Consider the following 144,179-nt stretch of genomic DNA (forward strand, 5'->3'; position numbering starts at 1 on the left):
CCTGTTGTGACAGAGTTTGCATCAGGCATGCCAACTCTGCAGCCTTTGCCAAAATTGCTCAGTGTAAATGCTTGGGCTGGTTGTATGTCACGCACAGACTTGGGAAAGGTCCGGTTCATGGCAACACAGACAACAAACAAGGAGTTCACCACAACAAACAAGGGTACACCAGGGACATTTTAGCAATGGTGGGCCCTGGCGCTAGGGAATGGGATGATTGGACACCTTCTGCGCTCACCTGCAGCTGGACCTTGTACTTCTAGCAAGTCCTATACGGATTTTGCACCTCTCGCCGGACAGGATACCTGAAACCCTAGGAAGCCCTGTGGTAACCCTGGCTAGTAAGCTGGCAGGTGATGATTGCTAGTCCCACCACTGCACTAAAACAACATGAAGGAAAGGTGTGACAGACAGGGGAACAAAAAAGTATAAGGTGCAACTTCACGGCTGCAGTCAGATACGAGGCCTGCAACCTATATCGCTTCCAACAATAAAGGGCTTAGCAGCTCTTTTCACCTCCATATCTAGGTTCAGAAAGAATCAGAATAACCGGCACCCTCTACTGAGAGATGTGACCATATATAAGGGAATGGAGTGGTCACCAACCGGAAGCACCTGAGGCCAGAAATCAGAAGCTGCTGGAAAGCACAAATGAAGTTAACCCTAGAAGCACCAAAAGAAAGGAAAATGAGGTGAATCAGATGGCAATGTGACACTCTGGCCCAAATGCTGTTACAAGTCTCTAAATGCAAAGAGACGGCCATGACAATAAGTGCATATAATTCTTAGTTGACCTACCATGTACACTTTACTTCCCTCTGTGCTTCCATTTCTCCATTCTTCATTTTTCTTTTTTTCTCTTTTATTCATTTACCTGTCCCTTAAATAAAACTAATTAAAACATTTGATGATAAAAAAACTCTTTAATGGGCTTCATGGTATATTCACCCAATCTATGATCAATTAAGCAAGTAAAAGGGCTGTAATTGATTCAAGGTGCTGCATTTGCATTTCAAAGCTATTGCTGTGATCCAACAGTATGAGGTAAAATAAAATAAATAGAAGAAATAGGAGTATTTACACATGAATACAGTACAAAAATAGCTTTATTAGTACAAAGAAATCAAGAACAAATTTCACACAATAAAAACAATTAAAATAGGGAGTTACAGCGTACAGTGCTCACAAATGTAGAAGGGACAACAGGAATGCCCTCTATTACCGCCTGAATAAAGATGGTAACACCAGTTACTGAGCCATCACAGTAAAGTAATATCATATATCATATAGATCCAAGTAAAATGAACATATATTTATGCATGCGTGTGAATTAACATTTCATATATTTGGTACTAAGGCAATGACTAGTCAGACATATGTATCTTGAGGCCCCTCCCCCACGACCGGACACATCCACCATCTCTGCTCTGACATGACGCAAGGTAATATTGGTTAATTACTTATGCCCCCTTGCTATTAGGACTCTCTAGGGGATTCTACAGATCTCCTACTAATAACTGTTTTCTTCACTTTGTCCCTTTTGACTCTTCACGGGCCATTTTAATACTTTAACAATCCTTCATTACATTGCTGCCTGTCAGCAGGTTTTGCCATCTGGTGGTGTGTCCTGGTATTGCTGTGGGTTGTTTCCTAGCAGGCTGTTTCCATCTAGCCTGCCTCCACTGTGTGTCCTGTATCACCTTTATGTACAATTAATAAATCTTGTATTTCACTTTGATTATCCGTGGTCCTCTCTCTTTTGTATCCCCACCTCTATTTTTGGTAAATTGGGGCTACATTATTCTAGGTTTCATATGTATCTTATATCTATAAATCCAAGTCAAATATATACGTTTTTACATACACATGAATAATCAATAAATATATTAGATACTATGGCTATGCCTAATCAAACATATATATTCAAGCAGATTGGGGATCACCTACCAGGTGTGACGGAGATGACTAATAAAGCAACCGGGTAGTATAGCTTCAATGTAAAACTGACAATCTTCAGTCTCAATCATACCATTAAACATAGATAGAAATGTCAGAGGCTGGGTAAGAATGAATAACCACAGCTTGTTAATGTACACTAGGTCAGAGACATGGTAATATAAAGCAGTTACACATATAGCAATGTAAGTGAAAATTGAAAGGTCACCATCTAAACCACAATGCAAGTTAGAGCCCTTATTCAAATCATTAGAACTAGTGATGAGCGAGTATGCTTGTTACTACTCGGTACTCGCACGAGTATCACTGTACTCGGTCTACTCGGCGGGGACCGAGTAATCTCGCGATACTCGTGCTGTACTCGTGGTTTTCATTTCTGCATGTTGGCGCTCTTTTGAGAGCCAGCCCTCATGCAGGGATTGGCTGGCAGACCACTGCAATGCCACAGCCCTGTTAGTTGTGGAATTGCAGTGATTGGCCGGCCTGCACAGCGTGACCGAGCCTTTATACCGGCCGGCGCGCTGTGCTCTGCTCACAGCTATCCAGACAGTCAGTGCAGGGAGAGTGTCGCTGCTTCAGGGAAAGGTTTGCGGCCCTTTATAGCTATTTCCGTAGCAGGGCTGCAAACAGTGTGACCAAAAGTCCTTCTCAGGACTATTCTAGTTGTATACAGGCAGGCAGGGCATAGCCAGGTCGGAGTACAGTAGCAGAGTCCTTCTCAGGACTATTGTTGCTGTATACAGGCAGGGTATAGCCAGGTTGGAATACAGGCTAGTGACCAAAAGAGTCCTTGTCAGGACTATTGTAGCAGTATACAGGCAGGCAGGCAGGCAGGCAGGGTATATAGCCATTCCTAGTGGTGACCGTATACCAGCCTTCATCATATCTGGGGCTGGTGTACACAGTCTAAAACAGTCCAGATAGTGTCAGACTTCTCAGTAATTGTCGCTCCTAAAAACCTGTTAGGTTCTTATTGCGTCCGTGCTTGCATTTAAAAACCGCACGTGTGTGCCTGTCGGTGGCAGCGTACAGGTGCACGTTTTTCACAAACTATTATATAACGCACAAGTCTAGTGAATAATACACGTCAGTCAGCAGTGGCTGATAGTGTCAGACTTCTCAGTAATTGTCGCTCCTAAAAACCTGTTAGGTTCTTATTGCGTCCGTGCTTGCATTTAAAAACCGCACGTGTGTGCCTGTCGGTGGCAGCGTACAGGTGCACTTGTGTGCATTTTTCACAAACTATTATATAACGCACAAGTCTAGTGAATAATACACGTCAGTCAGCAGTGTCTGATAGTGTCAGACTTCTCAGTAATTGTCGCTCCTAAAAACCTGTTAGGTTCTTATTGCGTCCGTGCTTGCATTTAAAAACCGCACGTGTGTGCCTGTCGGTGGCAGCGTACAGGTGCACGTTTTTCACAAACTATTATATAACGCACAAGTGTAGTGTATAATACACGTCAGTCAGAAGTGGCTGATAGTGTCAGACTTCTCAGTAATTGTCGCTCCTAAAAACCTGTTAGGTTCTTATTGCGTCCGTGCTTGCATTTAAAAACCGCACGTGTGTGCCTGTCGGTGGCAGCGTACAGGTGCAAGTTTTTCACAAACTATTATATAACGCACAAGTGTAGTGTATAATACACGTCAGTCAGCAGTGGCTGATAGTGTCAGACTTCTCAGTAATTGTCGCTCCTAAAAACCTGTTAGGTTCTTATTGCGTCCGTGCTTGCATTTAAAAACCGCACGTGTGTGCCTGTCGGTGGCAGCGTACAGGTGCACTTGTGTGCATTTTTCACAAACTATTATATAACGCACAAGTCTAGTGAATAATACGCGTCAGTCAGCAGTGTCTGATAGTGTCAGACTTCTCAGTAATTGTCGCTCCTAAAAACCTGTTAGGTTCTTATTGCGTCCGTGCTTGCATTTAAAAACCGCATGTGTGTGCCTGTCGGTGGCAGCGTCAGGCTCCATATTGTCCCTGGATAGAGATGTGCATGAGGGCCTCAAAACATTGTTCCCATTGCAAAGGAGCGGGTCTCCTGTCGTTGTAATGCCCATTCTGAAAGAATGGGCGAAAAAATTTACCACTGGGGGTATACCTGAAACAAAGGCCTAACTCTTGTAACGGTCATCATGATGGCGCATGAGGAGAAGGAGGAGCAGTCCAGCGATTAGCCAAAGTCCAGAAGTGTGTTACCATGGGTGAGTGGAGGTACATGGCAAAATCCCGTTACAAACTTTAAATTCCGCTGTCATTTGCTGGTGGTGTGGTGAAGTCTGGCCCAATCCAACCCTTGTTCATCTTGATTAGAGTCAGCCTGTCAGCATTTACAGTTGACAGGCAGGTGCGTTTATCTGTAATGATTCCACCTGCGGCACTAAAAACACGCTCTGACAAAACGCTAGCGGCAGGGCAGGCCAGGACTTCCAAGGCGTAGAGAGCCAATTCATGCCACGTGTCCAGCTTGGATACCCATTAATTGTAAGGCACAGAGGAATGTCAGAGTACAGTTGTTTGATCTGCAAGGTACTCCTTGAGCATCTGGGCAAACTTAGGATTTCTTGTGGCACTACCCCGCACCTCAGGGGCTGTGGTATGTGAGGGGCTGAGAAAACTGTCCCACATCTTAAAGACTGTTCCCCTACCTCTGGCGGATTGGACTTGTGCCCCTCTCGGCTGTACGCCTTGGTTGTCCACTGATTCCTGACCTATGCCGCTATCGTTTTGTGAGGGGAATGCTTTGCCTACTTCCGTGACTATGGCCTTCTGGAACTGCTGCATTTTTCCTGACCTCTCCGCCTCGGGAATAAGAGACATAAAGTTCTCCTTGTAGCGTGGGTCTAACAGTGTTACCAACCAGTAATGATTGTCGGACAAGATGTTCTTAAGGCGAGGGTCACGAGACAGGCAGCTTACCATAAAGTCAGCCATGTGTGCCAGACTCTTAACAGCCATCACTTCAGTATCCTGACCAACACGATGACTGAACATGCTGTCCTCCTCCTCCTCCTCCTCCTCATCATCATCATCTACCCTGTCCTCTGGCCAGCCACGCTGAACCGAGGATATGACTGCATGTCATATCCTCAATTTGGCCAGAGAGTTGCTTCATGTCTTCATCCTCCTCCTCGTCATAGTCCTCCACTGTACGTTGTGATGAGACGAGGCTGGGCTGTGTGTTATCACCCACACCCACTACTGTTTCTTGCTCAAACTCATCGCGCTCCGCCTGCAATGCATCATGGTTGTTTTTTGAGCAGAGACCATTTTAGAAGGCAGAGAAGCGGTATGGTGACGCTAATAATGTCGTCATCGCCGCTCACCATCTTGGTGGAGTCCTCAAAGTTTTGGCGGATGGTACATAGGTCGGACATCCATCTCCACTCCTCAGGTGTTATGTGTGGAGTTTGACCCATTTCCCTACGGCTTAGGTGATGCAGGTACTCAACAACTGCCCTCTTCTGCTCACATATCCTGACCAACATGTGCAGAGTTGAATTCCAACGCGTGGGGACATCACACACCAGTCTGTGAGCCGGAAGATGCAAATGGCGCTGAAAGCCAGCAAGGCCGGCTGAAGCAGTAGGTGACTTTCGAAAATGTGCAGACAGGCGGCGAACTTTTACCAGCAGATCAGACAGCTCTAGGTATGACTTTAGAAACCGCTGAACCACGAGGTTAAGCACATGGGCCACGCATGGAACATGTGTCAGCTGGCCTCGCCTCAAAGCCGCCACCAGGTTCTGGCCATTGTCACACACGACCTTTCCTGGCTTTAGGTTCAGAGGTGTGAGCCAGTGATCTGCCTGCTGTTTCAGAGCTGTCCACACCTCTTCTGCATTGTGGGGTTTGTCACCTATGCAGATTAGCTTCAGCACAGCCTGTTGCCGCTTCGCCGAGGCAGTGCTGCAGTGCTTCTGTGTCGCCGTGGACAAGCCAGGGGCCACAGAGCACAACACTTACACACCCCACACTCCCTGCAGGCATATCATAGTCAAAACACAAAATCCTTGTTGCCTTCCCCAGGGGCTGTTGTCCACACCAGGGGGTGGAGCCAGGCGGTTGGTCTCCACCCACCAAGGAGGAGGGAAAAAACAGGCAGTGAGAGTTAAGCTAAGGAAGTTGAAGGAGGAAAGTAGTAGAGAGGAGAAAAGTGACAGTAAAGAGCCTGAAGTTGGTCCGGGTGTGTGGCCCGGACAGGACAGCAAGGTTGGCAGGATGTGGTGACCGTCTGCAGTGGAGGCCGATTGGAGTCTGCCGTAAGGACCGTGGACGGGTGGTGACCCGGCCGTACCGGACCGGTATACAAAGAGAAGCCAGCACCATTGGCAGGGGCCTTTCGGATCCCGGCAAGGCTTGGTGTTGCCGTGAATTTGCCAAATCCGTTAGTGAAGGGGACCTCGGGGTTTCCAAACAGCCAAGTCACGATAGAAGGCAACCGTCCAACCGTGAAGGGGAGACACCGCCACCGCCAAGGGCAACCGTCTCCCAGGGCCAGCGCCTGTGGGCAAAAGGGGCTCCTCCGGCCCATATCCAGGTCGGGGAGCGGGTTACCGGTGGGAAACCATCACTACCAACACTGAACTTAGGTGCAGGGAGAGACAGTCATCACTAACCTGCACGGAGGAACAACCGCAGCCGTCCGAGGGACCCGTCCATCCAGCCACTTGTTTTACCGTGAACTGTGTCATCATCATTGGGCTGAGTGAGTATCTCCGTGCCGTGCGGCACAGCGCTGCCCCTGCGACCTTGCACCTCATCAGGCCCCGCAACCCGCCTGTCATCCATCTCTACCCCATCACCGGGCCCTGGGACAACCAACCCCCCTACCCACGGCGTGGAGAAATAACAACAAAGCTGCTCCCTGTCACAGGCGCCCGGGATCCCCGTCCAGAGCAGCGGTGGTGTCCACACAATCACCACAACCGTGGATGGCGTCACGGACAATATCCCCAAAACCCAAACGACCCCTTTTCACTCACGGGCGATGAGCGCCGCTCGAGTCCCCGGGATCCGGCCATCGCTCGAGCCACCGAGCAGCAGCAGCCGTAGAGCAGCGGCAGCCGGACCCGAGCAGTGGGAGAGCGCAGCGTCCCCTCCTCCACCCGCAACACTTCCAGCTTGGGACTGGTGTGTAGGGTAAAGTGGATGAGGATGCGCAGGAGGAGGAGGAGGCTGAGGAGCATGACATTCCGGAGCTGTAGAGTGTGGGTGAAACCCTGACTGAGGTAGGGCCTGCAAAACTTGGTGTGTGAAGGACGTGTTCCGTCCCTCGCTCAGACTGGGTCCCAGCTTCCACAATATTAACCCAGTGTGACGTCAACGAGATGTAGCGGCCTTGCCCACATGCACTTGTCCACGTGTCTGTGGTTAGGTGGACTTTGGCTGAAACAGCGTTGTTCAGGGCACGTGTGATGTTTTGTGACACGTGGTTAGCAATGCGGGGACGGCACACCGGGAGAAATAGTGGCGGCTGGGGACCGAGTAATGTGGGACAGCTGCCACCATCAGGTCGCGGAATGATTCTGTCTCAACCAGCCTAAAAGGCAACATTTCCAGCGCAAGCAGTCGCGAAATGTTAGCATTTAGAAGTGTGGCATGTGGGTCGTTGGCAGTGTATTTGCACCTGCGTTCAAAGGTTTGCTGAATGGATAACTGAACGCTGCGCTGGGACAAGGACGTGCTTGATGATGGTGTTATTTCTGCGTGGGCAACTGCAGGTGCAGGGCCGGAGGAGGCTTGTTCTCGGGCAGCATGGACAGGGGATTGGCTCGCATGCACAACAAGCGAAGACGAAGCAGTGACATCAGCAAGCACTGCTCATCGACTCTGTTGTACATCCCACAAAGTCGGGTGCTTGGCTGACATGTGCCTGATCATGCTGGTGGTGGTCAGGCTGCTAGTTTTGGTACCCCTGCTGATGCTGGCACGGCAGGTGTTGCAAATGGCCTTTTTAGAATCATCTGGAGCCAACTTAAAAAACTGCCAGACTCGGGAAGACCTAACATTTGTACAGGCACCTTGTGTCGTGTTGTTCCGGGGAACAGTTGCCTGACGTCTGCCTGGGGCCACCACCCTGCTTCTTACTGCTTGTTGGGATGCTACGCCTCCCTCCCCCTGTGCACTGCTGTCCTCGCTCTGCATATCCTCCTGCCAGGTTGGGTCAGTTACTGGATCATCCACCACGTCGTCTTCCTCTTCCGCACCCTGCTCCTCCTCCTGACTTCCTGACAATTGTGTCTCATCATCGTCCACCCCTTGTTGAGACACGTTGCCAACTTCGTGAGAACGTGGCTGCTCAAATATTTGGGCATCTGTACATACAATCTCGTCATGGCCCACTTCAACAGGAGCTGGCGAGAGGCCAGAATGTGTGAATGGAAACGTGAACGAACAGCTCTTCCGAGTGTCCAAGTGTGGGATCAGTAATGTCCGTGGACGTGTACTCGGCCTGGTGGTAGGAAGGAGGATCAGGTTCTGAAATGTGCGGTGCAGTATCACGGCTACTGACACTTGACCGTGTGGAAGACAGAGTGTTTGTGGTGGTGCCAATCTGACTGGAAGCATTATCCGCTATCCAACTAACAACCTGTTGACACTGGTCTTGGTTCAAGAGCGGTGTACTGCTGCGGTCCCCAAGAATTTGGGACAGGACGTGCGAGCGACTAGATGTGGCCCTCTGTTGTGGCGAAATTAGAGCTTGCCCACGACCTCGGCCTCTGCCTGCACCACCATCACGTCCACTTCCTTGTTCCTTGCCAACGCCCTTGCGCATTTTGCAATGCTGTGCTGACGTGTATTCACTAGACTTGTGCGTTATATAATTGTGCTTCTTACTGCCTGTTGGGAGGCTACGCCTCCCTCCCCCTGTGCACTGCTGTCCTCGCTCTGCATATCCTCCTGCCAGGTTGGGTCAGTTACTGGATCATCCACCACGTCGTCTTCCTCTTCCGCACCCTGCTCCTCCTCCTGACTTCCTGACAATTGTGTCTCATCATCGTCCACCCCTTGTTGAGACACGTTGCCAACTTCGTGAGAACGTGGCTGCTCAAATATTTGGGCATCTGTACATACGATCTCCTCATGACCCACTTCAACATGAGCTGGCGAGAGGCCAGAATGTGCGAATTGAAACGTGAACAGCTCTTCCGAGTGTCCAAGTGTGGGATCAGTAATGTCCGAGGACGTGTACTCGGCCTGGTGGTAGGAAGGATGATCAGGTTCTGAAATGTGCGGTGCAGTATCACGGCTACTGACACTTGACCGTGTGGAATACAGAGTGTTTGTGGTGGTGCCAATCTGACTGGAAGCATTATCCGCTATCCAACTAACAACCTGTTGACACTGGTCTTGGTTCAACAGCGGTGTACTGCTGCGGTCCCCAAGAATTTGGGACAGGACGTGCGAGCGAGTAGATGTGGCCCTTTGTTGTGGCGAAATTAGAGCTTGCACACGACCTCGGTCTCTGCCTGCACCACCATCACGTCCACTTCCTTGTTCGTTGACAACGCCCTTGCGCATTTTGCAATGCTGTGCTGATGTGTATTCACTAGACTTGTGCGTTATATCCAAGTTTTTGCAAAACGCACACAAGTGCAGCGGAAAGCTGCCACCAACAGGCACACACGTGCGGTTTTTAAATGCAAGCACGGAGGCACTAAGAACCTAACAGGTCTCTATCCAGGGACAACGTGGAGCCTCCCAATTTTTGGCTGCCCTGCCTAAGGGCTATACTACAATAGACCCACTTCCTTACAATGGGCACTTCAGGTTTACAGGCCATCATGCACGTCTCTATCCAAGGACAACGTGGAGCCTCCCAATTTTTGGCTGCCCTGCCTAAGGGCTATACTACAATAGACCCACTTCCTTACAATGGGCACTTCAGGTTTACAGGCCATCATGCACGTCTCTATCCAAGGACAACGTGGAGCCTCCCAATTTTTGGCTGCCCTGCCTAAGGGCTATACTACAATAGACCCACTTCCTTACAATGGGCACTTCAGGTTTACAGGTCATCATGCACGTCTCTATCCAGGGACAACGTGGAGCCTCCCAATTTTTGGCTGCCCTGCCTAAGGGCTATACTACAATAGACCCACTTCCTTACAATGGGCACTTCAGGTTTACAGGCCATCATGCACGTCTCTATCCAGGGACAACGTGGAGCCTCCCAATTTTTGGCTGCCCTGCCTAAGGGCTATACTACAATAGACCCACTTCCTTACAATGGGCACTTCAGGTTTACAGGCCATCATGCACGTCTCTATCCAGGGACAACGTGGAGCCTCCCAATTTTTGGCTGCCCTGCCTAAGGGCTATACTACAATAGACCCACTTCCTTACAATGGGCACTTCAGGTTTACAGGCCATCATGCACGTCTCTATCCAGGGACAACGTGGAGCCTCCCAATTTTTGGCTGCCCTGCCAAAGGGCTATACTATAATACACCCACTTCCTTACAATGGGCACTTCAGGTTTACAGGCCCTCATGCACGTCTCTATGCAGGGGCATTGGTGAACCTCACAATTTTGGACTGCCCTGGCAAAGGAAAATACTACAAAGACTCACTTCCTCAAAATGGGCACATTAGACTCAAGAGGCCTTCATGTACGTCTCTTCTCAGGGACATCGGAGTGCCACACAATGTTTTCACGTAAAATCTTTCATGTATTAATCTCAAAAAGTAACATACACCAGCTCTATCTCACTATTGGGTATGTGCCCTTAACATTTCTGCCATGAAAAATCATTTTGGGGTCATTTTGGAAGGTTTTCTGGTGAGTCCGTAAAAATGGCGTGAAACGCGGACAAAATTGTTCACAGCTGTGACTTTTGAGTGATAAATGCTTCAAGGGGTCTTCCCCATGCTGTTGCCATGTCATTTGAGCACTCTTCTGAGACTTTTGTGCCATTTTTAGGGTTTCTCCATGCTGCCGGGGGGTCATTTCACAAAAATACTCGGGTCTCCCATAGGATAACATTGGGCTCGTTGCTCGGCCCGAGTACACGAGTATCTTGGGAGGCTCGGCCCGAGCTTCGAGCACCTGAGCTTTTTAGTACTCGCTCATCACTAATTAGAACGTAAAACTGCTCACAATCCATTAGGTGCAGCAAGGCATATATGCCCAATCTTCAGGGTCCATAGATCTATTTGCTAAAGTGACAAGGTCAGGCTAAGTAAAGCATACCCATGTTAGTATGTGATAGTTGTCTCCTCCTATGCCCCGATGCGCATTTCACATCGAGCTTCCTCAGGGGGCTACTCGTTAATCGGCACCTCATATCTTATATAGCTGCCATTACCCCATAACATCAGCTGTGGATCATTAGCGGCGCGTGCATGCCTCCATCCGCCCACCGCCCCAGGACCGCCGCTCGTCAACGGCTGGTGCACATGCATACTGACTCATAATAGCCAGCACCCGCGTGCCGCCCATAGACAGCGGCGCGATCCCGGACAGGGGGCGGAGTGCAGCAAGCAAGCGCACAGATCCACAGCAAATGATGTGGCCGCAATCCACCAAAATAGGACTATGTGACAGCAAAGAACCATCACTGGTAATTCTGACTGTATATGACTGTGTGTTCCAAACAGTGCGGGGCCCCAAATCATACAAAGCCCCTTTACATAAGTATTGATAAGTCACAACATACGGCCCTTAAATATAAAATACAGGGCTGATCTCACATATAACACACATTAGCTGGACGTCAAACAGCCAGATTGCATATCACATTTAGAGCACATAAACACATTAACAGACAGTTCTTCAATAAGTGCTCAATATACGATGTCCATGGAGGGCAGCAGTCACAAATTATTAATAGGAGCAATGCCCAGTCTGTAATAGATGATGGGAATAGGCACCAAGATGGTACAAGGTAGTAACGTGGAACTGCAATAAAAATAAAAAATTAAAAATAAATATTAGAAGACCGATTAAAATTGTGTAAACGAAGAAACAGTGGAGATAGCACAGCAAATTCAAATATCAAATATCAGTATATTAGTATAATGATTGATGTTGAACAGGGAGTCAACTAGAGAAAACAAGCAAAAGAATTTGCCTCATTTAATCCTGCAGGGTACATAGTCTGCAACACTGTGATCCATCTACATTCTTGCTGAAGTAGTTTCCTTTTAATGTTACCCCCTCTCGTACCCATGGTAACATGTTCTATACCTTTTACTAAAAAAGATCTAGGATCACAATTGTGTTTTAGTTTATAATGCCGAGGGATTGTTTTTAATTCTTCAAGGTTTGCGATGTTTTTGGCCGCAATAATGTCCCTGACATGCTCCCTTATCCTTACTCTCAATTGTCGAGATGTCAAACCAATATATATAAGACCGCAACCACAGGTAGCATAATATATCACCTGCATTGTTGAACAGGTGATATATTGGTTAATTTTAAACTCTTTATCACCCCCCGATGACCTAAAGACCTTGGCTCTAGACATATTAGCACAGGCCATACAATCTCCGCATGGAAAACATGGCTCAATATGTGAATTGGTGCTCATGCTGCTGGAGTTCATCCTCACTCACAATTACTTTTCGTTTAAAGAACAACATTATCTACAGAGGAGGGGTACCGCGATGGGGGCGGCCTGTGCGCCTTCGTTTGCAAACCTCTTGTGTGTTATATGTGAGATCAGCCCTGTATTTTATATTTAAGGGCCGTATGTTGTGACTTATCAATACTTATGTAAAGGGGCTTTGTATGATTTGGGGCCCCGCACTGTTTGGAACACACAGTCATATACAGTCAGAGTTACCAGTGATGGTTCTTTGCTGTCACATAGTCCTATTTTGGTGGATTGCGGCCGCATCATTTGCTGTGGATCTGTGCGCTTGCTTGCTGCACTCCGCCCCCTGTCCGGGATCGCGCCGCTGTCTATGGGCGGCACGCAGGTGCTGGCTATTATGAGTCAGTATGCGTGTGCACCAGCCGTTGACGAGCGGCGGTCCTGGGGCGGTGGGCGGATGGAGGCATGCACGCGCCGCTAATGATCCACAGCTGATGTTATGGGGTAATGGCAGCTATATAAGATATGAGGTGCCGATTAACGAATAGCCCCCTGAGGAAGCTCGATGTGAAATGCGCATCGGGGCATAGGAGGAGACAACTACCACATACTAACATGGGTATGCTTTACTTAGCCTGACCTTGTCACTTTAGCAAATAGATCTATGGACCCTGAAGATTGGGCATATATGCCTTGCTGCACCTAATGGATTGTGAGCAGTTTTACGTTCTAATGATTTGAATAAGGGCTCTAACTTGCATTGTGGTTTAGATGGTGACCTTTCAATTTTCACTTACATTGCTAAATGTGTAACTGCTTTATATTACCATGTCTCTGACCTAGTGTACATTAACAAGCTGTGGTTATTCATTCTTACCCAGCCTCTGACATTTCTATCTATGTTTAATGGTATGATTGAGACTGGAGATTGTCAGTTTTACATTGAAGCTATACTACCCGGTTGCTTTATTAGTCATCTCCGTCACACCTGGTAGGTGATCCCCAATCTACTTGAATATATATGTTTGATTAGGCATAGCCACAGTATCTAATATATTTATTGATTATTCATGTGTATGTAAAAACGTATATATTTGACTTGGATTTATAGATATAAGATACATATGTCTGACTAGGCATTGCCTTAGTACCAAATATATGAAATGTTAATTCACACGCATGCATAAATATATGTTCATTTTACTTGGATCTATATGATATATGATATTACTTTACTGTGATGGCTCAGTAACTGGTGTTACCATCTTTATTCAGGCGGTAATAGAGGGCATTCCTGTTGTCCCTTCTACATTTGTGAGCACTGTACGCTGTAACTCCCTATTTTAATTGTTTTTATTGTGTGAAATTTGTTCTTGATTTCTTTAATAAAGCTATTTTTGTACTGTATTCATGTGTAAATACTCCTATTTCTTCTATTTATTTTATCCAATGGAGTAAATACTCCTATTTCTTCTATTCACTATATCCAATGGAGTTAGCATAAAAACATTATTGTGTAATAATGAAAAACTGGATTTTTCTTTGTTTAGTATGAGGTAAAAGTAGCTTTCAATTGAAGCTGGAAAAAAAGATATCGATCAGAAAGATAACAGAAATGTTAGGAGTGGCCAAATCAACAATTTTGTAAATTCTGCAACAAAAAGCAAACAGGTGAGCTTGGGAACTCAGAAAGGCCAGGATGTACACGGAAGACAACAGTGGTGGATGATCGCAGAATCATTTCCATGGTGAAAAAAAACCCTTCACAACATCCACTCAATTGAAGAACAGTCTGCAGGAAGTAGGTGTTTTAGTCTACCAAAAAGAGAAAGACTTCATATGAGCAAACAATGGTGCAAACCATTAATCAACCTTACAAATAGAAAGGTTAAATCTGACTTTTCAAAAAAAAACAAAAAACATTAAAAGAATCTAGCCCAGTTCTGGAAAAACAGTCTTTGGACAGATGAACCTAAGATCAACTTGGAGAATGCTTGGAATGACTCAAGATCCAAAGCACACCACTCCATTTGTAAAATATGGTGGAGGCAGTATGATATCTTAGGCATGCATGGCTTACAATGATACTGGGTCACTCGTGTTTCTTCATGATTCGAGATGAGCGGTGTTCGAATCGAACCGTTCGCTAATTTCAAATTCGAGTTGTTTTGGGCGATGTTCGAGTCAATCGACGAACTCGAACGATTTTCTTAACGTTCCACCGTTCGAGTTACCGTTCGATAACGGTTCAATCACCAAAAGCGTAGCTAGTTACTAGCTAGCTTTTCACTGTAATACGGTCAGTCACTGTTAATCATGATATTATCAAAATTCAGTGTATAGTGTGCGGGGAGGACGGGGTTTAGATCAGTGCTGCTGGGTGCTGAAAGAATAGGGATCGCCATTTTTTTCCTAACCGCGCGTACAGTGGGGCGGGCTAGGCTGCAAGCCAATCACAGACACACACACAGCAAAGTGGATTTTTGCTAGACAAGCAAGGGCATGTTTCATTGGCTGTGCATGTCACATGTCCTTGCCCTATAAGACCAGGCCATTTTCCCCATCACCGTCATTATCTCAGTGCTGCGGGTGTGTGTCAGTTACCGATCCCGCTGCTGCTGTGGGCGCTATACACTTATACAGTGCAATCTACACATCGGTTTAGGGATTAGGGACTACTTGTAATTTTAGCCCTTTTCAGGGCTAGATTAGAGCAGTTCATAGCCATTTTTGCTAGGCAGGTCTGTGCCAGCGCTGTGCAAGGGTTTTTTCACAGCGTCTGTCTTAATCAACTCAGGCAATTCCTTGGGGCATAGTATCAGCGTGTGTGATAGTCAGTGATGTACCACTGCTGTCAAGAAAGCTATCCCACCTCTCCATTTCTACTAGCCAATTTTTAACTGCAGGTAGTCTAGGCAATTCTTCGGGGTATAGTTTCAGTGTGTGTGATAGTCAGTGACCTACCACTGCTGACAAGAAAGCTACCCCACCTCTCCATTTCTACTAGCCAATTTTTAACTGCAGGTAGTTCATGCAATTCTTTGAGGCATAGTATCAGTGTGTGTGATAGTCAGTGCCCTACCACTGCTGTCAAGAAACCTACCCCACCTCTCCATTTCTACTAGCCATTTTTAACTGCAGGTAGTCCAGGCAATTCTTCGGGCTATAGTATCAGTGTGTGTGATAGTCAATGACCTACCACTGCTGTCAAGAAAGCTACCCCACCTCTCCATGTCTAGTAGCCAATTTTTAACTGCAGGTAGTCCAGGTAATTCTTTGGGGCATAGTATCAGTGTGTGTGATGGTGAGTGACATACCACTGCTGTCAAGAAAGCTACCCCACCTCTCCATCTCTAGTAGCCAATTTGTAACTGCAGCTACTCCAGCCAATCTGTGAGGAAGGTGCAGGAGTAGATATAAATTTGCCTTCATTCCAAAGGTGGTGCTCTCGATATCTGAGAGAGCTCAACACCAGCATCTGTTTCCACTTCCAAAACAACTGACGACCTTCCAATCACACTGCCTGTTGCAGGTAAAGAGGTGAAAGGTGTGCATCCAAAAGCATGTATGACTGCTGTCCCCACAGTCACAGAGGATGAAGAGCACGCAGATGCACTTGCTGAGGCAGACGGTGGTTGCCCCGCCACGCTAGACCGCATTGTAGCACAGTGAGCTCCCCACTGCGACTTATGCTTCATTTAAAGTCGTGTACAGGGTGGGCTCCCCAGTATACAGGAAAACCACACACCAGGAAAAGGACTCTAGGCACTTGGGTTGATAAATGTGGGCCGCCCCCGCGTTAGCAGCCGGGCTGCTCGGATCCAAATCCGCAGTTGCTCGAGGACTCTCCGGACTCGGGGGGTCGTGCGGCCACTCAAATAAAGGGGGCTATGTACAGGGGATGGTGTGGACAGTTTGTGACGCCACCCGTGGTGTGTGGTAAGGGTGAAGTACCACCACTGCGGCTGGGAGTATCCGATGGCGATGGTGTGGGCAGCCAGGTGTTTAACCCTTCCACGGGTAGGGGGGGATTCCCCGGGACTCGGTGTTGGTGTCGGGAAGGTGCCGTTGGGCAGGTAAGGGTTAATTGCGTATTTACTCAGTCCATTAACGCTGAAGCTGACAACCGTGGTAAACCAAAGTTCTTGATGCCACTGCAGCAGGGAGGGAGCACGCCTTTATCCCGTGCCCGTTGGTGTTGTTTGTTAGCCTGTGACCTTGATCTTGGCACCTCTTTCTGTGGTTGGTCAATTTCAGCTTGAAACTAAAATGGGTTCCGCTCACCCGTATGGCTAACGGAGTGAGCTTGCTCTCAGTGATTTTCTGGACTATGCAGTGGGAAAGTCCTATTCCCCTCGTTGTGCTAGTACCCCGATTTTTGAGCGGGTGGAGAATGGATCTTGAAGGCTCCGTCCTCGTCGGGTGAATTATCAGGACGCCTAAAGCTACTTCCTGGCCTAGGGTCCACGTACCCCATTGTGCTCTGGCCCCTACCCGGTGAAGAGGCACAAGGCCACCGGCTGTCCTCATCGATAGTCCGTGCCCCTTGTCACGATCCCCTGTGACCGGGGTCCAGCTCCTACCAAGCCCAGACCAACGTCTGACACCTAGTAACCGAGGAGCCCAGCTCCTGACCTCCCCTCACTTTCACCTTCAACACTATACTGCCTGTCTCCTGACACTCCTGACCTCCCCATTTAGCCACACCCCAAGTGGCCAACCCTATTTTCTTCAGGCTGTCTACTGGTGTGTTTGGTGGGTGTGGTGCAGAGTGTTTCTAGGGTTTTAATTAGCTTGTTCTCAGCAACACCAAAGGTTAGGGACCCGTAACCAAGGAGGAGGTGGATATCATACAGAAGGGCAGATTGCACAATACCCTGTAAAGACCTGATAGGCCAGAGTGTTATGATCCAGAACCATGGAAGACCACCACAAATCATTGGTAAAAGGTGACAAGAGCATTGGCAACTAATCTGGCCGCCAACCCCTTACTAACCATCAACACTAGAAGTAGCCGAGGGGTGAACTATTATCCTATGCACCGCGAACCCAGCCGGAGAACTAGCTATCCTAAAGGAAGGAAATATGAATAACTCTCTGCCTCAGAAAATAGACAAAGAATAGCAAGACCCCCACATTCAAAGACTGCGGTGATATAGGAAAACACAATACACAGATAGATGATAGGTTAGCAAAAGGTGAGGCCCCCACTGACTAAAATAGGAAAGGATAGGAAAGGGGCTGATGGTGGCCAGAGAAAAACCCTGCAAAATTCCAAATTCCTAATAGTACAAAAAGGCCCTCAGATCGCACAATCTGCACTCTGTCCTATACCAGGCGCTCTTGTCATACCAATGAACAGAAAACAAGAATCATTACAAATTCAAAAAGCCACAAACACATGGACTTATAGGAGCAATACTCCAAACATAACTGCAGAAAGATTCCCAGCTAAGCAACTGAGAGGAAAATCCCTGCATGCAAATAAACTGAAAACAACCACAGCAAATGACAAACTCAGATAAGAGTAAAATAACCAAACAACAAATAAAGAGCAAAACACCAAAGCATAACTGACATTCACAACACCAGAGTGTGACAAATGATTGTTTAATTTTACCAAAACAAACAATAAAAACCATGCATAAAACAGAAAGAATAGAAGAATCTATTCACAAGGCCAAAAGCCTACACCCCTATGCTGCGCCACTCGTAATGGCAATTTATACTGCCTTCTCACCAACCAAGGGACTGTCTAAACAGTCACCTAATACCTGGTAATCCCTCTGGGTAGCAGGAGTAATTGTGTGTGTGTGCCAACACGACCTACCAGTGGCGCAGCACAAGAGCTTACAACTTATCTACCAAAGCATAGACAAAACCCATTAACCCCCCTGAATACCCTTGTTTGCTGAAGCCTTACAGATAAGGCAGATGATAAAAGTGGTAATGCAAACCACACAGCTCAGCAATACAGTCCTGGAAATCTTGTAAAGCAACAGTCAATGCAAACATGTGTCGCTGTCCCTTTAAGCTTTTAACTGTAACTGACAAACTGACAGAGCAGAGCCAGCAAGTCTTATTGTCTATATAGTCGGCCTAAGCAGAACAGATATGTGTTTTGTTACCAAAACAAAGTGTTGCGTGCACGCAGTCCTGGGCCCAGCCTACCGTACCCGGGTACGGTGGTGTCCAGCTGCCATAAATACAGACTTGAAGATCCTCTCATGGAAATCAGTATAGCCAGCAACTGAAGAATGGCGGTCTCCGGCACAGGATGCTGCTCACACGCGTTATGGTCCTCCTGACCAAAGTACAACACTAGTCTCCGCACAATCCACCTAAGTATTTCTGTGGCGGCTCCTTTCTGTTACGCACACCTTTCGCTTTCCTTCAGCTCACATACAGCACCTCCTCCGGTCTCTAAGTCCACAGCCGAAGACCGTTTTGCTGTTGCTATAGTGACCAAACAGTCAAAGGCAGATGCAAAACAGTGGCCCCTTATGGGTGGTCAGCAACAATGCATACAATAGACAGTAAATAAGCATTTTGCATTTACAGTGAATAAAAGTCTTTTATACACTCTTACCCTTTTACATGTGAATAACAATGCATACAATGAACGGCAAATAAGCATCTTGCATTTATAGTGGATAAAGGTCATCAATGCACCCTCACCCTATCACTTCATATCCATGTGATGGTTCATGGAAGAAGTAATCAAACTAGTGAGTTTTTGGCCTCTACTTACATATAGATGACATGAGTTGGGTGATCCTTTGTGATGTCAAAAATGCCCAGGCTAGGCAAGGCTTACAGCCCATGCGATCTGCAGAGTAGAGATGACCGAACCAGCCGCGGTTCGGCTCGAGCTCGGTTCACCGAACCGAGGTCCCGTTCGAGTTTGGTTCGGCGAACGTTCGACGAACCGAACTCGAACCAATAGGAAATAATGGGAGGCAATCACAAACACATAAAAACGCATTATAAATGTACACATACAGTTAATAAACATTGCCATAACACTTACCGGTGCCCGCGATGCGTCCTGCACTCTGTCTCCTGTCACTCTTCCTTCCGATGATCGCTGCGTCCTCCCGATAACCAGCACTGACAGGACCTTCCGTGACGTCGTCAAAATAGCCATGTGACCAGTCACGTGGCTATTATCTCATTGGCTACAGACTGGTCACATGGCTTTGACGTCATGTCCTGTCCTAGGTCCTGTCATTGCACTCTCCGGTACACGGTACACATTTGTGTATCGCCGTGTACCGGCGACATGCTCTAGCACACGGTCGACTCCCCGCTCCGTTAGGGACCGGCTGACACAGCCGGTCATTAACGGAGATCACCGTTGACATAGCAACGCAGTTAGCGGTGACGTGACCGCTAACCGCGGCTCCGGGAATCACATGATCGGAGCACCGTTGCTATGGTAACGCGTCAGTCAACGTTACCGCTGTTACCGCTAACAGCCAGCAGCACTGATCTCTCACGGAGTGAAGGCTGCACGGGAAGCAGCGTTTTCCCCCATGCAGCAGTGATGGAGCAGAGCTGCATTTGTTGAACGAGAAAGACAGAAGACCATGGATCGTGGAGGGCTGACAGGGGGTAATAAAGATGGAGTCTCTAATGTGTCTGTGTATTTATTTCTATTAAAGTATTTTTTCTCTGTGTGGTGTCTTTTTTTTAACCATATATTGGAGATTATTAATGGCCGGGTCAAACATGCCTGACATTAAGAATCTCTGGCTTAATACTAGCTAGTAAAACAAAGCTAGTATTAACTCATTATTACCCAGCAAGCCACCCGGCTTCAGGGCTGTTGGAAGAGTTGGATACAGCGCCAGATGATGGCGCTTCTATGAAAGTGCAATTTTCTGGGGCGGCTGCGGACTGTAAAATCGCAGCAGAGGCGCCCAGAAACCTCGGGCTAACCTGTGCTGCGGATTCCAATCCCCAGCTGCCTAGTTGTACCCGGCTGGACACAAAAATGGGGTGAAGCCCACGTCATTTGTTTTTTAATTATTTCATGAAATAATTAAAAAAAATCGGGCTTCCCTATATTTTTGGTTCCCAGCCGGGTACAAATAGGCAACTGGGGGTTGGAGGCAGCCCGTGGCTGCCTGCTGTACCTGGCTAGCATACAAAAATATGGCGAAGCCCACGTCATTTTTTTGGTGGGCAAAAAACTTCTGTATACAGTCCTGGATGGAGTATGCTGAGCCTTCTAGTTCTGCAGCTGCTGTCTGCTCTTCTCCATATAGACAGATAGCAGCTGCAGAACTACAAGGCTCAGCATACTCCATCCAGGACTGTATGCAGAAGTTTTTTGCCCCCTGAAAAAATGATGTGGGCTTCGCCATATTTTTGTATGCTAGCTAGGTACAGCAGGCAGGTACGGCTGCCCCCAACCCCCAGTTGCCTATTTGTACCCAGCTGGGAACCAAAAATAAAGGGAAGCCCTTTTTTTATTATTTCATGAATTTCATGAAATAGTTAGAAAACAAATGACGTAGGCTTCGCCCCATTTTTGTATCCAGCCAGGTACAACTAAGCAGCTGGGGATTGGAATCCGCAGCACAGGTTGGCCTGAGCTTTCTGGGCCCCACTGCTGTGAATTGCAGTCTGCAGCCGCCTCAGAAAATGTCACTTTCATAGAAGCGCCATCTTCTGGCGCTGTATCCAACTATTCCAGCACCTGCCTGCTATACCTGGCTAGCATGCAAAAATATGGCGAAGCTCACGTCCTTTTTTTGTAGTTTTTTGGCAAAAAAAATAAAAAATGCTTCCCTGGATTTTCCATTGCCAGTGAAGGTAACACCAAGCAGTGGGGGTTAGCAGCCAGTAGCTGCTTGGATTACCCTTAGCTAGCAATACAAAAAATGCAGCGGGAGCCCATATATATTTTTTTTAATTATTTATTTAAATAACTAAAAACAAAATGGGCTTCCCTGTATTTTGATTGCTGGACATCACAGTGCTGTAAAAATAAATCTTTAAAAAAAATGACGTAGCACTCCGCGGTATTTTTGATTCTCAGTGCAGATAAAGCAGACAGCTATGGGTTGCCACCCCCATCTGCCTGCCGTTACCTTGGTTGGCAATCAAAATACAGGGAAGCCCATTAATTTTTTTCTATTTAAGAAATAGTTAAAAAAAAAAATGACGTTGGGTCCCCCCATTTTTGATAGCCAGCTAGGGTAAAGCAGACGGCTGTAGCCTGAAAACCACAGCTGGCAGCTTTACTGTGGTTGAGGATCCAATGTGGAGGTCACCCCAGGCTCTTTTTTATAATTATTTTATAAATATTAATAATTACACAAAAAAAGTAGGGTCCCCCCAAATTGGATCACCAGCCAAGGTAAAGCGGACAGCTGTGGTCTGGTATTCTCAGGGTGGGAAGGTCCATAGTTATTGGGCCTTCACAGCCTAAAAATAGCAGGCCGCAGGCATCCCAGACATGGCGTATCCACTAGATGCGCCAATCCTGGCGCTTCACCCCAGCTCATCCCGTGCCCTGGTGCAGTGGCAAACTGGGTAATAAATCGGGTTGATGCTAGCTGTAAAGTCACCTGAGATCAAGCCCAGCAGTTTGTGATGTCATGGCATCTATTAGATACCCAACATCATAAACTGTCAGTACTAACAAAAAAACAAAATTGACAAAAGAAATTTATTTGAAAAAACAGTCCCCAGAACATTCCCTCTTTCACCAATTTATTGTAAGAAAAAAAATAAAGGGGTCCCACGACGACTCTGGACCGTCTAGAATATGGGGGGGGAGACACTCAGGGAACGTATCCCCCATTTTCTAGGAGTGCAGACCCTTCATGTGAGGAGTGTGGGTGCAATGAATCTGCGCTCACTTTCCCCGGGTCCACAGCAGCAGAGTCCATGTCGTAATGGTTGCTACCAAAGCTGCAATGCCCTGCTCATGAGGTAAGGGCATGCCTCATCAGGAGAACGATTCTACATTTCCAAATGTTGGTATTTGCTGATAATATTGCTATTCCACCTACTATATATTGGGGATAGGATCTTGGAGATGGAATACCCCTTTAAGTCAAGTTATCCAGCTGAATGAATACTTAACAACAGAGCTCGCTATTTAGATGTGTTTTCTTGTGGCGTATAACGGACTCTCATGTTTGGTAGTCGTTCAGCAGGGAAACTATAAAAGCAAATCCCTCCATTTGGAAATGTAGTATATAGCTCTCCTGATCAATTATGTTCCTTACCTCATGAGCAGGGCATTGCAGTAATAATAATAATTTATTCATTTTTATAGCGTTATTAATTCCATAGAGCTGTATGTCTTTGGAGTGTGGGAGGAAGCCGGAGGACCCGGAGGAAACCCACGCAAAGACGGGGAGAACATACAAATTCCTTGCAGATGGTGTCCTTGGTGGGAATTGAACCCAGGACCTCAGCGCTGCAAGACTGCAGTGCTAACCACTGAGCCACCGTGCCGCCCATTTAGCTTACAGATGCATAACCACCACTCACTGTGTCTGAACACAGGAAGCTGAGCTGACAGCCGCTCTGTGCATGCAGCAGCGTCTATTTTGAAGGAGAGGGCCGTGGGGGGATCAACGCTGCACAGGTACCGTGGGACACCGGGGAACACCGGTGGGGTTATAGAGGGTGACCTGGCAGGGCCTGGGGAGGAGTTTTCTGTTGCATGTGTCATGGCACATGCGACAGAAATCAGAGGAGTAGGGTGAATGCGGCCGGCGTGCTGCTGTGCGCGCGACCATCTTGGATTTCTGGGAGGGCATCAGGGGGGCACTTTGGCGACACTGGGGGACCGGGGAGGAGATTTATCATGTTTGTTCATGCCAGATGGGAGATAAATAATTTTTTACCGACACTGTCATTTACTGTAACGGGATCATCGGTATACGGTGTATACCTGTGATCTTGTGAGCGGGGACCGGAAAAACCGTCCTGAATCATGATCTCTAGGGTCTCAGCTAGCCCTGAAACCCCGGAGATTTTCTGACGCTGGGGGGCGTTATTCACTTATTTCTGCCTGCTGTTTATAAACGGCAGATCAGAATAAGGCTACATTAACACGACCGATCCATTTTTGTGGTCTGCAAAAAACAGTCCGTTTTTTTTCACGGGTGCATCCGTGTGGCATCCGTTTCCGTTCCGTAGACGGTCCGTATGTCATCTGTTTGTCATCCGTGTGCCTTCCGTTTTTTTTGTGTACTGCAAAAAAACTGAAGGAGGGAAAATACATAAATTTACCCAGGATCCATAGCTTCAACCTACATGAGACGGTCACATGTTCACTCTAGTGCCATTTTCTACTTCTTTTCACAGCGTAGAGCGCTCTGGTGATTTTCCTGTGCTTGTGCACTTCATATCAGTCTTTTCTGTCATTATAATGGCAGAAAGACACATAATGTCCCACTCTCCTGCATTTTGTAATTTTGCACCCTTTGGTGCCTTTCATGTGGCACTAAGGGGTGCTTAGCTTTGTATTTAGCCAAAAAAATGAAAAAAAAATGACGTGGGGTTTCCCCTATTTTTGTAGCCAGCTAGGGTAAAGCAGACGGCTGCAGCCTGCAGACCACAGCTGGCAGCCTCACCTTGGCTGGTAATCCAAAACTGAGGACACCCCATGCTGTTTATTTAAATTAAATAAATAATTAAAAAAAAAAACACGTAGGGGTCCCCCCAAAATTGGATCACCAGCCAAGGTAAAGCAGACAGCTGGGGTCTGATATTCTCAGACTAGGGAGGTCCATGGTTATTGGACTCTCCCCAGCCTAAAAATAGCAGGCTGCAGCCGCCCCAGAAGTGGCGCATCCATTAGATGCGCCAATCCTGGTGATTCGCCCCTAGCTCATCCCGTGCCCTGGTGCATTGGCAAACGGGGTAATATATGGGGTTAATACCAGATGTGTAATGTCACCTGGCATCAAGCCCTGGGGTTGGTGAGGTCAGGCGTCTATCAGATACCCGACATCACCAACCCAGTCAGTAATAAAAAAAAATAGACGACAAACACATTTTTATTTAAAAAACACTCCCCAATGCATTCCCTCTTTAACCAATTTATTAGAAAGAAAAACAAATCCAGGTCTGGTGTAATCCAAGGGGTTGCCATGATGATCCACATTGTCCCAGTCTATGAAGAGCAGGATGTTCCCCATTGGCTGGGAGAGCAATGCAGTGACTTGAGCTAACATCAATGGGTAAGCCCAGGTCACTGCAGGGGATGACAAGTGCTGCTGTCAGCGAGGTACATTACCTGCGCTGATCTCCTGCATTGCTGACAGCACCTGTCACTGAGTTCAATGACCTTCACAGCCAAGTATCGCGAGAGGCCCGTGACGTCACCGCTAGTCAGTCTTGGGTCGGAAGCGAGAGAAGGTGATGTGACAAGCGGCGGCCATGGAGGACAGTGAAAGCGCTGAGGTCGGGACTTCATCACCGCAGGTAAGCCAAGCGGGACCATGTGTGCAGAGTGCCAGGTGGGTGGAGCCTAGCGGGACCATGTGTGCAGAGTGCCAGGTGGGGGGAGCATAGCGGAATAATGTGTGCAGAGTGCCAGGTGGGCGGAGCCTAGCGGGGTAATGTGTGCAGTGTGCCAGGTGGGCGGAGCCTAGCGGGACCATGTGTGCAGAGTGCCAGGTGGGCGGGGCCTAGCAGTGTAATGTGTGCAGAGTTCCAGGTGGGCAGAGCCTAGCGGGACCATGTGTGCAGAGTGTCAGGTGTGCGGAGCCTAGCGGGACCATGTGTGCAGAGTGCCAGGTGGGTGGAGCCTAGCGGGACCATGTGTGCAGAGTGCCAGGTGGGCGGAGCCTAGCGGGGTAATGTGTGCAGAGTGCCAGGTGGGCAGAGCCTAGCGGGACCATGTGTGCAGAGTGCCAGGTGGGTGGAGCCTAGCGGGGTAATGTGTGTAGAGTGTCAGGTGGGCAGAACCTAGCGGGACCATGTGTGCAGAGTGCCAGGTGGGCGGAGCCATGTGTGCTGGTGGTGGAGTGCGAAGTGGGTGGAGCCTAGCGGGGTCATGTGGCGCTGAGGACGTCAGTGTCGTGGAATGCATGGCTGGGGACAGGTGAGTGTGAGTGTGTGTGTGTGTATGTATGTGTACATGCCGCGTGCAGGAGGGGGCGGAGCGAGCTGAGCGGGGAAGTGTCGGCTTCCTGCACACGTAACTAGGATAAATATCGGGTTACTAACCAAAGCGCTTTGCTTGGATACCCGATGTTTATCTTGGTTACCAGCTTCTGGCATGCTGCCAGCGATGGCTCCTGCACACTGTAGCTGTAAAAAGCCCTGCTTTTTGCTGCTAGAACCATTCTCGAACGTAACTAGAACTATCGAACTTTAGCAAAAAGCTCGAGTTTCTAGTTCGATCTAGAACAGCCCCCAAAATCACTCGATCCGCGAACTGGAGAACCGCGAACCGCGAACCGCGCTCAACTCTACTGCAGAGCCACCACGACTTCTGCTCAGAGGCAGAGTTGTGGCTGAGGATGCACTTGTTGACGTGTTTCCAGTTCTCCGTCTCTGTCCAGGAAGGTGCAACCTCACCTCGTCGTCAGTAGCAACCTCCTCCACCTCCTCTGCTGACCTCATCAACTGGCTGACTGTGGGTTGACAGTAAGTGGGGTCTCCAACCTCATCATCACCCTGTGTGTTCTCACTCCCCTTCTCCTGACTCCTTAGAGCCAACCTCTTCCTGCCCTGACTGAATAGTAAAGTTGTTGTTCCAATCAGGTATCTGAGTCTCAACAGCATGTTTCCCATTGTCTCCACCAAGAGGATTTACAGTTTGGGAATGAGGGTCTATATTATGCTCAGAACCTTCTTCATCGGGCCCTGGATCCGACTCACAAAGCTTCTGGGCATCAGTGCAGATCATTTTCTTGTTTGAACTCACTGCAGCTTTGGAGCAGACCTCTGATTCCCAGGCTATAGTGTGACTGAACAGCTCTGCAGACTCAACCATCTCTGTTACCCCAAACTCAGCAGGGCAGGTAGAGAGTTGACAGTTGGTAGGAAGCAAGTGCGATTGGGGTGACACAACAGAGGAATGGAGTATTTGGGATATTGAAGTTGAGGTGGAGGAGAGGCCACTTGATGGAGCACTTGAGATCCATTCAAGCACCTGCCGTTTTGGTGCCTCATCTACATTTGGTAGCGATGGTCGTGTCCGTAACAAAGGGATCATATCAGATTATCCACGGAATGAAGTAGACATCTTGTTTTGGCTGGAAGATGGTGTTACGAATCTGTGCCGCCGTAGCCGCAAGCAGCCTGCTGTGGTTTCAGTTGTGCCCAGGCGTCGGCTGCTATTTTTGGCCGTGCCTCGGGTCTTCCATCTGGCTGCTTCATCCTCCACGTCTAATTGTGGAGGGGCGGCTAGTGCGCATGCGTGTGCCGATTTATCCCAGCCACAGCCTAAGTCCAGTGTTTCGCCTAGTGAGAATGCTCAGCCTGACTGCCAATCCGGAGGCTAAGTCCTCAGTTCGGGCTACTGAGCATGCTCCCACACTTAGTGTGAAAAGCGTTTTTGCACAGGTGCTTGGACTCCGTGCATGTCTAAGTCCTGTGTTGTGCCTACTGAGCATGCTCAAGCTGATTTTCTGAGACTGTTGTTCAGGCTACTGAGCATGCTCAGCCACTTACTGCATCAGAGGCTAGGTCCGGTAAGGACCTCACTGGCCATGTCCGTGAGGTAACATGACCTGATAGGCCAGATGGCATTAGGTGTCCTGATGATGTGGCAACTCCGGACTGGCTCGCAGAGGCACGCCCCTAGGCACCTCATCATTCTTCGTCAGACAATGACTGGTGAGGTGTTTGGGGCGTGGCTGCCATGAGATCATCAGTGAAGTGGCGGTTCCGGATAGGCCGCTGGTTATGTCACTGATGACGTGGCACTCTGCTATTGGCTCCCGGAGGTGCATTGTGGTCCACCCTGGGTTGGGGCGGACCCAGGTTATAAAAGGGGCTAAAGACAACATGGAGGTGTGCAGTCTTCTATTATGCTCAGACAGAGCACACCTCCATGTGTTGAACTCATTGCGGCTTTAAGACAGAGGTAGGCAGGGATAGGGCATCGGTGCTGGTCGCCACCACACTTGGTAATGCAGCACAGTTATGGCCAGCTCCTGTCCTATCAGTTCTCCTAGTGCAGCCCGGGGGCATTAACTGGGCTGCTGCTGCACCTGCTGTCCACAGGGGTGTCCCCTATGCCCACGGACAGTGTACCCCAGGGCACCTGTGTTGTTAACAGGGAGTTCCTGGGTAGAATTGAGCGATGTTCGAGGTTCGCCAATTTCATGTTGGAGTGATTTTGGGGGGTGCTCGAGATCGAACTCGAGCTTTTTGCTAAAAGCTCGACAGTTCGAGTTAGGTTCGAGAACGGTTTGATCACCATAAGCGTGGCTTCTCATGGTAAGGCTATGTGCACATGTTGCTATCTGCATGTGTCCTGTGTCCCGAGCACAATACCTCTCCCTTTCCTACTCACCGATCACAGGCACCTCGCTCCACGTCTGTCACAAATCTGCGGTGTCTTGTCCTCTTTAGAAAATGGCTGCCGCTTCATTAGTCAATTAGTTATTCCGTGCTTTCCCCGCCCACCGGCGCCCATGATTGGTTAAAGTCAGACACGTCCCCAAGCTGAGTGACAGCTGTCTCACTGCAACCAATCACAGCCGCCAGCGGGCGGGTCTATATCATGCAGTAAAACAAATAAATAAATTAAAAAAAAATGCGTTTCCCCCATATTTGATACCAGCCAGGATAAAGCCACACGGCTGGAGGCTGGTATTGTCAGGATGGAGAGCATCACGTTATCGGGAGCCCACCACCCTAACAATATCACCCAGCAGCTGCCCGGAATAGCCGCATCCATTAGATGCGACAGTCCCGGGGGACTCTACCCAGCTCATCCCGAATTCCCCTGGTGCGGTGGCAATCGAGGTAATAATGAGTTAATCATGCCAGGCGTCTCCCTGAGATACCGTCCATGATTAAACTGAAAGTGAAAGTAAATAAACACACACAGTGAAAAATCCTTTATTTGGAATAAAAGACAAAAAACCACCCTGTTTCACCCCTTTATTAATCCCCAAATACCCCTCTAGGTCCGATGTATTCCACATGACACTGCCAGCTCTGCTACAGAACACGAGTGCTCTGTATCAGCTCCACGTAGCAATGAAGTGAATCGCGCAGTCAGCAGAGACTTCAGCAGACTTCAAGATTACAAAATGTGCTTATCTTTAAATATCAATAGAGTCAGTAGCTCAGTGGATAGAGCGCTCGCCTCAGGAGCATTAAGTCGTGAGGTCTAATCCAGGTCAAGAATTTAATTTTTAATTTTTTTTTTATTTTTAAATTATAATTATTACATATTTATAATTATAATTTTATTTAATTATGCACTGAGGGGAGGAGCTAGACACCAGCTGTGAGCCGCGGGACACACTTCTAAATTCGGAGCAGTTCACGAAATGAGGCTGCATTGCTCTCTCTTCTCTCTATCTCTCTTTTTCTCCCTCTCTTTCTCTCTCTGTCTTTCTCTCTCTTTCTCTCAATTTCTCTCTCTCTCTTTCTCTTTCTTTCTCTCTCTTTTTTGCTCTCTCTCTCTCCTCTCTCTCTCTTTTTCTCTCTTTTTCTCTCTCTCTTTTTCTCAGTCTCTTTTTCCCTCTCTCTCTCCTCTCTTCTCTCTCTCTCCCTCTTTCTCTCCTCTCTCTCTCTCTCTTCTCTCTCCTCACTCTTCTCTCTCTCTTCTCTCGCTCTCTTCTATCTTCTCTGTCTCTTCTCTCCTCTCTCTTTTTTTCTCTCTCTTTTCTCTCCTCTCTCTCTTCTCCCTCATCTCTCTCTTTTCTCTCTCTTTTCTTTATCTTCTCTCTCTCTTATTTCTCTCTCTCTGTTTCTCAAACCTGGCGATGATCAGCTGATGCGATCACATGACGGAATCAGCTGACACTATAAGTCGAGCGGTGAGGCCGGCTTTTTACCGCCCGGCTAAACTATCAGCTGATACTGTCGGACAGGAGTCTGGACTGAAGTGTGTCGTTTTGGTTTTTTTTTGCACTGACACTGATGAAATTCATGAAATAATTAAAAAAAGGGCTTCCCTATATTTTTGGTTCCCAGCCGGGTACAAATAGGCAGCTGGGGGTTGGGGGCAGCCCGTAGCTGCCTGCTGTACCTGGCTAGCATACAAAAACATGGCGAAGCCCACGCAATTTTTTTTGGGGGGGTAAAAAACTCCTGCATACAGTCCTGGATGGAGGTAGAAAGAGGTTTTTTGCCCAGCTCACCTGTGTGATGGAAGCCAGTGATCCTGGGCTGTGCACGGAGAAGAGGTTTGGAGAGCCAGTCCATGTGCATTGAAATTGGTTGAAAGGTTTCACCAGCACAAAACTCCAGGCATTTTGTTCTTTAAAATAAAACTTCCTTTATTTTCTTATCATTAAAAAGTCCATGCTATAGTGGTCAAGCCCATGTCAGAGAGGACGCGTTTCGAACATCCAGTTCTTATTCAGTCTCTAAACCATCCAGTCACAGAACTGTTTAAAAAGGGCTGAACCCAAACATGTGATCAAATGCAAGGAGAGAGCAAGACAATTACAAAAACATTAACCCCTTGAGTTATATCACTCCATATAATGCTTATAACACTTATATATATACAAAGTTTTTTAGCCAGATTAATATGCAAACATCAATTCATTTCTTTTATTTAAACCTTTCGGAAATCTTGTGCCCATTAAAAACATCCATTTTATTTCTCTCTGAAAGAGGATATCTTTCAAATTTCCACCCCTTCTAGGTAGTTGAATTTTTTCAATGGCATTGACTTTCATGCCTGTTAAATTACCTGCATGTGCATCGCGAAAATGTTGAGACGCTCCTGATAATTTTCTGGTGGTGGCATTATTAACATCATAAATGTGTTCAGATATCCTCTTTCTGAGAGAACGACAAGTGCTGCCTATATATTGTAACTGGCAAATAGTACACGATATTAAATAAACCACATGGTCTGAACTGCAGTTTATGAGTGACATTATTTTATACGTTTTTTTATCTGTAAATGAAGAAAATTCCTTCACATTTGACATATAACCGCATAGTCCACACGATCTGTGGCCACATTTGAAAGAGCCTGTGCTGGGTAACCAATTGCCAGTGTTTTTTTCTTTTTTAGTGGAACCGCACCTATTCATATGATCACTAGGTGATAACATGGATCCCAATGTAATGTTCCTTTTTGAAACAAATTTAACTCCATTTTTTAAGATTTTGTGTAATGTGTCATCTGTAGATAAAATGGGTAAATATTTTTTAATAATTTTAATTACATCATAATAATTTTTACTGTATGTTGTTGAAAAAACAACTGACAATTCTTTCTGGGGATTATCTCTGGTTTTATTCATGTCCAAATATTGTGACCTACTCACTTTGATTGCCTTGGTTTTGGCTTTCTGAAGATTTGTCATTTTATACCCTCTTGCCAAAAACCTTTTTTCAATAGTGCTGCATTCTACCTCAAAACCATTTTGGGTGTTGCAACATCTCCTAGCACGGACATATTCACCTGTAGGGATGTTATTTATAACATGCTTTGGATGGCAGCTTCCCGCATGTAATAGTGAGTTGCCTGATATGGGTTTTCTGTAAAGACTACAATTAATTTCTCCATTGTCACCCTTCCCATGGAATTGTATATCCAAAAAATTAATTTTTGATACATCATGAAAAAAAGTGAAAAAAAGATTATGGGCATTATTATTAATATATGATATGAAATCCTCAATTTTTTTTGTTTGGATTTTGCCATACAATAAGTACATCATCTATAAATCTCAGATATAATGCTATATCCGAGAAAAAAGGATTGCACTGATTAAAAATATATTGTTCTTCCCACCAAAACATAAATATGCCTGCTAGAGAGGGGGAAAACCGTGCGCCCATTGAACATCCCTGTAACTGAATATATCCTTTATTTAAAAAGGTAAAATAGTTGTTTTTGAGTAAAAACTCAGTTACGTCAATCAAATAGTCCTGTAATTCAAGTGAGTAGTCAGAATATTTTTTGAGCAAATCTTTCAACGCTAAAATGGCAAGAGAATGTGGAATGGATGTATACAATGATTGCACATCACAAGTTAACCAACTAAAATTATCCTGCCATTTCATCTGAGAAATAATATTCAACACATGTTTGCTATCCAGGACATAGCCAGGAGACATTTTAGGAAGAAATTGAAGGTGGTTATCCAACCACTCTGCTAGATGTTCAGTATAAGAATCTATACCTGAGACAATCGGTCTCATTTTTGGGGGAAATTGGTTTTTATGTGACTTGGGTAAGGCATGCAATAATGGTATTAAACAATAAGATGGATTAAGATAATCTCTCAATTTTTCATCAATTAAACCCAAATGTAAGCCTTCTTCTAGAATTTTTTCCAAGGATTTTTTTATATCTGCAGAGGGGTCATGATCGACTCTCCTGTAGGTATCACAATCCTGTAACATAGTCAATACCTCCCTTTCATAAAGTCCAGTATCCAAAACTACGACTGCCCCCCCCCTTGTCAGAATTTTTTATTATGATGTTAGAGTTTTTTTGCAAGGAAATAATCGCATCCTTCTCAGTCTTAGACAAATTTTGAACCATAGGTTCTTGTAAATGAGAAAGAGCAGTTAATTCCTTTTCTACTATGTTCTGGAAATCAGTCATCTGATCACACCTCGAAGGTATGGGATAAAAACTGGGATTAGGAACATTAAAGTGGGAAACTGCACAATGTGGATTGGGTCCGGTACCACTATCACTTGACAAATCATGCAAATCTTGTAAAGCCATTTGTTCTTTAAATGACATTTAAAGAACAAATGGCTTTACAAGATTTGCATGATTTGTCAAGTGATAGTGGTGCCGGACCCAATCCACATTGTGCAGTTTCCCACTTTAATGTTCCTAATCCCAGTTTTTATCCCATACCTTCGAGGTGTGATCAGATGACTGATTTCCAGAACATAGTAGAAAAGGAATTAACTGCTCTTTCTCATTTACAAGAACCTATGGTTCAAAATTTGTCTAAGGCCTCTGCCACACTCACGTGAATTTCACGCACGTGCCGAGAGACACGTATTTCCCCTGCGTGTTGCGTGCAGGTAAGTACGTGTCTCTGGTACGTGCGTGACACGTGTGTTCTACGTGTGCTATCCGCGATAGCACACGTAGAACCGGTAATTATTATACTCACCTGGTCCTTCCTGATGTCCGCGCTGCTGTCCGTGGTGCTGATCCTCGGTCTCCAGCCCTCCTGTCTCCCCGCTGCTGCTGCTGCCAGGCAGTGAAGTGAATATTCAATGAGAATAATGAGCGGCGGTCGGCAGCAAGAGGCAGCAGCGGCAGAGACAGGAGGGCTGGAGAAGGTGAGTTAATGTTTTTTATTTTTTTCCCTGACATGTGTGTTTACTCCGGCGCGTGTCACACGGGACCGCATCCACACTACACCCGTGTGGTACGGGTGCGGGCCGTGTAACACCCGTGCTGCCGGAGAAAACACTGACATGTCAGCGCTTTGAAAATCGCACACACGTACAAACGCACACGGACACACGTTCCGTGTGGTTTTACGTGTGTGTGCCTGCTACCATAGGGTAGCATTGCTGTACATGTCTCCGTGCCGCCGGTACGTGTAAAAAATGACAAACACGTGCCGGAGGCACGGATGTGTGGCGCAGGCCTAAGACTGAGAAGGATGCGATTATTTCCTTGCAAAAAAACTCTAACATCATAATAAAAAATTCTGACAAGGGGGGGGGCAGTCGTAGTTTTGGATACTGGACTTTATGAAAGGGAGGTATTGACTATGTTACAGGATTGTGATACCTACAGGAGAGTCGATCATGACCCCTCTGCAGATATAAAAAAATCCTTGGAAAAAATTCTAGAAGAAGGCTTACATTTGGGTTTAATTGATGAAAAATTGAGAGATTATCTTAATCCATCTTATTGTTTAATACCATTATTGCATGCCTTACCCAAGTCACATAAAAACCAATTTCCCCCAAAAATGAGACCGATTGTCTCAGGTATAGATTCTTATACTGAACATCTAGCAGAGTGGTTGGATAACCACCTTCAATTTCTTCCTAAAATGTCTCCTGGCTATGTCCTGGATAGCAAACATGTGTTGAATATTATTTCTCAGATGAAATGGCAGGATAATTTTAGTTGGTTAACTTGTGATGTGCAATCATTGTATACATCCATTCCACATTCTCTTGCCATTTTAGCGTTGAAAGATTTGCTCAAAAAATATTCTGACTACTCACTTGAATTACAGGACTATTTGATTGACGTAACTGAGTTTTTACTCAAAGACAACTATTTTACCTTTTTAAATAAAGGATATATTCAGTTACAGGGATGTTCAATGGGCGCACGGTTTTCCCCCTCTCTAGCAGGCATATTTATGTTTTGGTGGGAAGAACAATATATTTTTAATCAGTGCAATCCTTTTTTCTCGGATATAGCATTATATCTGAGATTTATAGATGATGTACTTATTGTATGGCAAAATCCAAACAAAAAAATTGAGGATTTCATATCATATATTAATAATAATGCCCATAATCTTTTTTTCACTTTTTTTCATGATGTATCAAAAATTAATTTTTTGGATATACAATTCCATGGGAAGGGTGATAATGGAGAAATTAATTGTAGTCTTTATAGAAAACCCATATCAGGCAACTCACTATTACATGCGGGAAGTTGCCATCCAAAGCATGTTATAAATAACATCCCTACAGGTGAATATGTCCGTGCTAGGAGGTGTTGCAACACCTAAAATGGTTTTGAGGTAGAATGCAGCACTATTGGAAAAAGGTTTTTGGCAAGAGGGTATAAAATGACAAATCTTCAGAAAGCCAAAACCAAGGCAATCAAAGTGAGTAGGTCACAATATTTGGACATGAATAAAACCAGAGATAATCCCCAGAAAGAATTGTCAGTTGTTTTTTCAACAACATACAGTAAAAATTATTATGATGTAATTAAAATTATTAAAAAATATTTACCCATTTTATCTACAGATGACACATTACACAAAATCTTAAAAAATGGAGTTAAATTTGTTTCAAAAAGGAACATTACATTGGGATCCATGTTATCACCTAGTGATCATATGAATAGGTGCGGTTCCACTAAAAAAGAAAAAAACACTGGCAATTGGTTACCCAGCACAGGCTCTTTCAAATGTGGCCACAGATCGTGTGGACTATGCGGTTATATGTCAAATGTGAAGGAATTTTCTTCATTTACAGATAAAAAAACGTATAAAATAATGTCACTCATAAACTGCAGTTCAGACCATGTGGTTTATTTAATATCGTGTACTATTTGCCAGTTACAATATATAGGCAGCACTTGTCGTTCTCTCAGAAAGAGGATATCTGAACACATTTATGATGTTAATAATGCCACCACCAGAAAATTATCAGGAGCGTCTCAACATTTTCGCGACGCACATGCAGGTAATTTAACAGGCATGAAAGTCAATGCCATTGAAAAAATTCAACTACCTAGAAGGGGTGGAAATTTGAAAGATATCCTCTTTCAGAGAGAAATAAAATGGATGTTTTTAATGGGCACAAGATTTCCGAAAGGTTTAAATAAAAGAAATGAATTGATGTTTGCATATTAATCTGGCTAAAAAACTTTGTATATATATAAGTGTTATAAGCATTATATGGAGTGATATAACTCAAGGGGTTAATGTTTTTGTAATTGTCTTGCTCTCTCCTTGCATTTGATCACATGTTTGGGTTCAGCCCTTTTTAAACAGTTCTGTGACTAGATGGTTTAGAGACTGAATAAGAACTGGATGTTCGAAACGCGTCCTCTCTGACATGGGCTTGACCACCATAGCATGGACTTTTTAATGATAAGAAAATAAAGGAAGTTTTATTTTAAAGAACAAAATGCCTGGAGTTTTGTGCTGGTGAAACCTTTCAACCAATTTCAGTCCTGGATGGAGTATGCTGAGCCTTGTAGTTCTGCAGCTGCTGTCTGTCTGTATGGAGGAGAGCAGACAGCAGCTGCAGAACGACAAGACTCAGCATGCTCCATTCACTAGTGTATGGAGGAGAGCAGTCAGCAGCTGCAGAACTACAAGGCTCAGCATACTCCATCCAGGACTGTAGGAGTTTTTTGCCCGCCTAAAAAATGACGTGGGCTTCGCCATATTTTTGTATGCTAGCCAAGTACAGCAGGCACCTACGGACTGCCCCCAACCCTCAGCTGCCTGTTTGTACCCGGCTGGGAACCAAAAATATAGGGAAGCCCGTTTTTTTTAATTATTTCACGAATTTCATAAAATAATTAAAAAACAAAACAAATGACGTGGGCTTCGCCATATTTTTGTATGCTAGCCAGGTACAGCAGGCAGGCACGGCTGTCCCCAACCCCCAGATGCCTATTTGTACCCGACTGGGAACCAAAGATATAGCGAATCCCATTTTTTTTAATTATTTCACTAATTTCATGAAATAATTAAAAAATAAATGACGTGGGCTTCGCCATATTTGTGTATGCTAGCCAGGTACAGCAGGCAGGTACGATTGTCCCTAACCCCCAGCTGCCTACTTGTACCCGGCTGGGAACAAAAATATAGGGAAGCCCGTTTTTTTTTAATTATTTCACGAATTTCATAAAATAATTAAAAAACAAAACAAATGACGTGGACTTCGCCATATTTTTGTATGCTAGCCAGGTACAGCAGGCAAGTACGGCTGTCCCCAACCCCCAGGTGCCTATTTGTACCCGGCTGAAAACAAAAAAAATAGGGAAGCCCTTTTTTAATTATTTCATAAATTTCATAAAATAATTTATAAAAAAAATCGACATGAGCTTCGCCCCATTTTTGTGTCCAGCCAGGTACAACTAGGCAGCTGGGGATTGGAATGTGCAGCACAGGTTGGCCTGAGCTTTCTGGGCCCCTCTGCTGCAAATTGCAGTCCACAGCCGCTCCAGAAAATGGCGCTTTCATAGAAGCGCCATCATCTGGCGCTGTAACCAACTCCTCCAGCTGCCCTAGTGACGGTGGCTCGCTGGGTAATAATGGGTTAATACTAGCTTTGTTTTACTAGCAAGTTTGACCCGGCCATTAAGAATCTCCAATAAAGGGTTAAAAAAGACACTACACAGAGAAAAAATACTTTAATAGAAATAAATACACAGACACATTTAGAGACTCAATGTTTATTACTTCCTCTTATCCCTCCACGATCCATGGTCTTCTGTCTTCTTTCTCCTTCAACCTATGCAGCTCTGCTACATCAGACAGCACTGCATGGGAGAAAGACGCTCACTGAGTGAATAGACTGCACGGAGCAGCAGCGTTCTTCCCCCCATGCTGTGCTGTCTGATGTAGCAGTGCTGCATGGGTTGAAGGAGAATCATCCCATGCTGCTCTGCTACATCAGACAGCACAGCATGGGAGGAATACGCTGCTGCTCCGTGAGTGATCAGAAGCTGCATGCTGTAAGCGGTGACGTCACCGCTGACAGGCGGGTTACTATAGCAACGGTGATCTCCGTTATTTACCGGCTGTGACAGCCGGTGAATAACGGAACAGGGAAGCAGAACGGGGAGCCGACCATGTGCCAGAGCATTTCGCCGGTACACGGTAATGCACAAACGACCACTGCGTACCGGAGAGATGCACTGACAGGACCTAGTAATGACGTCTAGCCATGTGACCAGTCTGTAGCCAATGAGATAATAGACACGTGACTGGTCACATGCTTTTTTGACGTCACGGAAGGTCCTATCATCAGTGCTGGTTACCGGGAGGATGCAGCGATTATCGGAAGGAAAAGCGGCGGGAGACAGAATGCAGGACGCGTCGCGGGGACAGGTAAGTGTTATGACAATGTTTATTAACTGTATGTGTACATTTATAATGTGTTTTTATTTGTTTGTGTTTGCCTGCCATTGGTTTCAATGGGGCTCGAGAGGTTCGTCGAGCCGTTCGCCGAATCAAACTCGAACGCGGCCTCCGTTCAACGAACCGAACCGAACTCGAGCCTCTAGAGGCTCGCTCATCTTTATTCCTGGGCTTGATGTGTGGACCCTTTGATGCTAACAGGGTTCACAGTCTCCTGATCTGTGTTATCTAACTCGGGTCAGGCTCCTATTAGTTTCAGAGCCACCCAGCTTTGTATCCTCCACCTAATCTTGGGGTTGCCAGCATCTCCTTTTCCACCTGGGAGCATGGTGGACCCCGACTGGCGATTAGGATATATACCACCTTATCCTAATCTGCCCGTCCCCCCCAGATGGTGTTTCTTCAGCAGATGTTACTGTTGCTTTACCACTAACCCCAAGGACCCAAACTTTTTTTCCCTTTCCAACACGCCTGTTCCCCTTTCCACCAGCATCTGGCCTTTTTCCACTCATTTTGTATATGACCAAATTTGCAACTCTGCAGGGACACCCTACTCAACGCCGTCTCAGCACAGCAGCCAGCCCTCGGTCCCTCAGATGTGGACAACTAAAAGACCATTTCCTCCTAGCCATGACAAAGCAGTGAGATTCATTCTGTGCACCACTGGTGTTTAGTGTAAACGCTGATCTAAGATTGTGTATCAGCTTCGGCTGATACTCTTGCATACATGCGTCCCTTTCTATGGCACAAATTATTTCACCAAATTTGGCCACAGACACCACTTAAGTGGCATCAATTTTCCCACATTTGCAAACTTAAAATGCTTATTTTCATGAAGCACATTTAAAAATCCACAAGCCTTTAGTCTCCCCAGGATGACACAGGGGTAGAAAAGTCCTCGCAGATCCATGACTTGCTCATCTTGATGAACGTTAGTCTGTCCACATTGTCACTGGATAGACGCGTGCACTTATCTATCAGCACACCTTCAGCAGCACTGAATGCACGTTCCGAGAGAACGCTGGCTGCGGAACACGACAATATCCCCAAGGCGTAAGTGGTGAGTTTAGGCCATTTTACCAGATTGGAAGTTCAAAATGAGCAAGGCTCAAGTTGCACAGTCATGGCATCGATGTTCACTTGCAGATGCTCCTATATCTGTGTCTCCTCCTCCTTTTACTCGTCCAGCTCTTTTCTTTCAGCATGAGTATATCTACTTGTCACTTTTCCATGTGTTTGTGGTGTCTTCTGAGTTGTTTGTCACCTTTTGGATACCTTAGAAGGTGTTTTCTTTGTGTATGTGTTTGTGTTTGCCTGCCATGGTTTTCAATGGAGGTCGATGGTGTTCGACGAACGTTTGTCGAACGTTCGACGAACACACCCGCCGTTCGATGAACCGAACTCCAACACTAGGGGAGTGGCTCAACTGTAATCATGATTTCACTGAAGACAGAAGCAGCCGGATGAATTGTGAAGTGTACAGGGCTATAGTTTCTGCTAAGATCAATGCAAGTGCAGAATGTTTTTTGGACGTCGCTTAATAGCACAGACGGACAATAGCTCAAAACATACCGCAAAAGCAAGCCAGTAGATTTTTAAGGCAGTAAAATGTAATATTTTGTAATAACGGAGTCAATCACCAGAGCTCAACCCCGTCGAGCATGCATTTCAAATGGTTAAGACAAAACTTAGCAAAGAAGTACCCACAAACAAGTAACAACTGAAGTTAGCTGCAGTAAATAACTAACAAAGCAACACAAAGGAGGAAACCCAGCATTTGGTGACATCTATGGCTTCCAGATTTCAGGCAGTAATTGCCTGCAAAAGGATTCTATACTAGAGAAAAAAAAAATTTGTCTATCTTAAATTTGACACGAGCCTTACTGATTCGCATTCGGGTTCAGATTCCCAAGCACTTTTCTGAAAATTGGCAAAATTCGACTTTTGTTCGGTAACTGTTCGCATTTGCACCAATGCTTTTCTTCTACTATATTATGAGTTTGGCTAGGATAGTGCTTCTGTATGATGATTAGGGGGGAGGTGTTTGATGAGGGGAGTGGGTGGGGAGAGGTCAGAGGATTGGCTGCCTAAGTCACAAAACCCTCTGTGTAATACAAGCGGACATGCGGCTTTGACGCCATTTTGAGCCTGCTAAAGATTGGAGAGCGTGCTGTTGCATATATATCACTGGAGATAAATAGTAATTGATGACTGCTCCTGGTACAAGTACATATTTCAACAGATAAAAAACTAATTGATATCTCTGTGGTCTTGCCATTAACAGACATTTCAGCATATAAATTCTGAGTGCTAAATATGTTTGTGCTCCTGGCACAAATAGATATTTCAGCAGATAAATACTAAATGCTAATTCTGTGCTCCTGCCACAAACAGAAATTTCAGCATATAAATTCTAATAGCTAATTCTGTACTTTTGCCACACTATCTCAGCAGAGATAAAAAGATTTTGATACTTGTGTGGACCTCCAACACATATACTGTACTGTATATCACTAGACATAAATACTAATTGATAACTCTGTGATCCTGGCACACAGATATTTCAGCAGATAAATACTAATTGATAATTCTGTGCTCTTGCCACAAATAGACATTTCATCATAAACATTCTGATGGAATAGAAATAGAAATTGCAGCATATAAATTCTGATTGCTAATTCTGTGGTTTTGCCACACCACATTATCTTAGCAGACAGAGATAAAAAAAATTTGTGATAGTTGTGTGGACCTCCAACACATATATATCACTGGAGATAAATACTAATTGAGAACTCTGTGATCCTGTCACAAATAAACATTTCAGCATATAAATTCTGATTGATAATTCTGTGCTCTTGCCACAAATAGACATTTCAGCATATGAATTCTGATTGATAATTCTGTGCTAATGACACAATATCTCAGCAGAAATAAAAAGATTGTGATACTTGTGTTGGCCTCCAACACACATATGTCAATCAAAATAAAGACTTATTGATAACTCTGTGCTCTGGCACAAGTAGATATTTCAGTATGAATTCTGATTGCTAATTCTGTGATCCTGCCACAAATAGACATTTCAGTATATAAATTCTGATTGCTAATTCTGTGGTGCTGCCACATTATCTCAGCCAAGATAAAACAATGTTGATAGTTGTGTGGGCCTCCAACACATAAATGCCAATGGAAATAAATAGTTACTGATAACTCTATGCTCCTGGCACAAATTGATATTTCAGCAGATTAATGCTAATTTTATAACTCTGTGATCCTGCCACAAATAGACATTTCAGGATATAAATTCTGATTGCTAATTCTGTGCTCCTGCCACAATAGACATTCTAACATATAAATATTGATTGGTAATTTAGTGACAGGTGACTGATAGGTGTGGGCCTAAGGTTGTGAAACAGCTGGTTAAATAAGAGGAAGGGTACATCAAACATGAGTGGGGAATACTGAGGTTGTCATGGAAAGGGGAATAGGCATGGTGTTTGAGGTGCACATGGGGTAGGTTCTAATGGAACTGAAAGCTCTACTGAACAAACACTGGCTTGTCCTATCTAAAGACAGCTGACAATTTCTGTTACTGGACAGGCTACTCAATTCCCTTTCCTTGGCAGCAGTACTGTGGTATGATGAGGCCCAGAAAGAGCATGTGCTACATTGGATGGCAAGCGCTGCATTAAGTGGTCTCTCCTCGTCTTCCTCCACTTCAACATCACAAACAGTAAAGTCCTTAGAGATGGCACCCCAATTCGCCTTGTTTACCCCAACGTCAAAACTCTCCAAATGCCCAACCAACTGTGGGGAACCACACAGGGGCAAGTCTGCAGAACTGTTCACACATTCTATTCCATGGGCATCAGAGGTCTGCTCCAAAGATTTACAGACTCAAGAGGAGGAAAACATCTACACTGATGCCCCAAAACCTTTTCAGTTGGATTCAAGGCCTGATGATGTAGGGTCAGAGCAGAATACAGATCCTCATCACTAGATGTTAACTGCGGGGGGGAAGTGATCATCATGAGACTCAGATGCACCATGCTATCAAAGCAGGAAGAGGAGAAGCATGACTTTCAGGGTTAGCAGTGGGACAATAGAGAGGATGATGATGAGTCTCTAACATAGAGTCACGCAGCTAAGTAGCTTATCAGAGGAGGTGGAGGAGTAGGAAGATGAGGAGTTTACCTTGCGGCTTCCCACAGACACGGAGGGAGGCAACCATGACAAGCACTGAATCTAGCAGTGGTCATGTTTCTGATGTTGGCATGGGCTGCAAGAGTTGCCTAGCCTGGTCTTTTTTTTGAGCATAAATGATGACCAAACTTACATTATCTGCCAACAATGTAAACAATGACTTCATAAGGCACAAATTCCAATAATTTGATTACTACATGCATGAATCAGCACATGTGAATGAAACATGCATTAGTCTGGGAATCTTACTGTGCTAAAACGATAACCTAGTGGGCTATACCAACCCATCTGCTGCTTATTCCTCCTCTGTTACTGTGGTAAGTGTTCACACTCACTTGATCACTCACTTGAAGTGGACATGCCTGCTATTTTTGACTGATCTCAGAAATCAAGCAAAAAATATCTTTCTCAGTCCACCATAACATCTCTGCCTGCCGCTATCTCACAGTCCAATAGTTTGTTGTGTAAACCCCTCTCTCAGCACAGCAGCCAGCCTTCGGTCTCGCAGTTGTGGTTCCATAAAAGATTATTTTCTCCCACACATGTCAAAGCTAAGAACTTGAACTCTACCAAATCCAATCTGTTGGCCATGGACATGCTGCCTTTCCTCCTGGTGGATACAGATAGGTTATGAAAGCTGATGGCCATCACAGTCTCCCAGTACCAGTTGTCCAGTCTCCTTTACTTCTGTAATAAAGCTGTGCCTAAGCTACACCAGCATGTCGCAGACAACATTACCCATTGCTTGAAAAAATATGTGTCTGACAGGGTTTATTTAATTACTGACACCTGGATGAGCAAGCATGTCCAGGGACGTTATATCACGCCAACTGGAAAGGTGACTGTTCGCTGTGGGAGCAGGTGTTGAAGAAGGGACTCCAAAAGTCACGAAATCCCAAAGGTCTGCGTGATAAACCAATGCATGTACCACTTCCTCCACTGATTCTGACTCCTCTACCTCCTCTAGGGCCTCCACCAACACCCTCTATTTCACCCTTTCTTTGACACATGTTCCAACAGTGTAGAAAGAATCTCTCTCACCTCCATACTGCACAGCAAGTGCTCATAACAATCAGGCAGTATTGAAATTAAAATGAATTGGAGAATACAGTGACACAGCTGCAGAATCATGGACAGAAATTTCAGCAATGGCTGTCTCCCCTGAACATGGAGCCAGGGAAGACCATGTGCGATAATGGTGCAAACCTGGTGGTGATCCTACGCCGGGGCAACCTCACATACATGCCTTTCATGGCTCATGTCCTCAACCTGGTTGTAAAGCAATTTCTAGGCCACTGTCATTGCCTGGACATGCTGCTGTATAAGGCACGGTAACTGTATGTTCACTTCTGCAGTTGGCAACCCGTGGCTCATCTACTTGCATCTCTATGGAGGTCTTTCGTCCTATGAGTTAAAGGCCGTTTTTCACGCTACGATTTATCTGATGATCTCATGAGCGATGTGACACGCCTAGATCGTAGTTACGATTTGCCGAGATCGCATATTAGCAGTCACACGTAACGATCTCAAAAATGACGTAACATCGTTCAGCGATATATTCTTTGACCAAGGCGGTCGTTTTGATGTTATTCGTCATTGGCAGGGTGTCAAACGTACCAATATGTCTGCTGCGATCCAAACGACGAACAATATTTTGAAAATGAACGACGTGTTATCGATCAACGATTTTCAACCTATTTGCGATCGTTCGGAGTCGCACCTAGGTGTCACATGCAACAACGTCGCTAACGATGCCGGATGTGCGTTACGGAAACCGTGACCCCGCCGACATATCGTCACATAAATCGTAGCGTGTAACGCCGCCTTAAGAGATTTATATGCGATGTGCTGACATGGTAGAATTCCACACTGTATATGTGTCAGCAACTGTGGTAGCAGTGATGATAGCTTGGCCCAATGCAGTTTGGTCATGGGGCAAATCACACTTGCGGAGTGAGAACAGATGAAGGACCTCTACACCTTTCTGCACAGTTTCAAAATGGCTACTAAGATGGTTAGCGCTGATCATGCCATCATCAGCATCCCTATTTCAGTCATCTACATGCTGGAACACACTTTGAATTGTTTGCGGGAGGAGGTAATAGTCCCAGAGTAAAAGGAGGTACCAAAGGAGGATGCAGAATACCAATATCTTTAATGTCTGCACTGTCATTGCACAAGTAGGTGGCATGGAAGGGTGGAGTACTGTGATAATTGGGAAATTGTGCCAGAATGTTCCCCCTGGAAATTGAAGCACATGCTGGAGTATCGAAACAAGCTTGTACACAATCTTAAGGCTATGTGCGCACGCTGCATCTTTGTGGTGACCACAAAGATGCACATATTTGGTCCCAACAAAACGCTCCCGCAGCATGCATTTCTTGTCACGTTTTACTGTGGTTTTTTTACTGCTTTTTTGCCCAGTGCATTTTTCAAGTCAAATCTATTGACTGAAAGGGCTCGAAAATGCTGACAAAAATGCAGAAAGAATTGAGATGCTGCATCTTTGTGGTAACCACAAAGACGCAGCCAAAAAAAGCTGCACTGTAGGGACAGAAAAACTGAAATCTCATAGACTTTGCTGGGGAAGGAAATGCATGCAGTTTTGGGAACAAAACTGCACCCAGAAAAATGCACAGAAATGCAGCTAAAAACCGCAGTGTATGCACAAGGCCTAAAAGTAGTTTTCCCAAGATAGCAGTGAGGCACACAGAGTACATCGCAGTTCTAACTTCCAATCCCATGCAGAGTATATCGCAGTTCTAACTTCCAATCCCATTAAACTTGAGTCGTCATCATGAAAACATTAGCAGCAGAAGCAGCAGTTCAAGTGCCAGAAGCAATTTTTTGAGTTTTGGCACACATTTCTAAGATCATACCATGTACCAGTGACACGCTCACGGGGTTTTGGGAAGGGGTTACTAGTCACCGGGCCGGTTTGGGATGTCACAGTGGCCTGGCCTGGTTCCGTGACCCCGTTGGTGTCAATTAAAGATGGGAGCAGTTATTCGTGACATCATCTGCGGTGTGCGGTCAATTATTATCCGCCGCTGTGAAAAATATGTCTCCTGGGGCAGATGGTGACGCAGCTTGATTGTTACAGCTCTCCACAGGTAGAGCTTAGGCCCCAGGGAATATGTGGGGAGTAGTAGTCCACTGAATGAAGGAACGGGGGGCATGGAAAGAATTAGATGACACAGCAGATGCAGTTTAAGTTCTTTACTCACTGAGATGTCACCGCCTTTGGACTGTCGGACTCCGCTGTCATGGGTCCCAGCCAATCCCAGATAGTTTGGAGGTCAGCACTGGTGTTTCTTTCAGTGAGCCCTTCCTCCCTGCACCATGTTGTGTGAGTCCCTGTGACTTGGAGCTACACTGGGACCTGAGTCCTGGGAATGGTTTCTTTCCCCGTCCCGTATAGCAGGCAGCGTGAGTCCGCAAATGGAGCCGCCCTATGGTCACGACCCCTGGCTTTATATGCTGCTGTGCCCCGGGCACTGTGTGTGGGTCAGAAGACTTGTAATCTTCTGCCCAGCAGTGCCCACAAGCCTAGGGCTCCGCGCTCTGAAGTGTGCGCCGGTCCTGAGGGAGCTATCAGCTCTCCCCTCAGTGACCGTGTCCTCCAGCGTCTCACTTGTTTCCTGAATGCTGACCGACTGTGTGGATGTGTGTTGCCTTGCTCCTGGTCTCTCGCTCCTGGTCCTGGGACAAATTCATCCAGCCTCCTGTTCCCAGGACCACTCTCTTGCAGCTCTGCTTCCTTCTGCCTCCTCAGACTGTCTGTGTGTGTGTGACTGCTGACTCATCACTTCCCTCTCTCTGTGCTTCTCGCCCCTCCCCCCAGATTCCTGAACTAGTGAGCAGAAGGTCCACTACATTAGTGATGGCTACCTTCCAAGTCCCTATCCAAGGCCAGTCCCAGTGAGAGTTCAACAAATTGTGACTTCCTCTATACCCGGGATGAATATTGCACCTCTGGTGAAATGCAGTACCCTGTGCCGACTGGAGCCTCAGGGGTGCCACACCAGCAGAACAAAGTACAAGTCTGATACAGTGAATGACTGAAGAGGATGGTGCAGGAGTATCTATATCTCAATATTCATGCCATCAGGAGGGGTTGGACCCTTTTGCATTTTGGTTTTCAAAAATGAAAGAGTGGCCTTGAGCTCACTAGTCACACCTTGGAGTTTTTCTCATGCTCAGTAGCCAGTATTCTGTCAGAACTTGTCTTCAGCTCTGTTGTTGAGGTACTGATGGATAATCGCACCCGGCTGTTCCCTGAAAGTGTAGATGTCGCGGGCGGAGGGGATGTGCTCGCCACGCTCAGGTCCGGGGCTTCTGCTGCTGCTGTTCGGTGGCTCGAGCGGTGGACCGGACCCGGGGACTCGAGCAGCGCTCCTCACCCGTGAGTGAAATGGAGATGGTATGTTTAGGGAGATTGTTCATGACGCCACCCACGGGTCGTGGTGATAAGGGGCACCACCGCTGCTGGTAACGGGGATCCCGGGAGAGATGGTAGGGTGCAGCTGAGATGTTGTCCCCTCTGTGGGCAGGGGTTGGTGTTCCCGGGGCCCGATAGTGTAATGGGGAGGCTGGATGGCTGGGGTGCAGGGACTGCGCGGCGCGGTGCCGGATGGCACTGGTGTACTCACTCAGACAATCACTGACAGAGTCTCTGGTAAACCAAAACGGCCGAATGGACGGGTTCCGCAGCCGGCTGCAGCATTGTTGTTGTGCTCTCCCCGGACGACTGATGGTGGCTGTCTTTCCCTGTACCTTTGAGAAAGTTCTTGACCGGTTGCCCACCAGTAGTCCGTTCCCCAGCGTATAGGTGCCGTAGGAGCCCGTTTTGCCCGCAGGTGCTGGCCCTTGGATCTCTAGCCTGTGGTGGTGGCTGTATATCCTCTCTGGGTGGACGGTTGCCTTCAATCGGGACTTGGTAGTTGGGAAACCCCTGGGGTTCCTGTCACATTCGGATTTGACTATTGACAGTGGCTCCAAGCCTGGTCGGGGTCCGATGGCCCTGCCTGTGTGCTAAGCTTCACTCCGTTCCCCGGTCCAGTACCGGTGGGTCGACGCCCGACCCCGATCCTTACGGCTCTGCGGAGTTCCAACAACTCCTGCAGATGGCCACCACCATCTGCCAACCTTGCTGTCAGTGTCTGGGCTCCAACCCAGACACCTCAAGTGTTCACTCCTCTCACTTTCACCTCCAAGACTGAACTAAACTGACACTTTTCCCGCCTCCAGGCTTGTGAACTCCTTGGTGGGTGGGGCCAACCGCCTGGCTCCACCCCACCTGATGTGGACATCAGACTCTGGAGGGAGGCAACAAGGGTTTTTGGTTTGGCTGGTGTAACTGCCTAGGGTGGGGGGTATGTGTGTTGGTATGTATGTGACTACCTGGCTAGTCCAGGGCGTCACATAGACTGCCTAACTTTCATCAAGATAAACAAATCTTGGATGTTCAATGACCTTTCCATCACAGTTGCAGACTGTGAAAACTAGGCTATGGTGTATTTTTAAGTGTGCTATATTGATCTTGCATTATTGCAGTTTGTGACACCTTTGTCATGGCTTCTGGTGCTACTGCTACTGATGTAACTAACAAGTGCCTTGGTGGTGCAACAATCAAATGCTGTGTCCACCGTTGTTAGTTTTACAATTTCGCTTTTTTTATGTATGATGCACATAATAATCCTCATTTTCCTCCTCGATTTTCTTCCTCATGAAGCACAACAAGAGAATATTTTTGTATATGGGTCTCCTTGTTATATATGGGTCTCCTTGTTATATATTGTATGGGTCTCCTTGGTATATTTCCATGTCTCCTTGTTGTGTGCTGCCTGTAGTAGCAGGGGTCTTAGAGTATCAGACCTACACCTGTCACTGATCAACATTTAAGGTAGAAATGCTGGGCCAAGCCCTGTCCAATGCATCCATGCTGGGCCATTATACTATTTATACTCTGGGGCAATTGATGCCACTTTAGTGGTGTCTGCCCCTATTTTTTTGAAATGTGAAGACACCAAGTTGGGTCTCCATGTTGTGTGTTGCCTGTAGTGGCAGGGGTCTTATAACACCAAGCCTACATACGTCACTCATCCATCTGTTAATGATCAAAGTTTAAGGTAGAAATGTTGGCCTTTCCCATGCATCAATTTTGCTCCATTATACCATTGGGAATCTAAGGCAATTGATGCTAATTTCCTTCTATCTGCCCCTAATTTTGGAAAATGTGGATGGGGACTCCCAGTTAGGTCTCCTTGTTGTGTGTAGCCTGTAGTAGTAGGGCTCCAAGACTGGCAGGCATGCACCTACCTTTCACTTATCTACCTCTCTTACTATCCTTAAATGTATCTAGCAATAACAGTCTATGAAGCTAACATTGTTGTCACCTTAATATGGTTGAGCAGAAAAGTAGTTTTAGCTGTTGCATTAGGTATGAGAGCTCCCAGCACATCAGGCCTACACCTGTCACTCTCCCACCTACATCCTAATTTTAACTTTATTTGAAAGCTGTAAATCCTGGCCCAGACACTGTTTCATGCACGGCCCATGCCTGACTGCTAAGCTAAGACACTATTGGTTCTCTGGGGAAATACATGCCACTTCCCTGGTGTCTGCCCCTAATTTTGGAAAACGGGTATGTTTGTTGTGTGCTGCCTGTAGCAGTAAGGCTCCCAGATTTGCAAGCATGCACCTATCATTCATTCTTTTACCTCTCTTACTATCCTTAAATGTATCTAGCAATAACAGTCTATAAATCTTATATTTGTGCCACCTGAGTCTGGCTGAGCAGAAAAGCAGTTTGAGCTGTTGGATGAGGTTTGAGGGCTACACTTGACACTCATCCACCTCAATATTTCCTGTGTTAATATTCCAGGAATGTAATGGCTGCTGTTTAGCTGTTTTGGCAACTTTTGGGTCTCCCTGAAGGTGTTATCTATGTCTTTGGCTTTGTCTCCCATTCAATTCAATGGGGTATGGATATGTTCAGTGAACTGTATGTTGAATTAGTCAGTGAACACCAGGAAGGTCAGCGAACCAAAAGGAACCTTGAAAAGTTTGCTCATCTCTATTCTCTTCAAAGTATTAAAAATTAACTATCTATTTATGGTAAAGTAAATTTGTCCAACTACTTTAGAGCCACTGAAATGAAGAGACTTTGTAGAAAAATGGATGCAATCCCTAAGTGTATCACAGGATATTTTTGTTCAACCCCTTTAAAGGGGTGGTTCAACCATATTTTTTATTTTCTATATTGATATTACATTGAGAAACAATGTTTGTCTCAAATACCTTATGTTGGCAATAGTGCCTGTGAAAGGCGCTATTGCATACCGCTGTTCCTCGCTCTGTGACCCCCGGCCTCTATTACCTCGGGGATCCGGTGACGTAATGTCAAGTTCCGGATCACGTGACATCACCACGGCTGGCCCCAGTCTTCCTGACTCACTGGGCTGTGGATAGTGTTTCACCACTCATCACAGCGAGTGGGTCTCCTGCTTGCAGCGCTCTGCTGTGAAGGAGGAGGGAGCAGATGGGCTGTTACAAGCGGTGATAAACCGCCCACAGCCCATCACTCACGGACACTGCGGCCGGCAGCGGTGTCAGGAATTTGACGTGACATCACCAGATCCCCGAGGTCAAGGAGGTCGGGGGTCACGGAGCGGGGAACAGCGGTTTGTAAAAGCGCCACTCACAGGCACTATTGCCAACATAAGGTATTTGAGAGAAACATTGTTTCTCAATATAATATCGATCTAGAAAATAAAACAGTATGGATGAACCACCACTTTAATTAAACCTGAAAGTCTGCACTTCAGTTGTATGAAGAGCTCAAATTATTTGCTCACTGTTCAGATATTTCTGGATCTTAGTGTACATTACAATAAATTATTAAAATTAATAATTACCCTTGGCTGTGGTATGACTGAGTCAGAACTTAGCTATAGAGCTGAAGGTGTTATCTATGCCTTTGGCTTTGTCTCTCATTCAATTCAATGGAGTTTGGATATGTTCGGTGAACTGTATGTTGAATTAGTCAGTGAACACCGGGGAGGTCAGCGAACCAAAAGGAACCTTGAAAAGTTTGCTTATCTCTATTCTCTACAAAGTATTAAAAATTAACTATCTATTTAAGGTAAAGTAAATTTGTCCAACTACTTTAGAGCCACTGAAATGAGGAGGCTTTTTATAAAAATGGATGCAATCCCTAATGGTATCACAGGATATTTTTGTTCAACCTCTTTAAAGGGGTGATTCAACCATATTTTTTTATTTTCTAGATTGATATTATATTGAGAAACAATGTTTCTCTTAAATATCTTATGTTGGCAATAGTGCCTGTGAGAGGCGCTATTGCAGACCGCTGTTCCCCGCTCTGTGACCCCCGGCCTCTATGACCTCGGGGATCCGGTGACGTAATGTCAAGTTCCGGATCACGTGACATCACCACGGCTGGCCCCAGTCTTCCTGACTCACTGGGCTGTGTATAGCGTTTCACCACTCATCACAGAGAGTGGGTCTCCTGCTTGCAGGGAGGAGGGAGCAGATGGGCTGTGACGAGCAGTGAAAAACCACCCACAGCCCATCACTCACGGACACTGCAGCCGGCCGCGGTGTCAGGAACTTGACGTGACATCACTGGATCCCTGAGGTCAAGGAGGTCGGGGGTCACGGAGCGGGGAACAGCGGTTTGCAATAGTGCCACTCACAGGCACTATTGCCAACATAAGATACTTGAGAGAAACATTGTTTCTCAATATAATATCAATCTAGAAAATAAAAAAGTATGGATGAACCACCCCTTTAATTAAACCTAAAAGTCTGCACTTCAGTTGTATGAAGAGCTCAAATCATTTGCTCACTGTTCAGATATTTCTGGATATTAGTGTACATTACAATAAATTATTAAAATTAATAATTACAATTACCCTTGGCTGTGGTATGACTGAGTCAGAACTTAGTTATAGAACTAATTGCCAGTAAAATCATAAATGTTAGGAAGTGCAGGTTAGTAAATAGTGTTAACATATTAACATACTGTCTTAATAATATTGTAGTAAGTAGCATTCTGTAAATTAAAATCGCAGCATAAATTCAATTTGAGACATGAGAAGCAAAGTTAACCTATATGACTGCAGATGTGCGAACCCTCACATCACGGATATCAGGATTAGCCAATGCAGATGATGAGACTGAGCATTCATGTGACTTCAAGAATATGATATGCATACATCTAGTAACATATCAACTTGATGTGCAGTCTCACTCAATTAACTTAAGCACGTCTAGTTGGAATGTAGCCAGAAGTATGCATATTGCATAGTTGTGGCCACATGACCATCCACTCCTGGCGCCAACACAGGAGAATACTGTCAGTTCATGATATGCATGAAATGAAGATTCAAAAGTTCTCATCCACATAAAGTGACTGTAGACTTTCATTTCAAACATTTAAAACACCTTTAGACTGACAAAATCAAAAGCAAAATAAGTCTATATTCACACGCTGAGAGTTTTTGTTGCAGAAATGTTCATGAAATGCTCCTTGTGGCAGAAAAACGCACCAAAATACGCATGGCTTTTTTTTGGTACGTTTTGGTCAGTTTTTGTGACACACATCTTTATAATGAAATCAGTGGCTAAAAGGACTACACAGTACAGAAAAAAGTGCACCAACAATTGGCATGCTGCTTATTTTTTCTGCACTCAAAACTGCAAGGAAAAATTAAGCAATGTGCACCAAGTACTTGAAATTTCTCATTCACCTTTATGGCATAAGGATAGACATGTTTTTGTGGCGCCCCTGAGGGTCCAGTCACCACAGAGGTACTGCACCTCAGCCAGAGGTGTGATATCCCATTCCCTGGTAAGAAGGAGCACACAGACCACAGTACACACCCACACTCTTAATATAGCTACACTCCGTCAGGCCTTGGTTAGAGCAAGTTGCCCCTTAGGGAGAGCACAGTCCTGGAAACCAGTCTGGAGGTAGGGTTGGTTTGTTAGTGGGTGGACACTTAGAACAGTGTGGAAAAGGAAGGTGAAACTACAGACAGAACAGTGCAAGATGGAGAACAGGGAAGAAGTGGTTTAGAGAGGTCCTGGGGACTGGAGATCGTCCTAGAGCCAGGTAGAAAGAAAGAAAAGAAAGAAGAGAAAGAAGAGGTCCTAGAGCCAAGGGAAGTGAGAGATCCAACTGTGGACATCACATCCACAGCCAACGTATCAGTGTGGAGGGACTAGGCTGCAAGGGGAAACCGGTCCCTAGACTAGTGGAGAACAACCAGGCTCAGCTAGCAAACCAGAGGCTGAGGTATCTTTATGTGCCAAAGCCGCAACCACACACAAATTCGCTGGAAAGTGACCAGATAGGACCAGTTGACAGAGCAAGAAGCCGCCCAGAAAAGGGTCCACAGGCATCGGCTCAGGCCACTATTAGGAGGCGTGGGGCAGGCGTGAGAGGCCAGCGCAGGAAAATGATCAAGAAAGGTTTTTACAGAAGGGTACACTGGTCTGGTGCTCCAAATTATCTGGGAATTGGCTGGATCCCATCACAACAGGACCCAGCACTCCAATGGCAGCATTAAGTCGGCTATGATAATCTGGAACTTCTGCATCACCACCGACCCCAGGGAAACTGAATAGCATCGGCGGCCATATCTTGTCGCATACCACGGGTGGCGTCACGACAAAGCCCATGTAAATATCCCCCCACTCATTTATCCTCCCAACAGAACCGGCCCAGTTCTGAGTGCCCCATGGCCCTGGAGGGCATGTCATTTTTGTCACAAAACTACACAAAAAATGCCTAAAAACCCCATAACAAATGCATCATGCACACATGTTACCTGACACTTTAACAGTGCTTGAATAGATTTTGTCATTCCTGATTGTACTAGTTTATTTGTTAGTTAGGCTACTTTCACACTACGTCTTTTTAACATGCGTCCTGAACGTTTTTTTTAACGCAGAAACGGATCCAGTGCAAATGCGTTTTCATTTCAATGCATTTGCAATGGACTCGCGTTAACATGCGTTCACCTGCGTTTGCGTGCGTTATAGTGAGGATCCAGCGACTTGCAGTTTTTTAACATCTTTCAAAAACGCTACTTGTAGCGTTTTTGAGCTGCGTCCAACTTCTGCAAATTGCTGGATCCTGACTAAACAGCACGCAAACGCAGGTGAACGCTGGCATGCTGATAGGCAGGATCCTGCTTGCTCTACTGAGCATGCCCAGAAACCAGCCTGGTGTGATCAGTCTCTCTCTCCTACCTCTCTGTCTCTCTACTCCCTCTCTCTCTGTCTCTCCCCCTCCCTCTCTCCCCCACCTGAGAGCTGCAGACACTCGTAACCAAGGTAAACATCGGGTAACCACTTATCTTAGTTACCCGATGTTTACGTTGGTAACGTGTGCAGGGAGCCCGGCTCCTAGCAGCTGCAGACGCTTGTAACCAAAGTAAATATCGGGTATCCAAGCAAGTATACCCGATGTTTACCTTGGTTACGAGCCTCGCAGCTGTCAGATGCCGGCTCCCAGTCTGGCACGTTTAGTTCCCCTCACTCCCGATCACATGACTCCAATGCCCGCCCCTAAACATCCAGTGACAGGATCCTGCAAAGTAACACATGCGTTTGCATGCGTTTTTTGCTGTAAAAGCAGGATCCGCTTTTGCAGCAAAAAAACGTTCAGGACGCATGTTAAAAAGACGTAGTGTGAAAGCAGCCTTATTTCTACTATAAATTCTTTTTAATATAGCAAGATGGATTAGATATTTTTATTGCATGCATTTCACTCTAGACATTATAATACTCATTGATTTATTTTTGCAACATGTTTCATTGGGTTATTGTGCCAAATAAGTATTGATTATATGTCAAAAACAAATAATTAGTTTTGACACCATCATAAGTTAAAAGATATTTAATCTCTGCAGACCACATTAGGTGGAAACGTATTTCTGAATTTTCAAACTGTTCTTAAAGAAGTGTAACTATTTTATTGAACTGTATATAATATAAACTTTGGAAATGGATATTCAGTGAGTAATAGAAAATAAGTGACGCGTTCAATACTTATAAGTAAATATATTTCTAAAGTTGCTATTGATATGATTCGGTAACAATCGATTCAATCCATACAAGCAAAGCAATCAAATTATAAATGTCCATAAATTACGTTATGTCTAATATTGAGAAATGACACAGAGAAAAAGTATTAAACGCATGAAAGTAGAGATGTTCAAAAAGCCATGGAAAGTCATGACAAAAGCTTAAATCTATTAGTAATTACAAAGCAATAATGCCACTTAGGGAAAAATATCATCTTGATCAACTGATGGCCTATAAAAAGGTGTTTCATTACCAAGTATCACACAAGAAACATCTTATCATGAGCAAAACTAGTGAGCTGTCTCAGGACCTTTGCAACCTCATTGTTGCTAACATACTAATGGCATTGGTTACAGAAGTATTTCTAAATTACTGAAGGTTCCAGTGAGCACTCTTGGGGCCTTAGTCCGGAAGTGGAAAGAGCATAATTTCACAATAAACTGACCATGAGCTGTCTACAAGATGTCAAATCGAGAAGTGATGAGAATTATCAGCAAAATTGGTCAGAAGCCAAGCACCACCTGTGAGATGATACAGAAAGACGTAGAATCAGCAAGTACAATTGTTTTATGGAAACAATAAAATATTGTACTCAACATTCATATCATTTATGCACACTCACAACACATGACTGTGCTGCTGAACAAACAGCATATTCAAGTTTAAAGATAGTTCAACAACATTTAGGCAAGCTTGTGAAATTCTGGGAGAATAATAGTATGGTCAGATGTGACCAAAATTGAACTCATTGGATGCCATATTACACACTATGACTGGAGGGTAAAAGGCACTGCATATCACGCCTAAAACATCACACCAACAGTGAAGTTTGGAGATTGGAACTGCTATTCAGCACATGGCATTGGCAAACTTCACATATTTGAAGGAAGGGTGAATGGACAAATGTACCCAGACATTCTTGATAAAAATCTGCTGCCATCTACCAGGATGATGAAAAGGAAATATGGTTGGACATTTGAGCAAGACAATAAATCACCAAAACACAGCCAAGAAAAATCTCAATTGGTTTCTTAGAAAGAAAATAAAAATGCTAGGATGGCCCAACCAATCAACTGACCTGAATGTAATAGAAAGTTTATGGAAGGAACTAAAACTCCAAACTCATATAAGGAGCCTATGGAACACTTAGGATTTTAAGAGTGTTTGTGTGAAAGAAGGGGCAAAAAAACATCACACCTGAGCAATGCATGCAACTAGCTTCTCCATTCAGGAGGTGTCTTGTAGCTGTCACCACCAACAAAGGGTTGTGCCCAACATCGAAGTTTGTTTTCCAAGCAAAACATCTATCATCACAGGTAATGTGGATAAAAGGAAACATTGCATTATTATTGCTGTATTGATTATTTTCGTTATCAGTTTCCTCATTTTATTATTTGTAAACACAATATTCAAAAATGATTACAAATAGATCAAGAGAAAAGCTGGGCTTCTCATGTTTGTTGCACGGTGGGATACTCTGGGCTAACACAGTGGTTGAATGGTGAAGTGAAAGGAATAGCTTTTGCAGTGCTGATGGTTTTGCATGGGCAGAAAAATCATCATTCAGACTTATTTTTGCATAACTGAAATGCCAGATAGTCAAAGAAAAAACTTTCCATCTGTGTATCCTGACTGTGAGTCTGCTCCTAGACCAGTACCACATGATACAGAGAATCCAGTGCCTGCCCGTCCTACAGCAGGAATATCAATTTAAACTGACTGTTCTGATCTTCATGAAGAAGATGTTGAATGGCATGATGAATTTCCTGATCCAGAACAACTAGACAGTCAGCAGCAATTGCTGAGCCAATCAGAGTTAGATGATCTGTTAAGAGATCTGTCATAATCTAAATACAGTCCCTGACAGAAGTTCTTATCCATGTTATGTAAATAAAAGCTTATAATAACCTGACTTAAAATGCATCCATTCATTTCATTAATTACTCTTTTGAAAGCTGAAACCCTCCCAAATTTGGTTTAGGTTATGAAAATAAAGTTGCTGGAAAGCTGAAATATTGATCATTTAATGAGCACAGAAAGGTTAGATTTTAGAAAGACAAAAGTTTTGTCGCCTGTCATATAATGCACCCAATCCTAGTTTACATCCTCTCCTGCGCTCACTAAATGATCGGTTAATTATTGGGTGTGTATAAATAGAAACCCAGCACCACAGATCTTCACTTGAACTGCAACTTGACCTCTGACAACATGCCAAAAATCCACCCTGCGACCAAAGCCTTGATTATCAAGAGGCTGAAGAAAAGATCCACTGCTGAGGTGGCTGACACCTTTAATGTGTCTCAGCGTCAAGTACAAGGTGGATTTCTCTAGTGAATCTTCAGTTGAATTACACCACAGTCACCACAAATACTGCAGGAGACCTACTGGAGCCTGTATGGATCCAGAAAACAGTTAAGTTTGGTGGTGTAAATATCATGGTCTAGGGTTACATTCAGTAGGGGGTGTGCAAAACATTTACAAAGTAGAAGGCAATATCAATAGCCTAAAATATCAAGAATTATTAGCTACATTTCCAATCATAAAAGAGGTCAAATTCTGCAGCAGGATGGTGCTCCGTCTCATACATCCATCTCTACAGCAAAGTTCCTCAGCAAAGAAAATCATGGTGCTCAAGGACTGGCCAGCCCAGTCACCAGACATGAACATCATTGAGCATGTTTGGGATAGGATGAAAGAGGAAGCTTGGAAGACAAAACCAAAGATATAGATGATCTCTGAAAGGCATGTAAGACTGCATTTTTTGCTATTCCCGATGACTTCATCAATAAATTGTATGAATCATTGTTGAATCACATGGATGCAGTCCTTCAAGCTCACGGAAGTCACACAAAATATTAAATATTGTTCTAATAACACCACAACTTCATTCACCAATGTTATGCAATATATCTTTGTATTAGAATTTATTATTTGTTTGAATTTCACATTACTTTATGTGGGCGACAAAACTTTTGTCTTGCCAAAATCTGACCTTTCTGTGTTCATTAAATGATCAATATTTGAGCTTTGCAACAACTTTATTTTAATAACCTAAACCAAATTTGGGAGGGTTTCCGCTCTCAAAAGAGTAATTTATGAAACTAATGGATGAATTTAAAGTCAGGTTAAAAGCTTTTATTTACATAACATGGATAAGCGACAGAATGTCTGTCAGGGAGTGTACAAGTCAGAATTGTTAACTTCTAGACTTCGGGATTGTAATTTGCTACAATGAAGCACTACAACGTCACACTTTCATCATCGACACACTAAGTTAGCTGCATAATGTGAAATGGAAAGCAAAGTCTGTTTTTGTACTGAGGTAAACAGTATTATAATTGAGTTAGATAGTACACATGTTGCCTATAAATGGAGGCCATTCATAGACTCTGGCAAAATTAATTTGAAAGTGGACTTGTTGCACAATATTAAAGAAAAAACATCTGTTAAATTGGCTCATATGGTTGTAATTAAAGAAACCCATGCTTCTATGAAATTAATTTTGAAAAAAATAAAATACATAGAACATAAATAGAACATTTTTGCTGACCTGAAAGTGGTAGTAAGGATACATGAGGCCTGGTAATAGGTGAGCTGAAAATTATGCTTAACTGGTAGACATCAAACTTTATGCATATAAACAACTTGGGTGCCAATGCTAAAAGCTCGACAGTTTGAGTAGTGTTCGAGAACGGTTTGATCAACAAATAGTCTAGCTAGTTAGTAGCTGGCTTTTCACTGTAATAGTGTGAGTCACTGTGAATCACGCTATTATTAAAATTCAGCGTATAGTGTGCGGGGTGGACGGGGTTTAGATCAGTGCTGCTGCTGAGTGCGGAGATAATGCCGATTGCCATTTTTTTTTCCCCCTAATCGCGCGTACACTGGGGCGGGCCAGGCTGTCAGAAAATCACACACTACAAAGTGGATTTCTGCCAGAGAAGCAAGGGCATGTGTCATAGGCTGTGCATGTCACATATCCTTGCCTTATAAGACACGGCCATTTTCCACGTCGCCGCCATTATCTGTCTGCTGCATGTGGGTGACAGTCACCGCTCCCACTGCTGCTGTGTGCGCTATAGAGATACAGAGCAAGCTACACAGTGCTTAAGGGAAAAGGGACTACTGGTTATATCAGACCTTTTCAGGGCTGATTTACAGGCGTTCATAGCCAAAGCTGCTAGGCAGGTCCGTGCAAACGCTGTGTAGGGCTTTAGATAACAGCGTCTGGTTACCTCAGCTCATGCAATTCCTTGCTGCATTTTTTTTCATTAGCAGGGATAGAAAGTGAGGCTTTTTTTGCTGTCCACTGACCCACAGCACCCGTGCATTCTACCCACCTGCCCATTTTTGCCACGCTATTTTATTTCCCCAAAGAGCTGACACTTTTTCTGGCATCTTAAAAGTGTCTGGAATACTAAGTTAGTGTTCCTTTCCTGTCCACCAACCCACAGCACCCGTGCATTCTACCCACCTGCCCATTTTTCCCAGGCTATTTTATTTCCCCAAAGAGTTAACACTTTTTGTGCCATCCTAAAAGAGTCTGGAATCCGAAGTTTGTGTTCCTATGCTGTCCACTGACCCCCCAGCACTCGTGCATTCTACCCACCTGCCCATTTTTGCCACGCTATTTTATTTCCCCAAAGAGCTGACACTTTTTGTGGCATCCTAAAAGTGTCTGGAATTCTAAGTTAGTGTTCCTTTGCTGTCCACTGACCCACAGCACCCATGCATTCTACCCACCTGCCTATTTTGTCCACACTATTTTATTTCCCCAAAGAGCTGACACTTTTTGTGGCATCCTAAAAGTGTCTGGAATTCTAAGTTAGTGTTCCTTTGCTGTCCACTGACCCACAGCACCCATGCATTCTACCACACCTGCCCATTTTTGCCACGCTATTTTATTTCCCCAAAGAGCTGACACTTTTTCTGGCATCTTAAATTGTCTGGCATACTAAGTTAGTGTTCCTTTGCTGTCCACTGACCCACAGCACACGTGCATTCTACCTACCTGCCCATTTTTTCCATGCTATTTTATTTCCCCAAAGAGCTGACACTTTTTGTGGCATCCTAAAAGTGTCTGGAATATTAAGTTTGTGTTCCTTTGCTTTCCACTGACCCACAGCACCCGTGCATTCTACCCACCTGCCCATTTTTGCCACGCTATTTTATTTCCCCAAAGAGCTGACACTTTTTCTGGCATCGCAAAAGTGTCTTGAATGCTAAGTTAGTGTTCCTTTGCTGTCCACTGACCCACAGCACCTGTGCATTCTACCAACCTGCCCATTTTTGCCACGCTATTTTATTTCCCCAAAGATCTGACACTTTTTCTGGCATCCTAAAAGTGTCTGGAAGACTAAGTTAGTGTTCCTTAGCTGTCCACTGACCCACAGCACCCGTGCATTCTACCCACCTGCCTATTTTTGCCACGCTATTTTATTTCCCCAAAGAGCTGACACTTTTTGTGGCATCCTAAAAGTGTCTTGAATGCTAAGTTAGTGTTCCTTTGGTGTTTACTGACCCACAGCACTCGTGCATTCTACCCACCTGCCCATTTTTGCCACGCTATTTTATTTCCCCAAAGAGCTGACACTTTTTCTTGCATCCTAAAAGTGTCTGGAATATTAAGTTTGTGTTCCTTTGCTTTCCACTGACCCACAGCACCTGTGCATTCTACCAACCTGCCCATTTTTGCCACGCTATTTTATTTCCCCAAAGAGCTGACACTTTTTGTGGCATCCTAAAAGTGTCTGGAATACGAATTTTGTGTTCCTTTGCTGTCAACTGACCCACAGCACCCGTGCATTCTACCCACCTGCCCATTTTTGCCACGCTATTTTATTTCCCCAAAGAGCTGACACTTTTTCTGGCATCCTAAAAGTGTCTGCAATACTAAGTTAGTGTTCCTTTGCTGTTTACTGACCCACAGCACTCGTGCATTTTACCCACCTGCCCATTTTTATCACGCTATTTTATTTCCCCAAAGAGCTGACACTTTTTCTGGCATCCTAAAAGTGTCTTGAATATTAAGTTAGTGTTCCTTTGCGGTCCACTGACCCACACCACCCGTGCATTCTACCCACCTGCCCATTTTTGCCACGCTATTGTTACGGTTGCTGTGGCTCTGGAGACTATGTCCAGATTTCTTGCTACTGCACATGTGCAAGCGCTGGAGACTAAGTCCTATCTTGGAGCCATTGCACATGTGCGGGTGACATCATCGCTGACACGAGGTCACATGTCTCTGACACCTTCTAAGCTGATTGGCCACTGGTCATGTGCTTGTGACACGTGGTCACATGTCTCTGATACCTTCTATGCCGATTGGTCGCTGGTCATGTGCTTGTGACGCTTTGCTCGGTGATAGGCCAGCGTGACGTCATTGCTGTCATTCTGGCAGCGGTTTGTCTCTGGTGTCCTCCATCTTGGATGAGGCACAGAGTCTATATAAGACCCTGACGCACGCCGCCCGGCGCTCAGTCCTCTTGGTTCATGCATGTGAGTAGACACTCTGTGCACGTTCCTCTAGGCATCTCTCTGTCTATATTAGGTGAGCGCTACCGGCAGGGTAGCGTTCTTATACCTTACAGCTTCGCCTGCAGTCCGTATCCTTACCTCTTAGGGGAGCGGACATAGGCAGTTGCCTGAGGCACATGGTCCGGCTGGGCCTTGTGATTCTACTCGTAGGTGGACGTTGCCGCTAGGGTAACGTTCCTTATACTGCGTCTGGCAGTTGTTCGTATCCTCGCACACTAGGGGAGCGAACAGAGGTAGGAGCTTTGTGCGGCTTATGCTGCTGTCCGTCTCTTTTGCACCACTAGAAGAGCGGACCTAGGCAGGTGCCATATCTAGTGGTTCGTGTCCTCGCACACTAGGGGAGCGAACGCAGGTAGGAGCTTTGTGCGGCTTACGCTGCTGTCCGTCTCTTTTGCACCACTAGAAGAGCGGACCTAATCAGGTGCCATATCTAGTGGTTCATGTCCTCGCACACTAGTGGAGCGAACGCAGGTAGGAGCTTTGTGCGGCTTAAGCTGCTGTCCGTCTCCTGGCACCACTAGAGGAATGGACCTAGGTAGGTGCCATTTCACACTCACTGCTTTTGTCTGTGACCTTTAACAGAGACCATTCCACACACCCTCCAAGTAAGGCAGGAATTGCTTTATTTTCGAATTATATTCCTCTATTCCTCTGTGAGTATAACAGAGGTATTGCACTCTGCACTTGTGCTATCATTATTTACAGTGGCACACTTATATACCCCTTATCCTCTGCCATAGTCTGCAGCAGAGTATTTGCATGGTGGACCCTGACTGTCTGACATTCCTTTAGGTTTTATTATCAGACAGCTCCCCGTAACATTAGGACTGAGCCAAGGGTCTGGTAGTTATGGCAGAATATCAGCAGTTACACCGTTACATACAAGTACTTAAGTTGCGGCTCAAGAGTATAGAGGATAAACCTCAGACCATAGTGACATCTGCACATGATCCTCGACTTGCTCTGCCAAACAGATATTCTGGCGATGCCAGATCATGTCGTGGTTTCATTAGTCAGTGTCAGATACACCTAGAGGTCAATTCTTCTCGCTTCTCTACGGAGAGGTCCAGAGTAGGCTTTATCATCTCCTTACTTCAGGACAAAGCCTTAGAATGGGCGACTCCCTTATGGGAGCGATCTGATGTGGTTACTCTGAGACATCAAGACTTTCTTGATGCTCTTAAAGCGGTATTCATGGGTCCGCAGGTTACCCATGATGCGGCCCTGAGACTCTTAGATCTATCTCAGGGTTCGTTATCCACTAGTTCTTATGCCATTGCTTTTAGAACTCTGGTGGCAGAACTAGATTGGCCAGAGAAGGTGTTGATTCCTATCTTCTGGAGAGGGTTGGCAGGCTATGTCAAGGATGCCCTTGCTACTCGTGAGGTCCCTGCTTCTCTGGAGGACTTGATCACAGTAGCAACGAGGATCGACGTACGCCATAGGGAACGTAGACTCGAGGTCTCTTCCTCACGCCCTAAGCATCGGGCTATTCCAGTTTTTGAGGGTCCACTACCATCTTCCTCAGCATCTGAAACATCTTCCACTCCTATGGAGTTAGGTCATACGTCCTCCAGACTACGCAAGTCTGGTCCTCCTATATGTTACGTATGTCGTCAGGCTGGGCACTATGCCAACAAGTGTTCTAGTCGTCAGGGAAACTCCCAGGCCTAGTAACCATTAGAGGGGGGTTACTAGAGACGTCTTCTGCACCCTCTAAGTGTAGTATCCCAGGTCAGCTCTCATTCTCTGAGAATACATGGCCTATTATGGCTTTTGTGGATTCCGAAGCTGACGGGACTTTTGTGTCCTCAGGATTTGTAAAGAGACACAATATTCCCTCTATCATGTTAGAGGCGCCTATTCCTGTCCGTGTTGTTAATGGGACTATGTTGTCTGACTCCATTACATTGAGGACAGTTCCCTTGCGCCTTTCCCTGCCTCAGGGTCACATAGAGGAGATTTCTTTTCTTGTTTTGCCTGAGGGTATAGACGACGTCCTTCTGGGTCTCCCATGGCTTCGGACTCATGCTCATCACATTGACTGGGAGTCTGACAGCATTATTAGTTGAGGTTCGAAATGTCAGTCCCGATGTCTTCCCTTACCACCTAAGGTCGTTGCGGTTGCATCAACTGATCTCTCTCCCATACCTACACCCTATTTGGATTTCGTTGACGTGTTCTCCAAACAGGGTGCTGAGGTTCTTCCACCCCGTAGGCCGTATGACTGTGCCATAGACCTTATCCCAGGTTCGGTTCCACCTAAGGGCAGGGTTTACCCCCTGTCGATACCTGATTCGGAGGCCATGTTGACCTATATAAGAGAGAGTTTAGAGAAGGGGTTCATTCGTAAGTCTGTCTCTCCCGCGGGAGCTGGGTTTTTCTTTGTTCGGAAGAAAGAGGGTGATTTGCGTCCCTGCATAGATTACAGGGGTCTCAACGCAATCACAATAAAGAACAAATACCCATTACCTTTAATTTCGGAGCTCTTTGACAGACTGAGGGGAGCTGAGGTTTTTACGAAGTTGGATCTGCGGGGTGCGTATAACTTGGTACGAATTCGAGAGGGTGACGAATGGAAGACCGCTTTTAACACCCGAGACGGTCACTATGAATACCTCGTGATGCCTTTTGGGTTATGTAATGCACCCGCAGTATTTCAGGACTTCGTAAACGATGTGTTCAGGGATTTACTGTTATCCTCCATCGTGGTGTATCTGGACGACATCCTGATTTTTTCTCCTGATCTGGAGACTCATCGTCAGGATGTCGTTCGTGTCCTTTCCCGTTTAAGGGAGCACTCATTGTTTGCTAAACTCGAAAAATGTGTATTCGAGCAGTCATCCTTGCCTTTTTTGGGCTACATTATCTCACAAGAGGGTCTTGCTATGGATCGTGCGAAGCTCTCTGCTGTCCTGGAATTGTCCGAACCTCATTCCTTGAAGGCGGTGCAACGCTTCTTAGGATTCATAAATTATTACAGGCAGTTCATACCCCATTTCTCTACTTTGGTGGCCCCTTTGGTGGCCTTGACTAAGAAAGGTGCTAATCCAAAAGTCTGGTCTACTGAGACATCTCAGGCTTTTGAGGCAGTAAAAAACACACTTTTCAACTGCTCCCGTTCTTCAAAGACCCGATGAGAATAAGCCCTTCCTCTTGGAGGTTGATGCCTCTTCAGTGGGTGCTGGTGCGGTCTTGTATCAAAAGAACGGTGCAGGTAGAAAAAGGCCGTGTTTTTTCTTTGCTAAAACCTTTTCACCGGCAGAGAGAAACTATACCATTGGGGATAGGGAACTGCTCGCCCTGAGATTAGCCTTGGAGGAGTGGCGTCACTTGCTGGAAGGAGCGAAACATCCTTTCCAGGTCTATACAGACCATAAGAATCTGACGTACTTACAAACTGCTCAGCGTCTGAATCCTCGCCAAGCCCGCTGGTCCTTGTTTTTCTCCCACTTTCACTTCTCCATCAACTATCTGTCTGGGAGTAAGAATAACAAGGCAGACGCCCTGTCTCGCTCTATGGTTTCTACCCAGGAAGAGATTGACGAACCTCGTCTTATCCTTCCCTCCAGGGTTTTTCATACGCTCTTCCCTGTGACGTTAGACCAAATCCCACCGGGCAAGACCTTTGTGCCACCTGATCGACAGAATGATATACTGTCGTGGGCCCACACCTCAAAGGTGGGTGGGCATTTTGGTATTAGGCGGACACGAGAGTTACTGGAGAGGTGGTATTGGTGGCCACACTTAGCCAGCCATGTCAAGAGATATGTCGGTTCCTGCTACTCGTGTGCTCGCAACCGTCCATTACGGCAGAGACCGGCTGGGCTCTTGCATCCTTTACCAGTGCCAGATAGACCATGGGAGGTGGTAGGTATGAACTTTGTGGGTGATCTTCCGTGTTCACAGGGACACAGATTTGTGTGGGTCATTACGGACCATTTCTCCCGGATGGTTCATCTCGTACCGTTATCGAGAATCCCGTCTTCCAGGGTACTAGCCAAACTATTCCTCAAGCATGTCTTTAGGCTTCACAGGATGCCAGATCGTATCATTTGTGATAGAGGCCCGCAATTTGCTTCCCGTTTCTGGTGAGATCTTTGTAGCCTTCTGCAAATTGAGTTGAATCTCTCTTCGGCATACCATCCGGAGACCAATGGCTTGGTTGAGCGTACCAATAAATCCATGATTATATACCTTCAACACTTTGTTGCTGAGAACCACGATACCTGGTCCTCCCTCCTACCCTGGGCAGAATTTGCCCTTAACAATTCGCTGGCTGAGGCCACTGGGCAGACACCATTCGTACTCAATAATGGGCAACACCCTAGGGTACTGGTACCATTTCCCGCTGCTGCACCTTCTCCTCTTGTGGCCAACTGGGCAACTAATGCCAGAGAGGTTTGGGATCGGACCCAAGAGTCGATCCAAGCAGCTAAGGACCGTATGAAGACGGTGTCCGATCGGTTTCGTCGCCCGGCTCCTGTCTTTTCTCCAGGGGATTTTGTGTGGCTCTCTGCAAAACACGTGAGACTTAGAGTGAGCTCTGTCAAATTTGCTCCTCGCTTCCTGGGTCCTTATGAGGTTCTTCGACAGGTAAATCCTGTAGTCTACCAATTGAAGTTACCCGTCCATCTTAGGATCCATGACAAATTCCATGTTTCACTGCTAAAGCCGGCTATTTTACCTCACGCTCGTGAGGTGCACTCTCCTGCCTCTGATTCCTCTCGCTCTAGCTATGAGGTACGAGCCATAGTTGGTTCTAAGATGGTTAGAGGGCGCAGGTTCTTCTTGATAGATTGGGAGGGCTATGGCCCAGAACATCGCTCTTGGGAGCCTGAGGAGGCTGTCCATGCTCCCGACTTAGTTGCTGATTACCTGCGTCGCCAGGAGGGGGGCCCTTGAGGGGGAGGTACAGTTACGGTTGCTGTGGCTCTGGAGACTATGTCCAGATTTCTTGCTACTGCACATGTGCAAGCGCTGGAGACTAAGTCCTATCTTGGAGCCATTGCACATGTGCGGGTGACATCATCGCTGACACGAGGTCACATGTCTCTGACACCTTCTAGGCTGATTGGCCACTGATCATGTGCTTGTGACACGTGGTCACATGTCTCTGACACCTTCAATGCCGATTGGTCGCTGGTCATGTGCTTGTGACGCTTTGCTCGGTGATAGGCCAGCGTGACGTCATTGCTGTCATTCTGGCAGCGGATTGTCTCAGGTGTCCTCCATCTTGGATGAGGCACAGAGTCTATATAATACCCTGACGCACGCCACCCGGCGCTCAGTCCTCTTGGTTCATGCATGCGAGTAGACGCTCTGTGCACGTTCCTCTAGGCATCTCTCTGTCTATGTTAGGTGAGCGCTACCAGCAGGGTAGCGTTCTTATACCTTACAGCTTCGGCTGCAGTCCGTATCTTTACCTCTTAGTGGAGCGGACATAGGCAGGTGCCTGAGACACATGGTCCGGCTGGGCCTTGTGATTCTACTCGTAGGTGGACGTTGCCACTAGGGTAACATTCCTTATACTGCGTCTGGCAGTTGTTCATATCCTCGCACACTAGGGGAGCGAATAGAGGTAGGAGCTTTGTGCGGCTTATGCTGCTGTCCGTCTCTTTTGCACCACTAGAAGAGCGGACCTAGGCAGATGCCATATCTAGTGGTTCGTGTCCTCGCACACTAGTGGAACGAACGCAGGTAGGAGCTTTGTGCGGCTTACGCTGCTGTCCGTCTCCTGGCACCACTAGAGGAACGGACCTAGGTAGGTGCCATTTCACACTCACTGCTTTTGTCTCTGTGATCTTTAACAGAGACCATTCCACACACCCTCCAAGTAAGGGAGGAATTGCATTATTTTCGAATTATATTCCTCTGTGAGTATAACAGAGGTATTGCACTCTGCACTTGTGCTATCATTATTTACAGTGGCACACTTATATACCTCTTATCCTCTGCCATAGTCTGCAGCAGAGTATTTGCACGGTGGACCCTGACTGTCTGACATTCCTTTAGGTTTTATTATCAGACAGCCCCCCGTAACAGCTATTTTATTTCCCCAAAGAGTTGCCACTTTTTCTGGCATCTTAAATTGTCTGGCATACTAAGTTAGTGTTCCTTTGCTGTTCACTGACCCACAGCACCTGTGCATTCTACCCACCTGCCCATTTTTGCCATGCTTTTTTATTTCCCCAAAGAGCTGACACTTTTTCTCGCATCCTAAAAGTGTCTTGAATACTAAGTTAATGTTCCTTTGCTGTCCACTGACCCACAGCACCCGTGCATTCTACCCACCTGCCCATTTTTGCCACGCTATTTTATTTCCCCAAAGAGCTGACACTTTTTCTGGCACCCTTAAAGTGTCTGGAATATTAAGTTTGTGTTCCTTTGCTTTCCACTGACCCACAGCACCCGTGCATTCTACCCACCTGCCCATTTTTGCCACGCTATTTTATTTCCAGAAAGAGCTGACACTTTTTCTGGCATCCTAAAAGTGTCTGGAATACTAAGTTAGTGTTCCTTAGCTGTCCACTGACCCACAGCACCCGTGCATTCTACCCACCTGCCTATTTTTGCCATGCTAGTTTATTTCCCCAAAGAGTTGACACTTTTTCTGGCATCCTAAAATTGTCTTGAATAATAAGTTAGTGTTCCTTTGCTTTCCACTGACCCACAGCACCCGTGCATTCTACCCACCTGCCCATTTTTGCCACGCTGTTTTATTTCCCCAAAGCGTTGACACTTTTTCTGGCATCCTAAAAGTGTCTTGAATACTAAGTTAGTGTTCCTTTGCTGTCCACTGACCCACAGCACCCGTGCATTCTACCCACCTGCCCATTTTTGCCACGCTATTTTATTTCCCCAAAGAGCTGACACTTTTTCTGGCATCTTAAATTGTCTGGCATACTAAGTTAGTGTTCCTTTGCTGTCCACTGACCCACAGCACCCATGCATTCTACCCACCTGACCATTTTTGCCATGCTATTTTATTTCCCCAAAGAGCTGACACTTTTTGTGGCATCCTAAAAGTGTCTTGAATGCTAAGTTAGTGTTCCTTAGCTGTCCACTGACCCACAGCACCCGTGCATTCTACCCACCTGCCTATTTTTGCCACGCTATTTTATTTCCCCAAAGAGCTGACACTTTTTCTGGCATCCTAAAAGTGTCTGGAATATTAAGTTTGTGTTCCTTTGCTTTCCACTGACCCACAGCACCCGTGCATTCTACCCACCTGCCCATTTTTGCCACGCTATTTTATTTCCCCAAAGAGCTGACACTTTTTCTGGTATCTTAAATTGTCTGGCATACTAAGTTAGTGTTCCTTTGCTTTCCACTGACCCACAGCACCCGTGCATTCTACCCACCTGACCATTTTTGCCATGCTATTTTATTTCCCCAAAGAGCTGACACTTTTTGTGGCATCCTAAAAGTGTCTTGAATGCTAAGTTAGTGTTCCTTTGCTGTCCACTAACCCACAGCACCCGTGCATTCTATCCACCTGCCCATTTTTGTCATGCTATTTTATTTCCCCAAAGAGCTGACACTTTTTGTGGCATCCTAAAAGTGTCTGGAAAACTAAGTTAGTGTTCCTTTGCTGTCCACTGACCCACAGCACCCGTGCATTCTACTCACCTGCCCATTTTTGCCACGCTATTTTTTTTCCCCAAAGAGCTGACACTTTTTCTCGCATCCTAAAAGTGTCTTGAATACTAAGTTAATGTTCCTTTGCTGTCCACTGACCCACAGCACCCGTGCATTCTACCCACCTGCCCATTTTTGCCACGCTATTTTATTTCCCCAAGGAGCTGACACTTTTTCTGGCATCCTAAAAGTGTCTGGAATATTAAGTTTGTGTTCCTTTGCTTTCCACTGACCCACAGCACCCGGGCATTCTACCCACCTGCCCATTTTTGCTACGCAATTCTAATTGCAAACTGCGCTGCCACTGTTAGGGGCATACTAAAATTGACTGGGATAGTCAGTGTTGGTTCTTCAGCTGTCAATAAAGCTAGACCACCTCTGCATTGTACACACTTGACCATTTTTGCTATGCAATTCTAATTGCAAACTGTGCTGCCACTGTTAGGGGAATACTAAAATTGTCAGGGATAGTCAGTGTTGGTTCTTTAGCTGTCAATAAACCTAGACAACCTCTGCAATCTACACACCTCTCCATTTTTGCTACTACATTTTAAGTGTCCAATCTTGTTGCTATCAAAATGAGTGGCAAAAGGACAGATGCTGGTGGAAAGGGGAACAGGCGTGTTGGAAAAGGAAAAAAAGTTTGTGTCCGTGGGGTAGGTGGGAAAGCTTCGTTAACATCTGCTGAAGAAAGGCCATCTTCCAGCAAAAGTAAGATGTCTACTACTTTCCGTCGACAATCGGATGTGCTCCCTTTTTAACGGAACCGAACAACTGTAATAAAGGTAGATGATGCACAAAAAAACAGGAAATGATCTGCAGTGATGCCCAGAAGCTTTGTGAGTCTGATTCAGGCCCTGATGACCAGGTTTCTGAGCATAATGTAGACCCTCATTCACAAACTGTAACACTTCTTGGTGGAGACAATGAAGAACATACTGATGATGATGATGATGATGATACTCAGATACCTGATTGGAATGACAACTTAACTATTCAGTCAGGACAGGAAGAGGTTAGGTCTGAAGGTGAAGGGAGTGCAAACACAACGCTTGATGATGAAGTTCTAGATCCCACTTACTGTCAACCCACATTCAGGCACTCGAGGAGGTCACCAGAGGTGGTGGAGGAGGATGCAATTGACGATGAAGTTACCTTGCACCTTCCTGGACAGAGTCGGAGTATTAAAAGCACGTCAACAACTGCATCGTCAGCCACAGCTCTGCCTCTGAGCACAAGTCGGGGTAGCTCTGCAGGTCGCATGGGCTCTAAGCCTTGCCTAGCCTTGTCCTTTTTTGACATTGCAAAGGATCTCCCAAATCATGTAATCTGTAAGATTTGTCGCCAATCTATAAGTAGAGGCCAAAACCTCACTCAATTGACAACTTCTTCCATGAATTGTCACATGAATAACAAGCATAAGGGTGGCTTTACACACTGCAACATCGCTAGCTGATGCTAGCGATGGTGAGCGTGATAGCACCCGCCCCTATCGTTATGGCGATATGTGAAGATCGCTGCCATAGCGAACATTATTGCTATGGCAGCGTCACACGTACTTACCTGCTCAGCGACGTCGCTGTGACCGGCGAACCGTCTCCTTTCTAAGAGGTCAGTTCGCTCTGTGTCACAGCAATGTCACTAAGCGGCCGGCCAATCAAAGCGGAGGGGCGGAGATGAGCGGGACGAACATCCCGCCCACCTTCTTCCTTCCTCATTGCTGGCGTGTGGCAGTTAAGGAAAGGTTCCTCGTTCCTGCGGCGTCACAAGTAGCAATGTTTGCTGCCTTAGGGACGAGGATCAACTTTGCCCAAGCGACAGCAGCAATAATTGGGAGAGGACCCCCATGTCAACGAGGAGCGATTTTGGACATTTTTGCAACAATCCAAAATCGCTCCTAGTAGTCACACACAACGAGATCGCTACTGCGGCCGGATGTGCGTCACAAAATCCGTGACCCCAACGAGATCGCTGTAGCAATCTCGTAGCATATAAAAACCCGCTTAAGTCCCAGTAGGAAGCTCACCGTGCTACAATGCGGCCTAGCGGAGCGTGCCAATCACCGTCTGCCCCTTCAAGTGCATCCGCGCGCTCTTCGTCCTCTATGACTGTGGGGACAGCTGTCACACATGTTTTTCCACGCAGACCTTCCACCTCTTTAACCGCAACAGGCAGTTTGCTTGGCAGGTCGTCAGTTGTTTTGGAAGGGGAAACAAGTGCTGGTGTAGAGCTCTCTCAGACATCAAGAGCACCAAGTTTGGATGAAGGCAACATCATGTCTCCGCCTGCACTTTCCTCACAGACCTGCAGTTTTCCAGGGACACCCTACTCAACACCGTCTCCACACAGCAGCCAGATTTTGGTCCCTCAGATGTGGACAAATAAAAGGCCATTTCCTCCGAGTCATGGCAAAGCTAAGAGGTTGACTTTATCGCTCTGCAAGCTCTTGGCTACCGAAATACTGCCTTTCCGCCTGGTGTACACAGAGGATTTTCGAGACCTTATGTCCGTTGCAGTGCCCCTGTACCAGATGCCCAGTCGCCACTTCTTCTCCAAGAAAGGTGTGCCTGCGCTACACCAGCATGTCACACACAACATCTCCGCTTCCTTGAGAAACTCTGTGTGTGACAGGGTGCATTTCACCACCGATCCTTGGACCAGTAAGCATGGACAGGGGCGTTACATGTCGCTGACTGGGCACTGGGTAACTATGGTGAGAGATGGAGAAGGGTCTGCTGAACAAGTCTTGCCATCCCCCCGACTTGTGCATCAATCCTCTGTAAGTCGAAGTTCCTCCACTGCTTCTGCGTCCTCAACCTCGTCTGGGTCCTCCACCTCCGCCCCGAGCCTGCCTGGTCAGGCCACCAGCGTTGTAACTGCGCACAAGGAATCCCGCACACCTCCTGACTATGCTGGCAGCAGAGCTCAAAGGCATCAGGCGATCTTTACCCTGAAATGTCTAAGAAATAAGAGTCACGCAGCTCAGGAGTTGTGGTCAGCTCTTGTGAACGAGTTTACTAAATGGTTGTCTTCACTCAACCTGCAGCCAGGGAAGGCCATGTGCGACAATGCTGCAAACCTGGGTGCGGCCCTATGCTGGTGCATGGTGACACATGTGCCTTGTATGGCTCACATGTTGTACCTTGATGTCCAGCAATTTTTAACCCACTATCCCGGCCTAGATGGGCTTCTGCACAGGGCACGGTCACTCTCTGCTCACTTACACCGTCCAACCACCGCAGCTGACCGACATGCATCGCTCCAGAAGTCTTTCGGCCTGCCGGTTCATCGCCTGAAATGCGATGTGCCGACACGCTGGAATTCGACTCTCCACATGTTGCGGCAACTGTGGCAGCACTGCCGAGCCCTGGTGCAATACTTTATGACGTATAGCCTGGGCCAATATGATGCAGAGGTGGGGCAGATCACGCTGCTGGAGTGGTCTCAGATCAAGGAAAATTCCCCCTTCTGCACAGTTTCGATATGGCGACGAATATGTTTAGCGCTAACAATGCCATTATCAGCATGACAATTCCAGTCATTTACATGCTGGCGCACATGCTAAACAATATTCGAAGTCAGGGGGTGGGACAAGAGGAAGGGAAGGAAGTACAGGAGGATTCATATGCGCAAGGGATACCATAATCTACAAGGTCCAGACGTTCAGCATCACCAAGGTGGCAGGCATGGGATTGTGTGGGACAGGGATTAACAAGGGCGCATGGTAGCAGCCAAAATGTTGAGGAAGGTGCAGGAGGCCAGGAAGAAATGGAGGACGAACTCTCGATGGGCATGAAAGACGCAGCAGATGAGGGAGACCTTGCTCAAATTTCGGTTGAACGAGGTAGGGGGAGATGTCAAAGGAAGAAAGCACGGTTATCACCTCTATGCAACAAACACAGTGAGGACATGGTCCGCATGGATGCGCAAGACACATGAGCGCCTTCTTGCTGCACTACCTCCAACATGACCCTCGGATTGCCTGAATTAGAAGTAATGATGACTACTGGGTTGCCAAACTATTAGATCCTTGGTACAAGTCCAAATATTGGCAAAATAATTCCAGCCATAGGAACGGACGCACGTATGCAAGAGTATCAGCAGAAGCTGTTACTCAATCTTAGCTCGGCTTTTCCACCAAACACCAGTGGTGAACGGAGTGAATCTCCCAATTGTAACTTGCCAAGCATGGGACTGTCTCATCATTATCAATCTAACCGTACCAGCAACACCTTATCTGGTGCTGGTAACAACAATTTTATGGAATCGTTTCATAATTTTTTTAGACCATGCAATGCAAGGCCACAAGAGACAAGAAGTCTGACACATAGTCAACAGCTGGAGAGGATGATACAGGAGTTTCTCCAAATGAACATCGATGACATGACTTTGCAACTGGAGCCTTGCTCATTTTGGGCTTCAAATCTTGAAAAATGGCCTGAGCTCGCCACTTACGCCTTGGAGATCTTTTCGTGTCCCACAGCCAGCGTTGTCTCTGAACGTGCCTTCAGTGCTGTTGAGTGTGTGCTGACAGATAAGCGCACGCGTCTATCCAGTGACAATGAGGACAGACTAACGTTCATCAAGATGAACAAGTCATGGACCCGCAAGGACTTTACCACCCCTGTGTCCTCCTGAGGAGAGCAAAGGCTGTGGTATTTTGGAATGTGCTTCATGCAAATCAACCTGTCAAGTTTTCAACTGGGGGAAAAGTGATGCCACTGAAGTGGTGTGTGTGGCCCAATTATTGGAAAAAAAGGGAGACTCTGCTTGGAGTCCCCTTGCGGTGTTTTTAAAAATGAGCCAAGATGAACAAGTCATGGTTCAGCAAAGACTTTGCTACCTACACCGGTGTCATCCTGGAGACAGTTAAGGCTGGCGTATTTTGAATGTGCTTGATGCTACTCAACACATCCATTTTGCAACTGCGGCACAAGAGATGCCACTGAAGTGGTATCTGTGGGGCCCAATTTTTGGAAAAAAAGGAGACTCTGCTTCGAGTCCTTTTGTGGTGTTTTTTAAAAAAGAGCCAAGATGAACAAGTCATAGTTCAGCAAAGACTTTGCTACCTACCCCGGTGTCATCCTGGAGACAGTTAAGGCTGTCGTATTTTTGACCGTGCTTGATGCAAATTTACCTGTCAAGTTTGCAACTGGGGCACAAGTGATGCCACTGAAGTGTTGTGTGTGGGGCCCAATTTTTGGAAAAAAGGGAGACTCTGCTTGGAGTCCCCTTGCAATGTTTTTAAAAATGAGCCAAGATGAACAAGTCATGGTTCAGTAAAGACTTTGTTACCTACCCCGGTGTCATCCTGGGGACAGTTAAGGCTGGCGTTTTTTTTAATGTGCTTGATGCTAATAAACACATCCAGTTTGCAACTGGGGCACAAATAATGCCACTGAAGTGTTGTGTGTGGCCTAATTTTTGGAAAAAAAAGGGAGACTCTACTTGGACTCCTCTTGCGGTGTTTTTAAAAATTAGCCAAGATGAACAAGTCATGGTTCAGCAAAGACTTTGTTACCTACCCCGGTGTCATCCTGTGGACAGTAAAGGCTGGCGCATTTTTGAATGTGCTTGATGCAAATCAACACATCAAGTTTGCAACTGGGGCACAAGTAATGCCAATGAAGTGGTGTGTGGGGTCCAATTTTTGGAAAAAAGGGAGACTCTGCTTGGAGACGCCTTGCGATGTTTTTAAAAATGAGCCAAGATAAACAAGTCATGGTTCAGCAAAGACTTTGCTACCTACCCCGGTGTTATCCTGGGGACAGTTAAGACTGGCGTATTTTTTAATGTGCTTGATGCTAATGAACATATTTAGTTTGCAACTGGGGCACAAGTGATGCCACTGAAGTGGTGTGTGTGGCCCAATTTTTGGAAAAAAACTGAAACTCTGCTTGGAGTCCCCTTGCAGTGTTTTTAAAAATGAGCCAAGATGGACAAGTCATGGTTCAGCAAATACTTTGCTACCTACCCCGGTGTTATCCTGGGGACAGTTAAGGCTGGCGTATTTTTAAATGTGCTTGATGCTAATAAACACATCCAGTTTGCAACTGAAGCACAAATAATGCCACTGAAGTGTTGTGTGTGGCCTAATTTTTGGAAAAAAGGGAGACTCCGCTTGGAGTCCCCTTGCGGTGTTTTAAAAAATGAGCCAAGACTAACAAGTCATGGTTCAACAAAGCCTTTGGTAGCTAACCTGGTGTCATCCTGGAAACAGTTAAGGCTGTCGTATTTTTGACCGTGCTTGATGCAAATCTACCTGTCAAGTTTGCAACTGGGGCACAAGTGATGCCACTGAAGTGGTGTCTGTGGGGCCCAATTTTTGGAAAAAAGGGAGACTCTGCTTGGAGTCCCCTTGCAGTGTTTTTAAAAACGAGCCAAGATGAACAAGTAATGGTTCAGCAAAGACATTGCTACGTACCCCGGTGTCATCCAGGGGACAGTTAAGGCTGGCGTATTTTTAAATGTGCTTGATGCTAATCAACACATCCAGTTTGCAACTGGGGCACAAGTGATGCCACTGAAGTGGTGTGTGTGTGAGGCCCATTTTTTGGAAAAAAGGGAAACTCTGCTTGGAGTCCCATTGCGGTGTTTTTAAAAATGAGCCAAGATGAACAAGTCATGCTTCAGCAAAGACTTCGCTACCTACCTCGGTGTCATCCTGGGGACAGTTAAGGCTGGCGCATTTTTTAATGTGCTTGATGCTAATCAACACATCCAGTTTGCAACTGGGGCACAAGTGATGCCACTGAAGTGGTGTGTGTGGGGACCAATTTTTGGAAAAAAAGAGACTCTGCTTAGAGTCCTCTTGCAGTGTTTTTAAAAATGAGCCAAGATAAACAAGTCACGGTTCAGCAAAGACTTTGCTACCTACCCCAATATCATCATCATGGGGACAGTAAAGGCTGGCGTATTTTTGAATTTGCTTGATGCAAATCAACATGTCAAGTTTGCAACTGGGGGACAAGTGATGCCACTGAAGGGGTGTTTGTGTGGCCCAAATTTTGGAAAAAAGGGAGACTCTGCATGGAGTCCCCTTGCTGTGTTTTTAAAAATGAGCCAAGATGAACAAGTCATGGTTCAGCAAAGACTTTGTTACCTTCCCCGGTGTCAACCTCGGGACAGTAAAGGCTGGCGTATTTTTGAATGTGCTTGATGCAAATCTACCTGTCAAGTTTAAAACTAGGGGACAAGTGATGCCACTGAAATGGTGTGTGTGGTCCAATTTTAGGAAAAAAAAGGGAGACTCTGCTTGGAGTCCCCTTGCGGTGTTTTTAGAAATGAGCCAAGATTAACAAGTAATGGTTCAGCAAATACATTGCTACCTACACCGTTGTCATCCAGGGGACAGTTAAGGCTGGCATATTTTTAAATGTGCTTGATGCTAATCAACACATCCAGTTTGCAACCTGGGCAAAAGTGATGCCACTGAAGTTGTGTGTGTGGGGCCCAATCTCTGGAAAAAAGGGAGACTCTGCTTGGAGTCCCCTTGCGGTGTTTTTAAAAATCAGCCAAGATGAACAAGTCATGGTTCAGCAAAGACTTTTCTACCTATGCCAGTGTCATCCTGGGGACAGTTAAGGCTGGCATATTTCTGAATGTGCTTGATGCTAATCAACACATTCAGTTTGCAACTGGGGCAAAAGTGATGCCACTGAAGTGGTGGCTGTGTGGCCCAATTTTTGGAAAAAAGGGAGATTGCTTGGATTCCCCTTGCAGTGTTTTTAAAAATGAGCCAAGATGAACAAGCCATGGTTCAGGAAAGACTTCGCTACCTACCCCGGTGTCATCCTGGGGACAGTTAAGGTTGGCGCATTTTTTAATGTGCTTGATGTTAATCAACACATCCAGTTTGCAACCTGGGCAAAAGTGATGCCACTGAAGTTGTGTGTGTGGGGCCCAATCTCTGGAAAAAAGGGAAACTCTGCTTAGAGTCCCCTTGCGGTGTTATTAAAAATGAGACAAGATGAAAAAGTCATGGTTCAGCAAAGACTTTACTACCTACCCCGGTGTCATCCTGGGGACAGTTAAGCAGGCGTATTTTTGAATGTGCTTGATGCTAATCAACACATTTAGTTTGCAACTGGGGCACAAGTGATGCCACTGAAGTGGTGTGTGTGGCCCAATATTTGGAAATAAGGAGACTCTGCTTGGAGTCCCCTTGCGGGGTTTTTAAAAATGAGCCAAGATGAAAAAGTCATGGTTCAGCAAAGACTTTGCTACCTACCCCGGTGTCATCCTGGTGACAGTTAAGACTGGCGTATTTTTCAATGTGCTTGATACTAATCAACACATCCAGTTTGCAACTGGGGCACAAGTGATGCCACTGAAGTGGTGTGTGTGGCCCAATTTTTGGAAAAAAACTGAAACTCTGCTTGGAGTCCCCTTGCAGTGTTTTTAAAAATGAGCCAAGATGAACAAGTCATGGTTCAGCAAATACTTTGCTACCTACCCCGGTGTTATCCTGGGGACAGTTAAGGCTGGCGTATTTTTAAATGTGCTACTGAAGCACAAATAATGCCACTGAAGTGTTGTGTGTGGCCTAATTTTTGGAAAAAAGGGAGACTCTGCTTGGAGTTTCCTTGCGGTGTTTTTAAAAATGAGCCAAGATGAACAAGTCATGGTTCAAAAAATACTTTGTTACTTACCCCGGTGTCATCCTTGGGACAGTAAAGGCTGGCGTATTTTTGAATGTGCTTGATGCAAATCAACATGTCAAGTTTGCAACTGGGGCACAAGTGATGCCACTGAAGTGGTGTGTGTGGCCCAATTTTTGGAAAAAAGGGAGACTCTGCTTGGAGTCCTTTTGCAGTGTTTTTAAAAATAAGCCAAGATGAACAAATCATGTTCATCAAAGACTTTGCTTCCTACCCCGGTGTCATCCTGGGGACAGTTAAGGCTGGCGTATTTTTTAATGTGCTCGATGCTAATCAACACATCCAGTTTGCAACTGGGGTACAAGTGATGCCACTGAAGTGGTGTGTGTGGCCCAATTTTTGAAATATGGGAGACTCTGCTTGGAGTCCCCTTGCGGTGTTTTTAAAAATGAGCCAAGATTAACAAGTCATGGTTCAGCAAAGACTTTGCTACCTACCCCAGTTTAATCCTAGGGACGGTTAAGGCTGTCGTATTTTTGACTGTGATTGAAGCAAATCTACCTGTCAAGTTTGCAACTGGGGCACAAGTGATGCCACTGAAGAGGTGTCTGTGGGGCCCAATTTTTGGAAAAAAAGGGAGACTCTGCTTAGAGTCCCCTTGCGGTGTTTTTAAAAATGAGCCAAGATGAACAAGTCATGGTTCAGCAAATACTTTGCTACCTACCCCGGTGTCATCCTGGGGACAGTTAAGGCTGGCGTAGTTTTGAATGTGCTTGATGCTAATCAGCACATCCAGTTTGCAACTGGGGCACATGTGATGCCACTGAAGTGGTGTGTGTGGCCCAATTTTTGGAAAAAAGGGAGACTCTGCTTGGAGTCCCCTTGCTGTGTTTTACATGTTTTTAGAAGGGCATGACATGCCTATATCGGTGTCTCCTCCTCTTTTTTCTTGTCCAGCTGTTTTGTTTTCGCTTGAGTATATGTCCTTTTCACTTTCCCATGTGTTTGTTGTGTCGGGAGTTGTTTGTCACTTTTTGGACACCTTTGAAGGTGTTTTCTATGTGTTCTTATGTGTTTGCCTCCCACTGTTTTCTTTGGGGTTCGAGAGGTTCGTTGAAAGGTTCGTCAAGCCGAACTCGAACGTGGCCTCCATTTGACAAACTGAACCGAACTCGAGCCTTTAGAGGATCGTACATCTCTAGTACATATGATTGCTCATAAGCGCAAAGCAGATTCTTGAAGCACTTTTAACAAGACTTTTAAACTGGTATATGAGACTTTTGGAAATCTTGTCATTCTCTTACATCTTATACACTGTTTACTAAGAAAACATTGATGTAAAACAAGTAATTGATGGAGTAAAATTCAAAATTATTCAATGCTTTCTTAGTGCTTAATTAATTTGTGGCAAACTTATCCACACAAAAATTTCCTGACGTATTCCTTCAGTGGGTGGCTCGATGGTCTCCGGACCCGGGGGTCCTGCGGTCACTCCGACCAAAAAGGGGTTGGCGGTTTGGGGACGTAGGTGTATGGCCGGAGCCGTGTTTTACATTCGTGACGCAACCCACGGGATGTGGTGAAGATGGACACCACCGCTGCAGTTACGGAGTACCTGGGGGAGATGGTATGCAGCAAGTTGTTAACCCTTCCGTGGGCAGGGATGGTGGCCCCGGGACCCGTTGGGGGTGTTTTGGCGGAGCAGGGAGATGGGTGGCCGTATGGCACTGTTGTACTCACTGTTATTGACACACATAAGTCTCTGGTAAACAAAGTTGATGGTGGTCGGTTCAGTGGTCTTTGCCTTTCTCCTGCACCCTTGTAGTATATTTGTAGACTGCCTGCGCTTCAACAACGGGAGTCCGCTCCCCGGCTGTATGTATGTCGGGAAAGCCCGTTTGATCGCAGGCACTGGCCTGTTGGATCTCTCTGACTGTGCGGTGGCTTTCTATCCCCCTCGGTGGGCTGTTGTCTTTAGTCGGGACTTGGGTGGGAAAGAACCTATAGTCCAGACCTCAATCAGTGAATTAACTCAGACCAGTGGCTTCTGGACCTCGTTTTAGGGTCTGTGTGCCCGGTTTCCAGTCGGTTCCCCGGGTCGGTATCGGCGGGCCACTACCCTGTCCCGGTCCACCAAGGTTCCACCGAGCCGTCTTCCCGGCACCTGCAGGCTAGGCCACCGTATGCCTCCTAGCCAAGGTGCGAGGGCTACGACCCTCACACCTGTCAGTAATCTCACCCCTGACTGAACTGAACTTGACTGACTGACTTTTTCCTGCCCCAGGCCCTCTGAACTCCTTGGTGGGCGTGACCAACCACCTGGCTCCGCCCCCCTGGTGTGTCCATTAGGCTCTGAGGGAGGTTACTAGGGTTTATGTGGTTTGGCTGGTGTTACCTTGTGTGGGACTGGTGTTGTGCGGGTGCGCTATCTGTGACTACCTGGCTAGTCCAGGGCGTCACACCTGCACAATCTATGAAGATTGTACATGAGACGTGCGCACGTTGCTTTTTTGAATGCAGCCATTTGGGTGCTAAAATTTTGACCCGAATCCGTGCATTCATAAAATGAACATGTCAATTATTCCGTGCGCTATGGATGCAGCTCCCACTCTATGGTGGGGGCAACAGCTATAGTGCATGAAATCGGCTTTTTTGCCCGCGACAACTTGGCGTCACGAACAGGATTGAACCCCTCTACTTACCAGTAGAAGTGCGCCTTGTGATCTCCGCCGGCGGTGTCCGGCCGAAAATTTTGAAGCGCCGCCATCTTGGCGCGAAAATCTCCCGCTCGAGCGTCTTCTCTGAGCAGGGAAGGCGCAAAAGCGAAGCCCTGCCCCCAACAAATGGAAGTGCTGAAGAGAACCATGGGGGGGCGGGTGTGTGTCTGCCTAATGTAGCCGAGGCTATAAAAGCGGGGACGCCAGGACTCTGCAAATATACCCGGTTCCTGGAAGCAGCTTGCAACATGTCTGCACCTCCTGAGAGGCCTGAGTCTCCGGAGCCTGCCCCAGGGACGGCGGCTTGGCTGAATACCCAAGTGATGCTGCTGTGCTGCCGTAACCGGGCCCAAGTACGGGACCTGCTAGATCGCTGGACCACTGAGATGGAGGAGCTGGCTGCAGTCATGTGGGCGCATGAAATAGAGGCCATGCTAGAGGAGCTGGTGAGTGACCCACGCCCTTGTGTCCCTAAAGGACCGGCCGCTGTGGCTGAAGGACCCGGACTACTCCTGGCCCCAGCAGGGCCCGACCCATCGCCTGTGCTGACCGCCCGTACAACCCCGCTCAGACCGCCATCCCCGATAGAGGTGGCGGAGTCCGTGTTACCCCGCCAGGGCCCGGAGGCCCAAGAGGAAGCCAGCCAATCAATAGCTGGAGCGGGTGACTTAGAAGAACCGAGGGCGGGCCTCCGTACACCGGCTGACGACGGGTCACCTGCCACTGAGGAGCCACGAGTCTGGGCTCAGCTGGAAATCGTTACCGACCTGCCAGGTCCCACCATTAACCCCCTGAAGTCAGATGACAGCGGCTCGGGGGCTGACATGGAGCCTGTCTCGGAGGAGGGAGTCTTCGGCTTGTATGACATGGAAGCCACTTACATCCCTCGGAACGGGAATAATGGATACCGGGCAGCTCTTTCTCGTCGTGCCTGCCGTGCGCTGGAGGGGCTGGAACCCGTGCTTCTTCACCTGGAGCCAGGTGAGGAGTATGGAAGTGAGCAATAGTGGCAGCGGTCCGCCGTTGCAAGCAGTTGTCCCAGTTGGGACCCTCAGCAGTTTAATTGAATGACATTAATCAACTGTGATCTTCATCTGATTGTCCACTTGATTATTCCGGCCATTGCTGGCAAGTTGTCCCCGGAGGGACTTTATGAGTTTTACCACCTGCATGAGAGACTATTCATGGACATGGCCGAGAACTGGCAGGCCACCCACGAACTGGTGGGCTTGTAAATAGTTTTATGGGATGGAAACCGTTGCCGCCTCCGGAGAGGCAGATTGGAGGAAGGGCCCGCAGCAGAGCAGGCTGGGGCCCGGCCACCACCAGGACCGGTGGCCATCTTCTGGGGGTCAGGGGTCCCCCTGGACGTGGGTTCCCCTGAAGTGACAGCCGGGTGCGAGTAACCGTACCCGTTCCCGCTCGGGCAGCCTGAACCTGGACTGGGGTCAAGGGGTGCTGCCCACTTCTTAGGGGCAGCATCAGGGCTAGGTTGCTTGGGTGGGAGAGCGGAAGACATCCGTCCGTCCGTCATTATTAAAAGTGTTTTTATATGTGCAACGTTGAAGTGACCTAACAAAGATGCTTATATGTTTGAAATGTTTACATGCTATTTATGTTTTACAGTTTTGAAAAAATAAAAATAAAACCAGTGATGGACGGGCAGCCCGCGGACAGTCTGCATTTCACCAAGGGGGAATGTGACGCCCTGGACTAGCCAGGTCGTCACAGATAACACACAAACACCCCCACCCCATTAGACAGTGACACCAGCCAAACACAAAACCCTTGTTGCCTCCCTCCAGTGTCTGATGTCCACATCAGGTGGGGCGGAGCCAAGTGGTTGGCCCCACCCACCGAAGAGTTCACAGGCCTGGAGGCGGGAAAAGTGTCAGAGTAGTTTATGAGTTTGAAGAGTGATGAGCAAACACTTGGGTGTCTGGGTTTGTGGCCCAGGCACTGACAGCAAGGTTGGCAAATGGTGGTGGCCGTCTGCAGGAGTGGTGAATCGACACGGAACCGTAGGACCGGGGTGCGAAGTGAAGCCAGCACACACAAGCAGGGCCATCGGACCTCGACCAGGCTTGGAGTCACCGACAATAGTCAAATCCGAGTGTGACCGGAACCCCAGGGGTTTCCTAACAGCCAAAGACCCAATAGAAGGCAACCGCCCACACCGTGAGGGTATACAGCTACCGCCTATGGCTAGAGACCCAAGGGCCAGCGCCTGTGGGCAAACTGGCTCCTCTGGCATCCATACACCGGGGAGCGGACTACCGTTGGGGATCCATAGTAGTCAAACAAGTACATCAAGGTGCAGGGAAAGACAGCCGCCATCACCTGTCCGGGGAGAGACACTGCAGCCGGCTGCGGGACCCGTCCATCCAGCCGTTTGGTTTACCAAGGACTTTGTGCATCTCTTACTGAGTGAGTACACCCGTGCCATCCGGCACCGCACCGCGCTGTCCCTGCAACCCTGCACCTCGCCAACCCTGCTTCCCCGTCACACCACCAGGCCCCGGGACCACCGATCCCTACCCATGGAGGGGGGAAAACAACATCCCAGCTGCTCCCTACCATCGCTCCTGGGATCCCCGTCACCAGCAGCGGTGGTGCCCATGTTCACCACAACCCGTGGGTGGCATCATGGACTGAATCCCCCAAACCAACCACCCCTTTCACTCACGGGCGAGGAGCGCCGCTCGAGTCCCCGGATCCGGCCCACCGCTCGAGCCACCAAGCAGCTGCAGCAGTGCCGGACCGAGCGTTGGCAAGCGCGCAGCAGCGGTGGCGTCCTCCCCACCCGCGACATCTGCACAGCATAAATTGACATGCAGCAGCTTTAAGAGCCTCTCCACATGTTAGTTTATGCTGCAGCGAAAATAAGCACAGTTTACATGGAATTTCTATAAATCCCATCTACTGTGTTTCTAGTGTACAATGCAGCATTTTGGATGAAGCGTAAACATGGGGCGTCCAAAACTCTGCTTTTAACACTAGAAGTCCCAGAAATTTCGAGCTCCATAGGGTTCCAATGGTAGAAATGTTAAATGACCCCTCTCTGGGACTTCTAGTGTTAATGATCGTGGGCACATACCCTCAAAGTGTGGGAGGAGTGTGGGGCGCAACCGTGCCCCGCACTGTGGCAGGCTTTTTCAAAGTGCAGGAGGAGTGTGGACCATGGCTACGGCATGCACACCACCTACATTTTGAAAGTGACAGTGTCTGCTGGAGTGTATCATAGCCAGGGTCGGTATACACGGATGAGGGATGCAGACCTGCGCCAACCCCATCACGCTACAGAAAGGAAAAGGGTATTTAGTGGAGCGTATATACACATATTATGCTCACCTTACCTTCCGTTCCATCGCCGGCCTCTTGGGACTTGCAGTTCGCCGGTACAAGATTTGTATCGGGTAACCATAGCGACCGATGCCGGGAAGTCTGTTGCCAGAGTGCTGACGTCAAGGGTAGGAGCCACTTGCCTCTGATTGGCCAGCGTGCTGCCTTTGAATAGCAACAGAGGGAGGAAGTTCCAGCATCGGTCGCTATGGTTACCCGATACACTTCCTGTAGCGGCGAACTACGAGTATCGGGTAACCATAGCGACGAGGGAGGAACTTCCTCTGTCAGACACTACTCAAAGGCAGCGCGCTGGCCAATCAGAGGCAAACAGCCCCTGCCTTTGACATCAGCGCTCTGTCAGCGGAAGTTCCGGCAGCGGTCGTGATGGTTATCCGATACACATCTTGTACCGGCAAACTGCAAGTCACAGGAGGCCGGCGATGGAACGGAAGGTAAGGTGAGCATAATATGTGGGTGTGCATTCGTCTTTGTGCATGTTTGTATGTGTTTGTGTTTGCCTGCCATTGTTTTCGATGGTGTTCGAAAGTGTTCGACGAACGTTCGTCAAACGTTCGACAAACACACCCGTTCGACGAACCGAACCGAACTCGAACACTAGGCTGGTGGCTCATCTCTACTCCTGAACCCACAAATTTCTTCAGAACAGATTTATGAAATACGTTATGAGTTTTGTAACCAGCAGGTAACGCCAACCAGAAAGAAGATGGTTGATGATCACAGAAATTCTAAAAGGACCAATGAATTGAGGTCCCAACTTAAGTGAAGGTAATTTAAGTTTGATATTTTTGGTGGACAACCATACCAAATCACCCACACAAAGGTCCAAACCAGGCACATGTTCACTGTCAGCCACAAGCTTAGACCTAGTACCCATGCTAAGCAAGTGCTGCTGAACTTTTCTCCATGTAGCCGCTAAGTCTGACCCTACCTGACCCTCTTCAATTACCTCAGAAGAGTTACCTGTAAGCAAAGTACAGCATTGGGGATATTGACCATAGACAAAGAAAAATGGAGACACACCAGAAAACTCTTGATGGTGGTTATTAATAGCAAACTTTGCTAAGGAAAAGAATGTGGACCTTGTCTCCTGGATGTTGGAGGCAAAACAGCGCAAATACTGCTCCAGCTATTGATTTATGTGCTCATATTAATCAAAGAATGAAATAGGAGTGTTAAAGGGCCATACATGATATTAGGAATAAATATAGAGACTCCTTGTGATAAAAAGTAACAAATTTATTTCAAATTCAAAATAGACAAGGAGACAACATTATGATAATTAGAAAAAAGTGCATAGGTGCAGGAAAAATAGTCCCAGAAAAAGTTCTCAGACCATGGGCCCCTGCCATAATAGATACAAATCAGTGGGTCAGCAGTATTCCCATGACATTAGAGAGTTAATTCAATTGAAAATACATAAGTATATTGCCACTTACCCATCAGAAAAGTGCAGAAGTGCTAGGCAAATGCCAAGGCAGAGGTCCAGTACAGGGGAAAGAAGCTCCAACGCGTTTCTCTGTGTTAGCTTCTTCGGGGGGCAGTGTGTTCTTTTTATCACAAGGAGTCTCTATATTTATTCCTAATATCATGTATGGCCCTTTAACACTCCTATTTCGTTCTTTGATTAATATGTACTTTTGGAGTGGCCTAAAAAAACTTTTCTTTATTCCATCTGTTACCCTGAAATTTTGTAATATATGATTTTTGTGCTCAGTCTGCCCATTTGACTGTGGATGGAAATTTGAAGGATGAAACAATTTAATCCCCAAGCGGTCGTAAAATGGTCTCCTTTGACTCTGTCAATCTGATAGCTAACATCTTGCCATTAGACAAAGATGGTAATGCAATAAAATGTTTCATTTTGGAAAACCTGTCCACCACCACCAAAATCACCGTGTTACCAGCAGAAGGCAAAAGATCAGTAATAAAATCCATGGAAATTTCCGTCCACAGTTTACTAGGTACACTTAACAGTAGCAGACACCCAAACGGATGAGAGTGTGAAGGCTTAGAGCGCACACAGGTAGTACAAGCGTATACATAGGAGAAAACATCTTTACTGATATTGGGACACCAGAAACGACGCAACAGGAGATCCAGTGTGCCACTTACCCAGGGATGACCAGCAAGGATAGCATCGTGATGCTCCCCCAAAACCTTAAGATGGAGGTTCGAAGGAACAAATTACTTGTGAGATGGGATACCCACTGACACGTCATTCTGGTCCTCAGCAATCTCAGCCTCTACCTCAGTGCTGAGTGACAACATCACCATACAATTTTTTTTGTTTTTGGTCACGAGTGGCAGACAGCGGATTTCATATAACAAAGAATCTATGCTTAGAATGAAGACAACTGGGAGCAACCATAAATTTAGCACGTTACCCGCTGGATCAAAGTCCCTATAGGCCAAATGACGGGGCTTAATCCCCCAATGTCCCTTTGTCATTCCCAGTTGTTACAGCTTGTTTCTGTGATATCTTTTAAGTAGTTTTAAGTATTATGGGATGCCCTGAGATATGAAAAAGAACTTATCTAAGAAGAATCCGCAGTCCACCAAGCATAGACCTAGCCCATCATAAGAGCAATAGGCAGTCAGTAACAAAAAGATTAGTAACTATTAATTAGCAGACACCAAATTCCCCTCAACGGGGTTTGCTTTCAGAGTTCATCGGAAGTTTCTTTGCCGCTTTATGCCTGGATCTCTGAGATTTTGAAGTAAGGGTATGCCATGGTAACAACTCAGGTAGCGGCTGCAGCAGGGAAGTTGAGTGAGCATTGCCAGATCTGGATATTTTACCAATGTGATCCTCAATTTTTAACAGATTCCTCATATATTTGCTGAGGTTCTGACTTGATGTTTTCCCTTAGCTGTTATTGCTATACCAAAGGGGAAAAGCCAACGATAAGGGAATTGGTTTTGGCGTAGCACATCTGTGAGGAGTTTTAGCAACCGTCTTTTAGTTAAGGTAGTGGAGGCCAGGTCTTGGAAGATTAAAATCGTTGAACTTTCATAGCTAATGAAATCAGCCTCACTTGCCTTTTTGAGTATAAGCTCTTTAATTCAGTAGTCCAAGAAGCAGCAGATGACATCACGAGGGGGTCATTCTGTTTAGGGCGAGACCTCAAAGATCTGTGGGCTCTGACCAGTTCTACTGGTGGTGGAGGGTCAGACTCAAGGAGATTGGTGAAGATACTTTGTAGAGCCGAGGTTATCGCCTCATTTGCTACCGACTCTGGGAGACCTTTTATTAGGAAGTTGTTACGCTTCTCACTATTTTCGTGATCTTCCAGTATAGTATGAATTTGATTGACACTGTCTTCTTGAGATCAAAGGCAAGAGATGATGGAATTAGAAATAGCGGTAATGGTAGCTTGTGAGGCCTCCAGGGCCTATTTGACCAATATCCTGTTTGATGTCTGAGAGTTCTTTTGTCACCGGTTGTATAGCTTTAGTAGGAATCCGTTTGATGAATGATCTGGAAATGGGAAGATCTTTGGAGGTGACGTCACTCTCCATGTCACTGTCCTCATCTGTGTTTGGGACGTCTTTAGTGGCTTGAGTGTGAGGATTATTGGTCATGGTGTCTGCCAAAGATACCTGCTTCTTAAGAAACTTATCAACAGCTGCTTGAGTAGCAACCGTAGTAGGTTTAGGTGCAGCACTAGTGGCATTGGTGCCTATTTTGACCATAACGAAGTCCTTTGCATAGATTGAATTTTGAAAATTAAATCTCACTTCGCCGCCCTCCCCGTGCGGTATAGGGAGAAAAGATTTACATGCCTCTGGGAGGATAAGGGTAAAAGGTCACTGAAATTAAAGACAGGGTTGGTTTTACGTTTCAGTGTGCGGTTACGTCAGCACAGCTGTGATGTTCACTGCTCTCGTTAGTGACGACTCTTTCCTGGAAAAATTTTACTTTGTCACGGTTGCCGGGACGCAGGTATCACCTCTTAAGCCACCCACCTCCCAAGATGTTCATGGCGGCTAATTGATATGTGGATTACCAGTCAGCTGGAGGGGCACCAGCCTCTCTGAGTATCAGACATGTGTCGTGTATTTGTTGACCAGCAAATGTTATATCACCTGAGATGATGGGGGGGACGGGTACTTATTCACTGCGTATCACCCTCTGTTTTTTTCTCCAATGTCAGCCCTGTTTAGGGCCTTGGCTGTCCAAACTATTAGGCTGGAGCAAGCTGTGCACTCCTGCAGATAGATCACTTGTATTTTAGGGTCTCTGAGAGGTGGTGGTACTTAGGCAGAAAGAACTTGCTGAGCTACAATATGTCAGACTGTCAGTCCTACGGCAGTGGAGGTATGCAGGGGTTATGCTTCTCAAGTGCTGCAGATTCACTGTCTGCTTCAGGCCTCAGGACGACCAGCCTTCCACTGGGGCCATTGCCCTTCCCCACACCACAGACCTGGCCTTCCGCAGCATGCTCGCACAGTTCCTTGTTTCAGGGCCCCAAACTGCAGGCCACCCTAGGCCGGAGCCTGATGCCAGCTCTCAGATCAGGTGAGCCCGGGGGAGACTGCTAACTGTAGCGTGGTGATAGGTGGAGGCAAATAGTCACCAAGGGAGAAGGTGGACACAGGCTTCCAAGATGGTGGGCACCCGCTCTCAGAAGGGGGTGAACGAAGTGGATCAGCTCATGGTGGAGAGACAGTGCTCCTTTTCCAGATCTTTGACAGGTCCCCTGTTCCACCACCACCGGTCGCCGTCCAGTCTCCAGCGAGGCCCCCTGAGTGGGGTTTCTTCTGCATGTCAGGACCTGTGGATGAATTGCAGCTTCCCAGGCCTGTCTCACTCCAGCCCAGCCTGCATTCTCGAGAATGACGGCAGGTCCGGGCTCCACACAGAAGGTGAGCGGCGATCCACGGTCCCCACCATTCCAGCTGTTTATCGGCTCCCGGGACAGGTAGGTGACGTCTCCCCTTCTGGTCACAGGTCCCCAGACTCACCGCAATACAGGATGAAGCCACTGCGACGTCCCTGTGCTAGACACCAGCTTCCACAAGATAGCGGCGGGTCTCTCTGCTCCCTGGGAGTTGCGGAACTTGCAGTTGTAATTAGGTATGATTAGGAGCAGCAAGATGGGCTGCAGTGTGTACATCGCCCTGGCCAAAAACTAGAACTCTAGCAGGATACAGCTAAACCCCCACTAAAGTGGAAGCGTCACAGGTGCAGGAAGAGCAAATCACACACACACCTCCATGGCATGGAGGAGGGCGATTGCTAGATGATAAAACTGCACACTAGTGGCTTGCATAGAGCGCTGTTCACATATGCAGATAACACAGTCACAAACCCGCAGCCTATTAGGTAACGCCCATATTATTAGATCAGGCGGGCTGCCAAGCCGTACCCCACTGTGTATCATGCACGGACAGACACTCTACAGTGCAAGGCCCAACAGAAAGGGGCCTGGCTGTATCCTGTCCAAAAAAAATAAATATGAGGTTTTTGTTGGTATTTATGGCCATAAAAACGTAAGCCTACAACCCGTGTCACGGAACCTCATGCTTGTAGGTCCCTACACTAAATATAAACATAGCAACAAAAAGAGGAAAATATCCTCCTTAGGTCACGCCCATACTATACACGCTCTATGCAAGCCACTAGTGTGCAGTTTTATCATCTAGCAATCGCTCTCCTCCATGCCATGGAGGTGTGTGTGTGATTTGCTCCTCCTGCACCTGTGATGCTTCCACTTTAGTGGGGGTTTAGCTGTATCCTGCTAGAGTACTAGTTTACTAGTTTTTGGCCAGGGCGATGTACACACTGCAGCCCATCTTGCTGTAAGTAATACTTAATTTTTGGAGGATATTTTCCTCTTTTTGTTGCTATGTTTATGATTAGGAGCAGGCTCAAGCCGCCGGCCTCTCGAGCACTCTCCCTGTGTCAGCGGTGACTTACCGACCGATCCTCCGTGGGTAGGTTTATCCTCGACGGGGATCACGTCGCTCCGGGCCCCAGATGCCTCCAATGCTTTGTCAGGCCTCAGGGAGACAAGAGGAATCCAGGGGGTCCCGATGTGGACCTAGCTCAGTAATGAGGGCCCACACAGGCTTGTAAAGCCCCTCACACAAAGATAGGGGATCAAAACAGGTGTGCTTGTGGAGAGAGAGGCAGGATGCTCACAGATAAGCAGGAGCTCTGTCACGCACATCTGCCTCTACTCGCGGCCATCTTGGAACTCAGAAGTATAATGAAGCTTATTGTAAGACAGTACTACTGGGACTTGTGATTTCAGGGAATAGTGACTCCTCACTAATGAGATGTTGTTTTCATTATATTAGGTGCACTAATGGAAGTGTGCCAACATTTGTGACAATTTCAGCCTAACTTGGGACCAGGCCCATAGTTGTAGGCACTGGAGGTTTGGTGCATAGGGTGCCTGGCTGCGGAAGCGACACAAAAATATGGAGGACATTTTTTTTTACCTCCGCTCTCCTCCGTTAGACTTTCTAATAAATCTGCTGTCTTTTTGGAGTGGCAGAGCACATTTCTCCATCCATTTGTTTTCACATATTTAAGATACAAATACAAATAAGCCACGGACAAAGGGAGGTGATTGACCCCGGAAGTACCATCGCCTGCACTTACGGGGTCAGAGGAGTGCCGATCAGCTACTTGGGAGAGGAGAGATGCTGGAGCCAGAAGAAGGACAGACTCTGGAGCAGGTAAGGGCTCATAGAGCTGAAGGTTCTGAAGGGAGTATAATGCTATTAACTGTGGATTAAGGGGCCTATTACTAAAGACTGGGGCGGGGACTATTATTGTAGTCTGAGGGCTAGGGGGCCGGACAATAAATCATTTGCCAGCCGCTCCCCCCATTTCCCCATAATGTGTTTGCACAGTAGAGAAGTATAGTCCATGCAACACACAGGATATGAACTGGCAGTTTAATTTTTAAAAGTAAAGAGATGCATGAGGCCTAGGCATCTTTCTCCCACAACCATGACAATATAGACAAATGACAATTTGGAGACCCATCTTAGAGTCTTGAGATTGAAAACCTTTCAGTCAGACAGCAGGACAGTAGCATCAATTCCTTCCCCATTTCACCATAATGTGTTTGCACAGCATGGAAGCATGGTCCATGCAACACACAGGATGTGGCCTTGTATTTCCTTCCTAAAAAGTGAGCTAATAGTGACCGTGCCTTCTGCAGCTGTGCATTCAGGCCGGAATAGTGCCCTTGAAATTTCTGTACAAGCAGGTTGAGCATGTGATCCATGCAATGCACAAGTGATGTCACCTAGGCGTAGTGCCACCATCAGGTTTGCATTTTTATTGCACACTTTCGTCTCTGGTTCCAGGTTCAGTAGAGACAGCCATTAATCAAACTGGGACTGGATAGTGCTCCATAACTCTGCAGCTATGTGACTGGATTCTCCAATGCATATGAATTTAAGCATTGCCTGATTACTGTGTACCTTTTCGTCTGCCCTTTTGGTTCTGTAGAACCAGTTTGTTCTAGTGCTGGTGTTGCGCCCCACGGGGCAGGTGCATTAACCTACATATCGCCGGGCACTTTTTCTGGGCTCCCCCTACGCTTTTCACTCTCATTGCGAGTACCACACACAACAACACACACCTTCTTTTTCCCGCGCTGCACAAGTGATGGCGACTGTCCTTTTTAAGAAAAGCATTAAACACAGTTCAGTAAGGCGCACAGTACCAAGGTTTTTAGGCTGGGCATGTCATCCTGTTCATGACGCCAGATATAGCGCCCCATGGGGCAGGTGCATTAACATACTCGTTGCCGTGCCATCGACTGTTGTTGTCAAAGGTGGCCTAGCCTGGCTCCGTTGCCCTGAGGCGTACAGAATATGGCAGGGGAGAGATGATGAGGGTAGTAGTGAGGTGTTTGTCGAGACACCACCGTGGTATGCAGCAAGGGAATGGGCCGCTGCTGCTGTCGCTGTCCTCCGGGGAAGATGGTAAAAGCAGCTATGGATGGGATAGCTCTCCACAGGTGGAGCGGGCCTCGGGGAGGATGATGAGGGGAGTAGTAATGGTGGCACGGAGCAGCATTACAGGTAATAAAGAGTCAGAGTGCTGCCCATATCACATATATAATTATGAGTTGCTAGATGTAATTATAAATAGGTGAGGACACCTCCAGAGATTTCCCACAAGATCTTATATCAAAGGTAAAAACACCTCCATTAAGGTTTAGAACAAATCAAAGAGCCATAGTTTGTATACCCAGGTGACGGACCACAACGCCCAGCACCTCGACGCGCGTTTCGCCTCTCGCTTCGTCAGGAGGTGCTGGGGTAGCCGTGGAGTCACTCTTATATAGTAAAAGCCCACCTGGTGTCTTAGTACGGCGCGCGCCGCACAGCGGAGGTCGCATCGCCCACTTCCGCCGGCGTCCCGGAAGGCGCTCTGCTATTGAAGAACATCCCGAAGCATTTTAGGGAGAGTCATAATTGCAATTGGCGGCTTCTTAAGTTCCGGGGGATTGATAGAATATATCTGAGTCCCAGGGGGGGTGATCCTAAGAGAATCCTGGCACAGAGGGAGGTTAGGTGGATCACGGTTTTGGAGACGGAGAAACCGAGGGGGTTAAATGATTCTATTTCCTTTAAACCTTTTTTATAAGACTTTGCCCCCGTTGGCTCCCTCTCCGCCATGTGGTCCCCCTGCCCTCATCCTCTGTTTTGCTGACTTTTGTCCTCATCTTGCTGGCCTCCTTGATATGATCAAATATATACATATAATATGTATTTTTGATTTGGCACTGACTATTGATTCTGTTACCGGATTGCCTGCCGCTTTGTATCTTGCTTTTTAATAACTTTTTGGTCACTCTAATTATGTTTTTTTGTACCTTTTTTGTTTTCTTTTTATGTAGAATGTTCTACATGTTTGTTGTATAGGGACGGAATGAAGTGACAACTGCATGAGAAGGCTTCCTTGGATTATGAGAATTATACCGTGAGGGATTATACATCTGGAAGCAAAAATCATTACCCCATTACATTTATATTGCGAATGTTGCTACATATGTCAATGTGGTGGGTGAATATCTGCTAATATATGAGTTTTGGTATCTGTGTATCATACCCCCTTTTCACTTATCATTGGGTATATTTTGATGTTGTACAGGGGTCTGTCCACTAGAGGTCAGATGTTTATAAACATGTCTAATTATGCTTCCCGGATAACTCATATTGAATTCGTCATGGTTTTCAAGGTTTTCCTTCTCACATGCGCTTAGGTTGTATGTTATATACAATTGTTAACTAAAATCACCGCCCTGAAAGCTACAACATGCATGTGGATTTGGTTTGAATGTTGCCAGCACTTTTGCCCCCATCTAATATGGCCACTCGGCCACACTGATGTCAGAGCGCGCTCTGCACATCGGAGTCTGCCTCGCCCCCTCTGCCGGCGCCCAATTGCGGGTTGTTCTTTGCGCATGCGCAGAGCGCCTTCCGGGACGCCGGCGGAAGTGGGCGATGCGACCTCCGCTGTGCGGCGCGCGCCGTACTAAGACACCAGGTGGGCTTTTACTATATAAGAGTGACTCCACGGCTACCCCAGCACCTCCTGACGAAGCGAGAGGCGAAACGCGCGTCGAGGTGCTGGGCGTTGTGGTCCGTCACCTGGGTATACAAACTATGGCTCTTTGATTTGTTCTAAACCTTAATGGAGGTGTTTTTACCTTTGATATAAGATCTTGTGGGAAATCTCTGGAGGTGTCCTCACCTATTTATAATTACATCTAGCAACTCATAATTATATATGTGATATGGGCAGCACTGTCATCATGGTTGTTCCATAACGCACCAGTGTTTATATTGAGGTGCTGGGCGTTGTGGTTCACCTGTTGGGGACATCAACCTTGGCCCTCTGAATTATTTCAACCTTGATGGGGGTAATTCATTTATAACATAAGGCAAATATCAGGTTGATAAAATACAAAACACCTTTAAATGTTGGGATATACCCTATGTAATAACACAATTTCAATAATATTTGGAAAGTTCCTTTTCCTTTAACAGGAAGTCTTGTGCCCCTGTGTATTGGATTGTACTATATACATATATATTGTCTTTGAAGATTGTGTCCCTTATAAATGATGTATATATCAACTTTGTCAACTGAAAAATAGCCTTATTCCATCCATATAGTTATGAATCATAGATTTGGCCACAACATGGAATGTAAACTGCAGGTTTAAGATTTAAAAACATATTGAGCTTTATTGGCACCTTAATATAGTTGTGGGCAATCATTGGATGTGCCCTTGCCTACTCATACCCAGGAATCTATATGTATGTATGATACATGAATTTTTTGATATTATGTCTTGTTCCACAACGCACCAGTTGTTTTCTTTGGTTGTTTTTATGGGGTAGGGTTCTTTTAAAATCTGTGTATACCAGCAAATAATAAAATAATATAATGTTGTACTTCAATTATGACTAAATAAAATTTGATATTTTTTCTAACCATGATGGATATTGGATGAAATTCTTATGTGCAGAGACACCCCTTTTGGTTTCAATAAAGAGTCAGAGTCTATGCCTCTAGTTCCAGGTTGTTTACTCACTTTTAGTGCGGTGCCGCTTACCCGGGCAATACCAGTCATTTACTATGATGGGCTCCGTCGAACCCGAACTCGTTAGAGATCAGTCTGGTTTGGGTGTTCAGTGGGTTTTCTCCTTGTAATGCCTGTATGTGGATCCCCTGCCTTGAAACTACATGGGGATCCGGTTTTCACGAGTAGTACTCTTGTCCCTACATGCAGGTGCCTCATTTCTGATATGGGGTCTGGCTTCATGCGAGATCCCAGATCCTCTCTGGCACTGTGCTGTCGGGCGCTGTGTGGTCAGGGAAGCTTGAAACCTTCCCCATCCAGGCAGATTCTGGAAAACCATTGTGAAGTATGATCTTCCCTAGGGTCCTGCCGCCCTGCATGGCATCAATTCCATGGGGAGCAGATTCACTCTCCCCTCGGCAATCATGTGAACTTTCTCCTCCTTGCCACCAGAACAACCGAAGATGTGTCTGCTCCCTTCCTCTCCTGCTGGAGAACTTCTCTAGACTGCCTGCCTGAGTGTGGCTGAATCACTAGTTTTGTTAACTGTTGTGTGCCTCCAAACTCCCCCTGCTGGCTGCACCTCCCCCCTCCCAGGTCCTAAGGAAGTGGGACCGGGGTCCCTGTATGAGGGCATCCTATAAATGCCACTCTTTAGGCAACCCCATTTATTACCCTACCCTAGCCCAGTCCCCAGTGAGAACAGGGCAACCCGGTGCATATTTGAGTGTGTAATGTGGTGAAACTAGGACTGACCTCTTCAGGATCTGAGTTTTAGTATTACATCCAAATTTGAGTGCAATACTCTGTAGCGACTGAAGCCTCAGGGGCACCACACTAGCTTTTCCATGCACCATTCAGCTTGCTGTTCCAACTCACTGTGTTTGTTTGTCCACCTTCAACTGAAATTTTGTGATTCCACCTCACCGGGTGAGCTTAATAGTGGAATTTATGTATTATCTTCATAAAGCTACATACCTCACAAGAATGGACTCAATTTTGTAATTTACTATAAAAGTCACATAAATAGAGTGCATTTCAACTGGAATGGAATAATGGAAGAAACTGAACAATTTAGTTACTCAAAATCAAATATAAGAAATTAAGATTTGTTATGTTTTCGATAAAAGATCTGTTCTAAAATTTCCATTAGAAGAAATGGTTACAGAATGTTCCATTTTGCCAATTCAATATGAAAAGAGTATATGTCAACAGACTACTTTGAACCAAACACAAATAGATTTCTGTCAAAAGGCTTCAGAATAATAACTGGTAGCATAGGAGAGGGTACAAAATGTAACACAATTTAAATGTTTTCACCACAGGAAAATGAAATGGTTCCCATAAATCTTATATCATAAATTTCAATAGCACTTAAAATAAATATTTCACCACTGTTCAAAATATTCTCAAGAAAACATTATTCGGTGTTGCTTAATGACCACTTTTTAAAGAACACAAATGCAAAGAAACCTAGAATCAAATACCGTGGAAGGAGGACCCTTAAACATTATAGTCTCAGCAAGATCAAAAGTAGAAACAAAACCACAAAGAAAATCATCATTCTAAAAATAATTACTTAGAGTAACTACACTTCTAGGGATTTTTTTTAATATTTCACATGCATTTTACAACACTATACATTGGTGGACGTCCAGGTCATGAGACCAATACTGATCAATTAAAAGGCAGTAAAGAAGCTTACACCTGAAGAGGCAGAAGCACACAGCAAAAATCAAGTTTTAAAGGCAATAATGAATAGGAGCCATAGGATTTCTATTATTCTCAATAGTCAATTCTGTACCTGCACTGATGCAGGAGCTGTGCACATCTGCTTTCTGAACCACACACTTGTCTTCTGTCTATGGAGCAATTGGATGGGGTCTCAGCACCCAGACAACATTGATCTGCAAGCAACTGAACTGCCTGGAAAATTAAATAACAAAAAGTTATTACTATTTCAGCATTTTCAAATATTCACAATCAGTGCAAATGCTGCGCTACAAAAAATGCTATCCTAATAAATTTAAAAAGCACCAGTTTTCAGTCACCCATATAAGAGGAAATATTTGTGAACTACAGTTTTGATGCATTTCCAAACTTCTCATTGAATCTAATTTACCAGATGGAGCTAGAGGTTTTTTAAAGTCATGAATAGGTTCTGTACTTGGCTAAGCCATGACATTTCCAGGAGGGATTTTCCGGTCGTTGATTCCTATATTATTCCCAATTACCCTTACCCGGTATCAATAATACATGGACACTGCTTGCGACTTGGTAAAAAATGGCCACAGCAGCCCTTTATTGCCTATTGTTTACACACTAACACAAGGGGGCGCCGTCCAACGGGCGTCCAACATTTAACAATAGGTAATACCATAATATTAATAATACAGTACGTAATACAATACGTAACCCTGGGTAGGCCCGGTCCAGAAACCACCTTCCACCACCAAAACATGATCCCTGGCCGCAACACACACCGGGCCGGAGATGAGGTATGAATCACCTACGGATCAATACCCCCCACCTTGCAGGACCCATGCCTGCAAGATCCTTGTAACCGGAGCCACTATATCCTACAAGTGACTCTCCAATCAAATAACATTATCCGTTAAACCGCCTCTGGACCAGACCTACCCCCGCCATAAGTCCGGTCCAGAAGCCATACTCCACCACCAGAACACAATCCCTGGCCGCAACACACCGACCCAGAGATACGAGGCATTAATCACCTACGGATCGATACCCCAACCTTGCAGGACCCCATGCCTGCAAGATCCCTGTAACCAAAGCCACTGTATTCCGCAAGTGACTCTTCAATCACACAAACTGTCAGAAAAACACGATCCCTGGCCGCAACACACCGACCCAGAGATACGAGGCATTAATCACCTACGGATCAATACCCCAACCTTGCAGGACCCCATGCCTGCAAGATCCCTGTAACCAAAGCCACTATATCCTACAAGTGACCCTTCAAATCACACAACCGTCAGAAACACGATCCCTGGCCGCAACACACCGACCCAGAGATGGGGGCATTAATCACCTACGGATTAAAACCCCCCCAAGTAGCATCAAGTATCAACCGTGTCTCAAAACCTTACATTCCTCTTTACCTCCAACTCAATATTATCCCCGGTTGCAACCTCCAGCCCAGAGATATGAGGCATCAATCACCTACGGATCAATCCCCCATGTGCATAACAGTAACTGTGACCTCAAAAACCTTAAAGCCCGTTAGCGACTTTAATCCAACAACATCCTCGGCTGCAACTAGCCCAGAGATAAGAGGTATTAATCACCTACGGATCAAAACCCCTATGCCTTGCAGAACCACGTGCTTGCACTGCACTTGGATCCAGAATCATGACCCCAACCAGTGACTCCTCCTGCGATTACCATTTCACCAAAATGGATCACTGACCATAACAATGGTCCCATATTTAAATGAGGTAAAAGTCACCAAAGGAGTAATACCCTTACCCAAACCAAAAACTCCCGTACTTTCAATTACCTATCACCTGGGGCACTATAGCCACCTGTGACTCCCTGGCAACCATCAACTCCTTAATATATAATCCTTGGCAACAACCCTGACCCATATATAAGGCATTGATCACCAACGGAGCAATACCTCCACCCTGCAGACAACCTTGTACCTGCAGGTCACCAGTAACCGGAGCCACTGTACCTTCCCCAGTGGCTCTCCATCCAAACACCAGTAACAATTAGAGCTCCTCTGGACCAGACCTACCCCCGCTGCTGTGACAAAGGACATAATCCCTATTATTTATGCTGATCATACACATATACATCATACACATCATATACATATACATATATTCCCACATTACCCCCATCTTATTCACCCACTTACAAGAATCCCAAATGACAATATACATCACAATCCACATAGAAATCTCTTTTGTTTCGTTTTTTTTTTTGTTTTGTTTTTTTTTATTATTATTTTATACACGACACTTCCTCCAATCCTTTCTTTTCTCTTTTTTTTTTTTTTTTTTGTTGTAATGGCTCTAAAAATTGAATAACTATACATGCATATAAACACACCAATAATAACAATACACAATAGAAGGGAGGGTGGGTGGGAAGCTGTCATCCAGGAAATGCAAGAGGAGATAATTGACTCCCACCTCCTATTATATACACCATAAAGCTCCCTCCTTTCCTTCCACCACACTCCACCCCCTAACCAATCACCTTCTTTTCCTCATTCCTAAACGAACCAACACTGTTTAACCCCATCAACTCCCTACCCTCCGGGCTGTCATGTCGCCCCTACACCCTATGGGTTCCATGGCTTTCTTGACATTTCCAGGAGGGATTTTCCGGTCGTTGATTCCTATATTATTCCCAATTACCCTTACCCGGTATCAATAATACATGGACACTGCTTGCGACTTGGTAAAAAATGGCCACTGCAGCCCTTTATTGCCTATTGTTTACACACTAACACAAGGGGGCGCCGTCCAACGGGCGTCCCCAACATTTAACAATAGGTAATACCATAATAATAATAATACAGTACGTAATACAATACGTAACCCTGGGTAGGCCCGGTCCAGAAACCACCTTCCACCACCAAAACATGATCCCTGGCCGCAACACACACCGGGCCGGAGATGAGGTATGAATCACCTACGGATCAATACCCACCACCTTGCAGGACCCATGCCTGCAAGATCCTTGTAACCGGAGCCACTATATCCTACAAGTGACTCTCCAATCAAATAACATTATCCGTTAAACCGCCTCTGGACCAGACCTACCCCCGCCACAGAACAGGCCACGTGACACCTTGCGTGGCCTGGACCCCCACACACCCAATGCTTGCTCCCCCAACTTGCAAGCCAAACCAACCATTAAAACCTTTCCATCTATCACTTAAACTCTGAGCATCCCATATATGCACCATCCAGCGTACCCACTACCCAGTCCACCTTACTGCACCGCACTCCCCTGATCCTTGGTGGCAGGAGCCACCGGGTCCCTCTGATGGCCACTCAGGCCCACCATGCCACAAGCTTCCAAACTATACCGGAATCCACACCATGCCCCGCTGGCCTTATTATAACCAATTAAATGCAGTACCGACTGTACCATCGTCCTCCCCAGTACCGACCAAAGAACCACTGTACAGTCACCCTGTACAGTCAGTCCTTCTTCTCCTGTCTCCAGCTGAATTAAACCACCACTGGGGTTGAGATACAACAACAGGATGACACTCACACTGCTTATGCTACTGGGTCACTTCGCACCCCAAACCTAGTTCTCCCAGGAAACCGCTAAAGTGAAACCCCGCTGTAAAACGACTGCAATCCATAGCCTTGAAATTTCCCCTACAGCTGACCTTGCAGCTTCCCCAGAGCCAAATATCACTACTGGTCTCCCCTGACCGATTTATTCCGCCATCACACCCTCTGACAACAACAGAGGCTCGAGCTGTCTTCCCCAGAAAATCCCAAAATCTTCCCACATACTCAACTACCACACTAACGGACCTTCTTCATCCGAAATCAGGCCCACTTAATTTCAACGAGGCCCACACGGCCTAACGGAACCATGCTCCACCCCAAAATTAACACGGCCTCAAAAAACAAAACAACCGCAACCATCGCCCTGTACCCCTTACTGAGTCGAAGATATTGAAGCATTACCTTCGATCCCAAGGTCCCCAACAACACCTCCAACCATAATGCATAGTCCGCTTGCCTCTGCAAACTGGACCACGACAAGCTCCCTGTACTACAATGCCCACCGGAAAATTGCAGCCACACCACTGGCCCGATTGACTCCATATGCAACTATGGGCATCAGGAGACACAACTTTACCAAACATCATGCCCGGGCCTTTCGATCTCAAGGAAAACCTTGTGACACGCAACCCCCTTTGAGCTCTCATATTACACCCCAAGATAAATTAAAACCTTTGCCACACCATAGTATCCGCTCAAAGCCGACCACCGTGGGCCGTACCACCATTTTCCCGTAACGCACAACTGCACCTTCAAACCAAATACCTTCGTGCCGTGAGACCGGAGCACCACGACTCCCTAAGCAAACCCTTACCCAGATGCCCATACCTACCACCGGGCCAAGCATTCCATTTTTTTTTTTTTTTTTAAATTGTATATGAATATTAAATAGACTCCACCAGCCCACAGATGCCAGGAGTCCACCCATGCAAAACACCCAATAATACCAGATGGCCCTAAGCTATCCGACTTACACTCTATGCACCACAAGTACCCAATCCTCTAGTCCAAACCATAACTCGCATAGTCCCCACCCGTAATCACGGCTGTCCGAAGAACTCCATTATTCCGTCCGCAGCCCACCATTGCTGATTAACCGAGTTCACCTACAGCAGCCCAAAGCTGCCCAGCACCTACATTGACACCAATTCAGTCACGCTGGACTCAACATTCCTCCCAGCACCAACCTCCACAATGGGATAACATGCTGACTAGCCACAAATTAACCCCATGTTACCATTGATGCGGTTGCAAACCTACAAACCCATTACAGCAACCAACACTTCACCTTCTCCTACATTTCCGCTCTCCTTTATTCACTTATCCACAGCAACCCTCGCGCCATACCGGGGCCCCGCACCTACACATCACTCACAAAAACCCCCTGAAAACTCCTCGAACACACCGTACCGCGGGACCCCTCACCCCTTTACCTTACCCACCATAATTCATCCAATAAGAACCACCATGCATCAGAAGATTAATAATGAAACACCCCAGCAAACCTTCAATAACTGCGCCGTCTCACCCGCTCACATGTGCCGCAATCATCAGCCCCCTTAACCAAGTCTCACAAGACCTAAACTGCGGTAAACGCCGAACCTCGCCATCCCCAACCTGCAACTGTAACCACCGGACCTGACCCCACCTGCACCCTCACGGCCCCGCTGCCATGAGACCACCCTGTCCGTAACTCTGCCCCTGGCCTCCAGAACAACCAACCGACCTATGAACTAACCACATGCTCCAAACCCCCCCAGCTGCTACCCATATCTCCAGACACTACTCCACTACAGCGACTGTCCCCCCACCACTACAAAAAGGCTGAAACTTAAATTGATTACCGCGCCAGGCTGCCTCCAGAGGACGCCCTCAGATCAGCCGTCACCGTCCTTTTCGCCAGTCGTCCGTCGCTGATCCCGGGACAGTCCCTCAAGCTGCAGGCACCGAATGCCCGCTGGGGTTCGCCCCCTGACGCCAGGAGCACCGTGTCCACATGCCCTGTTTGGGCCGATTGTCGCCTCCACAATGCTGGGCGCTCCCCTCCTGGGGGAAGCCGCTACTGATGAGAGCTGCACCCTTGTCCCAATGCCTGCTCCAGGATAGACAGCAGGCCTCCTGTCTCCTCCTCGTCGCCACCTGCTGCGCCCAGTCCTCCGGTCCCGATGATCCAGCCACACAGGTGAGGTGACCCTGCAGGCGCCTCCTGTCTCCTCCTCGCCGCCGCCTACTGCGCCCAGTCCTCTGGTCCCGATAATCCAGCCACAAAGGTGAGGTGACCCTGCAGGCGCTTCCTGTCTCCTTCTCGCCGCCGCCTTCTGCGCCCAGTCCTCCGGTCCCAATAATCCAAGCCACACAGGTGAGGTGACCCTGTAGGCAGCCGTCCTCCGCCCCCCCGCGGAGGGAGGGGGGGGGGGGTGTTGTCCATCCACCGCCGCTGGGCGCGCTCCCTGCCGGGAGCGGCCGCATCGCTCAAAAAAATCCAGCCTGAGGCCTCACATCGGAAGTAGGCCCCCGGGCTGGACACGCCCCCTTTTCGGCCGTCGCGGCCCTGCAGGAGATTCCTCCCGACAGCCAGAGCGAGCGCTGCAAGCTACCGCTGCCCACCCAGCTGCGGAGGGTCCCCACGGGAGTGGGGGCTCTCACGTTGTCCTCCTCACCCCCACCTTCCCCAAAGACCCCGGCCAGTCCTGAAACTGCCAGCACTACAGCAAAGAGGGGGGGGGAGGGTAAGGTGCCGAGGAGACACCCAGGCAGCCTGGGTGTAGGACTGCACTACCTGGGCGCCCTGCACCGCCATGCTGACCAGATCCGAGGATTCCTCAGGACATCATGATGGAGGTTCCCCAGCCCGTCCAAGCTGCAGATCTGCGATGTCCGGATCCATCATGCTGGATGTCATGATGGAGGTTCCCCAGCCCGTCCAAGCTGTCATCCAGGAAATGCAAGAGGAGATAATTGACTCCCACCTCCTATTATATACACCATAAAGCTCCCTCCTTTCCTTCCACCACACTCCACCCCCTAACCAATCACCTTCTTTTCCTCATCCTAAACGAACCAACACTGTTTAACCCCATCAACTCCCTACCCTCCGGGCTGTCATGTCGCCCCTACACCCTATGGGTTCCATGGCTTTCTTATATCTAAATACCATGATGAAAGCAAAGTGACTTTTTGGTTCCCCATTTTAGTAAATTAGTAATGTTGTAATAAGCCATGTCTATGTACCTTTGGCTAAGACAATGAGGTATAGCTATTTGAAGCACTACACCAGCTTTTTTTTATTTCACTACTGAAATGGTGCTTTACATCTAAGTCCCCTCTGTCACCTTTACCTATTTTAACGTCCATGCCCATCGGTCTTCTGCAGTTTGTGACCTGCTGGCTGCTCCAGTATTTTATGGGGCGAGATGGAGGTCACAACTCAATGCAAGTCTATGAGAGTCTTGTTCTGATCCTCATAGACTTGTATTGAGAGCTTGTGACAAAACTTCTCACTTGGACACTCAGAAGTTATGGCACAAGATGACAGAGTGGGAGTGGAGTAATGGTAAAAAAAGGTGAAGACGCTGGTGGGTGATTATAATGTAACACCCCGGGGTCAAAGGGTTTTCATCTTACACGTCACCGGGCTGGGGTGCAGATCCTCTGTGTCGTCACGGGCTGGTCTGGCCCAGTTTCGTGACCCCGAGACATACAGGAAGGAGGGAAGGAGGTGGACGGGAGGAAGGATGGAGAATGGGGGTGCTAGTTACAGTGAGGAAAGTCTTTTAAGATCGTGACACCACCTGTGGTACGCGGCCAGTGATGGGCCGCCATTGCAGGTGCTGCTCTCCGTGGCTGATGGTGAGGGTCGCAGCCGGATGGTGTCACTCCCCAGAGGCGGAGAGGGGTTACCCCGGGGAGGATAATGGAATAGAACAGGGTAGTGGTAGTCCCCTTTGGCACTGCAGCGCTGGGTGACGGCGCCGGTAAAGGAGAGGCAGAGGTGTGCCGCCCCCATGTCAGCAGCCGGGCCGCTGCTCGGATCCAGATCCGCAGTGGCTCGAGGGGTCTCTAGACCCGGGGGGTCGCGCGGACACTCGTTGAAGGGGAGAGGGATTATGTACAGTGGGATTAGAAGTTCATGACGCCACCCACGGTGCGTGGTAAGATAGGGTACCACAGCTGCTGTTAGGTTAGGGACACCTGGTGGCGGTGATAAGGCAGCAAGATGTTAAACCCCTCCGTGTATAAGGGGTGTTTTCCCCGGGAGCCCGATGCTGGTGGTGAAGGGGTGCCGTTGGGGAGGAAAAGATTTCTGCGTACTCACTCAGTCCAAGAATACTGACATCAAACTTAGATAATGGTATAATGCCTCAAGCATATGGAAAAATGTTGGAATATACAATGAAAAATGCTACTTGCTAATTTGAACATGTGAATAATGAATTGCATACCTGCTATGAATATTAGGAAAAAGGAGATATTTAGCAATCGCATTGATCAATGTAACTGAGCCCCAAAACCTCGTCAAGGTATATCTCTATATTGGGGTCCCTAGCTCTGTGACCCTAACTGTGTGTCATCTCATTGCAATTAAAAACTGCTATGGGTGTAGAGGGGTAACTAAGGACTTTCTTATATAGGAGATGGAAAAAACATGGCCGAAAGGGGCGGAGCTGTGTTCACATTCAGAAAAAAATCTACATATAACTGAATAAGATAACTGAAGTGAGCACTAATATACATATATGAGTGCAAGCCAAAAATACATACTATATATAAGAATAAGGCTGCACATCAAACTTAGATAATGGTATAATGCCTCAAGCATATGGAAAAATGTTGGAATATACAATGAAAAATGCTACTTGCTAATTTGAACATGTGAATAATGAATTGCATACCTGCTATGAATATTAGGAAAAAGGAGATATTTAGCAATCGCATTGATCAATGTAACTGAGCCCCAAAACCTCGTCAAGGTATATCTCTATATTGGGGTCCCTAGCTCTGTGACCCTAACTGTGTGTCATCTCATTGCAATTAAAAACTGCTATGGGTGGAGAGGGGTAACTAAGGACTTTCTTATATAGGAGATGGAAAAAACATGGCCGAAAGGGGCGGAGCTGTGTTCACATTCAGAAAAAAAACTACATATAACTGAATAAGATAACTGAAGTGAGCACTAATATACATATATGAGTGCAAGCCAAAAATACATACTATATATAAGAATAAGGCTGCACATCAAACTTAGATAATGGTATAATGCCTCAAGCATATGGAAAAATGTTGGAATATACAATGAAAAATGCTACTTGCTAATTTGAACATGTGAATAATGAATTGCATACCTGCTATGAATATTAGGAAAAAGGAGATATTTAGCAATCGCATTGATCAATGTAACTGAGCCCCAAAACCTCGTCAAGGTATATCTCTATATTGGGGTCCCTAGCTCTGTGACCCTAACTGTGTGTCATCTCATTGCAATTAAAAACTGCTATGGGTGGAGAGGGGTAACTAAGGACTTTCTTATATCCTCTCCACTCACAGCAGTTTTTAATTGCAATGAGATGACACACAGTTAGGGTCACAGAGCTAGGGACCCCAATATAGAGATATACCTTGACGAGGTTTTGGGGCTCAGTTACATTGATCAATGCGATTGCTAAATATCTCCTTTTTCCTAATATTCATAGCAGGTATGCAATTCATTATTCACATGTTCAAATTAGCAAGTAGCATTTTTCATTGTATATTCCAACATTTTTCCATATGCTTGAGGCATTATACCATTATCTAAGTTTGATGTGCAGCCTTATTCTTATATATAGTATGTATTTTTGGCTTGCACTCATATATGTATATTAGTGCTCACTTCAGTTATCTTATTCAGTTATATGTAGTTTTTTTTCTGAATGTGAACACAGCTCCGCCCCTTTCGGCCATGTTTTTTCCATCTCCTATATAAGAAAGTCCTTAGTTACCCCTCTCCACCCATAGCAGTTTTTAATTGCAATGAGATGACACACAGTTAGGGTCACAGAGCTAGGGACCCCAATATAGAGATATACCTTGACGAGGTTTTGGGGCTCAGTTACATTGATCAATGCGATTGCTAAATATCTCCTTTTTCCTAATATTCATAGCAGGTATGCAATTCATTATTCACATGTTCAAATTAGCAAGTAGCATTTTTCATTGTATATTCCAACATTTTTCCATATGCTTGAGGCATTATACCATTATCTAAGTTTGATGTGCAGCCTTATTCTTATATATAGTATGTATTTTTGGCTTGCACTCATATATGTATATTAGTGCTCACTTCAGTTATCTTATTCAGTTATATGTAGATTTTTTTCTGAATGTGAACACAGCTCCGCCCCTTTCGGCCATGTTTTTTCCATCTCCTATATAAGAAAGTCCTTAGTTACCCCTCTCCACCCATAGCAGTTTTTAATTGCAATGAGATGACACACAGTTAGGGTCACAGAGCTAGGGACCCCAATATAGAGATATACCTTGACGAGGTTTTGGGGCTCAGTTACATTGATCAATGCGATTGCTAAATATCTCCTTTTTCCTAATATTCATAGCAGGTATGCAATTCATTATTCACATGTTCAAATTAGCAAGTAGCATTTTTCATTGTATATTCCAACATTTTTCCATATGCTTGAGGCATTATACCATTATCTAAGTTTGATGTGCAGCCTTATTCTTATATATAGTATGTATTTTTGGCTTGCACTCATATATGTATATTAGTGCTCACTTCAGTTATCTTATTCAAGAATACTGACACTGACAGCTTGTAAACCAGAATTCTGAGCACCGCTGCAGCAAGGAGGGAGCACACGTTGATCCGTGCCCTTGGTCTTGCTTGTTAGTCTGTGACCTTTTCCATGGCACCTTCTTCACTATTTGGACCCTGTAGTGTGGAACTAGTCAGGTCCAGCTCACCTATATGGCTAACAGAGTGAGCTTGCTCTCAGGGTTCACGCTTGGGATTTTCTGGACTGTGTTTGGGAAAGTCCTATCCCATCGGTGTGCTAGTACCCCGATTTTGGAGCGGGTGAGGGATGAATCCTGAAGACTTCCAGGCCTAGGGTCCATGTACCCCGTCGTGCCCTGGCCCCTTCCCGGAGATGGTTCAAGGCCGCCGGCTACTCTCCTTGGCAGAACCGTGCCCCTTGACACGATCCCCTGTGACCTGGGTTCCAGCTCCTACCAGGCCCAGACCAACATCTGCCACCTAGTACTGAGGAGGCCAGCTCCAACCTGTGACCTCTCTTCACAAGAGTCACTTCACAACTCCCCCTTTTTTGACACTTCTCACTTCCCCTTACCAACCCTCCAAGTGGGTGGCCCTATTCTTTTCAGGCCCCCCAATAGCGTGCCTGGCGGGTGTGGTGCAAAGTGTTCCTAGGATTTTGACTGGCTTGGCTCTTAGCAACACCAACAGGCAGGGACCCATAACCAAGGAGGATGTGGATACTGCGCAGAAGGGCAGATTGCACAATACTCTGTGATGACCTGATAGGCCAGGGCGTCACAAAGGCAGGGGCTGTGGTTCCAGGTCTTTTACTCACAAGTAGTTCAGGCGCTGCCCCAGAGTACCGATCTCTGCCATGATGGGCTCCAGCCGATCCCGGATAGTCGGCGGGTCACCGCCGGTGCCTGTGAAAGCCTTTTAGTGAAGTGTCCCTCGGTTGCTATCCGGAACCCGAGCCGAGCCTCCTGCTCCAAGCCACGGGCCCACGAATAGAGAGAAACATCAACTCCAGTTATCAGTGCTAGATGTTATCCCAAGCTGGTCTCCTGTAAGTGTGGTGATTGCGCCTACTTCTACCCCATGTGGTGCCCGCCCCCGGTGGTTTTCCTACTGGGGAAAGTCCCATGCTTCGTGATGGCTAACTATCCTGTCTGCCCTAGTCCAACACCCTGTGGGAAAGCACCTTGCTGTTGTATGTGTGTGTTTTTGTTAAGGCACCAGCAGTTAACGTCCTCCTAACCCGGGATTACAGAGAGAGATTGTAGAAAGGGGCTTTGTAAACCGCGCCAAAGATCACTGATGAAATCTTGAATTAATGTAAACTTTTTATTTTTGCACAGGTCTACGCATTTCAGGAGGCTCTGCTCCCTTCCTCAGGACCAACAGGCATAAGCTACAACTTTTGGCGCGGTTTACAAAGCCCCGTTCTACAATCTCTCTCTGTTATCAGCCACCTGGGGTACTGCTGCCGTTGATCCGGATTTATGCTGTTACAGGAGTTGTGCCTTTCACAACCCTCCTTGGTGAGTAGGATTATCCTTTCTGTCACCTCCTGTCTGTCAGGGTAAGACCCTATTGCACTTCTTTTTCAACAGGTTTTTTATCTACCTAACCCGGGATTGATATTACCCTGAAATACCCTGAACCCTGAAATGAGGTGTAATACCCTGTGGCACCTGAAGCCCAGGAGCGCCACAATAAGACCAGGGCAGAGGACTTTAATTTAAAGCACCACTCCAGTGGTGAAATGAAAAAAGTGCTGGAGTGGTGCTAAAATAGCAGGAGGGAGGAATGGTGTAGGATAGTCTGCTACAAGCAGTAAATGATGATCACACCAAAAAACTACTACTTGAAGATGCTGACACCTTGAGCCTTTCTCATATTTCTGGTCAGTTTGGTTCCCTAGGTGAGCATTTATTGACAGAGCGATAGTCACTATGTGGCGCCCTGGACTAGCCAGGTCGTCACAGGTAACATACATACACCTCCACCCCCACTAGACAGTAACATTAGCCAAACATAAAATCCTTGTTGCCTCCCTCCAGGGTCTGATGTCCACACCGGGTAGGGCGGAGCCAAGTGGTTGGCCCCGCCCACCGATGAGTTCACAGGCCTGGAGGCAGAAAAAGGAGTCAGTCAGAGTTGGAAGTTTAGTCCAGGAGGTGGACGTGAGAGGAGTGAAGTGGAGAGTGTCTGGGTTTGTGGCCCAGGCACTGAAAACAAGGTTGGCAGACGGTGGTGGCCGTCTGCAGGAGTGGTGAATCAACGCGGAACCGTAGGACCGAGGTCGGGCGTTGGCCCGCCGGTACCGACCGGGGAGCGAAGTGAAGCCAGCACACACAGGCAGGGCCATCGGACCCCGGATAGGCTTGGAGTCGCCGTCAACAGTCAAATCCGAGTGTGACAGGAACCCCAGGGGTTTCCTAACAGCCAAATACCCGTTAGAAGGCAACCGCCCACACCGTGAGGGTATACATCTACCGCCTAAGGCTAGAGACCCAAGGGCCAGCGCCTGCGGGCAAACGGGCTCCTCCGGCATCCATACACCGGGGAGCGGACTACCATTGGGGATCCATTGTAGTCAAACAAGTACACAAAGGTGCAGGGAAAGACAGCCGCCATCACCTGTCTGGGGAGAGACACTGCAGCCGGCTGCGGGACCTGTCTATCCAGTCGTTTGGTTTACTGAGGACTTTGTGCATCTCTTACTGAGTGAGTACACCCGTGCCATCAGGCACCGCGCCGTGCTGTCCCTGCAACCCTGCACCTCACCAACCCTGCCTCCCCGTCACACCACCGGGCCCCGGGACCACCAACCCCTACCCACGGAGGGGGAAAACAACATCTCAGCTGCTCCCTACCATCGCTCCCGGGATCCCCGCTCCCCGGACCCAAGCATTAGTGAGCGCTGTGGCGGCGTCCTCCCCGCCCGCGACAACTATAAAATTTGAGCCGTGATATGCGCGGCTTATTTTCCTCCAGCAAAGCATGCATACTGCAAAAGATTAAGTGGTTATTAATGACACAAACGCTTTTCTACCACCATGACTATGACTAGAACTTTCATCAACTGTTGAGCCTCCTTCACCAACAGAAAGCATGGTACCACATGCTCCAGAGGTGTGGCCATAGAAGAATCAGATTCTGTCCTGAAAGATCACCATTCCTGACCCAGCTGACAGTTGACTCAGTGTGGGAATAGTCCTGATTTTCTGTCACCACTCTTTATTCCCATCTCAAGGTTATTCCTGACTGAGTGCCACAAACACCTAAGCTGCCACTGCCAGTGCCCATCCCACCATGGTTGCCTGTGCCAGTACTACTGCTAACATCACCAGTACAATTATGTATTTTAGTAATGTCCTCCAACTCCTCCACCCCCATTTCATTCAAGTCTAAATACTGTGTTCTCATTAAACACATCAAATGCAAGAAGTTTTTAGGAAAATATTTTCATTAGCACCTGGAATGCGGTGTCTTAGGAAACTAGGTGTAAGAAAATTCATTGATCATTGACACATCTGCAATTGAAAAGATTAACTATGGAAGCATGTGTAAGGTTGCAGTGACTAAGATGAGTGATCTGTTAGATACTGTAGACCATAACATCCTCCACTCTCTCAACAATAATTCTCTTGCCAGAGGCAAAGTAGAACAATTGTGACCTGTTTTTCATAATACTACTGCCGGAGCACTTGTGCCAATAGTGGTACTGCTGCTTATAGCTTCCACATTCTTATTCCAAGTGTAATGCTCTCTGCCAGGGATGGTCCTGCGGAAAAGTGAAAGTAGACCCACTGGATCATAGGGGGACCTCGGGTCTATCCTACCAAGGGGAAGAGGACCGGGACTGTAGCAGCTGTCCCCAGGACAGGGGTGGACACAGGAGCAGATAGGACAGTCTCAAGTGCTCATGTGAAACACCAGGGTGGCTCAAGGAAGACAGCGCAGGCAGGACAGTCATGCAGAGTCTTTAGCTCTAACAGGACATGATGGACAGGTTAGTAACTAGCAAGGTAGAATGCACAGCCAGGACGAATAGGCAGAGTCACTAACATAGTAGATAGCACAGCCAGAATGGACAGGCAGTGTCTCTAGCAGCAGCAAGGCAGGATGGACTGGTAGCAGGTACAGGTAGCAACAGAACGGGAACCAGGAGCCAATAAGCAGGATGGGCTGGAACCAGGTGCAGACAGGAACAGTATGGGCAGGACAGGACTGGAACCAGGTGCCAACATTCAGGACAAGCTGGGACAAGGTACAGGCAGGAGTAGAACTGTAACAAGGTGCCAATAGGCAGTATAGGCTGGAAGCAGGTACAGGCAGGAACAGGATTGGAACTAGGTGCCAATACGTCAGAATGGGCTGGTAGCCAGGTATGGACAGTACAGCTCTGGAACCAGATGCCAACAGCTATGACAGACTGGGACCAGGTACAGAACAGCACAGGACTGGAACCAAGTGCCAATAAGTTGGACGAGCTGGGACCATGTACAGACAGAAACAGGACTGGAACCAGGTGCTAATAGGCAGGATGGGATGGGACCAGGTACAGGTAGGGACAGGACAGGACCAGGTACAAGCAGGGACAAGATGGGATCAGATAGGACGGACAGGGTGACCTGACAACTAACAATACAAAACTCAACTGACTAAACTTAGGGTGTTGAGCAGGCACCTTCCCTACTGAAAGCATGCCTTAAGTACCCAGTGCCTCTCAGTGATAGGCCCACTAGGATTAGCGTGCTGGTCTGTGAAGAGTGGTTCAGCAGCGAACATGCACTCCCTAGGAGTGCTTTCGGAGGTCCTGTGATGTGCAGACAAACTCCAGGAGGGGGAAGGAAGAGGTACCCACTTGGAGAAGCGCAGGGATGCTGGGCAGCATAGATGGAGCCAGCCATGGCGGTGTGTGACAGTGCATCCCTGCAGCAGGGAAGAGCAAGGAGTGTATGGACATAGCACTACAGCCAGATAGCATTGGGAAGGTATTTTTCAATTATTTTAATTACTATCTACTTAGTAACACACCTCTCTATGTGCCAAACAGGCCTCAAAATAGATGGGTCAGATCAGGACCAGTGTCTGACTGGATTGGGACCTGTCTGCGAAAGGCTGAATATATAATCCCACTGAGACCAGGATTACCCATTATGGATGATTGCTGGTCCTCATTTTTGGTATCTCTGCGATAGATACTGCCATACATTTTTCTTCATAGTTTGTCTTCCACACCACACCCAGAAGGCCTAAAGAGATGTTATTAATTAAAGACTGGAGACTAGGTGGCTGTGAAGAAGCATGTGAGGAAAGTTTTGCAACCTGGATTTGGAGGACCATTTCAAGTCCTATTAACCACCCCACCAACAGTTAAGCTGGGTTTACACACTGCAACATCTCAAACGACATCGCTGTAACGTCACCGGTTTTGTGACGCAATAGCGATGTTGTTTGCGATGTTGCAGTGTGTGAAACCTATCAGCGACCCGGCCCCTGCTGTGAAGTTGTAATCGTTACAAATCGTTCAGGACCATTCCTAGGTCCTTTGTTTCCCGCTGTGCAGCATGAAGTTTCAGTGTGTGAAGACTTTGCAGCGACTTTGTTAGCAACTTCCCTTTCAAAAGGCTGCTTATCAATGTCCCCAACAACCAGCTAGGTCGCTCTGCAGGTCCGGATCGCTGTTGAGTTGTTGGCCAGGTTTGCCTGTTTGACAGCTCACCAGCGACTTAGCAGAGACTTAGGGAGGTCGCTGTTACGTCACAAAACCGGTGACGTTACAGCGATGTCCTTTGCGATGTTGCAGTGTGTAAACCCAGCTTTAAACTTTAAAAAAAGAACCTTTGCATACGCTCCTATCAAGGTTTCAATAACAGCTCATTCAAGTCAGATAAGTGGTTTGTAGAGATAACTGGATCTTTTGAAATTCAAATTCACTGACATTGCCAAATTTTTCCACAAACGTTGTTCAGAGCATATAAATTTGCATAAATCTCAGTAGAGGAAAGCGTATAATTTTAATTTCTAAGAAAGTAAACAAAGGGGAGATGAGAAACAAAGAGAAACCAGCTTACTATAAGAGCTTACACTCTAAATGCACATGAGAGAGAGGACCGCGCTGATCATAAGAGCTTATAATCTTTCATGCACTTTCAGCTATCAACAACTAAATCGGCTGTACCATCTGTCTGCCTGTCTATTGACTGTCATCTATGTGACGCCCAGGACTAGCCAGGTAGTCACAGATAGACCCCCACACAACACCTGTCCCCCAATAAGGTAACATAAGCCAACCATTAAAACCTAGTCACCTCCCTCAGTGCTTAATGAACACACCAGGGGGCAGAGCCAGGCAGTTGGCCACGCCCACCGAGGAGTTCAGAGGGCCTGAGGCAGGAAAAACACAGTCAGTTGTGGAGTGGAGTTTGAGTAGTGAGTGAGGAGTGAAGGAGTCTGACAGGTGCCGGAGTTGGAGCCTGGGCACCTTTGGCTAGGAGGCAAATGGTGGCCTTAGCCTGCAGGAGCCGGGAAGACGGCTTGGTGAAACGTGGTGGACCGGGACAGGGTAGTGGCCTGTCGGTACCGACCCGGGGAACTGACTCGGAAACCGGAGCACACAGGGGGGTACTCAGACCCTGAAACGAGGTCCAGAATGCACTGGACTGAGTTAATTAACTGATTGCGGTCTGGACTATGGGTCCTTTCCCACTCAAATCTCGACTGAAGACAAAAGCCCACCGAGGGGGATAGAGAGCCACCGCACAGGCAGAGAGATCCCACGGGCCAGTGTCTGCGGGCAAAAGGGCTCTCCCGACATACACAAAGCCAGGGAGCGGACTCCCGTCACTGAAGTGCAGGCAGTCCACAGTTACACAACACGGTGCAGGAGAAAGGCCAAGACCACCGCACTGGGTGGGGGACCAGACGCAGCCGGCTGCGGGCACCGACCACCATCAACTTGGTTTACAGGAGACTTGTGTGTGTCAATAACAGTGAGTACAACAGTGCCATCCGGCCGCGCACTGCCCTGCATCGCCCAGCTACCCCAAACGGGTCCCGGGGCCACCATCCCTGCCCACAAAGGGGTTAGCAACTTGCTGCATAAACATCTCCCCCGGGTGCCATGTAACCACAGCGGTGGTGTCTTCCTTCACCACATCCCGTGGGTGGCATCACAAACTCAAGCGAGTCTCTGGCTGTGCACCTACCTAACCCCCACCAAAAGCGCCAGCATCCCCTCTCAGTGCGAAGTGACTCCGGGTCCGGAGGCGCTCGAGCCACCCACCAACGAGCCCGGATCTGAGCGGCTTGGCTGCAGCCGAGCGCGGGGCAGTACAATCTACACCATTGAACTGTAACCATAGCCAATTGACCACACCCTGCTGGATGTCTCCTCTCTGTCCATTATGTCATGCATACTGTACTATTGTTGCTGCTGGGGCTGCCATTGCTGGCCCCAAGTTTCCCAGAATTTCATGGTAAGCCCTGTCTTCTCTTTCTACCATGTAACTCCTGCGGCAACAACTGCACAGTCATGCCAGTCATGCACCTTCTGGCTGCCCACTGCTTTTCATAATGCTTGTCTGTATCACTTATGCTGGGAAACATAGTCATATTTTGTACCCTCAAGAAACATCTCTAAAAATAGAGCTAACTTTTAAAAGGCTTGATGAGTAGGGATGAGCAAACCTGTACAGTAAAGTTTGGGAATCATACCGGATACCTCGTGACCGAAGCTCAAACTTGAACACATTTTTTTTAAAAAAAGGTCAGTTTTAAAGTTAGGAGTTCCAATACTGTTTGTATGCTAATAAAGTTTGTTAAAAGGCTGCAGTGCAGCCAATCAAAAAGCTTTATTGCATGACGGTGACTGTATGCTGCTGTGAACATTAAAGATAAAAATGGTATGGGCTCCTGTTTATTTTTGATAACCTTCACAGGTAAAACAGAAGCTGTGGGCTGCACCCCTCAGCTGTGAGGTTTACCTTGACTAATTATAAAAAATAGAGGGATCCCATGCTGTTTTTTGTTTTTTTTTAATTATTTATAACAACAATTTTTTAAAAAATGTTATGCTGTCTCCCCTATTTTTGATAACCAGGCAAGGTAAAGCAGACAACTAGAGGCTGGTATTATCAGGGTGGGAATCCATTACATATATCAATTTCAGTGCATTGCCTGACTCTTCCCGATTGTTCTGGAGCATTGGCAATTGGGGTAATGTTTGTGAGATTGATGTCAGCAACGAATTGATAGCTGTCATAAAGCCAGGGTTTAGTATCAGAAAGGCGTCTATCAGATACTTCCATTACTAACTGGGCAAGTATAGAGTTGAAAAACACACAGACAGTGGAAAAAGAAAGTTTATTGAAATGAAAATTCCCCCATACAACCTGTCTCACCAATTTATTAATTCAATATAAATCCTGGAAGTTTCGACTGGTGTTGAGCAAGTAGTTGACTATTCAAACTCGCTATGCTGTTAGTGAGTACTGTCCGCTACTCGCATATTCGTTACGAGTAGCAGGCACAATGTAAGCCAATGGGAAATACTCGCTAAGTAACGAGTAACCCGAAAGCCGTACTATTCGCTACTCGCACGAAAACTACGGCTTTCAGGTTACTCGCTACTTAGTGAGTATTTCCCATTGACTTACATTGCACCCACTACTCATAATGCATATGCGAGTAGTGGACAGTACTCGCTAAGATCTGATGGGTGTCGTGGGACATTACACTATTGGACTACGTCAGAACTTAAAGGAATTTTTGAAATTAATAAATTAGTGAACGATGTAGTGTAGTGGAGTCTTTATTTAAATATGCTTTTTTTTTTCCTCTTTGTGTGTTTTAACTGTACACTAGCTGGGTTAGATGCCTCTCTATTACTAACCCCTGGGCTTGATGCCTTGATAGAGCAAATGTCATTTTTTATATTATTTTTATTATTTGTTGTTCACAGCAGCATGCAGACATATTCCTATTGCAGAAAAGCTTGTTGATTGGCTGAGCTGCAACCTTTCAAAAAAATGTTATTAGCATACAGTCTATAAACAATAGTTGATCAGCTCACCAGATCTAAAGTTCATTCAGTGTTTTGCAGGATAAGGTGTGGTGCTTGGACAAGATCTCTGGGGGCCAACTCCCAGGTAACACAGACTAGTATATTTAACTCCCAAATGTCCAGCATCCAACAAGAATGTGGAACGAAGAGGACTGTTCTCACCAAAGGGATATTTTTAGTAGCTTTTATTCACATTAAAAGCATCGCTGACGCATTTCGAGCTGACAGTAGCTCTTAGTCGGAGCATAAATGCATACTCATATACAACTATTTTATAGACATTACAAAAAAAAACCTACATCCTATCAGGACATATTGTTAATTATTCACAATTTGATACACATGTATGAGAAAAGTCGCCTATTACAATTTTAACTTATTCAATGCTAATCCAAACCCATTACTATTATCATTATAAATATATACTATTGAATAGTGTTTATGTGAAAAAGATCTTTTTTATAATGATAATAGTTATGGGTTTGGAGTAGCATTGAATAGGTTAAAATTGTAATAGGCGACTTTTCTCATACATGTGTATCAAATTGTGAATAATTAACAATATGTCCTGATTGGATGTAGGTTTTTTTTTTGTAATGTCTATAAAATGGTTGTATATGTGAATGCATTTATGGTACGACTAAGAGCTACTGCCAGCTCGAAACGCGTCAGCGATGCTTTTAATGTGAATAAAAGCTACTCAAAATATCCCTTTGGTTTGAACAGTCATCTTCGTTCCATATTTTTGTTGGATGCTGGACATTTGGCAGTTAAGTATACTAGTTTATTAGCATACAAACAGCACTCGAACTCCGAACTAGGGCACAGACTTCTGTGAAAAGCCTTTGTTTGAGTTTGATTCCCTGAAAAGAGGTGTCCGGTATAAAATGTGAACTTTAATGGCTAGTCCAATGCTTTTTATTATTATTATTATTATTATTATTATTATTAGAATTCCACAGAGGCCCTGTGGATTAATTAATTCTCAGGTTTTACTGTGCCATATTATTATTATTATTATTATTATTATTATTATTATTATTTGTATTATTTCATTATTTTTGGCACATTTGTTTTTATTTCATTTTTATGTATTCACTCTCTGTAGGTGGAATATATTTAAACTTTAGGCTATTTTTTATGTATAAATATAAATATATTTGAATTTCCAATGTATCTTAGTACCTTTAGAAATCCACAATGTTTGTATTTGTGGTATAATGGTTCTATGATCAAGACATAATTTACAAGTAGCATTTATGAGCCTAACACATAACTATTTAACTATACCTTGATACCAAAAGATATCTTGCTGTAGAAAACCATAATCTGAGACTTCATACAGCCCACTACATTGAAAATGTCGTTATGTGTTGGGTCACAGTTTTCTTCAAGATATCTTGCTGCATGGATTACATTTGGTTAAATATTACACATCTGTAACTGTAATAGTTATGATTTCATGAATAGAAAATGATGAAGGAATAATATAATTGAAAAAAATATTTGGCTTATACTGTTCATAGCTGTTTTATAGATAATCTTTTCTTTCTTTTCGTTTTATTTATTGCTTTTCATGACCAAGTTTTCCTAAAAATTAAGTGGACGCATATAGCCCCAACTTGCCATACAATATACTAATGTTAACCTTATTTCAATAATCTACTTATTTGTGAGTTATGATAATAAAAATAGAGAAGGCTCTTAACAATACATTCTATATGCCAAGATAAACCGCTTTATCTTCATTATATTATTCTTTATTGCATATTATTAATTCAAGAAGTTCTGGCATGGCATTTAGTGATAAGCTGGAGCTCACATACTGACGTTCCACATGCTTCAGTAGTTTTTCCTTTGTTAGGCTACTGCTTACCACTGCTGGTTAAATTCTATCACATCTAGCAAATTATAGAACACATCTGCAGAATAAAAGGATGAAATCGTAATCTAAATATACCTGAAAGTGTTGAGGTTAAACCAGAAGATGATTTAACTAAGATAAAATGATTCTTCAAACTCCTTTGTGATAAATAACATACCAGAACGAAAAAAAGGCTCCATTTTTGATGATATCCATGAAAAGATTGTAGCAATTGATTACATTTACTTTCAATGCTAAAGATAAAAAAAAATCAGAGAATGACATAGAAAGTTATACTTTAATCGAAGTTTACTGAAGCGATAACCTAATTACAATATCTGATGAAGTGTGTAAGTGGGTAGATCATTAGGTATCGTTGGTAAACAAGAAAAATATTAATTGCGATAAACTGGCTGTTCATACCAGACAGCAAAAATATAAAACTGTATATAATGTAAATGTTATCAGTTTGCACCAAGAAAAAAAAAATCATGCAAAAAATAACATACAGTATCGCTAGATCTAGTCTTCCTTTACATGCCCCACAAGAACGATCAAGATGCAGAATATTAATTTTTAACACGCAATACAACAAAAGCCATCAAATGTTTATATTTAGTAATCAAGTTACATTTTGTGTAATCTGATATATCTCTGTATATTGAGGATTAGTGATAGGTGAACCTGGACTGTAAAAGTCCAGATCTGCACAGGATGCCAAGCAACCATGTACAAATCACAGGCCAAGAGTTCTCAGGGAACTCCGTGTAACTAACCAGATACCGCCATCCAGAAAATAAAAAAAAAATAAATAAAGGAAGAAGAAAGAAAATTGGAAGAAAGTAGGCACATTATACTTATCAGTTTCCAAAATATAGAGAAAAGAAAGTGCCATACTAGGGGGATTACCATGAAAAAATATAATTTTTATTTGGCAAAATCGACACAAGAAAGGTGAACAACACAATTAAAAACATTTAAAATTGAAAGACCTATATTAAACACACATAGCCCAAATACCCTAGTACAAAGGAAGTTGTGCAGCATATACCCCCACTCTAATGCAGAAATATACAGTAATAAACAATTCAATAGAAGCAGACCTGTTGTCCAAGGCAACTAATATATAAAGAAGTGGTAAACTTCTACTTTGCCCTTCATGAAGTCATCCACGAGGTGACGATACGTGTGGGGCTGGTTCCTTCCCCTCCCCCCGCTTGCAGGTTTCCTTACTTTGTCCATGCAGGCTTGGATATTGGTTGTCTGATTCTTAGGGTACCGTCACACTTTAGCGACGCTCCAGCGATCCCACCAGCGAGCTGACCTGGTCAGGATCGCTGGTGCGTTGCTATATAGTCGCTGGTGAGCTGTCAATCAGGCAGATCTCACCAGCGACCAGTGACCAGCCCCCAGCGACGCGTGGAAGCGATGCTGCGCTTGGTAACTAAGGTAAATATCGGGTAACCAAGCAAAGCACTTCGCTTGGTTACCCGATATTTACCTTGGTTACCAGCGCACACCGCTTAGCGCTGGCTCCCTGCAATCCTAGTCAGAGTACACATCGGATTAACAAGCAAACTGCTTTGCTTATTTACCCGATGTGTACTCCGGCTACGTGTGCAGGGAGCAGGGAGTCAGCACTGGCAGCCTGAGAGCGGCGTACGCTAGTAACCAAGGTAAATATCGGGTAACCAAGCACAGCGCTTCACTTGGTTACCTGATATTTACCTTAGTTATAGCTTACCACAGGCTGCCAGAAGCCGCCTCCCTGCTCCCTGCACATTCAGATCGTTGCTCTCTCGCTGTCAAACACAGCAATGTGTGCTTCACAGCGCAAGAGCAACGTCCAAACAATGAACCAGCACTGTGTGTAATGAGCAGCGATTTCACAGCAGGGGCCAGATCGCTGCTCAGTGTCACACACAGCGAGATTACTAATGAGGTCACTGGTTGGTCACAAAAACCGTGACTCAGCAGTGATCTCGCTAGCGATCTCACTATGTGAGAAGTACCCCTTAAGGTCTCATTGTTTGAGCAGATTTTTATCTTTTAAACCATGTGCTCTGTTCATTATAATAATCTGACTTGTTTATCTGTATTTATTTAACAAATGTGAATTGTGGTGTTATCTTGTCCATGGGTGTTATCTTAAGTTAATTCCCTTAAGTCAATAATTCCTTTTCAATCTGTCACCTCCTGTTTACCACTTCTTTATATTTTGGACAAGTTGTTTCTATTGTGTCAGGAGATATCCCTCTGTGAGTGAAGTGGTGCCCTCCACATCTGTTAGTACTTAGCAGTCTCCTGCACAGCTTTAATATTACTTCCAGGGCCGCTCATTACTCTCATGCATATGCACTGCTTTCCTTGCTCACCAGCAGTGCCAGAATCTGTGAATGGTTTCAGTCAGACTGTGACCCTACCTTGTGCACTACTGATTGGAATTACTTGGAATTGTCTTACTGATTGGAATCACACATGCTGTCTTTGTCTCTTTCATGGTGTAGAAATACATACATAAATAAAAAAAATTGACATAGGGTTGCCCCATATTATGATACCCAGCACAGATAAAACATATGGCTACAGGCTGTGGCCCCCAACTGTGTGCATATTGTGGCTGTGTGTCAAGATAGGAGGAACACCATGTGATTTTTTTAAATTATTTAGATAAATATTTTCAAAAAATGACATGCAGTCCCCCCAATTTTGATATCCAGCCATGATAAACCTAACAGCTGGGGGTTGGTGTTCTCCGGCTTGGGAGGACCATGGTTGTTGGGACCCCCAGCCTAAAAATTGCAGCCTGCAGCCACCCGGAAATGTTGTATTCAGTAGATCTGACTACTCCGGCACTTTACCTGGCTCATCCTGATTGACCTGGTACAGAGGCAATCAGGGTAATATCAGGGGTAATATCAGCTCACAGCTGCCACTAAGCCCTGGATTAGTAAGGGGAGGCATCTATCAGACACCCATTACTAATCTGTAAGTGAAAAGAAATAAACAAAAACACCAAAAAAATCCATTATTTGAAATAAAGTACAAAAATACCCACCCTCTTTCGCCTCTTTAAAAACCCCAAATGTTTACAGTTTTTTCTTTGACTTTACCAACAAGTGTTCAATTGGGTTGACATCTTTAAGGGCACTTTACATGCTGCGATCTCCTAGCGAGATCACTAGCGAGCGAACCCGCCCCCGCCAAATCACTACCCGTGCGCACCACATTGCTCGGACCCATCACACTACTTACCTGCCTAGTGACGTCGCTGTGACCAGTGACCCACCTCCTTTCTAAGGGGGCAGTCCATTCGGCGTCACAGCGACGTCACTAAGCGGCCTCCCAATAGAAGCGGAGGGGGCGGAGATAAGCGGGATGAACATCCCACTCACCTCCTTCCTTCCTCATTATGGGCGGCCGCAGGTAAGGAGAGGTTCCTCGTTCTTGCGGTGTCACACATAGCGATGTGTGCTGCCGCAGGAATGACGAACAACCTGTGCCCTGCTACAGCAACGATATTTGGGAAATGGACAGCGTTTCAACGATCAACGATAAAGTGAGTATTTTTGGTCATTAGAGGTCGCTCGTATGTGTCACACGCAACGACATTGCTAACGAGAACGGATGTGCGTCACGAATTCCGTGACCCCAACGACATCTCTTTAGCGATGTCGTTGCGTGTAAAGCGATCTTTAGACTTTAATGGCCAATCCAGCATCTCTACTTTATTGTCTTTGAGTCATTTCTTGCCAAATTCAAGGTATGCTTGGGGTCGTTATCCTGCTGGAACACTATGGTGACATTTCATGCCCATAGTACTCGAGTGGACAAAGTAACTCAACTTGTAGAATACTCACATATAGCTCTGCATTGAGACAACCATTGACACTGGTCAAGTATCCAACACCTTTTGCTTTGAAACCACCCTGTATCATCAGGTTTCCTCCAATGAATTTGACAGTTCCTTCTTTATCTCCATCTGTTATTATCTGGTTATCATTATCATTGCTCGAACTACAATTTCACACACACGGCAGTCCAGCACTCACTTTCTCTCCTCTGATTGACACCTCACTGTACGCTAGCGTACAATCTCTATCGAGAGCCTGGTGTGGGTGGGACAGCTCTCTCAGGTCTGCTGCATAGCTAAATCTAAAAGTTATGATTTGTGTCAGAATGAATGAACCCAGTAATCTAAGTGATACATGATTGGATTCAGGAACTCTTTGCCTACATCAGGCAAAAACCTGCTGACAGATTCCCTTTAAAATCCCATGAAAACATTGATATCATTATTAATACATACTTCAAGAAGTTTGATATTAACAGCTGTGTTGTCTTTAAGAGTGGCGTTACTGGAAGATGCTTCATGACACACCTTAAGCAATTTCAAGCAGTAAAGGCCGCTCTACACGCTACGATCTCGCTTGCGAGATCGCTAGCGTGCGTACCCACCCCCGCCGGTTGTGCGTCACGGGCAAAACGATGCCCGTGGCGCACAACATCACTCGGACCCGTCACACTATTTATATGCCTAGCGACGCCGCTGTGACTAGCGAACCGCCTCCTTTCTAAGAGGGCGGTGCGTTCGGCGTCACAGCAACATCACTAAACAGCCGCCCAATAGAAGCGGAGGGGCAGAGATGAGCGGGACGAGCATCCCGCCCAAAACCTTCCTTCCTCATTGCGGGCGGCTGCAGGTACGATGTTGTTCCTCGTTCCTGCGGTGTCACACATAGCGATGTGTGCTGCCGCAGGAACGATGAACAACCTGCGTCCTGCAAGAGAAACTATATTTGGGAAATAGACAGCGTGTCAACGATCAACGATAAGGTGAGTATTTTTGCTTGTTAGCGGTCGCTCGTATGTGTCACACACAATGACATCGCTAACGAGAACGGATGTGCATCATGAATTCCGTGACCCCAACGACATCGCGTTAGCGATGTCGTTGCGTGTAAAGCGGCCTTAAGGGAAAAATTGCACTAAACCATTTGATTTCAAATGCCACACTTGCTTAATATGTGGGTTAAAGAGTTTTTTCTCAAATAGAATGCCATACTAGCAATAAAAAATGAAAATATACTAGTACCTCTCATGAAGTCATCTTTGTTACTATCTAGAAAGCCATGGAACCCATAGGGTGTAGGGGCGACATGACAGCCCGGAGGGTAGGGAGTTGATGGGGTTAAACAGTGTTGGTTCGTTTAGGAATGAGGAAAAGAAGGTGATTGGTTAGGGGGTGGAGTGTGGTGGTAGGAAAGGAGGGAGCTTCATGGTGTATATAATAGGAGGTGGGAGTCAAATACCTCCTCTTGCACTTCCTGGATGACAGCTTGGACGGGCTGGGGAACCTTCATCATGACATCCAGCCTGATGGATCCGGATGTCGCAGATCTGCAGCTTGGACGGGCTGGGGAACCTCCATCATGATGTCTTGAGGAATCCTCGGATCTGGTCAGCATGGCGGTGCAGGGCGCCCAGGCAGTGCAGTCCCACACCCAGGCTGCCTGGGTGTCTCCTCGGCACCTTCCCCTCCCCCCACCCCCCTCTTTGCTGTAGTGCTGGCAGTTTCAGGACTCGCCGGGGTCTTTTGGGGGAAGGGTGGGTGAGGAGGACAACGTGAGAGCCCCCACTCCCGTGGGGACCCTCCGCAGCTGGGCGGGCGGCGGTAGCTTGCTGCGCCCGCTCTGGCTGTCGGGAGGAATCTCCTGCAGGGCCGCGACGGCCGAAAAGGGGGCGTGTCCAGCCCGGGGGCCTACTTCCGGTGTGAGGCCTCGGGCTGGATTTTGGAGCGATGCGGCCGCTCCTGGCCGGGAGCGCGCCCAGCGGCGGTGGATGGACAACACCCCCCCTCCCTCCGCTGGCTGTCTGCAGCGTCACCTCACCTGTATGGCTGGATTATCGGGACCGGAAGACTGGGTGCAGCAGGCGGCGACGAGGAGGAGACAGGAGGCGCCTGCAGGGTCACCTCACCTGTATGGCTGGATTATCGGGACCGGAGGACTGGGCGCAGTAGGCGGCGGCGAGGAGGAGACAGGAGGTGCCTGCAGGTTCACCTCACCTGTGTGGCTGGATCATCGGGACCGGAGGACTGGGTGCAGCAGGTGGCGACGAGGAGGAGACATGAGTAGAGATGAGCGAACTGGTCCCGGTTCGGCTCGAGGCCGGTTCGCCGAACGGAGGTCCCGTTCGAGTTCGGCTCGTCGAACGTTCGACGAACCGAACTCGAACTGCATAGGAAACAATGGCAGGCAATCACAAACACAGAAAAACACCTAGAAAACACCCTCAAAGGTGTCCAAAAGGTGACAAACAACTCAAACACATGGGAAAGTGACAAGGACATATACTCATGCGAAAACAAAACAGCTGGACAAGGAAAAAGAGGACACACAGATATATGAGTATATGCAAGGAAACATCGATTCCATTATTGTGCAACTTGAGCCCTGCTCATTTTAGACTTCCAATCTGGATAAATTGCCTGAGCTCGCCACGTACGCCTTGGGGATCTTGTCGTGTCCTGCAGCCAGCGTTCTCTCGGAACCTGTCTTCAGTGCTGCTGGGGGTCTGCTGGCAGATAAGCACACGTGTCTGTCCACTGACAATGTGGACATGGCTCTCAGAGGACTTTTCTTCCCCTGGGTCAGCCAGGGGACGGGAAAGGCACGCGTATTTTTGAGAGTGCTTCATGCAAAGCATCTTTTTCTTTTTCAAAAGGGGGCTCAACCGATGCCAGTCAAGTGGGGTGTGTGTGTCCCAGTTAGTGGAAACGAGGGAGACTGTGGTTGGAGTCCCCTCGCTGTGTCTCTAAAAGAACCAAGATGAACAAGTCATGGCTCTCAGTGGACTTTTCTTCCCCTGGGTCAGCCAGGGGACGGGAAAGGCACGCGTATTTTTGAGAGTGCTTCATGCAAAGCATCTTTTTCTTTTTCAAAAGGGGGCTCAACCGATGCCAGTCAAGTGGGGTGTGTGTGGCCCAGTTAGTGGAAACGAGGGAGACTGTGGTTGGAGTCCCCTCGCTGTGTCTCTAAAAGAACCAAGATGAACAAGTCATGACTCTCAGAGGACTTTTCTTCCCCTGGGTCAGCCAGGGGACGGGAAAGGCACGCGTATTTTTGAGAGTGCTTCATGCAAAGCATCTTTTTCTTTTTCAAAAGGGGCATCAACTGATGTCAGTCAAGAGGGGTGTGTGTGGCCCAGTTAGTGTAAACGAGGGAGACTGTGGTTGCAGTCTGTCACAAACCACCGGGGGGGTCACTCAGAAATCCCCCGCGCTGGCTACCAGTACGTCACAATCGGGGGGTAACAAGTGGGGGTCACCCCTACTTTATACCTCCCGACCGACAGACAGAGCACGTGACGCGCTCTCTAGCGCCCCTCTTATAGTCAGGCCAATTATGGAATTGCCCGACAATAAGCAAGGAGGCCGCTATACTACTTATGCCGATTATTGAAGGGTCCCCGGTGAGAGTAAGGTATATATTCCCCCGACCTCCGCGGGCGGAATATATAATATCTTCCCGAATCTCACTGGCCTCCCCACAATAATCCTTGGCACAACTCGCTGCCACCAACCGCTTCACGGTAACTATTAGCCGAACACACAGACGTGGGATTCAAGATCGAGATAACAGAACAGCCCAAGATTAATTATATAATTTAATCGCCTAAAGCACACTAGAAACTACAATATATACAATAGGGAATCTACAGAATATACAGTTATGTCAGAGTACAGTTACAATCAAAGCATGGGTTACAAACAGGCATACACAGTTCCAGCAGTTACCTTGTTGCGTCTGGCCACAGGGGGGCGCTGTAGACCAGGTTTCCAGGAACTCCCACAGATGTTTCCTGCACGTGCCCCCAGCGAGAAGAACCCTGGAAAATGGCCGAAGTAGGGTTATCAACCTGGGCAGATCCAGGTCCCCTCCTACCTTAGTGACCTCACAGGGAGCACTGCTCCACCCCTGGCTGGAGTTATGGACAAATTCACAACATGGAATATGGGCCATAACTTTGCCTGGGAGCGTCGTAGGCGGACGCCAATGCTCTCATTGTGACAGTTATGAATTTAGCTACAGAACGAGGGGACTCATGACCTGTCTACGAGTTCCCATATGGCTGATATCACGCCTGGGGTATTTCCCAAGCTCCCCCTTCCATAAAAAAGGTGTGCCAGCATCGTCCGCCTGCGCAAACACCATTTTTATGGTTGCCATATTTATCGGAGATATGGCTTGCGAGATATGAACCATTTTTTACTGGAGTCGTTCTGTCTGGCTACTTCCAAGCCTTGCTAATGAGATACAACTCTTGTTACAGGGTGACGGCAGGGAGTCATCCTGGGTCCATTGTCCTCACATCATCTCATCTCCATATCAGAGGAGATGGCTGTTGGAGGTGTAAGTGGGATGTGACACCTTCACAGATGCTGGACATTTGAGCACAAGAAGGGAGGGGGGCACTGCCAGGGAGTGATGAGAGCAATTATGACTTCTAGTCATAATTCCTCTTCATATCCCAGGATTTACCTCACACCTCCCCCCTTTTGAGGGCGCTAGGGGGCAGCACACTCCGGTGTTCCCCCGTGCGCCCGTCCGCGACCTCTCCTTGTCGGGACAGCCCGTCTGCGTTACCGTGGTCACGGCCCCTTTTGTGGCGAATGGTGAAGTCGTATTGCTGGAGCGCAAGGCTCCATCGCAACAATCGCCCATTCGTCCCAGAGACGGTGTGCAACCAGCTGAGGGGATTGTGGTCCGTCTCCACGATGAAGTGGCGCCCGTATAGATAGGGTTGCAGACGCTGCAGGGCCCACACTATGGCCAGGCACTCCTTCTCCATTGTAGAATAGGCCACTTCCCTTGGTAACAGCTTCCTGCTCAGGTACAAGACTGGGTGCTCTTGGCTCGCAGAGTCCACCTGGCTGAGCACCGCACCAAGGCCGAAGTCACTGGCGTCGGTCTGTACTACAAACGGCCGCGTGAAGTCGGCTGCCTGTAGCACGGGCGGGCTGGACAGGGCGTCCTTTAGGGCCCGGAAGGCTGTCTCGCAGTCCATTGTCCAATCGACTGCAGAGGGCAGCTTCTTCTTGGTGAGGTCCGTCAAGGGCTTTGCCAGGCTACTATAGCATGGAACAAACCTCCTATAGTACCCAGCGGTCCCCAAGAAGGACATCACCTGCTTCTTGGTCCTGGGGGTGGGCCAGGATGCGATGGCCTCCACTTTCTCAGGCTCGGGCTTCAGCGTTCCCCCACCTACCCGGTGACCGAGGTACTGGACCTCGCTCATGGCCAGCTGACACTTTCCCGGCTTGATGGTCAAACCTGCCCGGTGGATCCGCCTGAGCACCTGTGCTAGATGCTCTAGGTGGTCCTCCCAGGTGGGACTGAAGACGGCAATGTCATCCAGGTACGCGGCCGCGTACCCTTCAAGTCCCTTGAGCAGGGTGTTGACCATCCGCTGGAAAGTGGCAGGGGCATTCCTCATCCCGAATGGCATCACCGTGGACTCGTACAGTCCAAATGGGGTAATAAAGGCAGAGCGTTCCCTGGCCTTGCGAGTCAGGGGGATCTGCCAATATCCCCGGCTCAGGTCCATGATGGTCAGGTACTGAGCCCCGGCCAACTGATCGAGCAGGTCATCGATGCGTGGCATTGGGTACGCATCGGCGACCGTGACAGCATTGAGCCCCCTGTAGTCCACGCAGAACCGAGTGGTTCGGTCCTTCTTAGGGACGAGGACTACAGGCGAGGCCCAAGCGCTGTTGGATGCCTGGATCACCCCCAGCTCCAGCATCTCGTCAATCTCCTGGCGCATGTGTTGCTGCACCTCCAGGGAGACCCGATATGCTGAACGCCGGATCGGGGGATGATCCCCAGTGTCCACGTGATGGACAGCCAAGTCAGTCCTTCCGGGCTGGTTGGTAAACAACCCCCGGAAGGGGTGTAGGGTGGCCCACAGCTGGGACCGTTGGTCCTCCAAGAGCTGGTGGCCAACCTCCACATCCTCAATGGATCCGCCTGCCCTAACCTGGGCTAGCATATCCAAGAGGGTTTCCGCTTCTCCCTCCTCGGGCAGGTTGCACACGGGGAGCGCACATGCCTCCCGCTCATGATGTGCCTTCATCATGTTCACATGGAAGGGCTTCCGCCTTCCACGGGCAGGGTCCAGGGTGACCAGGTACGTCACAGGGTTGAGCTGCTGGTACACGAGGTATGGGCCTTCCCAGGCTGCCTGAAGCTTGTCCTGTGGTACGGGGACCAGTACCCACACCTCTTGACCCACTTGGTAGGTCCTCTCACAAGCGTTCTGGTCGTACCAACGCTTCTGATCAGCCTGGGCTTGAGCCATATTGTCGTGTACCAGTTGCGTCAAGGCCTGCATTTTGTCCCGGAAGCGCATGACATACTCGATAACCGACACTCCAGGGGTGGCCAAATCCCCTTCCCAAGCCTCTTTCACCAGAGCCAGGGGGCCCCGCACACGTCGCCCGTACAGGAGCTCAAACGGTGAGAATCCTGTTGAGGCCTGTGGAACCTCCCGGTAAGCAAATAACAGGTGTGGGAGATACCGCTCCCAGTCACGCCCATGGGAGTCGACCAACATCTTAAGCATCTGCTTTAAGGTGCCATTGAACCGCTCGCACAGGCCATTAGTCTGTGGATGGTACGGGCTGGCCACCAGATGTCGCACCTGGACTTGCTTACAGAGGGTCTCCATCAGCTGGGACATGAATTGGGTCCCCCGGTCGGTGAGCATTTCCTGGGGAAAACCCACTCGGGAGAAAATCTCCAGCAATGCGGTGGCCACCTTGTCAGCCCGAATGGACGACAAGGCCACTGCTTCTGGGTACCGGGTGGCATAGTCCACTACCGTCAGTATGAAGCGTTTCCCGGAGCTGCTGGGGATGGCCAGCGGGCCGACCAGATCCACAGCCACCCTCCTGAAAGGCTCATCGATGATGGGCAGAGATACCAGTGGGGCTTTGGGGCGTGGCCCCGCCTTCCCCACTCTCTGACAGGTTTCACACGAACGGCAGTAGGCAGCCACATCGGCCCCCATTTTTGGCCAGTAGAAATGCTGGTTTAACCTGGCCTTGGTCTTAGCGATCCCTAGGTGTCCGGCCATCGGAATCTCATGTGCGATCCGCAACAACTCCGTCCGGAACGGATAGGGTACCACCAACTGTCGGTCCCTGGGCCACGCCTCCGGTGAACCCTGCTGGACCGTGGCCCGGTACAGCCGTCCTTGGTCCCAGACCACTCGCTCCGGGTCCGAGTCCGAGGGAGGCTGTGCCGCCTGCTCCTTTAGAGCTTTCAGGCTGTCGTCAGCTTCTAACGCTGCCTGAAACCCCTGACTAGATGTGGCCAGAATCGACGAGACTGTCACATCTTCGGTCAGTACCCCGGGACCTGTGTCCTGGCCTCCACCTGACTCGGCTGCCACTTGGTCAGAAGGGGAAGAGCTATCGGACCTCCGGGAGGCCCCTTGGCTTCCAGCACTCCCACTGCGGGTGACAGCGGCCACAGCCGCTGCGACCGTGGGTCGTGCCTGCTCCTCCTCCGTTCCTGACCAAGTCGCCGGTTCAGGCAGACCTACCTGGCTTCCTGACACCCCGGTTGTGGGGGAACCCTGCACCGAGATCTTACCTGGGAGCACTTCCGCTCCTGGACCGGCCCCAATCTCACCTGCCTGTTCCCCCCCTGCAGCAACAGAACCCCGCTGTGAAATCTCTGGGGACCCCACATTTGCTGTGGTAGCCCCCACCCCACACACTGGTCCTCCCCCTGCAGCACCCTGCTCTCTGCTTATCCCTGCAGAGGGCAGCAGATCCCAGCTCACAGGCTGGTTACTTGTAGAGGCATTGTCACACCTTTCTCTGACCCCCTCCCCTGTCACAGCTGCAGCTGAGTGTGTGTCTATGGTGTCCATGCAAGCAGAAATATCAGAGTTCACTCCCTCCTCCCTTACATCATTCATAGATAACACATTAACATTGTCCGGAGGCACGTCAGCACTGGCTGAAGGTTCAGCCTTTGGGGCGGGGCCAAACTGGGAGGTTATTTGCCCCAAATCTGTCCCAAGTAGCACGGTTGCAGGGATCCGATCAGTTACCCCCACCTCCCTCACCCCTCGCCCTGCGCCCCAGTCCACATAAATGTCAGCAACAGGCAGCGCCGGGTCAATGCCTCCAATCCCGGAGACAGCGAGGGTTTTTCCAGGGATCAAGTCTTGGGGGGACACCATCTCAGGCCGCACCAGAGTCACCTCCGAGGCGCTGTCTCGCAGTCCTATGGTCACAGACTGGCCGACGGTGACAGGTTGGAAGCTGTCCAGGGACCTACCACCACCCCCACCCACACAATACACCTTGGGCGGCCCTTGGGACGGGGACGGAGCCGGGGCCTTGGGACGCTGAGGGCACATGGCCTTGAAGTGTCCAGGTAGGTTGCACTGGTGGCACCGTCTTGGCTCTGCCACGGGCCTGGAGAGGGGAGTTGAGGGGGACACCCCCTGCAGTCTAGGGGCAGGTGGGGCAGTCGCAGAGTTCATCTTACCCCCTCTCCAGGTGCTGCTGGTGGCCGCTCTCCTGGCCTCAGGGGCCCGGTTGTTGGTGTAGTCATCGGCAAGGGCAGCTGTAGCCGTGGACCCCTTTGGCTTCTGGTCTCGGATGAACTGGCGGAGATCCTCAGGGCAGTTCCACAAGAGTTGCTCCGTGATGAACAAGTCCAGGATCTCCGGTCCGGTGGAAAGCTGCAGGCCTTGGGTCCAGTGGTCGGCAGCTCGGGCAAGTGCCCGCCGGTGGTCAGCCCAGGAGTCCTTTGGTCCCTTCTGCAGCGTCCGGAACTTCTTGCGGTAGGACTCCGGGGTGAGGTTGTACTGTTGGATCAGGGCCCGCTTGATGGTGTCGTAGCCCTGATCCGCCTCAGCAGGCAAGTCCCCAAGGATATCCAGGGCCTTACCCCTTAAACGGGGGGTCAGGTATTTGGCCCACTGGTCCTTGTTCAGATGATGCTGCAAGCAAGTCCGTTCAAAAGCAGTCAAGAAAGAGTCCAAGTCTCCATCCTTCTCCAGCACTGGGAAGTCCTCAACACGGACCTTTGGAAGTTTGGTGTCTGGAAGGTCACGGGTGGCTGATGAGGGCCGGAGCTGAGCTAGCTGCAGCTGGTAGTTACGCTCTGCCTGGCGCTCTTCACGCGCTGCTTGCCGCTCACGCTCGGCCATGAGTTCCTTGTAGCCCTCCCGGTCTCCAGCCTGGCGTAGGGCCATAGCCATTTGAAGAAGGCTATCCGAGCCTCCCAGGCTCGGTGGAATGGCACGTGGTGATCTGCGGCCCGCTGCGGAGCCTGGTGCTTCACTGTCCATTGCAGAGCGGAGGGCTGGCGTCTGGCTCGTTGAGGACCCTTGGGCGAGCTGCTCCTCATCTTGTCCAGCAGTGCCCGGTTGTGCAATGTCCTCTGCAGAGCTGTTTTCTGGCGTCGAGCTCCTGGAGGACTCGTGGACAACCTCCTCATCGTCTCTGGCCTTAGCATCGGCCATTCCTTTGGCTTTGCTCCTGGTGCTCTCAGCCATTCTTGCAGACTTTTGGTCACTGACACAGAACTGACACCTGATGCCTCCACACACCTTACAGTATCTGCACTCTGACACTCTAGTGTTGAGCTAGTCTGAAGACCCCAGCAGCCACAGCTGCTGCAGGCAGTCTTTAGTGTCTGGGAGTATGGGTCTCACACTCACACACACTATTATCTCGATCCCACCGCTTGCCACCAATATGTCACAAACCACCGGGGGGGTCACTCAGAAATCCCCCGCGCTGGATACCAGTACGTCACAATCGGGGGGTAACAAGTGGGGGTCACCCCTACTTTATACCTCCCGACCGACAGACAGAGCACGTGACGCGCTCTCTAGCGCCCCTCTTATAGTCAGGCCAATTATGGAATTGCCCGACAATAAGCAAGGAGGCCGCTATACTACTTATGCCGATTATTGAAGGGTCCCCGGTGAGAGTAAGGTATATATTCCCCCGACCTCCGCGGGCGGAATATATAATATCTTCCCGAATCTCACTGGCCTCCCCACAATAATCCTTGGCACAACTCGCTGCCACCAACCGCTTCACGGTAACTATTAGCCGAACACACAGACGTGGGATTCAAGATCGAGATAACAGAACAGCCCAAGATTAATTATATAATTTAATCGCCTAAAGCACACTAGAAACTACAATATATACAATAGGGAATCTACAGAATATACAGTTATGTCAGAGTACAGTTACAATCAAAGCATGGGTTACAAACAGGCATACACAGTTCCAGCAGTTACCTTGTTGCGTCTGGCCACAGGGGGGCGCTGTAGACCAGGTTTCCAGGAACTCCCACAGATGTTTCCTGCACGTGCCCCCAGCGAGAAGAACCCTGGAAAATGGCCGAAGTAGGGTTATCAACCTGGGCAGATCCAGGTCCCCTCCTACCTTAGTGACCTCACAGGGAGCACTGCTCCACCCCTGGCTGGAGTTATGGACAAATTCACAACATGGAATATGGGCCATAACTTTGCCTGGGAGCGTCGTAGGCGGACGCCAATGCTCTCATTGTGACAGTTATGAATTTAGCTACAGAACGAGGGGACTCATGACCTGTCTACGAGTTCCCATATGGCTGATATCACGCCTGGGGTATTTCCCAAGCTCCCCCTTCCATAAAAAAGGTGTGCCAGCATCGTCCGCCTGCGCAAACACCATTTTTATGGTTGCCATATTTATCGGAGATATGGCTTGCGAGATATGAACCATTTTTTACTGGAGTCGTTCTGTCTGGCTACTTCCAAGCCTTGCTAATGAGATACAACTCTTGTTACAGGGTGACGGCAGGGAGTCATCCTGGGTCCATTGTCCTCACATCATCTCATCTCCATATCAGAGGAGATGGCTGTTGGAGGTGTAAGTGGGATGTGACACCTTCACAGATGCTGGACATTTGAGCACAAGAAGGGAGGGGGGCACTGCCAGGGAGTGATGAGAGCAATTATGACTTCTAGTCATAATTCCTCTTCATATCCCAGGATTTACCTCACACAGTCCCCTCGCTGTGTTTCTAAAAGAAACAAGATGAACAAGTCATGGCTCTCAGAGGACTTTTCTTCCCCTGGGTCAGCCAGGGGACGGGAAAGGCACGCGTATTTTTGAGAGTGCTTCATGCAAAGCATCTTTTTCTTTTTCAAAAGGGGGCTCAACCAATGCCAGTCAAGTGGGGTGTGTGTGGCCCAGTTAGTGGAAACGAGGGAGACTGTGGTTGGAGTCCCCTCGCTGTGTCTCTAAAAGAACCAAGATGAACAAGTCATGGCTCTCAGAGGACTTTTCTTCCCCTGGGTCAGCCAGGGGACGGGAAAGGCACGCGTATTTTTGAGAGTGCTTCATGCAAAGCATCTTTTTCTTTTTCAAAAGGGGGCTCAACCGATGCCAGTCAAGTGGGGTGTGTGTGGCCCAGTTAGTGGAAACGAGGGAGACTGTGGTTGGAGTCCCCTCGCTGTGTCTCTAAAAGAACCAAGATGAACAAGTCATGACTCTCAGAGGACTTTTCTTCCCCTGGGTCAGCCAGGGGACGGGAAAGGCACGCGTATTTTTGAGAGTGCTTCATGCAAAGCATCTTTTTCTTTTTCAAAAGGGGCATCAACTGATGTCAGTCAAGAGGGGTGTGTGTGGCCCAGTTAGTGTAAACGAGGGAGACTGTGGTTGCAGTCCCCTCGCTATGTTTCTAAAAGAAACAAGATGAACAAGTCATGGCTCTCAGCGGACTTTTCTTCCCCTGGGTCAGCCAGGGGACGGGAAAGGCACGCGTATTTTTGAGAGTGCTTCATGCAAAGCATCTTTTTCTTTTTCAAAAGGGGGCTCAACCGATGCCAGTCAAGTGGGGTGTGTGTGGCCCAGTTAGTGGAAACGAGGGAGACTGTGGTTGGAGTCCCCTCGCTGTGTCTCTAAAAGAACCAAGATGAACAAGTCATGGCTCTCAGAGGACTTTTCTTCCCCTGGGTCAGCCAGGGGACGGGAAAGGCACGCGTATTTTTGAGAGTGCTTCATGCAAAGCATCTTTTTCTTTTTCAAAAGGGGGCTCAACCAATGCCAGTCAAGTGGGGTGTGTGTGGCCCAGTTAGTGGAAACGAGGGAGACTGTGGTTGGAGTCCCCTCGCTGTGTCTCTAAAAGAACCAAGATGAACAAGTCATGGCTCTCAGAGGACTTTTCTTCCCCTGGGTCAGCCAGGGGACGGGAAAGGCACGCGTATTTTTGAGAGTGCTTCATGCAAAGCATCTTTTTCATTTTGAAAAGGGGCATCAACTGATGTCAGTCAAGAGGGGTGTGTGTGGCCCAGTTAGTGTAAACGAGGGAGACTGTGGTTGCAGTCCCCTCGCTGTGTTTCTAAAAGAAACAAGATGAACAAGTCATGGCTCTCAGCGGACTTTTCTTCCCCTGGGTAAGCGAGGGGACGGGAAAGGCACGCGTATTTTTGAGAGTGCTTCATGCAAAGCATCTTTTTCTTTTTGAAAAGGGGGCTCAACCGATGCCAGTCAAGTGGGGTGTGTGTGGCCCAGTTAGTGGAAACGAGGGAGACTGTGGTTGGAGTCCCCTCGCTGTGTCTCTAAAAGAACCAAGATGAACAAGTCATGGCTCTCAGAGGAGTTTTCTTCCCCTGGGTCAGCCAGGGGACGGGAAAGGCACGCGTATTTTTGAGAGTGCTTCATGCAAAGCATCTTTTTCTTTTTCAAAAGGGGGCTCAACCGATGCCAGTCAAGTGGGGTGTGTGTGGCCCAGTTAGTGGAAACGAGGGAGACTGTGGTTGGAGTCCCCTCGCTGTGTCTCTAAAAGAACCAAGATGAACAAGTCATGGCTCTCAGAGGACTTTTCTTCCCCTGGGTCAGACAGGGGACGGGAAAGGCACGCGTATTTTTGAGAGTGCTTCATGCAAAGCATCTTTTTCTTTTTCAAAAGGGGGCTCAACCGATGCCAGTCAAGTGGGGTGTGTGTGGCCCAGTTAGTGGAAACGAGGGAGACTGTGGTTGGAGTCCCCTCGCTGTGTCTCTAAAAGAACCAAGATGAACAATCATGGCTCTCAGAGGACTTTTCTTCCCCGGGGTCAGCCAGGGGACGGGAAAGGCACGCGTATTTTTGAGAGTGCTTCATGCAAAGCATCTTTTTCTTTTTGAAAAGGGGCATCAACTGATGTCAGTCAAGAGGGGTGTGTGTGGCCCAGTTAGTGTAAACGAGGGAGACTGTGGTTGCAGTCCCCTCGCTGTGTTTCTAAAAGAAACAAGATGAACAAGTCATGGCTCTCAGCGGACTTTTCTTCCCCTGGGTCAGCCAGGGGACGGGAAAGGCACGCGTATTTTTGAGAGTGCTTCATGCAAAGCATCTATTTCTTTTTCAAAAGGGGGCTCAACCGATGCCAGTCAAGTGGGGTGTGTGTGTCCCAGTTAGTGGAAACGAGGGAGACTGTGGTTGGAGTCCCCTCGCTGTGTCTCTAAAAGAACCAAGATGAACAAGTCATGGCTCTCAGAGGACTTTTCTTCCCCTGGGTCAGCCAGGGGACGGGAAAGGCACGCGTATTTTTGAGAGTGCTTCATGCAAAGCATCTTTTTCTTTTTCAAAAGGGGCATCAACTGATGTCAGTCAAGAGGGGTGTGTGTGGCCCAGTTAGTGTAAACGAGGGAGACTGTGGTTGCAGTCCCCTCGCTGTGTTTCTAAAAGAAACAAGATGAACAAGTCATGGCTCTCAGCGGACTTTTCTTCCCCTGGGTCAGCCAGGGGACGGGAAAGGCACGCGTATTTTTGAGAGTGCTTCATGCAAAGCATCTTTTTCTTTTTCAAAAGGGGGCTCAACCGATGCCAGTCAAGTGGGGTGTGTGTGGCCCAGTTAGTGGAAACGAGGGAGACTGTGGTTGGAGTCCCCTCGCTGTGTCTCTAAAAGAACCAAGATGAACAAGTCATGGCTCTCAGAGGACTTTTCTTCCCCTGGGTCAGCCAGGGGACGGGAAAGGCACGCGTATTTTTGAGAGTGCTTCATGCAAAGCATCTTTTTCTTTTTCAAAAGGGGGCTCAACCAATGCCAGTCAAGTGGGGTGTGTGTGGCCCAGTTAGTGGAAACGAGGGAGACTGTGGTTGGAGTCCCCTCGCTGTGTCTCTAAAAGAACCAAGATGAACAAGTCATGGCTCTCTGAGGACTTTTCTTCCCCTGGGTCAGCCAGGGGACGGGAAAGGCACGCGTATTTTTGAGAGTGCTTCATGCAAAGCATCTTTTTCATTTTGAAAAGGGGCATCAACTGATGTCAGTCAAGAGGGGTGTGTGTGGCCCAGTTAGTGTAAACGAGGGAGACTGTGGTTGCAGTCCCCTCGCTGTGTTTCTAAAAGAAACAAGATGAACAAGTCATGGCTCTCAGCGGACTTTTCTTCCCCTGGGTAAGCGAGGGGACGGGAAAGGCACGCGTATTTTTGAGAGTGCTTCATGCAAAGCATCTTTTTCTTTTTGAAAAGGGGGCTCAACCGATGCCAGTCAAGTGGGGTGTGTGTGGCCCAGTTAGTGGAAACGAGGGAGACTGTGGTTGGAGTCCCCTCGCTGTGTCTCTAAAAGAACCAAGATGAACAAGTCATGGCTCTCAGAGGACTTTCTTCCCCTGGGTCAGCCAGGGGACGGGAAAGGCACGCGTATTTTTGAGAGTGCTTCATGCAAAGCATCTTTTTCTTTTTCAAAAGGGGGCTCAACCGATGCCAGTCAAGTGGGGTGTGTGTGGCCCAGTTAGTGGAAACGAGGGAGACTGTGGTTGGAGTCCCCTCGCTGTGTCTCTAAAAGAACCAAGATGAACAAGTCATGGCTCTCAGAGGACTTTTCTTCCCCTGGGTCAGCCAGGGGACGGGAAAGGCACGCGTATTTTTGAGAGTGCTTCATGCAAAGCATCTTTTTCTTTTTCAAAAGGGGGCTCAACCGATGCCAGTCAAGTGGGGTGTGTGTGGCCCAGTTAGTGGAAACGAGGGAGACTGTGGTTGGAGTCCCCTCGCTGTGTCTCTAAAAGAACCAAGATGAACAAGTCATGGCTCTCAGAGGACTTTTCTTCCCCTGGGTCAGCCAGGGGACGGGAAAGGCACGCGTATTTTTGAGAGTGCTTCATGCAAAGCATCTTTTTCTTTTTCAAAAGGGGGCTCAACCGATGCCAGTCAAGTGGGGTGTGTGTGGCCCAGTTAGTGGAAACGAGGGAGACTGTGGTTGGAGTCCCCTCGCTGTGTTTTACATGCTTTTAGAAGGGCATGACATGGCTTGGAGGTTGACTTTCATCATCTGCAAACTGTTGGCTACCAAAATGCTGCCTTTCCAACAACTGTGGTTATAGACAATGAGGAACATACTGATGAAGATGAGACGCAGATACCCGATTGGGATGACAACTTAAATATTCGGTCAGGGCAAGAAGAGGCTCGGTCTGAGGGGGAGGGGAGTGCAAACACAACAATTGATGATGAAGTTCTAGATCCCACCTACTGTCAACCCACAGTCAGACACTCGAGGAGGTCAACAGAGGCGGTGGAAGAGGATGCAACCGACGACGAAGTAACCTTGCGCCTTCCTGGACACAGTCGGAGCACTGGTAGCACGTCTACAACTGCATCCTCAGCCACCACTCTGCCTCTGAGCATTATTCGGGGTGGATCAACAGGTCGCATGGCCTCTAAGCCTTGCCTAGCCTGGTCCTTTTTTGACATAAAAAAAGATCGCCCAAATTATGTGATCTGTAACATTTGGCATGGTTATCTTAGTAGAGGTCAAAACCTCAGCAGTTTGACAACTTCTTCCATGAATCGTCACATGAATAAATATCATATGGCCTGGTGGGAAGCTCACCGTGCTGCAATGCGGCCTAGCGGAGCCAACCATCCACCGCCTGCCCCTTCCAGTGCATCCGCGCGCTCGTCATCTTCTAGGACTGTGGGGACAGCTGTCACACCTGTTTTTCCACCCACAACTTCCACCACTGTAACCGCAACAGGCAGTTTGCTTGGTAGGTCGTCAGTTGGTTTGGAAGGGGAAACAAGTGATTGTGTACAGCTCTCTTAAACATCGATATCACCAACGTTGGATGAAGGCAACATCATGTCTCCGCCTGCACTTTCCTCACAAACCTGCATTTTTCCAGGGACACCCTACTCAACACCGTCTACACACAGCAGCCAGATCTCTGTCCCTCAGATGTGGTCAAATAAAAGGCCACTTCCTGCGAACCATGACAAAGCTAAGAGGTTGACTCTATCCCTCTGTAAGCTGTTGGCTACCGAAATGCTGCCTTTCCGCCTAGTGGACACACAGGATTTTAGAGACCTTATGTCTGTCGCTGTGCCCCAGTACCAGATGCCTAGTCGCCACTACTTCTCTAAGAAAGGTGTGCCCGCGCTACACCAGCATGTCGCACACAACATCACCGCTTCCTTGAGAAACTCTGTGTGTGAACGGGTGCATTTCACCACCGATACTTGGACCAGTAAGCATGGACAGGGACGTTACATGTCGCTGACTGGCCACTGGGTAACTATGGTGATAGATGGTGAAGGGTCTGCTGCACAAGTCTTGCCGTCCCCACGACTTGTGTGTCAATCCTCTGTCTGTCCAAGTTCCGCCACTGCTTCTGCATCCTCCACCTCATCTGGGTCCTCCACCTCCGCCCCAAGCCTGCCTGGTCAGGCCACCAGCGTTCTCACTGCGCAGAAGGAATCACGCACCCCTCATTACTATGCTGGCAGCAGAGCGCAACGGCATCAGGCGGTCTTTAGCTTGACATGTCTTGGGAATAAGAGTCACACAGCTGAGGAGTTGTGGTCAGCTCTGCGGTCCGAGTTTAATAAATGGTTGTCTCCACTCAACCTGCAGCCTTGTAAGGCCGTGTGCGACAATGCTGCAAACCTGGGTGTGGCCCATCGCCTGGGCAAGGTGACACACGTACCTTGTATGGCTCACGTGTTGAACCTTGTCGTGCAGCAATTTTTAACACACTATCCCGGCCTAGATGGCCTTCTGAACAGGGCACGAAAACTGTCTGCTCACTTCCGCCGTTCAAGCGCCGCAGCTGAGCGACTTGCATCGCTCCAGAAGTCTTTCGGCCTGCCGGTTCATCGCCTGAAATGCGATGTGGCGACACGCTGGAATTCAACTCTCCACATGTTACAGCGACTGTGGCAGCACCGCCGTGCCCTGGTGCAATATGTCATGACGTATAGCCTGGGCCAACGAGATGCAGAGGTGGGGCAGATCACCCTGATGGAGTGGTCTCAGATCAAGGACCTATGCACCCTTCTGCACAGTTTCGACATGGCGACGAATATGTTTAGCGCTGACAATGCCATTATCAGCATGACGATTCCAGTCATTTACATGCTGGAGCACACGCTAAACACTATTCGGAGTCAGGGGGTGGGACAACAGGAAGGGGAGGAACTACAGGAGGATTCATATGCGCAAGACACAACAACATCACCAAGGTCCAGACGTTCATCATCACCAAGGCGCCAGGCATGGGACCATGGGGGACAGGGATCAACAAGGGCGCATGGTAGCAGGCGAGATGTTGAGGAAGGTGCAGGAGGACATGAAGATATGGAGGACGAACTGTCCATGGACATGGAAGACTCAGCAGATGAGGGGGACCTTGGTCAAATTTCAGTTGAAAGAGGTTGGGGGGAGATGTCAGAGGAAGAAAGAACGGTTAGCACCTCTATGCCACAAACACAGCGTGGACTTGGTCCGCATGGCTGCGCAAGACAAATGAGTGCCTTCTTGTTGCACTACCTCCAACATGACCCTCGTATTGTCAAAATTAGAAGTGATGATGACTACTGGCTTGCCACACTATTAGATCCCCGGTACAAGTCCAAATTTTGTGACATAATTCCAGCCATAGAAAGGGACGCACTTATGCAGGAGTATCAGCAGAAGCTGTTACTCGATCTTAGATCCGCTTTTCCACCAAACAACCGTGCAGGTGCAGGGAGTGAATCTCCCAGTTGTAACTTGACAAACATGGGACGGTCTCGTCATCTTCAACAGTCTACACGTACCAGTAGGACCGTATCTGGTGCTGGTAACAGCAATTTAATGGAATTTTTTCATAATTTTTTTAGACCCTCCTTTGCAAGGCCACCAGAGACAACAAGTCTGACACATAGTCAACGGCTGGAGAGGATGATACAGGAGTATCTACAAATGAACATCGATGCCATGACTTTGCAAATAGAGCCTTGCTCATTTTGGGCTTCAAATCTAGAAAAATGGCCAGAGCTATCCAGTTACGCCTTGGAGATTTTGTCGTGTACAGCTGCCAGCGTTGTCTCTGAACGTGTCTTCAGTGCTGCTGGGTGTGTGCTGACAGATAAGCGCACGCGTCTGTCCAGTGACAATGTGGACAGACTGACGTTCATCAAAATGAACAAGTCATGGATCCAGAAGGAATTTACAACCCCTGTGTCATCCTGGGGAGAGTAAATGCTTGTGGATTTGGAATGTGCTTGATGCAAATCTAGCTGTGAAGTGTACAACTATGGCACAACTGCTGCCACTGAATGGGTGGGTGTGTGTGGGGCACAATTTTTGGAAAAAAGGGAGGCTCCGCTTGGAGTAACCCTTGCTTACATTGTTTTCAAAGGAGCCAAGATGACCAAGTCATGGTTCAGCAAAGACTTTATCTACCTACCCCGGTGTCATGCTGGGGACGGTTAATTATGGCGTATTTTTGAATGTGCTTGATGCAAATCAAAACATCCTGTTTGCAACTAGGGCACAAGTGCTGCCACTGATGGGGTGTCTGTGTGCCCAATTTTTGGAAAAAAGGGAGACTGCGCTTGGAGTAACCCTTGCTTGCTGTGTTTTTTAAAAATGATACAAGATGAACAGATCTGAAGGCAAGATGAAGGCAACATCATGTCTCCGCCTGCACTTTCCTCACAAACCTGCATTTTTCCAGGGACACCCTACTCAACACCGTCTACAGACAGCAGCCAGATCTCTGTCCCTCAGATGTGGTCAAATAAAAGGCCACTTCCTGCGACCCATGACAAAGCTAAGTGGTTGACTCTATCCCTCTGTAAGCTGTTGGCTACCGAAATGCTGCCTTTCCGCCTAGTGGACACACAGGATTTTAGAGACCTTATGTCTGTCGCTGTGCCCCAGTACCAGATGCCCAATCACCACTGCTTCTCCAAGAAAAGCATGCCCGCGCTACACCAGCATGTCGCACACAACATCACCACTTCCTTGAGAAAATCTGTGTGCGACAGGGTGCATTTCAACATAGATACTTGGACCAGTAAGCATAGACAGGGTCATGACATGTCACTGACTGGGCACTGGCAAACTATGGTGAGAGATGGAGAAGGGTCTGCTGTACAAGTCTTGCCGTCCCCACGAGTTGTTTCAATCCTTCTTCTGTATGTAGAAGTTAATACACTGCTTCTGCCTCTTCAACCTCGTGTGGGTCCTCCACCTTGGCGCAAACCCTGTGTGGTCAGGCCACCCTTCCTTGCAACTGCGCACAAGGACTACCACACACCTCCTTACTATGCTGGCAGCAGAGCTCAATGCCATCAGGCGGTCAAAGTTTTACTTTGAAATGTATGGGAAATGTGAGTCACACCGCTATTCCAGAGAATAGTAGTCAGGCAGGGTCAAAACATTAATTGAGGAACAGGAACAGAATGGGATGGCCAGGACTTAATCAGAAAACAAGCAGAGGTGAAATGCGGATCGGCCAACAAGGTACATAAACAGCAAGCAGGAAAAGTAGTCAGGTAACAAGCACACAAAATCATAAAACTGAACTGGGGGTAAAATTAACCAGAGGTTCATAGCTATGTCTGGCAGTGGTCTGCAGACAGGATGGGCATAAAAAAGGGTGTGGTGTCTTCCCATTGGTTGTAGCTGAATGATGGTATTTCATCTGTGAGATACCCACCAGCTACATTCAGCCAGAGATTCTGCATCTGTCAAGGTAATGCAGCCCAGTGGGTGAGCATAACCTGCGTTCACCTGCGCCGCTGGCATCGACTACTCTCCCATCATCAGCACTATTCATGAAAGGAGCACGTTGTCACCTGGCGACCGGAGTACAAATTGACGGAGCGGACTCCGTTGGTGACTTAACAGCCGTGTGCGGCAATGATGCAAACCTGGCTGCGGGCCATCCTCAGGGCAATGTGACACACGTGCCTTGTATGGCTCACGTGTTGAACCAAATTCTCCAGCAATTTTTAAAACACCATCACGGCCTACATGGCCTTGTGCAGCGGGCACGCTCGCTATGTGCTCACTTCCATCGTGCGCACACAGCAGCTCAACAACTTTCATCACTCCGGAAGTCTTAGGGTCTGGCAGTTAAACGCCGGAAATGCGATGTTCCGACACGCAGGAATTGGAATCTGCACATGTTACAGCGTGTGTGGCAGCACCGCAGAGCCCTGCTGAAATACGGTATGACATATAGCCTGGGATAACTTGATCAAGAGGTGGTGCAGATCACGCTGCTGGAGTGGTGTCAGATCAAGGACCTATGCACCCTGCTACACAGTTCACAAATGTCGACGAAGATGTTTAGCACTGGCAATGTCATTCTCAGCGTGACAATTCTGGTCATCTACATGATGGAGCACACTGTAATTATTATTCGGAGTCAGGTGTTGGGACAAGAGGAAGGGGAGGAAGTACAGGAGGAGTCATATGCGGAAGGGATAACAAGATCTACGAGGTCCAAATGGTCAGCGGCACCTATGCGGCATTCATGGTGAGGGAGAGGGATTAACAAGGGTGCATAGTATCAGCAAAAAGTGTTGATGAAAGTGCAGGAGCCCATGAAGAAATGGAGGACGAACTGGCGATGGGCATGGAAGACTCAGCAGATGAGTGAGAGCTTGCTCACATTTCGGTTGTGCGAGGTTGTGGGGAGAGGGCAGAGGAAGGATGCACGATTCTCACCTCTCTGCCACCAACACACCAAGGACTTGGTCCTCCTGGATGCACAAGACACATGAGCGCCTTCTTGCTGCACTACCTACATGACCCTCGGATTGTATGAATTTGAAGTAATCCTGAATACTGGGTTGCCACACTGTTAGATCCCCGGTACAAGACAAAATTTGGCGAACTAATTCCTGCCATAGAAATGGACACACGTATACAGGAGTATCTGCAGAATGTGGTACGCAATCTTAGATCTACTTTTCCACTAAACACCAGTGCTGCACAGAGTGAATCTCAATGCTTTGTCATGGATAGGAGGAAATGGTCTTTTACTTGTCCACATCGGAGGGACCGAGGGATGGCTGCTGTGCTGAGATGGCGTTGAGTACGGTGTCCCTGCACAGTTGCACTTTTGGTCATATCCCAAAATGAGTTGAAAAAGGACAGATGCTGTTGGAAAGGGGAACAGGTGTGTTGGAAAGGGGAAAAAAGTTTTGGTCCGTGGATTTGGTGGTTAAGCAACTGTAACATTTGCTGAAGAAACACCATCTGTTACAGTGGGACTGGCAGATTTGGATAAAGTGGTATATAATCTGTGACCGCTATATAACAAAAATTAATAAGAAAAGAAAGAGAAAGGTATATATCCCCATCAGCAGTCAGTGTCCACCGTGCTCCCAGTTGGAAAAGGAGAGGTTGGCAACTGGAAGGTTTGGTGGAGGATACAGAGCTGTGTGGCTATGAAACTAATAGTAGCCTGAACCGAGTTAGACGCCATTCGGATCTGGAGACTGTGAGCCCTGTTAGCGTCACAGGGTCCACATGCCCACCCAGCCCAGGAACTCCCTGTTAACAACACAGGGGCCATTGAGTACACTGACCGTGTGCGTAGGGGCACACCTGTGGACAGCAGGCGCATCAGCAGCAGCAGGCCTGTTAATGCCACTGGGCTGCACAAGCAGGACTGGTAGGACAGGAGCTGGTCTTAACCGTTCTGCGTTACCAACTGTGGTGGTGGCCTGCATCGACACCCTATCCCTGCCTACCTCTGGCCTAAAGCCGCAATGGGTTCAACACATGGAGGTGTGCTTTTTCGGAGCATAATAGAAGACTGCGCACCTCCTTGTTGGCTCCAGCCCCTTTTATAACCTGGGTCCGCCCCAAACCAGGGTGAACCACAATGCACCTCCTGGAGACAAAAGTAGAGTGACACGTCATGAGTGGCATAACTAGCGTCCTATTTGGAAACGCAACTTCAATGATGACCTCATGGCTGCCATGACCCAAACACCTCACCAGTCATCGTCTGACCATCAATAATGCGGTGACAAGTCATAGGTGTGGGCCTCTGCAAGCCATTTGGGAGGACACCTGATGCCCTGTGGTCTATATGGGACCCCCACATCAGGGCCAGGGCCAAAGAGTTCATTACCGGACCTAGTCTCTGATGCAGGAAGTGCCTGAGCATGCTCAGTAGCATGAAATACAGTCTCTGAAAAAAGACTATCAGCTTTAGCATGGTGTCTAGGCACAAAACAGGACTTAGACCCGGCACCGAATGCAAGCACCTGTGCAAAGAGGCTTTTCACACTTAGTGTGGGAGCATGCGCTGTATCCCGAAAAGAAGACTTAGCGTCAGGAATAACACAGTCAGGCTGAGCATACTCACTAGGCGAAACACTGTAATTATGCTGCAGCTGGGGTACATCGGCACACGCATGCGCACTAGCTGCCTCTCCACACTTAGATGTGGAGGGGAAATTGCTCTTGGAGATGCTGTCTATGAACAGAAGGAAAAGCTAAAGGAAGCCTGACTTTCTATCCCTCCGAATTATGAAAGAGGAAAAACACTGTGGAAAAGAAGCGCAATAGGGTCTTACCCCAGAAAAATGGGGGGGAGTCAAGGAGGGTGGTCTTACTCACCTATAGGGGTTGTGAAAGTCACAACGCCTATACCAGCAGTTTAAGAAATCCAAGCCACGGCAGCGGACCCAAAAATGGCAGATAACAGAGAGTAGTAGATAGGGATGTTAAACCGCGCAACATCCCTATCTACTACTCTCTGTTATCCGAATTATGAAATGCAGCAATGAATTCCATGAGTTTGCTATAACATTAGCGTAGCAAAATGTTCATGAGGGTGTCATGTAGAGGTGCTAGAAATAGCTTGTCACCAGTGGGGCACTAATGGAATACAACAGCCAGTTCTATGATGCCACTAAATGGCAGTATTTTGTGCTATCATTATAGCTTATTAAAAACAGAGCAGGAGGGTGTCATGCAGAGGTGCTGCACATAGATTTGCAGTAGTGTGAATAGACAAAAGTACAATAGCCACGTTTAGGATGCCACTAGGTACACTGAGTGTTTGCTAGTTTAATGGCTTAGTTTAAAAAAGTTGGAGTGTGCAATGCAGGCAGACGTGCTGCAAATATGTTTACAATAGTGTGAATAGACAAAAGTACAATAGCCACGTTTAGGATGCCACTAGGTACACTGAGTGTTTGCTAGTATAATGGCTTAGTTTAAAAAAGTTGGAGTGTGCAATGCAGGCAGACGTGCTGCAAATATCTTTACAATAGTGTGAATAGACAAAAGTCCAATAGCCACGTTTAGGATGCCACTAGGTACACTGACTGTTTGCTAGTATAATGGCTTAGTTTAAAAAAGTTTGAGTGTGCAATGCAGGCAGACGTGCTGCAAATATCTTTACAATAGTGTGAATAGACAAAAGTACAATAGCCACGTTTAGGATGCCACTAGGTACACTGAGTGTTTGCTAGTTTAATGGCTTAGTTTAAAAAAGTTGGAGTGTGCAATGCAGGCAGACGTGCTGCAAATATGTTTACAATAGTGTGAATAGACAAAAGTACAATAGCCACGTTTAGGATGCCACTAGGTACACTGAGTGTTTGCTAGTTTAATGGCTTAGTTTAAAAAAGTTGGAGTGTGCAATGCAGGCAGACGTGCTGCAAATATCTTTACAATAGTGTGAATAGACAAA

Source organism: Anomaloglossus baeobatrachus, chromosome 6 (genome assembly GCF_048569485.1).
Source record: "Anomaloglossus baeobatrachus isolate aAnoBae1 chromosome 6, aAnoBae1.hap1, whole genome shotgun sequence".
Classification (NCBI taxonomy): Eukaryota; Metazoa; Chordata; class Amphibia; order Anura; family Aromobatidae; genus Anomaloglossus; species Anomaloglossus baeobatrachus.